General features: G+C 37.8%; 7 protein-coding genes across 12 annotated transcripts; 2 read left to right on the top strand and 5 right to left on the bottom strand.

Annotated features, from left to right (window-relative positions):
- The first annotated feature begins 3,779 nt into the window (after positions 1–3,779).
- Positions 3,780–8,287, top strand: vgf (VGF nerve growth factor inducible). Its single transcript, XM_081352442.1, has 2 exons — positions 3,780–3,995; positions 5,912–8,287. Exon 2 carries the CDS (start codon positions 5,933–5,935, stop codon positions 7,880–7,882), a length of 1,950 nt encoding a protein of 649 aa, XP_081208568.1. The 5' UTR covers positions 3,780–3,995; positions 5,912–5,932; the 3' UTR covers positions 7,883–8,287.
- A 6,949-nt stretch (positions 8,288–15,236) lies between these two features.
- ap1s1 (adaptor related protein complex 1 subunit sigma 1) lies at positions 15,237–26,703 on the bottom strand. 2 transcript variants are annotated; one of them, XM_081359578.1, is made up of 6 exons: positions 26,353–26,512; positions 25,432–25,456; positions 23,619–23,797; positions 17,826–17,934; positions 16,512–16,649; positions 15,237–16,326 (listed from the first exon to the last, which is right to left on the bottom strand). In XM_081359578.1, the coding sequence occupies exons 3-6, from the start codon at positions 23,795–23,797 to the stop codon at positions 16,279–16,281; spliced, it is 474 nt and encodes a 157-aa protein (XP_081215704.1). In that variant the 5' UTR covers positions 25,432–25,456; positions 26,353–26,512; the 3' UTR covers positions 15,237–16,278. The 2 variants fall into 2 exon arrangements, with proteins under 2 accessions (XP_081215704.1, XP_081215703.1); XM_081359577.1 differs by lacking the exon at positions 25,432–25,456 and having other exon boundaries at positions 26,353–26,703.
- Positions 26,704–27,402: 699 nt separating this feature from the next.
- serpine1 (serpin peptidase inhibitor, clade E (nexin, plasminogen activator inhibitor type 1), member 1) lies at positions 27,403–46,405 on the bottom strand. 5 transcript variants are annotated; one of them, XM_081350205.1, is made up of 11 exons: positions 46,249–46,331; positions 46,000–46,107; positions 39,158–39,218; positions 29,670–29,911; positions 29,257–29,481; positions 28,901–29,095; positions 28,609–28,807; positions 28,399–28,499; positions 28,208–28,294; positions 28,039–28,122; positions 27,403–27,908 (listed from the first exon to the last, which is right to left on the bottom strand). In XM_081350205.1, the coding sequence occupies exons 4-11, from the start codon at positions 29,908–29,910 to the stop codon at positions 27,862–27,864; spliced, it is 1,179 nt and encodes a 392-aa protein (XP_081206331.1). In that variant the 5' UTR covers position 29,911; positions 39,158–39,218; positions 46,000–46,107; positions 46,249–46,331; the 3' UTR covers positions 27,403–27,861. The 5 variants fall into 5 exon arrangements, with proteins under 5 accessions (XP_081206331.1, XP_081206332.1, XP_081206329.1 ...); XM_081350206.1 differs by having other exon boundaries at positions 46,000–46,057; positions 46,249–46,320; XM_081350203.1 differs by having other exon boundaries at positions 46,000–46,405.
- Positions 46,406–47,090: 685 nt separating this feature from the next.
- Positions 47,091–54,817, bottom strand: LOC308681430 (uncharacterized protein). Its single transcript, XM_081350301.1, has 8 exons — positions 54,677–54,817; positions 53,508–53,761; positions 53,036–53,174; positions 52,553–52,695; positions 52,263–52,315; positions 51,390–51,514; positions 50,635–50,949; positions 47,091–48,313 (listed from the first exon to the last, which is right to left on the bottom strand). The coding sequence occupies exons 2-8, from the start codon at positions 53,720–53,722 to the stop codon at positions 47,954–47,956; spliced, it is 1,350 nt and encodes a 449-aa protein (XP_081206427.1). The 5' UTR covers positions 53,723–53,761; positions 54,677–54,817; the 3' UTR covers positions 47,091–47,953.
- A 10,004-nt stretch (positions 54,818–64,821) lies between these two features.
- zanl (zonadhesin, like) lies at positions 64,822–111,049 on the top strand (the record flags this gene model as incomplete). The annotated part of the gene is made up of 85 exons (XM_081389883.1): positions 64,822–64,895; positions 65,548–65,573; positions 66,012–66,155; positions 66,427–66,689; positions 67,073–67,157; positions 67,251–67,400; positions 67,510–67,674; positions 67,891–67,991; positions 68,108–68,186; positions 68,269–68,871; positions 80,992–81,185; positions 81,277–81,421; positions 81,516–81,760; positions 81,870–82,018; positions 82,108–82,236; positions 82,344–82,482; positions 82,576–82,717; positions 82,854–83,050; positions 83,157–83,295; positions 83,806–83,922; positions 84,142–84,266; positions 84,624–84,769; positions 84,986–85,129; positions 85,625–85,732; positions 85,842–86,011; positions 86,208–86,410; positions 86,552–86,693; positions 86,993–87,186; positions 87,278–87,422; positions 87,517–87,761; positions 87,871–88,019; positions 88,109–88,237; positions 88,345–88,483; positions 88,577–88,718; positions 88,855–89,051; positions 89,158–89,296; positions 89,836–89,952; positions 90,172–90,296; positions 90,646–90,791; positions 91,008–91,151; positions 92,554–92,661; positions 92,771–92,940; positions 93,325–93,527; positions 93,669–93,810; positions 94,130–94,323; positions 94,415–94,559; positions 94,654–94,898; positions 95,010–95,158; positions 95,248–95,376; positions 95,484–95,622; positions 95,716–95,857; positions 95,994–96,190; positions 96,297–96,435; positions 96,971–97,087; positions 97,278–97,402; positions 97,672–97,817; positions 98,679–98,822; positions 98,927–99,034; positions 99,144–99,313; positions 99,703–99,905; positions 100,927–101,068; positions 101,194–101,441; positions 101,542–101,719; positions 101,850–101,958; positions 102,094–102,188; positions 103,017–103,193; positions 103,487–103,689; positions 103,906–104,050; positions 104,155–104,396; positions 104,586–104,750; positions 104,918–105,045; positions 105,239–105,510; positions 105,676–105,884; positions 106,940–107,084; positions 107,302–107,549; positions 107,691–107,820; positions 107,971–108,172; positions 108,325–108,486; positions 108,708–108,838; positions 109,791–109,993; positions 110,112–110,247; positions 110,410–110,559; positions 110,661–110,751; positions 110,838–110,887; positions 110,976–111,049. The coding sequence occupies 85 exons, from the start codon at positions 64,822–64,824 to the stop codon at positions 111,047–111,049; spliced, it is 13,485 nt and encodes a 4,494-aa protein (XP_081246009.1).
- Positions 111,050–111,351: 302 nt separating this feature from the next.
- On the bottom strand, positions 111,352–131,164 carry trappc14 (trafficking protein particle complex subunit 14). Its single transcript, XM_081359598.1, has 11 exons — positions 131,053–131,164; positions 130,468–130,950; positions 127,400–127,495; positions 127,005–127,134; positions 126,621–126,707; positions 119,971–120,091; positions 118,634–118,781; positions 118,245–118,479; positions 115,753–115,889; positions 115,420–115,619; positions 111,352–114,079 (listed from the first exon to the last, which is right to left on the bottom strand). Exons 2-11 carry the CDS (start codon positions 130,939–130,941, stop codon positions 113,926–113,928), a joined length of 1,782 nt encoding a protein of 593 aa, XP_081215724.1. The 5' UTR covers positions 130,942–130,950; positions 131,053–131,164; the 3' UTR covers positions 111,352–113,925.
- An 802-nt stretch (positions 131,165–131,966) lies between these two features.
- gal3st4 (galactose-3-O-sulfotransferase 4) lies at positions 131,967–139,571 on the bottom strand. Its single transcript, XM_081352536.1, has 4 exons — positions 139,462–139,571; positions 138,736–138,846; positions 137,634–137,943; positions 131,967–137,192 (listed from the first exon to the last, which is right to left on the bottom strand). The coding sequence occupies exons 1-4, from the start codon at positions 139,482–139,484 to the stop codon at positions 136,203–136,205; spliced, it is 1,434 nt and encodes a 477-aa protein (XP_081208662.1). The 5' UTR covers positions 139,485–139,571; the 3' UTR covers positions 131,967–136,202.
- Between the last annotated feature and the right edge of the window lie 4,608 nt (positions 139,572–144,179).

Genomic DNA, 144,179 nt, shown 5'->3' with positions numbered 1-144,179 from the left:
TCTGAAGCAGTTACATAAGCACTGCCAAACACTGAATATTTCATATATATGAGCACTGATTGAAGCTTGAAAAAAAAGGGTTCTTTGGCATAACCGAAGTCTTTGACTTTTATAAAAACATACAAAAACCTTATAATTTGCAGTCATAAAAAAGGTTTACTATAACATTTGAACAGCTTTGCACATATAATGAATAAATGTATCTTTAAAATGTTCCAAGTGTTAGACTGTATATAATATATCATATATAATATTATTATATCCAGATTGCAAACTATTTTGGCAGTGTTAGTCTGAATCACATCCATGTATGACTGTATCACATTGCAGTTTTAGAGGAAAGTTATTATGGCATTGTAAAGATCATTTAGTGTGGACACTTACAGCTGTTGGCTCACTCTAACAATCTAAAAAGATAATGCACTTCTGCATATATGCAAATGTCACCACTGATGTGGACTGTAAATGGATCTGCATGTGTCACTTCACTGGCAATTTTTTCCAAAATTGGTACAATATTATTGATTCCCTTAGCCAAGCACAAATGTGCAACCATCCACAAAGCACACTAAAACCATGACATTAGCTTCATTGACAACAAACGCAGCAATTGACTTTAGATTTTTATGAGTAGAATATTATCATCATGATCATATAAGACTATGATAACATGAAATGAAATATCATGACTAACTAACAGGTGTTTTCAAATGATTTTTGAAGCTTGCCCCAATTTACTTTTTTTTTTATATGCAATTTTAATGTTTTATTGCAACAATGCAATGCACTTAAATTTGAACAATAGAAATGTGCTTTTTACCATGGGTATAGGTGGTTTCCAGCTCTCAGGTCTGCATGAGGAACAGCACACTTCTTAAAACTGGAACAACACAACTGATGTAACCTAGGCTATCCCAGGCTAATGGTTAGCTTATTGTATTAATTAGCCTAATGAGACTGGATTTTGATTCCGCTTTTCACTTAATTAGAACAGCCCTAAATGTCATGCTAGAACGTTTACGCAAATAAGGTTAAAAAAAGTTGTAGGAATGTTTAAATTGGAAGTTGGTGCTGGCATTTTGTCTGACAGGGGAATTCTGTTTGGATAGTTCTTGTGTCAGCAGGACTCGCTTCGCTTTGTTTGTACGTAAGCGTGGGCAGGAAGCCTCTGTCACATATCCAATCTAAGGGCAACCCTCCCACGGTTAGTTGTCTGAATCGATTATAAATGGATTTATTTTTTAAAAGCGCCTATGGAAGGCTTCGAGTGTTGAAATTATGCTTGCTGTAGAGAGAGATTCATCTGGGGGAAGACCAAGATACGGTGGATGCCGCCTCATTAACTCCCAGTCAGAGCCGGGAGAACAAACGATCAGTTTGTAAAGAACGCCAACGCGGCGTTTCCCTCTCTGCGACGCACGCAGTGCAGGGCGGAAATGATGGAGGTGGAAGAATTTCTCTTTCGGCGTCAAGAGATTTTCGTGGGATAGGTCATTTGTCAACAGTATGCTGTTAATTCTCCAAGGCAGAACGTACCTCTTCTGTCGCCCTCTCATGTGAGACAGTCGACGTCCTCTGGGTGAAGTTAACGTAAACAGACAGTTGGTTGCAGAAACACTATCCTCTCTGACAGCCATGTAAATCATCTGTCAACTCATTCTCCCCATGAACTAATCCAATTCGTTCATGTTTAACACTGTATATATATATATTTTTTTTTTATAGAATTCACATGGCTGGATTATGTTAACTTTCCTAATGGAAAACATCCATTAGGCTATCGTCTCGTCACCTACAGTGCCAGGTATACGAGCACGTAACCAAAACATGCACTTGCAAACGACTTTCGAGACTGCTATTCCGCATTAGTCTACTGTAGCCTGTTAATGAGCAAAACTGTAGAGGTAGAAATGGCATTGAGATTTAGATCGAGATGAACGGTTCTTTAATTACACAAGTAAGGAAGGAGGTTTAAGTACGTTTAAAATAATTTAACTAATGGCCCTTAGCAATAGCACTATTACAGTGAGCCAAAAGAACCTGACGCAATGAAGAAAAATGAAGGCAATGGTAACTAAAGCCAGTGCCAGGATCATCAGTGTTTTGTGAATGAGCTTGCCCTTGGTCTGAAGATGGGAACGCTTGAGAACGCTTAGAGATTGCATGAAAAGAGAATTTTTTAGGCATGTGGATAAGTGCACTACCTGTGCAACTCGTCCTGCTTGATCCCTGCTGTTGACACGCGGTATACATTCCCAGAGAGTTGGTTGGGATCACTAGCCCTGTAAGTCAGTTTCACTGGTGTTATAGGCCCTACCACAACATGACACTTAATAAACCATTTAAATTTTAAAAGAAATATATTTAGTCTAACAGGAAACAAGCAGCTTAAAAAATGACAAATTAATAATTATTGCACCACCTTGTTCTTACACAATGTCCAAATTTGTTTAAAATATTCAACAATTGCTTCATCATTTGCACCCTCGTGCCAAACATGACTTTTTTTTATTCCAAAAGGAGATGTTGGGGATGTGAGGGACTGACAGCTTCAGTCACCATAACTTTATTTGTACGGGAAAAATCTGAGGGTGTCAGCCCCTAACATCTCCATGACAATTATCTTATTTGGGTGTATTTTCCTTTAAAAATTTAAGTTGCCAGTTCGTTCAAATAGATAAGAAATAGCCTACAATGTGGACGAAAGATGATGGGTCAATGAAAACTAATGCTGACAAAAGCGATTGATTTCAAAATTCACTAGTTTACAGAATACGGAGTAGCCTATCAATCTCTCTAACACACTACAAGGTTTCAAGCAAACCATGACTACGAGCATTCCTGTACAAATGATACATTGAACTAAATCTTTTTTTTTTTTATTCAAAGGCTATAATTAAGATCACTCTGACATTTACTGAAGAAATCCTAAAATATGGAACGACATAACTTTAAATTAGATGTGGCATATAACGTAATTGTCCTCTGCAGGTTACTCATGCAAGATGAAATTGTGTTTAGGCCTATTCGATAGAATATTTTAAGATAAAATAGCCTACATAACCTGTCGTCTCACTGTAATTTGCATGTTGGATGCATTACGTTTTTATTTTTAGATGGCCCACAATGGATACCAACATAATAGGCTACATGCCAGCAACATTGCACTGTAAATGTTTATTGTCCATTTTGTCTAGTAGAGAAGGGGAAAAAAAAAACGGTTGCAAAAGCTTTTAATGGTAATAATGATGCATTTCAAACACTCATCAAAACATCCTGTAACATAATGTCACGACATGGATACGGAAGAGGCGCATTACTCGTTAATGTAAAAAATACAGATCATGCAAAACATGTAGCCTATAATACGCATTCATTTTGCAAGCACTGACGATTCAAGCGCCAGCTGTTTCCTTTGTGAATTTTATGGTGTAATTGCATTTATGCGTTTTGTTAATGAGGCAATGTAGGCTACATCGTGATGAGGATTGTTGGTTCCTTTGTGTTGCGCTGTCAGTTTGCAGCTGCATCTTGGAAGGGACCGGTCTCGCGCTCCCCGTGTTGTCTAGCCCTCTCTATTCGGCGGAAAAAAAGTACTATTTCATTCATCCCGTTTCCTTCCATTCATCTGGGCACTGCAGCGTAGCGAAGACTCGGGGTTCGATCAGCACCAAAATTCTTATCAATGGAGAGAGTCAGTGACGTCAATGAGCTAGAGTGACGTGCAGTCACGTGGGCGCAGTGGGGCCGAAATAAAAACACGGAGAGCTGACCGTGGTACTGAAAATATCCCCATAGCGCCGTGCAAGAATAGCCAACCATACGGCTTACACAAACGATATTTCTGTACAAACAAAACAGCAAGAATCAAACAAAGCATGTATTGTTGAAGTGGATTCGTATACGTAAATCGCGAGACTAACTTAACTTAAATACAAAGTTTGAAGAGGACACAATAAGTGCGTCGGACTGCGCTGCCCCTGACAGGATTCCCGGTAAGTCCCGGCTTTCTTTTTATAGTAACAGGGAACAGTAATGCAGAAGGCGTGGGAAAAGAAGTATATAATAATGTAGACAGAAGACGCATGAATTAAAAACGCAAACTGAGGCATCAAGATTTTGCTTTATTAGTTTACATGTAAAAAAAAAAAATATATATATATATATATAGGCTACATTTGGTGGTATAAAATAACAAAGAAATGTTAGGCATGTGTAATAAAAATGTATTCTAAAATAGGCTATATCCATTTTAAGTCTTTATATAAAAAGGGGACTTGATGAAAAAAAATGCAGCAATATAGAATGTAAAAGTAGGCTATAACAATTATTTGTGAAGGAAGGCATGAAACTTATTAAAAAACACTTTGGTGATACTGAATTTTGCATTGATGACTTTTATAATTAATGATGAAGGTAACGGTTATGATCAATGGCACAGCTCTCATAATAATTATTACCACGCCCTTGCTCATGCTTTCATCATATTTCTCATCACCATAGCATTAGATGCCCAAAATAACCAGCCTACGTCGAGTCCAATCACAAAAGCGCACGAGAGACACTGACATAAAAACAATGTTTTGCTTTTGCATGCTTTGACGTTTGCCTTCTGGGGTCCAATTTGACGTATTTTACATACATATAAGTAGCCTAGCTCATATGGAGCAGAGAAATTTTGACATACAATTCAACAGCAGAACATTCATTATCTGTTTTCATGTCTTTCAAATGTTGTTGATTGGGTTAAATTTGCGATAGAAGACGTTTAAATCTCAAATCTAATAGTCTCAAAGCAGAAGATTATAGGCCTACTTGGCGTCTACAAGGCGTCTTAGAGCTGGATTACTTGCGTTCTTTGTTGATGAGACCTTCCCAGATGTCTCGGTCATTTAAGGCAGTGGACGAGGGTGTTACTGTTAGAGCTGTTGTTATATCGTGGAGACTCGATTCTTATAAGACCAAAAAGTTGATCTTTTCAAATTTGAGAGGAGCAACAGACTGTTGTTTTTTTAATAAAAATAAGAAAATTGTGCATGCCACGCAGATATCAAACTTTATAAGAGTAGGCTAAACCCATACATCGGTTGGCACAAATCCAAATTTCATGGAGTGTTTTTTCCATATGAATGAGAAATACTCGTATTTGTTTTTTTTTTTTTTTGGAGCTCTAACTTGCTTTGCATGGTCATACTGAGATTTTCAGATCATCCTTGTATTGCTTGCTCATTAACCTCCCACGCATCGGAAGGGCTCCCTGCTAAGGCGCTTTTCCTCCTATACATTATTAGCACCGCGCCGCGTGTGCGAGCAATCACATGTACAAAGCGCTTCAGAGTCCTCACGAACCGCACCAGCTCAAGCCGCAGAGCCAATTACAACGCCTTTGCAAAATCAGCTAAGCAGCAGGCAATAACACATCAATTAAAGCTTAACAAAATATCCTCCCTCCTATGATTAAACCATGTTTGTGCAAAATATAAATATGCTTTGTTAGATATCTTCAGAATAGAAAAATCCATTTGACAAGGAAAAATAAAGTATTCAGCCTACTAAAGTCTATATTGTCATTAGTTCTTCCATTACAGGAATGAACAATTCAACTCAGGTATCAATTACAAGTCATTCATACAATTTTGTTTTATGTAATATACAGTGAGTGATGCATTCAGGCAGTCTGCAAAGTGAATGTGTCCACCATCTTACCTGAGAAAAATCTTCATTCTGAGTGATGCACATGACTGTTTTTACTCAAGCTCATTTATTCAAGAATTTTTATGACAGAGGTATATCAAAAACATGATATAACTATAAAGCATAGACAACAGTTGTTTTTGGTCACCTTGAGATCAAGGGCTTTTTTGTAACAGATTTGATCTTTGACCACTTATGCACTTTTTCTGTATTTCAGGTTCAACACGTACGTGCGGTCATGAGCTGGTGCCAACAAACTTTAAATGTTCCCGTAATTTTCCTGTTCGTGTTATTTAGTCTCACAGTCAAGCCTGCAACCTTCAGTCCAGTGACAGCAGCCAGCAACACAGTAAGTGAAAACTATGCAGCACCCTCCTCTGCTCAGCAACAGAGTCAATATACTCAACCATCAGAGGAAAAGGGCTCGCTACATGATGAAAACGAGGAGGATGAGCTTTTCAAAGACGTGGATCCTAGAACCCTAGCAGCGGTCCTTCTCGGGGCCCTTAACCAACCTCAGAAGGAAAAGATGAGTGAACGAGAAGAGGGGGGAATGGAAGTGGAAAAGCAGAAGGATCTTCAGGGTGCAGACAGAGACAGAGATAGTCACAAAGAGCTGGAGCTGGTCATGGCAGCTGCTGCAGCGCAAGGAAAAGATGAGAAAGAAAGAGAGGAGGAAGAAGAGATAAAAAGGGTTAAGGAAGAGGAACGGCTAACGGAGAAAGTGACAAGCCACACCACTAGTCAGACGGTACCATTAAAAGAGCAGGTGGCTCCACAGGAGGGGGCCACAAAAGAGGAGGTGATCAAGGAGGAGGAGAGGCAGGAGCCAGAGAGAGGAGAACTGGGGGAGGAGGAAGAGCAGCTGAGTCCAGAGGAAGTGAAGAATCTGGAGACTGTGTTAGAGGAACTGCAGAGCTACAGCACAGCCACTAAGAGAGAGCGTGACACGTCCACAGGCCAGAGGGGAAGCCGTGGGGAGTATTTTGATTACCTGGACCGTAATGGCCTCATGAACAACGAGATCAAGTCTAAAGCTAAAGGCAATGACCTGGCCCTGTCCAAGAAGAAGCTCAAGTGGCAAATCGAACAAGAGAAGAACAAAATTCAGCCTTCACAAAGAGGAGGCAACTTCATGGATGACTTTACCAATAACCTTGCTGACCCAGAAGAAGAAGATGAGGAAGATCAGGAGGACGAAGAACAGCTGAGCCCTGAAGAAGAGGAAACTCGGGCCAAAGCAGAGCAAGAGGAGGTACGCAGACAGGCAGCAGAAGCACAAAGAGCCAAGGCGGAGGAGGAAAAGCTTGCAGACATTGCATCTGACATGCTCCTGAAATACATCGTGAAACAGGACAAGAAAAAGTACCAAGACAACAATGGTGCAGAAGATAAGCGCTCTGATGAGGAGGACACTAGTGATGATGATGATGACATTGACCCACAGACCATTGATAAGCTGATTGAGATCTCAAGCAAGCTGCATCTTCCTGCTGATGATGTGGTGGACATTATTAACGATGTGGAGAAAAAAAAGAAAAAAGATGCTCCTGAAAATCTCCCATGGCAACGTCCTCTCGTGCCGCCTCCAGCCCCTGTTGCACCTTCTACTCTGTTACGTAAACCTCCTCCCTCAAAGCCTCCTCAACCGAACACGAACCCATTAAAAGCCTGGTTCAAAGACAGGGCCTCGGTCAAGCCCAACAAGCAAGACATTTGGACGAGGCAGCAGTGGCCCTTTCGTACCTACCCTTCCTACAAGTTCTATCAAAAACCCTACAGAGGGTATTACCCCATCTACATCCCGCCTCAAAAACCAAAATCCCGCTACTATTCCAAGCCCTCTTTCTCCCTCAATGATGTCCTGGGAAACTCACTGGACTATGACTTTGATTACTCCCCCAGACGGAAGTCGCGTCCCTGGGCGCAGTCTCGCCAAAGAGCCCAACCAGCCTTCCAGCGGAACCTCTACTTCCCTCACCCTCGGACTTTCAAAGCCGTACCCATGCCTAAACCCCGGTCACCTCCACGCCGTTGGCCGTCCTTTTATTACCCAGCCCGAGCTCCTGTAGTCACCAGGGAAGATGATTACTACAGTCCGCTGAGGCAGCCGCCACAGGACAGCGAAGAGGAGCTGCAGAACTTCATCGAGAGGGTCTTCATGAAAAATCCCCGGATGTTTCAGTGAACAGACTGGGGGGGAAAAGAGAGCGATGAGGCGGCGGAGGGGAAAAAGAAAGTGAAAGGGAACAACTTAAAGACTGTTCTTTCCCAACTATCATGTTCTGGTTCCTTTTACTGAAATCAATTTCTTCACACTCACTTATTTGTTTCAGATACAAAGTTTACCCCCAAGAAAGAACACAAATAGGATCTTCATGTCCATCTAACCTGTCCATTCAAGGAGCAGATACCAGATAGCATAAATCACCATGTTTTCATCCATTTCAGATAGAATCTTGAAAGGCTTGCCATTATTATGGAAGCAACTCCATTATCCAAGTCTTATTTACATATCTTTTCTTATTTTGTTTTGTATATTTTGGACATTTCAAGTCCCAGTGGTCAATATCATTGATCCTAGAGGGATGGCAAAAAAAAAAAAAAAGATTCTAATTGAGCCTTTAAAGAACACAGTTTAATTCAGATAAATGATAAACAATCACAGTGCCATAATGGTGGAAATATACATTTTGTTAATTCAATACACCAAATGTATTAAGTCTTACTTGTACCTCAAAGTATTCTGCTTAAGCATTTACCATTTGTGCGTTCCCTTGTGAAGCAGAGGACACACTCAAAGTCTTGTACATAGAATTAGTTTCTTATCGCTGTCTGCATTTTGAATTTTTTCCTTCAATGTGTTTATACCATTGTTTTTTTACGTAAAAAAAGATAGAAAGTTGGTGCAAAAGACGTTCATACATTCCAACGATTTCTAAGAAACAAATGTATTATTTCATAGAAGCTGTTTTGAATACAACTTTTAATTGCCTTAAGACACTCTCTTCCCCTTTTTCAGATGAACAGCATTTTTGGTCACAGACTGGCTGAAAGGTTTGTTCTCAAGCTCATAAACTTTATTCAGTGGAGCTGAATAGCAGTGATCAGCCTTTTGACTTTGTGTTTTACAATACTGCAAAAACAATTTGTTTTACAAAAACGAATATATATATATATATTTTGCCTCTAGGCCAGTTACATCTTACCCAAATCAATCACTGGGCCAATGAGAACTCAATCCAAATAGCATAGACAATCTATTCATTTAAATGAATCTAGATCTTTTTAATGTTAATTAAGTGAAAATTTAAATAAAAATCAGTAAACCATATTTTCCTAAAAAGAAGTCTGTAGGAAAGATTAATCTGGCTGAAATTGTCCCAAATGAGATGAATAAAATGTACCAAACTGGTGCCTGTCAATCTAAAACAAATAATAATAATAATAATATTCAAACGTAAGGGGGAGGCATACACCGTTTTAATTTTCTTTAAATGGTTTGAAAGACTGACAGATGGAAGCTTGGGGAAAATGGATGAGGATAGCTGAACCAGTGGAGGAGTAAAATTTCTGCACGTTACTGTAAACTTGCATCTAAAATGTGTTGCTTTTTTAAAGACATTAAGAGCATTGAAAAAAGTACAAAAAAAAGACGAATGACTAGTGTATCCAAGTAAAAATGCCACTGAGTCTTGTGAGGAAAAATGTTTATGTCCTTTCTAGATGTATCTTGTACGTAACATAATAAACATGCGTTTGCTGGATGTAAATAACCGCATGTTGATGACTAGTTTTGCTACAGAGAGAGAAATAAATAAACTTGACTATTTTTTATTAAGATTGTTTTTTAATTCCTTCTTGTAAAGAACACAGTTTTGAGATTTGCACATTTCTCATTCATTTGTTTACACACTATTACCTCTTACAGCACGCTCAAATTTACCTTAGCATAAATTGCTACAATTAAAGTTGACTTACCTTTTCCCATCTTATAACAATAAGAAAAGCATTCACAAACATTACCAAAAGGAAGTTAAACATGAACATTCAGGATCTTAGTGTGAACGTCTTTCAAATATGATCTCTCTAATGAGCTCATTTGATCAGCAATTAGCCCAACAAACTGTGTGAGCCCCAGAGCCAATCAATGCCACATATCGTCTCCTTAATTGCATGCCAGGTCGAATTTTCTCTTAGCTTTCATATGCCGTATGAGCAAATATAGACACGTATGTGCATGCACACATTATTAAGAGACAAAAGGACATTAAAATAAGGCCAGAGGACAGATTTACTGTTCAAAAGAATTATGAAGGGAAAAGTGTATGCTATGTAACTAGAAAGCAAGCAGGGCAGGGGTCTTGACTAATGAGAGACTGAGCTTATTAGTAGTCCCACTATGACTGCTGCGTGCAATCAAAGACTTTCAGCAAGGAAGGTTGTTATAGGGAGAGATGCCCCGCATTCACACCACATGAGACATGTTTAGGAGTGAGGTTCGCTTTTTATTCATGTAAATACACTTAAAGGAATAGTTCACTTAAAAAATGAAAATTCTGTCATCATTTGCTCACCCTCCCTCAAGTTGTTTCAAACCTGTATGAATTTCTTTCTTCTGCTAAACACAAAAGAAGATATTTTGAAGAATGTCGGTAACCAAACAGCTGATGCACCCCATTGACTTGCATAGTATAGGAAAAGAAATACTATATGGAAGTCAAGGGGGTACATCAACTGTAAGATAGAAATTCATACAGGTTTGAAACAACTTGAGGGTGAGCAAATGATGACACAATTTAAATTTTTAAGTGATCTATTCCTTTAAAGTGATTGTTCAAAGAATAATCTGTCATCATTCACCCGCCCTCATGTTGTTCCAGGCCTGAATGGGCTACTTAGAAAATATAATTATAGATAATTAATGTGGTTCAGAAAACATCATATTTTGAGTTTCTGTTGATTAAACCAATCTCCTTTATTCTATTAACTCAAATTTTAATGAACTCAAAATTAAGGCAACCAGGTTACTTATTTAAGTTAAACCAACAATCATTTTTTTACAGTGTGGAGTGAAAGAATATGGTTACACTTTATTTTAAGGTGTCATTGTTACAGAGTAATTATATATTTAAGTACTAAGTAATATTAATCAACTACATGTACTTACTATAGGGATATGGTAGGATACATGTAACATATGTAACAAGGACACTGTAAAATAAAGTGTTACCAAGAATATAAATAATACATCTTGAAAGAATATAACTAAAAAGCCCATATATATGAACCCCAAACTAATTACTTTTGTACCTGCTCATGTTTGATTTGTTACCACACTGCAGAAAATTACTTGCACATAATAATAAGACCAATTTACCTGACAAGCAACACTGAATAGCTAGGCTAATAAATACAAATTTGCATTTTTAACTTAAAACAAGTGGGGAAAAAATCTGCAAGTACAGTATGTCAAATGCACTTACATATTCTCTGGCAATCAGTCATATCATATTGAGATATGGAGTGTCGCTATAGTAAATGTTTCTAGTTTCAAATATCTTTATATAATTTAACTTGTAAATTACACAAAAATATGGATTAAGTATATGATTTTTGTAGTGTATAGATGCTTTTTAATTCAAAATGACTGTGAAACAATCTCCACAGAACAAAATAAATTTCAGTGCTTTAAAACAAACAACAAAATGGCAGAGCAAAACTGTGACCTCAGTGTCAGCCTATAGCCTATATATATTGCTGGCTCCAACTTAACCGTATACTTAACAATTGGGCTACTACCACCCCTATTATATATATAATCATATTAATCATCCATCGTTTACTAGAGAGCCCTAAAAAAGACTATTTCAAGGGTACAATGACATCTGTCAAACATTGTTTGTGAACAAGGACCTTCATGTGCAAAGTGAAAAAGTTCTTAGTACATAATCACTTGACACCCAATGACAACAGTTTTCAATTCAGAATGTTATTAACAACAACTGAACGAGAACGGTCTGGAAACAAACAAGGAGTGACAGCTACAATTTCCCATGAATAAATCAATAATAAAAAAAAGAAAAACAGAAAATTAGGGAAACAGAATCAGACAGGGAGGGAAGACAAAGAAAATGACAGCCTAATGAAATGACTATAGTGAAATTGTAATCAACAACAGAATGGCTTGGAATAAAGAGACACCAAACAAGTGGCGAGAGGTAGTCAATAATAATGTTAATGAAGAAAGTGAGGAGGTGGCATAGAGAAAGAGAAATAGAGAGAATGGGCCGACGGAGAGGTTGATAAGGAGAGCGCAGCCCACGGAGGAGCAATGATTCATAAGTCACATGGTTGAGAGGTGAGTCATACTCGCTCTACTGCAGAACCCTCAGCCTCCAACACACACTGACAATCCTTTGTCATATTCACTTACTCAGGCACAGCAGCTGGGAAGAGTAATTGTCAAATTCAGTCTAACAGACTCTATAATACCACCCGATTCAATTAAATAAAAAGAGAAACATCTATGTGTGTTAAATCCAATTGTGCACGAACAGGCAATTTTGCACACTGACAAATGCCAGAAAGAAAGCATGTGAACTTATCAAAGCGAAAAGCAAATTCCTGCGTTACACCTGCACACCAGCACACAAGCAAAATGACAAACACAGTTTCTTTGCCCTGAAGGCTTGCCCAGAAAACAGGAGAATAAAACTGCACTTTGTTCGACATTCTCTATGACTCAAAACCCAACAGCCCCGATGCAGAAAAAAAAAAGATCAGCATAATGGGAAAACCCACGGAAAGCCCATATGTTCCGCCTCCACCAAAAGCAATCTCTGCCAAGTCCATCGTCGTGTTGGCCTGAAGCGGTCTTCACATTTCATTATGGAGGAGGGAAGCTCTAGGGTGGGTTTGCCTGTAAACGTTGTCCCAAGATTGGCTTTTCGAACACTTGAAAAAAAAAAAATGAAAAGAAGAAATGTCCTCACCTTACATCACTTAAAGGGAAGTCTGAATCATTACACAATTAACAGACTGCTCATAGATTCTATAGGGCACCGTCTCCCGAGAGGTCTCACGGGTTAACCAAATCCTCACAGATGTAGCCTTTATAAACATAAAGAGAGGGTGAGACTGACTCTTTATAGTAGATAAAGAGTTACTGTCTGTAAGGATAATGGGAAGGAAGTAACAACATGACATTAAAAATTAATCATGAGGTAGGAAGAGAGGCCAGGCAATTATGATGAGCGGAAAGAGGTGGAGGGGAAGGAGAGAGAGAGAGAGAGAGAGAGAGAGAGAGAGAGAGAGAGAGAGAGAGAGAGAGAGAGAGAGAGAGAGAGAGAGAGAGAGAGAGAGAGAGAGAGAGAGAGAGAGAGAGAGAGAGAGAGAGAGAGAGAGAGAGAGAGAGAGAGAGAGAGACTTGGCAGAAACTCAGTTTCCACTGGAGATGTGCTGGTGCCAGATCAATGGAAAAAGACTCATACAGGGGAGAAATGAGAGCAGTCATCCATCAAACCATCAGTGTGAGACCAGGATATTATACTTACTGTCATAAAATGTGCTCCACAGAAGCTAAACATTGTTTCAGCTAATCTCAAAGACATGTCTGATTAACTTTGCAATTATAATGACTTAATCATGAAATGACACTCAGTGGAATTGCATTTGCTGCAAAGGCCATTTTGAGAGTGAGGCTATTCGTTTTGTTGGCTGTGAGTTTTCAGAATTTCTATAATTCTGTGAATTTCAAAAAAGATTTCCAAAAGATTGCTGATTATTGTACCAAAACTGTCTGAAAGGGTACATATTAGTACAGAAAGGATATCAGTACCTATAAGTGGTACACTTTAGAGGCTGATAAGGTATAAAGGTGTACCTTTGAAGGACTAGCCAGGGTTCAATACAAATTAAGCTCAATCAATAGCACATGTGGCATAATGTGGACTTCTTTTAAAAAAATGGAAATTGAGGAGACAAGCGTGACTTGCTTCGGAACCAGAATATTACTTGGCATTGTTCACCCCAAAATGAAAGATTTGTCATCATTTACCCACTTAGGCATTTCAAACTTGTGACTTTCTTTCTTCTGTGGTACACAAAAGATGTTCTGAGAAATGTCTCAGCATTTTTGTTGTTGTCCTACAATGGAAGAAAATCATACAGGTTTGAAACAACATGAGGGTGAGTAAATGGTGAACTGTCCCTTTAAGAGCAACAAGCCGTTACACGGTATCCCTAGTAGGTAATTTATTTTCTTCAGATTTTTATACTAAAGAATATTACACACAATATAGTGCTTTAATATAACTATGCATTGAATATACATTGTTTTAGGCACACTTTTATCTATGTTTCTTTTGACAGGAAAAAGTGATTTACCTAAAATCAGACAATAATCCTTTAAGCTGCATATTTAAAGGAGAATAATATAGGCCTAAATACATTTTATGCAGAATTTCATTCACTACATAAGAAACACATTATTGGACTTGTAAACAAGCATTATAATCCTACATCCATTAAAAAAGGAAGACACATTGCATTTTCATGAAAAGCCAGAGGATACACAATTAGTCACTAAGTGCTGCAGAAATGCAATTGACAGGAGGGTGAAAAGCTGAAGGGCACATGACAAGGTCCCTAGAAACTGTCTGCTTTCCATCTCCACTGAGAGGAGATAAAGGAAGACACTGACCAACAGCTGAGTTTATATTTAGAAAAAAGAGGGAGGGCTGCAATCACGCTGCGGGTCAAATCGTTTGACACCTGCACACTGATGAAGGTGACAGACACAACAGGCATTCGTAAATCCTCAACAAAGGGAAGCAAACACAAACAGATATTAATAGGACATTTTGAGAATGAGGAATGAAGCTAACTTAATGTGGAAAAAAGCACAACTAATCTGTATTACCAATGCAAATTATTAGCTCACGAAACTGCAAACATGTTTTGTGTCTTTAATATCTGTGGTGTTGTGACTTCCATCGTTTTAATTATCACTGATTTCATTAACATATTTTTCCTCTAAAAGCCTGTCTGATGTCATTATATGGACATGTTGTGTCTTCGCCTGTAATCTCTTTTTCTACTTTTCCATCACTCCTTCATTGTCTGTTTCTTGCCACAATGGTGCTGCAGTCAGCTTCACTGCACCACTGTCACAAACGACCGACTGGTGACTCATCCACTTACATACTCAATCTCTCTCACTCTCTCTCTCTCATTTGCTCTCTTCAGCACTCTTTATCTTTGCTCCACACACACACAAATAATAATACATTCCTGACAAAGCATCCGTCTTTCTTGTTTGAGGATGCAAACATTATACCATCAGAGGTCACGCCATGACCGATGTAGAAATATCAAGCAAACACACATGAAAACATGTCTGCAAGTTTTCTCTATAAACTGTAACTGCAGCTGTCATTTGGCATGAGGTTACATTCATAAAAAAAAAGAAAAAAAGAAAAACAGGTTCATTATACTGAAATAGAATAGGGAAAAACATGAAAAAAGATGAGAAAGAAGTTTAGGCTAAAATTGTGTTTTATTATTTATAAAATTACATTCACACATAGTTCTGTTTTGGTTACCTGACTGACTTTACACAGGGAAAAAACATGCCCTCATGCTGAATTATTCAATTGTTAAAAAAAAAAAAGAAACCGTTCATCTTAAAATATTCCCTTATTTCACACCACGTTTAAAAAGCTATGTAAATACATCACACTTAATATCAAAGCCCTCTTCTGTTATCTGAAACAAGCTACAAATACTCCCTTACTTATTACAACTCCAACGCGATGCCTAAAGTCAGAAACACGTCTTTGGAAAGCAGGATGTAGACCAAGATAAACAGGAAAGAGCTTCAGCGCCATTTTGAGGTTGAGATTCACTGCCGTGTTCTCGACGTTAAGATACACATTCAGACATTTTACTACTGTGGCTCAAGGAACAGAACGAATAGACCACACAATATAGTCCATTCAGTATTGCAGCCATTTAAAAAGGTCCATTTAAAATTCCTCCCATTTAGTGAATATATCTTTAAAATCGATCCATTATAAAAAAAAAACCCATTAGAAGATTTCCTTATGGTCCATAGCACTTAATTTAAAGTGGTACAAGTACAAATATTTGCATCTCACATAAATAAACATGGCTGGATGGTCAATGTCATTTTTTCCTGAGCAGCTACAGTAGACATATAGTAATGGCATTGCATTGCATGACCTGTTTTTAAAATGGCAAGGCTCAAATCTTTTTTCAAAATATTCTTCTAAATGTTCTGATTGCTAAATTCAAATGTCTATCTGCAACACTCTTTCTCTAGTGTCGTTCAAGAAAGAGGAGTTCCCAGCTAGACAGCCATTTTAAAATTTAAAAGACAAAAATAGGTTGGAATCGAAATACAATCACATGCTGATCTCAGTAGTATCAAAATTAACCTCTTCTACCCTCTTTTATTCCCCTTTTCTCCTCCCTCCCCTTGGACCCACTTGCAAACTCCCCTTCACATGTCGCAGTTGTACCGAAATTTACCATCTGTCTTGACTGCATTGGACACTAGTACTAGGCCAGCCCCATCTCCTCTAGGACGCTCCTGGGTGACTCATCCTCCTGTCCGGAGAAAAGGGTTTCCATTGAGGCCATTACACAATGCACTGATTATTTAACTTGGCAGCTTACAATGTGCAATGCTCAGAGGAGTTGTGAGTATATAAACAACAGAATTCAAGTAACATTATTAGACTTTTCTATGCAAACAACATTCAAGAATACATAAATAACATGCATACACACACCTCTTGTAGAAGGTCGGCCTGTTCGATGGCCTTGAGCACGCTCTTCTTGGATGTGTCCTGAATTTCACCCCCCATTAGAAACTCGTCCAGGATAAAGTAAGCTTTTTCAAAGTTAAAAATGATGTCAAGCTCACAAACCTGCATTGTGTACAACACACACACACACAAAACAGTGGAGACATGAGAAACTATCTTGTTTATGTGCACAAGAATCTTATAATATTCCAGTTATGAATGTGTCACATAAATGTGTTAACCTAATTGAAATAGTCCAAATCAGGCAAAATTCCAGTTTCTAGAAATACTGCATTTAAATATGCCTGTATTATATCATCTGTATTCTGTGTCGTGTAAATGCCATATTAGAAATATCTATTGTGATAGAATATTAATTTATACACAAAAATTAAAAAGCATGTTTTTGCTTTTGAAAGAAGTCTCTTTTGCTGCTTTTACTTGATCAAAAATACAGTAAAAACAGTAATATTGTGAAATATTATTTAAATTAAAAATAGCTGTATCATAAGAATATAAGAATAATATAAGAATATTCTGTATCATTCTATTTCAAAACTCATTTTAATATGCTGATTGGTGCTCAAGAAACATTTCTGGTTATTATCAATGTTGAAAACAGTGCTGCTTAAAATGTGCCCTTCTGACTAGAAGTATGAATTTCTTTCAGTATATAAAAAAATCTTACAGACCCCAAACTTTTTAACAGTAGTGTATATGAAAATAATTAAAAGTTGATTCAAATACATAACTTAGAATCACCACTCATAACTTTTTTGTAAATTTAAATAACTAGTTTAGATCTAAATTAGATTTTTTTTATCATTACAAATTAGTTGACAAACCTTACATCAATGCATTTTAATAAATGGCACGGACAACTGATCAAAATAATAACTGTAATGGGACAATTCTGTGAATGTTAAAATAGTCAGAGAAACATTGTGAATGCTACACACAAAAATGTAACACTGACGCATGCACAAGGGAATTAACCTTAATAAATGACAGGCAACAAAAAACGTCAGATAATCAAACCAGAAAAGCTATGAAACACAACAGCAAATAATATCAATACAGAGGGCGTCATGTGGCATGTACAGAGAAAAACAGACATGGTACAAATAGCGGAGGATAAAAAGCAGAGGAGTGGATGGACAAAAAAGCAAAAAGGATGAAAAGAGTACAGAGAATTTCACAGGTTTTGGGTTGCTGTAATGTGAGGTATGAAATAGCGAGAAAGGAGGAGAGAAATAGAGAGGCCAGATGAAAGAGGGGTGGTGGCGAGGAATGACTCACACTGCCAAAGTACTTATCCAGCAGCTCCACAAAGCGATGGATGACCTCCAGGGTAATCAGCTCATTGTCCTGCTCCTCCACCGCACAGCAGAAATATAGACTGGCATACCTACACACAACCCGATAAATGGGTTACAGATAGTATGTCCATCAAAATAAAGTGTATAGGCAGTCAATCATGTAAACTAACAAAAAAAAAGTAAGCATACAAACCAGGGTTATTATGGTTAACTAAAACTAAAACTGTTAAAAACATTTTTGTGAATTGAAATAAAACTGATATATATATAAAAATACGTCTCTAAGTTTTGACCCCTTTTAAGAAGGTGATTTTGATTCTCTGATGGCGCTCATTAGGTTGTGGTTAACATTGTAAATCTTGCCATTCATTTGTCTCTTTTATTCTGTATGCTTTGCTTCATTTAGCTGTATGCACCTGTGGTTTCATTTATTAAACCCTTTATATCCACGCTTGATTGTCTCTGTGTTTGCGGCTCACAAATCGAAGTCACTTAAACTTTTGATCTTGCTACATTCTTTTGTACTGTTAGTACTATTGTAAGAAAGATGTTCTTCTTGGTCAGGAGAATATTCTTAAGAGACCGCAGGGAGACCTTAACGCTTCTCTCTGTTGACAGGCAACTGGCGAGTAACAGTTTCAACACAGATTTTTACTCGCATTTGGTGCTTTGAACCCTGCTAACATGCTAAGGGTGTCCTGAAGATGGCACCGCAAGCTCGTGCAGCACTGTCAGAAGCAATCCGTGCATGAAATAAATGTATTCGAAAACATAACATTTTACAATTTATTTAGTAATTGTTTAAGGTCTTTTTGCAATTTCAATCATCATACACCTTTCGCTTTCATAAAGGAGGGGTTTAGAGAGACTGATGCTGAGTCCCAATTCGCCTACTTATACTACGACCTAAAAGTATGTACTTTTTTTGTGATGAAAAAGTACATACTTTTGAGTGTGTAGCAAAAAAGTATGCACGTTCTGGGACATACTTCGATGACGTCATGCAACGTGAACTTGAACGTGGTTGCCTAGTTACGCACACCGCGACTGTTAACAAAACATTTAACATTTCATTCATTCTTATATATGCAATATAATTTTATTTACTATTCCCATCTTTTTTTCCACAATACATTTACAATGTGTTTACCAAATTGAGGAGTGAAGCAGGGCGTCGTCGTAGATCAACCAAACGCAGGTCGTTTGTGAGGCGGCTGGTTCTGACGTTCATGTGCAAATGTGTGTAACGAAAGCTAGCGCTACTTATTTTCTGAGTTAAAAAATTTTAAGTTTATAGTATAACTATTGTTTAACGTATTTTATACTTAATCTTATACTTATGTATAATACTTAAAAATACCCCGATGAAAATGAACCATGCTTTTACTATAGTAAAAGTGTAGTAACCATGTTTCTTTGGTTGGACTGATAAAGTTAACATATGTACAGCTATTACTACAAATAAGTCAGACAGAAACATCAAAAGAAATACATAAAAAAAGACACTTGCATGACACTGTACTAGAGCCTTTTTATTTATTGTTTTGTAGCCTGCAATGAGGCGCTCGGTATCTTCATCGGACCCTACAAGATAAACACGGTACTTTTTTGGCACAACATAAACCCATTAATATTACGAGACAATAAAATATAACTTTAATTAGGGTTAAACATTTGAATTCTTACACTTAAAAACTGAGGGCGCATCTCCGTTGCTGCATCCGACTGCCAGGTTTACATCACCATCATCACCGCAAAGCTCCTCCCTCCCGCACGCAATGGGTTGTGGGCAATATTAGCCGTTAGAGTGTGCATTGATCTGCACTTCGAATTCTAACCGGAAATAGTAGACCATCCGGGTATCTTTGGAATACTCATTTCAACATGCTACGATTTGGGACGTACTAATTCTAGTTTCGCATACTATTTAGGACGGATAGTATGCGAATTGGGACTCAGCATCTTCAAATGGGCCGTGTTCAGACCAAGCATGCCGCACAAGCCCTGAAAAGTGAAGCCAAAGCGTCTCGATCGCCCCCAGGTGACTGGTCCTAGTATAGGCCATAAACCCTGCCTCCCCATGTTATTTAACGCGACGTGAGACCAACTAAACAATTAAATTACACTTCAAATATCTTTTTTCCAAAGATGGTTTCTGTCATTTGCTGTTTTTATCACACTGATGTAAGTTCAAGTGTTTGTTTTTAAAATAAGTTTGTTTTTAGTTAGTTACTTGATGCTATGAAACGGTGGTGCGTGCGACGTCATCTCTGAGCGAATTAGTCGCTGAAGCACCAACAGACTTTTTTTCAGAATCTTCGGAGGACTGAGGAGATTGGAGCTTTAAATTTAATATCTAAATTTCTATAAATAGTTAACAGAGGAAGAGAGCAGACAGAGGCCACTTAAAAACAGCTTGCGATTGATTCTGTGAGAGTGAGGGCGGGGCCTTGATTTCGCGGCTTTTCTTCCTGCTCCTACTTCCTGCTTCCTGTGAAGGCCTCCCTCCCCTCCCTTTACCTCTCTACAGATAAAGCGTTGTTGGGATAATTCCAGTTCATGTGGCTACGCGGAAGCGATACAAATTCTGTATAATACATTTTAAGGCCAGACAAGTAGTTTTGTTGAGGGTTGGTTTGTAGGGAAGGACTACACGCCTGCGCGCACATGGCTACTGCGCAGACCCAGGTCTCGAGATGGCTACTGCGCAGACCCAGGTCTCGAGATGGCTACTGCGCAGACCCAGGTCTCGAGATGGCTACTGCGCAGACCCAGGTCTCGAGATGGCTACTGCGCAGACTCAGGTCCCGAGATGGCTACTGCGCAGACTCAGGTCCCGAGATGGCTACTGCGCAGACTCAGGTCCCGAGATGGCTACTGCGCAGACTCAGGTCCCGAGATGGCTACTGCGCAGACTCAGGTCCCGAGATGGCTACTGCGCAGACTCAGGTCTCGAGATGGCTACTGCGCAGACCCAGGTCCCGAGATGGCTACTGCGCAGACCCAGGTCCCGAGATGGCTACTGCGCAGACCCAGGTCTCGAGATGGCTACTGCGCAGACCCAGGTCTCGAGATGGCTACTGCGCAGACCCAGGTCCCGAGATGGCTACTGCGCAGACCCAGGTCCCGAGATGGCTACTGCGCAGACCCAGGTCTCGAGATGGCTACTGCGCAGACCCAGGTCTCGAGATGGCTACTGCGCAGACCCAGGTCCCGAGATGGCTACTGCGCAGACCCAGGTCCCGAGATGGCTACTGCGCAGACCCAGGTCCCGAGATGGCTACTGCGCAGACCCAGGTCCCGAGATGGCTACTGCGCAGACCCAGGTCTCGAGATGGCTACTGCGCAGACCCAGGTCTCGAGATGGCTACTGCGCAGACCCAGGTCTCGAGATGGCTACTGCGCAGACCCAGGTCCCGAGATGGCTACTGCGCAGACCCAGGTCCCGAGATGGCTACTGCGCAGACCCAGGTCCCGAGATGGCTACTGCGCAGACCCAGGTCCCGAGATGGCTACTGCGCAGACCCAGGTCCCGAGATGGCTACTGCGCAGACCCAGGTCCCGAGATGGCTACTGCGCAGACCCAGGTCCCGAGATGGCTACTGCGCAGACCCAGGTCCCGAGATGGCTACTGCGCAGACCCAGGTCCCGAGATGGCTACTGCGCAGACCCAGGTCCCGAGATGGCTACTGCGCAGACCCAGGTCCCGAGATGGCTACTGCGCAGACCCAGGTCTCGAGATGGCTACTGCGCAGACTCAGGTCTCGAGATGGCTACTGCGCAGACTCAGGTCTCGAGATCGCTACTGCGCAGACCCAGGTCTCGAGATCGCTACTGCGCAGACCCAGGTCTCGAGATCGCTACTGCGCAGACTCAGGTCTCGAGATCGCTACTGCGCAGACTCAGGTCTCGAGATCGCTACTGCGCAGACTCAGGTCCCGAGATGGCTACTGCGCAGACCCAGGTCCCGAGATGGCTACTGCGCAGACTCAGGTCTCGAGATGGCTACTGCGCAGACTCAGGTCTCGAGATGGCTACTGCGCAGACTCAGGTCTCGAGATCGCTACTGCGCAGACCCAGGTCTCGAGATGGCTACTGCGCAGACCCAGGTCCCGAGATGGCTACTGCGCAGACCCAGGTCTCGAGATCGCTACTGCGCAGACTCAGGTCTCGAGATCGCTACTGCGCAGACTCAGGTCTCGAGATCGCTACTGCGCAGACTCAGGTCTCGAGATCGCTACTGCGCAGACTCAGGTCTCGAGATCGCTACTGCGCAGACTCAGGTCTCGAGATCGCTACTGCGCAGACTCAGGTCTCGAGATCGCTACTGCGCAGACTCAGGTCTCGAGATCGCTACTGCGCAGACTCAGGTCTCGAGATCGCTACTGCGCAGACTCAGGTCTCGAGATCGCTACTGCACAGACTCAGGTCTTGAGATATGTCAGCGCCATATCGGGACACTGGCGGCTTCACTTCTCACCAATGATAGAGAGCGAAGGGGTGTCGTCCATCTTTTTTTACAGTCTATGGTTCAGACTGATTGGCCCTGTTTATACCTGGTATTAAGTGGACAACGCTAAATACAGGTGTAAACGGGGTCTAAAACGTTTTGAGCTTGTCCACTTTCGACCACTTCCAGAAGTAGTCAAAAACGCATTTGATCAGATTGCTTTTGTAGTGTAGACGCTTATGTGGTCGAACAGCCGCAAAAAGACCACCTACTCTCCACCAACTGACCTAATACATAAATATTATGGGAAGTGCGCTAGCCAGAAGGTGATTTAAACTTTATCGGAAAACATACCAAACATAATGTTCTCTCACCATTCCTGATTTCTAACACACATTTACAGCATTCAGCGTCATCTTGTGGCGCTGCTCTTTGTGTGTTTTTCCGTCGTCTCTGGTCGTGTTCATATTTAAATTGTGCGAGCTTATTTTCTCCATTAGATCAAAAGATCTGAAAAAGCCCATAGATTTACCCGCCCATAGACCCTCCCCTCAAAGAAATCAGGTGGTTAAAAATGGACAAAAGAGACGGATTAAAACACCAGGTGTAAACAGGAATGTGTCTCTCTCGTCTACTTCTGATCCGATCGACCAATAAGCATCTTAATACCAGGTGTAAACTGGGCCTTTGAGAAATAAGGTGGTGTGCAATGTATATTATGTGAAAATCAAAGTGTTTTTTGACCTTGGATGCATGTAAAGAATTGAAGGAGACAAAATTAGGAACCTTTAAAATAGCATAATAGGGGCACTTTAATCAAACCTCAATGACATTAAGTAGCTGGCAAATCAAGAACATAATATATATAATGATATTTAAGATAATTATGTTATCATCAGATGCAGTGCTGAAGTGAAAAACAAAAACAAGCATCATACACAACAGAACAAGGCTGCTTTACTTTTAGTGCCCCCTTGTGGCAAAAAAAACAATGACCCCCTCACTACACTTCACTGTGCGTAGGTAACTAGATATGAAATGTATTTTGATGTTTCAAACAATTCCACTCCTCAATACTGACGCATTAAATGAGTCAATGTTTATGTTCACAATAATTTGAAGTATGCTTCACTAGTTATATTGGGGGGAAAAAAGAGAACAAGAGGAAAAAGGTATATAGTTTGTGTACCAGTACTACATTTTTTAACTGTAGCTTTTATTTCAGACAACCTTTTGTGTGCATGTAAAAAACAAAGAAAAGTCACACGTGTAAACCGTCATTTCTGTCTCACAAAGTCATCAAATGCATGTGTGGTTTTCTACCTCTTGTAGACTATCTTAAGATCTCTCCATTCCAGGAAGCTGCACATTTTGGGTTTTCTGGCCAGCACCACCTGCATGAGCTCTCTGACCATCTTTTTTTTGTCACGCTCAGCCGTAGCCGTGTACCATTTCTGGAGTCGTAGCTTCCCCTGCCGGCTGAACAGAAGCATAAAGCGCATCTACAGAACAATAGAGAGAGAGAGAAAGACAGGAGAGGATCGCATAAAGAAAAATAGTTAGTTAGACACTAGTCAATATGGCAGATAATGTTACAAATAAATAAATATGTGGGGAAAAAATAGGAGCAGTGTTATTATAGTATTATTTATGTGCTATTATAGTATTTATTAAAATGTATTTTTTATTTTAATTTTTTAGCAATTTTGTCATGTGCTTTTGACATTTTTATTCACTTGTACTGCCTATTTGGCTTACTAATTTGATCATTTTAGCACGTACACTTACGTACACTATAAATATTTTCTGGTTTAAGTTTTTCTATCTAATATTTATATTTTAATTTTATTTCAAATTCATTTTAATCAAGTTTTAGTTTTCAATAACACTGAACTGGATAATACAGAGAAAAAAACGAATTATGATCAAAAACTAGATGTAAGTAGATGGCATGCTGCAGTGTTACTTATTAGTGTTACAGTATAACATATTTATTTTACATGCAGTTTTTAAGACTTTATTTTCAGTTAGAGACTACATGGAATATTTGCAGTTTTGAGTATTCAATTGTAATCTAAGGACTGATGAAAAGGCCAAAAGTGACTAAAACTGGTTAAAGATATTTTAAAAAGTGTGACCTAAAGTATACACTACTTTACTCGTTCAAAAAAATTACAACCTAAAATTCAACCTGATGTTGAAAAAAATTATTTGTCAACTACCCACATACGAATGATGATTCAATAGAACCAGCATCTGACTTATCAGAAAGGATGAAGGCGTAATGGAAAATATGTGTAAAAATTGATGAGTAGAATTTTTTTTTTTCCTAAAAGACCTTCAGCGTCATCCATCACTACAAAATTAGAAAGCAAGCTGGCCTATACATTTCAGATGTGTTAAATATTTAAAAGGTGAGCTGAAGAGCACTGCATCTGCTCCCAACAGACATGTCCCACATATCCAACACGGTGCATTCATTCAGCTCAATACACTCCAAAGGCTATCTATAAGCATCACATTTTCTGATCACAGAACTGCTATATGACACACTATGATTAAAAACCACAAGATTGTCACACAGAACACTACTCTTAGCACACATTAGTTTAATTGTGGAGAATTTCTTTCCGGCTTGCTAAATCGAGGACTTATACTTTGTGCCAGAATTTGTCAGCCTACATCGGCCCTTGAAATAGTCTAAAAATGGTGCACTGCACTTGGCAGCGAAAGGCTCTGATGTACAACAGCCGCTTGAATTCCAAAAAAAGAAAGACATAAAAAAAGATGGGAGAGATGTGGGAAATTTTTTTTTTTTTTTATTGAGGCCAAAGACGAGAATAGTAACCTCCTAAGGGAAGGAGACTATATTCTTCAATGCTATAAAAATGTGTCCATACTTAGCAGCCAAATCAAGTGAAAATGTTGCCTCCACATATATAGTTTGTTAAAACCATGCATTGTTTTTACTTGATCAATGCCATGTCTTATAATACTTGTTAGTAGTTTTAACACACAGATGTTGGGACATTAAACTCACACATTCATGAAAATCTAATGTTAATAAAGAACACTGAAATCTACAGAACAGACAATCAGATCACTGTCTACTGCTAAACTAAACATCTTTACTTACAGCGATGAATGTTTCTGCTGTTTTTCTTGCAACACAGAAAGAGGGGAAAACAAAAGGTCTTATATAGAGAAAAATCTCTCTTTAGTTTTGTAACATATGTTTACAGATGTAAGCATAAGCAAGTTCAGGTCAGCCAGTTTATTGAATATGACAAACAGGGAAGTGTTGGACAGTTTGAACAGAGTAAAGACATCACATTATGCTTCCCTCTATTATTAGCATTAAGCCAAGTGCTTTCTTCGGTTTGTAAACACTGTTTTATGATGTGTTGGATATTATCTCTCAGAGCAGCACTTCCTTTCATGCTAAACTGATTAAACAAAGGAAATAAGTTACGAAATACTTTTGAGAGAACATACTGTTATGATGCTACAACCCGCAATGAAATGTACTGTGGCTTTAAAGTCATTCTGACTCACAGATCATGTAAATCTCACATTAAGAATACACTGTCACAACTGGACAACCGTTTCCGGGTCGAATCAAAAGAGTCAAAAGACAACTTAAAAAAAAATTGATTTTAGAAAATGATTTCATTTGAACCCTCAGGTTCAGTCAACGATAACGTTACCTCAGGTAACGTTAACGTTATTCAGGAAACACTCCGGTTGAGCACCAAGCAGTGAAAATCATTTCGCTGATGAATTAATACTATCAACTTAACACATTAGATCTAACGTTAGCTGTCAAACTGACCGGGTAGAGAACAAAAGCTTTTTAATCTATGACATCTAGAGAATTTCACGATTTAATTGAGAGATGTAGACCGCACAAAGCGTCCAAACTGAACAGACCACCTAGGGCCCGACAGGTGAGATGTTAATCTTTAAACAGGTTTTGAGGTGCCCAGGTAACTTAGCTTTAGCTAGCTAGCTCTGCCTGAAAAGTGTAGATTAATGCCGCTATAACAGTATAACTTACCATTCTGACGGCTTAATGAGAGCAGTCAGGTAATTTCAGTGAACAGCAACCCACTTTTTGGTGAAGACCGCAAGATAATATCAATACATGTCTAATTGACAGCTCGTAGTTTCAGAGCCCCATAAAAGCAGCCTGGAGTAGCGCTGTCTGATTTGTGACCGAATTGTTTTTCGAGTCGAGTCGTTTCAATGCATCGTTTGAACCGATTCGTTCACGAATTGGACTGATGAATAACTGTAAACAGCCGTATTAATGAAACTTAACGTAATAAGCAGAAATACATGTCGACAGCATTTTAGAGTATGTAATATGCCAGGCCGAGATGTCAGGGATCACGATTAATCATGACGTAAATGAACTGTTGAATTGATTCATTTAAAAGAACCGATCCGCTGAATTGAGCCGGACTTCCTGTCACTAGAGATGAGTCAGGTATAGCGTCATCACCACCAGCGCGCGTGCGCCCTGCGCATTCCAATCTCCACAGTCCGTTTGCTGCCTTCACAAAAAATTAATTCCTGCGTTAAAAATATTTAATAGAAAATTCCAAACGTTTTATGTGTTTATGTTTAAAAAAGTAATAAAGTGCTTTTTTTGTCTATTTGTGAAAATTAACAGCGTTGCCTCAGGGAAAGATGATCAGATGTTGTTGCCATGACAAAACAGAGGGCTGATTCAGGTTACCATGGTAACGAAGATACCGGTCAAAGAACTTTAATCTGTTCATTATACAGTGTAGCCCAATATTCCTTCTGCGCAATCATCGCAATACAATTTGTACTGCAAGTCAATAACACAAGCTAATCATACATTTATCTGAAAGTTTATTATTTCAATAGCCTTCCTACGCATTTAATTTGCCAGGCTGTTGTTGAAAATAAGACCTTGTTCTTAAGTGACTTGTCTGGTTAAATAAAGGTAAAAAAATAAATAAAACTAAATAAATTTTGGCCTGAAAAGTGCTGGAATATATTAGACTTAATATTTTGTTGTCAAACTTTGAACACAAGGTGTCGCCAGCTCCCCAGTAATTTAATACAGAAAGCCAAGTGTTTTATGGTTGCTTTTATTAAAAAAGGAAATCATTTTAATAAACAGTCTTCAAGAAAATATAACCTTCGACAATAAATTAATATAAATACTGTAAAATACAACTTTAAAAAAAATATATAAGCACATTAAACATCAGATGAAACAAGCTTAGAAATTAATTCAGTCTTCAAATTGTTAGTGCATGTAGAACTTCTGTCTGCTGATGCTTTCAATTCATGTTCTTTAAAAGTCCTTGATGTTTCAGACATATAGCAGGGAAAACATACTGAATAACCTTGTTTATACATTTCTTATTAAAGTTTGGCACTCCAGGCAATGCTCAAATGGCAGATATAGAAGGTTTTGCAGCGCCCCCCCTCCCATTTTAAAACAGATCTCTCGTCTTCAGTAGTATGTTGTGTGCAGACTTTTTGGCAGTTTCTTTGGTCCTTCTGCTTGTACGGTTACTTCAGTCTGTTAGTATTCTTGAGGCTGGTTAACTTGACCGCTGAACAACAGCGCACCTGTGAAATTAAGCAGGGGAGATTAATATTGAGGGAGCGAACAAACAAACAAAAGTCCTAATTACATTGGCATTTAATTCGATTAAAAAGCCATCAAAATGTTATGTAATGAGGTGAAAGCACAACTGACCAGTGGGTTTGTGTTGAATGAAGAAGTAGAAGGGTCTATCCAGTGTGATCTCCTCTATAGCCATGCGAGAGTAGATGACAGCAGCTGTGGAACCACAGAATAATGTAAAAGTTGCATTTTGGTATCACTGTAATGATTGGTAATGCTATTTGTAATTCAGTGTCTGTACCTGTAGCAGATGAGCCTTTGGTTCCTTCTTCGTTCACCTCAAGTTTTACTCTCTGAAGGACCTTGGATATACATAAAGGTTCCTCAGCTAAGTGGACGGAACAGAGAGAGATCAAAAAGAGAATCCATTAACATTTATTCCTCTACAAAACAGCTAAAAAAAAATAAAATCTGATCATTTCCAATACTCACTGGTAATGCGAGAGAAATCAGCTTTAGCCTGGCTGAAAATGTCTCCGAGACCCATCTTGCTCAGTGTAGACTTTAGATCAATTTCTGCATCCATAGAGAACCTGAAAATGTCATCATTATATTATATACATTAGGCCTCCTGTTTTAAAAGTTTATCAATAAAAAAAAAAACTCAAGAAATTTCACAAGAGATGGATCAGTCTCAGTTACCTTGGAATAGCTAGTTGTTTGTTAATCTTTCTCATCTCTTTTCTCCATTGGCGAATCCTGCTGCTGCTTAGCTCTTTGTTCAAGGCCATCAGAGGCACATCCCTTTCAAATGGTGTCACCAGAAGCATACTTATAGACTCCCCCTCATAAGGCACCTCGATGACATCATAGTCCACACCGTCCTCAGTCACAAACTCACCTGGATGGAGAACAAGACTATTGTAAATAACCTTAGCATTTCTCCCTGCCATGAATCCATCTGAGGTCCTTTAAACAAATCCTTGACACTCACCACAGTTGAATTTTTGAGTCGTTGTCATCATAGGAACAGATACAGCACTGCCGTTGACTCTGTAGAAGAGCTGTTCCCTAGTTAGTTTAGGGTCAAAGGGCGTCTTCCAGATCCCATGGAAGTGGAGGGCATTTAACAGGACTAAACGTGTCAGTTCACTCAGCACCCCAGATGGGAGGAAGTCAGAAATCATTCCTAAGAAATTACAATAGTCAAGTTGGGTGTCTTGGTGTATGATGAGTGAGCGTACATATACTCTTAATAACTTAGCAGATGTTTTTAATCCAAAGTGATCTACAAATGAGGATTATCCCTGGCAATTTATTCAAAATAGCGTTATAGCGTTAATTACTTACCACCAGTGTGGTCAGATGTCCAGGAGTTGATCACCTGCCTGGCCATCTCTGGCTGGGTGAAGTCTATCTGTTGTGGGACGCTCTGGAAGGCTTTGGTCAGGCTGCGTCTAAAGACCTTTTCCAAAATGATCTTCCTGTCGACCATGACACCACTGGCCACTTCCACTCCATCTTCACTGGCCAAATCTCTCTGAAGAAGCCTCTGTAGCTTTGGCATTCCTCGTGCTACCAAAGAGAAAGTGAACTTAGGGATGCAAGATATTGTGTTTTAAATATCAGAATAGGAGATATAAATGATACATGGCCACCTGCTCTATACAAAGATTATATATTTTGAATTACGTTTCCTTGAAGCTGTTCCAGAACATACTTTCAGCTCATCTGAATTACATCTACTGCTCTTATTTATTTACCTTGCAGTGAGTAGCCCATCTTGGAGGTGAGCACTTCAAGTGTGCTGCCATAGGCTCCTAGCTGAGCCATGCCCAGTACTGAGGAGATGCCATAGGGAGAGAGAGCCAGATTTCTGTCCGGAACAGACTCGACAGCTTTGGAGAACACCTGCAGTCCAAAATCCGTCTGTTTCTCTTGGATAAGGTTGCACAAGCTTGACCCGCAAAGGGTAAAGATCAGCAGCATACTCAGGCTCTGCATTCTGAATAAGTGAGAAACAGGAGAGAATGATATCAGCTGTGTTAATTCAAAATTGTTAAGATTTTATGAAAGAGTTTTATGATGAAGTATGTTTCTGTTCACAATATGGGTGTGTAGTAGGCAAAACCATGGAGACAAACAAATGTTTCAACCTCGTCCAAAAAAAGCTGCTTATTTACTTTCCCTTGTGAAAATTCTCCCCCATGTGCAAGACTCAACACCCACTGTTCAAATGCAATACCATGCATGCTATTTCTGTTTGTCTATCTTGACTCACTCTCTTTTAGGTATTTACCTACAGATCAATACATAAGAACCTTTGTCTACAACACTTACCCAATTCAAATTCTCATAACGATAATGTGTAGCCTAAACTGTTGTTCAGGTCAACAACTGATAATAACACAACTAATGATTAAATAAAGTTTCGAATTTCACAATCCAACTCTGTTTTCCAATGCTGTTCAGAGTTAAGACCAAAACATGTGGGTATAATCTATTGTTACTAACAACGAAACAAAAAATTATCATTGCTCATCGATTATATAGCCAGAGCTTTTAGTCCAATTGCGGTATTAAGCAGAACAAGAACATACAATTACCTGAAAGACGCTTTAATTTCGTAGAGTTTCTTTGTAGATTTCGCTTGTTATTGTGATCCTCCAATGCAGTGCAAGCCCAGAGTTGTACTAAGTGTCTGTGAGAAGCGCTGGCGCTATTTAAAGGACTTGAGACCTCCCCTTCGGTCGCAAACACACACACTCTAGCGGAAGTTATGAAGTCATCTTTGTCTGCCTTTTTAGTCACCCTCTCCCCTTTTTTTCACACAGACATTAGACAAACATAAACAATTTTCCCACCCAGTCTCTTTCCCTGTCTGCCTCTTTTCATTTTACGGGACCGTTAAATGCAAAGTCATACGTTTAGTCTAAGGCAGACGTAACAGCTCCTTAATCAGTCATTTAAGCTTTGAATAGTGTGTTTCGTTGTTTAATAAAACTCACTGTAAAAAAAAAATTGCTGCCTTAAATTTTTAAGTACATCGAGTTGGATGTTTATGTCATTTCAACTTAAATTACATAAAACTGACTTAAAAATGAACTAAAACTTATAAAAAAAGTTTTGAAAAAATTGCTTAACTTATTTTGAGGAGTTATAGCAATGTAAAAACATATGTTGTCATAACTTATTAATCATTACATTTTTTTCTCACACTAAAAATAGAACAGAGTAAATAAATGAAATTAAAAACAAGAAATTACTAAGCCTATAGATAGAAATGACTATACTATGGATGGATGGATGGATGGATGGATAATTTCACATGTAGTACAATGTAACTGGTTTTGTTTGTGAAAAATGTGACATGTGAATGTGAAATGTGACAACATGCCCCACAGGTGACAGCTTAAAATATTATCTGATCTAATCAAAATCATTTATTTATTTAAAATGTATTTAAAAATAGCCTACAATTATTAACTTTTTCATATAAAATAATGGCATTGTTTAATAATTAAAAATAAAGTATTTTTTGAGTTTGACAACAAACCACACTGCAAAACACAGCTATACAGCTAAGTTCAAAACATAACAATAAAAAATTTCTGAACATAGACTCTCAGCCTTTATTCACCTTTTCTCGTGGTTTTTCAATAGAATTCATAAAAGTATATAATAGAATAACATATTTCTTATAGGGGCACCTTGTAACGCAGTGTTACAACATGTCCCACCTGCATAATTTAAACCTGACTAGTGTCTTCTGCTGGTTAGATCATCATTAAAGAACTATCTCAACTGTTAAATAACAGATATAAGATTAAAATAATATCAGATTTGTCTTATTTTAAATAAAAAATAAAAAACAGAGATGAAAAATTAACTAAAGTCAGAAATTTACTTTTGCTATATGGTTAAATAAATGTTCAGTGATATCTTCAAAATATGTTTTAATTTTAGCACATTTTTTTCTCAATAGTGTTGATGGCAACTAAATACACCAATTTTCCTCATGCTGACATGTGTGGAATGTTTTAAAACATGTGTGTTACAACTAGCCCCGCATTAGGTTGTGCCCCGCTCATCCCTGTGCCAAAAATCTAATATGACCGATTCATCCATTTAACATTCAGCAACCAGAACGTGCATAAAATAGGTTCTTCATCTTGAGCTATTAAGAACATGAAGCTGAACCACTGACTCACCTTTGGGAAAGACACATCACATGACCATATTTGGTTCTACTAAAAGCACATTCCTTCACACATGCTCATAAAGAAAGCTACATTCTCTGAGTATAAGGAATAGTTTTGTGTCTAGGGACAGAAGGACAAGAGGCATGGAAAAACTACTGATGAAATAACTTGGAGCTATGTTTCATGTCACGTTTAATTTTCTCTGGTTTGAGCTTTATCATCAAGGCCAAACATGGAATATGGCACAGACTGAATGTGAAAAGAATGCCTGCAGAGAAGCATGTCTATAAAACCGGAAAAACACACAATCAGGTACTCCTTGTGAGAAATGTTAAAGTACTTACCAACTGGAATTTTTTACTGGAATACAACATCTGTCTCCTTAGCAACTAACTGTAAAGGGAGCGAGAGCTTGAAAGGACCAGACAATGAAGTGTCAAAATAAAAATTCATAGGCCATAAAGACTGAAAACATTATGTCATGCTTTAGCTCACAGATGTTTTAACATGTCCTTGTTTTCATGACTTGTATGCAAACACTAAACAGTAAAATACATTGTCAAATGTAATATCTCCTCTTTTACTCAGTCATTTATACACTTACACGTAGGTGTCTTATGAATTTACACTTCATTACCACAAACATAATGGCCTATATAAAAATTCTGCTAAGTAGTATATCGTGGAATAGCCTATTTTATTAGTACAGAATATTGATGACTTACAGTAACATTTTACTTTTAAACTCCCTCCTAATAATGATGTCATGTGTCATGTTGTCATGTCAACTAACCCTCTCCTCTAGTAAATTTGAGAATGGAAAATTTAACTCGCAGCGCTCAAAAGGAACGCCAACTCCATTTCCCAATGGAATGAGTTTGCTAAGTTTCATTATAACCACAGGCATCCATTCCAAGGAACGTTTGGGAAAGGAACAAACCAAAACCACAATTTTGGAAGATTAAGTGCTTTTATGCAATATTCAAAAACTCTATCTTCCAACCCTGAGAAAACAAAACTAAGAGTATAAATGATGTTGTTAATTAAACACAGAAACAATATTCACTCACATAGTAATACCTTATTTTAATAAGCAGAACAATATTAATTTTATGTTGTTGTTTTTGGTTACTTTATTAGCATACAAGTTTGTGTGAAAAGCAAAGGTGGGCTTCATATTGATGAATCATATTCATATAGGCTAATACACACACACACACACACACACACATATATATATATACACATACATACATATATTTACACATTTATACATACATATATACACACATATACACATACATACATAAACATATATATACAAAAATATATATACATATATACACAATATACCTATATATATCTATATATATACACATATACATATACATATATACCTATATATATATATACCTATATATATATACCTATATATATATATATATATATATATATATATATATATATATATATATATATATATATATATATATACACACACATATACACACATACATATATACACAATATACCTATATATATATATATATATGTATATATATATATATGGGTATATTGTGTACATATATATATATATATATATATATATATATATATATATATATATATATATATATATATATATAGGTATATATGTATATGTATATAGATATATATATATATATATATAGGTATATTGTGTATATATGTATATATATATATATATATATGGCCGCATGGTCATTGAACCAGGTTTTGGTTCTTTTGGCAGTGTGGGCAGGTGCAAATCCTGCTGGAAAATGAAGGAAGCATGAAGTGCTCTGAAAATGTCCTGGTAGACGGCTGCGTTGACTCTGGATTTAATAAAGCACAGTGGACCAAAGTCCTCTTTTCTGATGAGAGCAAATTTTGCATCTCATTTGGAAACCAAGGTCCCAGAGTCTGGAGGAAGAATGGAGAGGCACACAATCCAAGATGCTTGAAGTCCAGTGTGAAGTTTCCACAGTCTGTGTTGGTTTGGGGAGCCATGTCATCGGCTGGTGTTGGTCCACTGTGCTGTCCACTCAACGCAGCCGTCTACCAGGACATTTCCAGAGCACTTCATGCTTCCTTCAGCAGACAAGCTTTATGGAGATGCTGACTTCATTCTCCAGCAGGATTTGCACCTGCCCACACTGCCAAAAGAACCAAAACCTGGTTCAATGTCCATGGTATCACTGTGTAATTACTGTGTGATTTCATGTAATATTCAAATTTTTTGAAATCCTGTTTTCATGGGTTTTATGACCTGGAAGCCCAAATTATGTACAAATAAACAACTAAATACTTGAAATCGTTTAAGTTGTGGGCCCTGAATCTATAATCTATGGAAGTTTAACGTTTTGAATGGAATTATGTAAATAAATAACCTTTTCCATGATATTCAAATTTTTTGGAAAGGGTCTGTATATAAAGATTTCAGATGCAAAAGCCTCTAAGTGCCATCTGAAATTTTCTTCTAGAATGATCATTTTTATGAAGCTTGTAAGTTCAGCAATTTCACTTAAATGGCAATGAAAATAACCTATTAATTGTCATTTAAGTGAAATTACTGAACCTAAATATACGAGCTTGATAAAAAGAAGAAAATTTCTAGAAGAAAATTTCAGATGGCACTTAGAGGCTTTTGCATCTGAACTCTTCATATATACATATATACATGCACATACATACATGCACATACATACATACACACACACACACACATACATATATATATACACACACACTCACAGTATATTCCTTCAACATCCAATATTCATTCAACATATATAGACACACACACACACATATATACATATATGTGCGCACACACATGCGCACATATATGCACATAATATATACATGTATATATATTATAGGGGAGAGCGGGGCACAAAGTAACGCTTTTTGTAACGCTTTTCAGTTTGTGTAAATCTACTTATGTTTCAGAGCATTTATTTTTTCCCACATTAATTTCACACATGTCTAGTACAATTATGTGTTTTTGTTTTATTAATACAGTATTTACTTTTTTCTTGATATACCCCGAAAGAATGGAAGTGAAATGTGACAACATGCCCCATAGGTAGGGTCCATTGTAACATGTGTGGGGCACATTGTAACATAACATATGACAGCTTAAAATGTTATCTGATCTAATGAAAAAAATATACAAAACAAAATAAAATATTTTCTAAATAAAATACAATTAAAAACGTTTTCATATAAAAGAATGGCAATTTTTAATAATTAAATATAAACTCATTTTTGAGTTTTGACTATGAACACAGAAAAACACAGCTATACAACATAGTTCAAAACAAATAAATAATTAGTAATTTCTGAACATTGACTCTCAGTCTTTATTCACCTTTTTCTCACATTTTCTCAATAAAATTAATAAAAGTATAGAATATAATAGCATATTTCTAATAGGGGCACATTGTAACGCAGTGTTACAACATGCCCCCGCCTGCACAACTGGGATTTAAACCCTGCTAGTGTCTTCTGCTAGTTAGCGAAGCATTAAAGAACTATCTCAACTGTGAAATAACATCTTAGAGATTAAAATAATATCAGATTTGTCTTATTTTAAATAAACACAAAAAATAGAGATGAAAAATTAACTTAAGTAAGAAATGTACTTTTGCTATGGTTTAATAAATGTCTATGAATATCTTCCAAAAAAATAAAAAAAATTGGCGGAATTTATTTTTCTATATAGTGTTGATATGGCAACAAATAAGTACACAAAGTTTCGTCATCCAAGCATGTGCGGAAGTATTTAAAACAAGCGTGTTACAACTAACCCTGCGTTAGGTTGTGCCCCGCGCTCCCCTACACTCACAGTATACTCCAACATCCAAGAATAGGAGCAATAGTCTTAATGTGACATTAAAAATTTACAATAAATATAAATATAATATTCAAACCCACATTAATCAACTATAATCCAGCAGTATACAGTAATTTGTTGTGTGGGCTGTTCTCACTTGACCTTCTCATTTGACCCTACTGTTAAATTGTAGCATTGTTTTATTGTTTTATTCTGTTGTCAGAGAGTTCAAACAAACAGTCTGAAAATATTGAAATATTTTGTTTGTGGTCATTATGACTAATAACTGATAAACAATAGATGAAGAGTGGGTGAAAGACACCAGATGTGGTTGAGGAGAACCAAGTGGAAACTTTAAACATGTGGGAGCATCTTGCTGTGAAGAGAGGAGGATATAAGAGATCTTGAAAGTAAAACTGATGCCATCTGTCCACATGTAATCATGAAAATCACTATATCATGAAAGAAATATGAAATCACTCAGAGCTGTTGAGTATCCTTCATCAGAAACAAGCCAAAATATGAACTTCATGAATAAATTGAAAATTCAATACAAATAATAAACTTGAGTCTACTCTAACCCATATAAGAAAGATTCAGATGGTGTATTTATATCTGTATTGCACGACTGAAAAATCATATAAATATTGATACAGTGTCAATGGAAAATAACAGCCATGCTGATTAAGTATCATGATTTATGTTGATTTAAAGAAACTTTTCCAGACTAAAAAGTGCTGATGTGATAAACAGGAAATTACAAAAGGGAAATGTTGTTTCCAGATGTTCATATCATCATGACCTATTATTCTGGACATTACCTTGTGCATCTTTACTTGCAGATATCTTGTATCTCTATTTTCAAATTGCACAAATAGGCATCTGGCAGGTCATCCAGTAGCCAAGAAGCTTATCTTTTATTTTTTCTATAGATATTATATAATATTATCCTAACCGTAGCCAGATGGGTTTAAACATGGAGAAGGATATGTGATTCTTTGGAGTTCTCCATTTTGATCATAAAGAGATGAGTCAGTGCATGGAAAAGGCTGAGCGGATGACACAGAATGCTGTGTAAGTGGGACATGGGGTATTCCCTGACCCCTGAGCACTTGCGTGCATGGTTCATCAAACTAGAGAAAGTGATGATTTGCAACCTCAACTGATGATGAGTTTACATATTCTGCAAAGAAAATAAAAGTTAATTCAGCAAGAAAGCGTTCAGGTGAAGAATGTTTCATTTTCAACGCAAGTAAAGGTCACTGTATACGCTTAAGTGTGAAGTTTACATAAACAGTAATAGTTAATTGTGCTTCATTAACATTAACTATATAGTTCATATACTGAATTCATGTTTCTCAATCAAATCTTAAAGATTAATTTTTGTTATACTGCATGTGTAATTATACCGATACACAAATATTGATGTTGTATAGTAATATGGAGCAAAAGTATTGCAAGTATTGCATTAATTGTATTAAAGATTCTTTAATTTTTTAATGAAGAGCAATGCACTGCTGTTACAAACAAGACTCCTGCTTATTTACTCTGCCATCACTGAACTAATTAAAACAAGTTGTTTTAACTGTTTAATTTGATATATATGATTCACAGCAAGATTTATTTCTGAACAATGACTGTATTTGAACCACAAAGCTCTGGCTAAATAGATAAGGCACAGGATATGACCAATGAGGAGAGAGCGTTGCATTAGACAAAAACATGTCCTGTGTTCCAGCCTTGAGCTCCAAGAGTCACAACAAATTTATACATCCAGGTCTACCAATACAGCTTAATTTTAGAGAGTGAGGAAAGAGCTTCAGAGGCAAACAGGAAAGATGAACCATCACATAGGACATGCCTGGAACACTTTTAACATTTACATGAAATTGCGTGTTTCTCAGGAAGGGTGGAATTTTTTGAAGACCAGACAATGACATTGAGTATTTTGCAATAGATATGCTTGATGTTTTACTCAATGCCCCAAAGATGTTTAAAAAGGATGAGGAAGAAATCTTAACTTAGATCTTAATCTGAATTTAGACTGTGTTTAGTTTTGAAAGAGACGATTCTATTTAATTTGACATTTCACTACTGTAAAACTCGGTTGCTAACAAGAGGCATTTTGTTCAAGGTTACATAACTGAAGGCACAACATGGCAAAACAATTACATCTGGCAAACTCAAAGACATCAAAAGATAAACATCTGACTCCCACTGCCAAGAGGGTGTACACAAAAGAAAATAATTAGTCTACAGATTTGTGAAATGATTCAGAGGCTGAGAGGCTTGAAAGTCTTGAGGGCCACAGCTTGTGTTAACGTGTTTTGTGGCTGTGGTGCCAAGGAGTAGAAGCTTTGGTTGCAGTCAGAGTACAAACTGTGGTTAGAATCTTCTCCTCATCTGCACGCACATCCACAGCCACATTAAATGGTACTTTAAAAAAATGGAAACTTTCCATTCTGGATTTTTGACTTCAAATCTTTACATTTTGAAAAGTATTTCCCATATCTGTGACTCTAAAACAAACAATTCCAGAAAATAATGTATCAGGTTTCAACACTGATAAAAGTCAGAAATGTTACTTGAGCACCAAATCAGCCTATTAGAATCATGTGATCATGTGACACTGAAGAATGGGGTACTGATGCTGAAAATTCATCTTTACCATGGTAATAAATTACATTTCTAAGTATATTACAATAGAAGGAAAGGCTATTTTATATTGTAATATTTCACAATAGTACTGTTTTTACTGTGTTTTTGATCAAATAAATGCAGCCTTGTTGAGCATAAGACTTCTTTCAAAAACATTTTAAAATCCTACCGACCCCAAACTTTTGAATGGTAGTGAAATCTCATTTCACACACACAATGATCTAAACAAACAAAAATGTGCACAGATCCAGACACTTACATAACCTAAACCTGTCTTTACCTGAAAAACAACCTTGCAGAGACACATATCTACAACACACCTCCCTGGTGTCAAAGCAAATATAGCCTATAAGACAGACATTGTGCCCTAGACATTTCATGAACATAGATATCTATGGCATTAACAAAACAGACAGCATGCAGCATGTGTGTGCATGTGTATGAGCATCTATGACTAAGTGAGTACAGGAGCTGCTGAATCACACGTGTATGCAGTATATGTGCTGCTGTTTGTATTGCTCTTATCTCTTCTTACCTTAATACAGTGTGTTTCCCCTCAGTCACTGTCTGAGATGGTTCAGGACGTGTTCATCAGTCTGGAGAAGAAAATAACATTAAGGAGTAAAAATATCCCTCCGTACACTCATGCTGAATTTTGACATGCTATTTAACTTGGAGTGTGGCTCAAATTTAATCATCGGTATAAGGATTTATGGGTACAAGAATGTGAGTTTAACACTAAACTTTTTCCTGTGGTAAAGCATTACTCACTTTTCTTTTAAAATGAATATTTGCTTTTATATGGAGTCTTTTTCTCACAGAAAACTGTGAAAGAGGACAATGAAAGTTTACATTATTAAGCTATATATTTCAAAAGTTTGGTGTTTATTTATTTATTAATACACTGTAAAAAAAATATATGATCAATAAGTTATGACAACACATGCTTTTACATTGTTTTTACTCATCCAAATAAGTTAAGCAATTTTCAACTTGTTTATACAAAATCAGTTTAATGTAATTTTGATTGCGAAAAAAAAAGTGTCTGCCTTAAATTTTTAAGTACAGTATACTTTTATGAAGCTGGGATGCAATTAAATTGATTTAAATTGATGATGAAGACTAACATTGTTACAAAAAAAAGTCTAATGCAGTGGTTCTCAATTCCAGTCCTCGGGACCCGTTGCTCTGCACATTTTGTATGTCTCTCTTATCTGACACACTCAGTTCAGTTCATGGAGTCTCTCCTAATGAGCTGATGATCTGGTTCAGGTGTGTTAAATAAGGGAGACATACAAAATGTGCAGAGCAGCGGGTCCCGAGGACTGGAATTGAGAACCACTGGTCTAATGTTCTTTCTGTTCATCAAAAAATCCTGTAAAAAAAAAAGTATCAGAATATCCAGAAAAATACTCCACAGCATAACTGTTTTCAACATTGATAACAATAAGAAATATTTTTTCAAATGTTGCACCAAATCATCATATTAGAATGACTTCTGAAGGATCATGTGACACTGAAGACTCGAGTAATTATGCTGAAAATTGACCTTTGCCATCACAGTGTGTATGTGAAGTTTTAGCTCAAAATACCACACAGATATTTTTATCTCCCTATTAATGCATGTTAAAATTGTCACTTTTTGAGGGTGAGCAAAAACGCACCGTTTTTGTGTCTGTCCCTTTAAAAGCAAATGAGCTGCTGCTCCTGTCACAGGGGGCGGAGCTTCAAGAGCTCATGTGTGTTAGCAGCTCCGATTACTCACACAGACACACACTGAAAATTTCAAAAACTTTTAGCCTTTTATGTTCAAACCGGAGTCAGACAATGATGGAGAGACTCAAGAAGAAGTGACAACATGTAGAATGCAACAGGACATTTCTGAATGGTTAGTTGATGAATTTATATTGCTGATGTGGAGTTAACTCTAGTCATTGATTAGCGTGTTCTGTCATGATAATCTATAAATCGCGTTCCCGGGGGCGGGATTTATGTAAATTCTAGGGTTGGTGATGTCACTAACCCGGAAGGAATGAAGTGTAGTCCCTACCAGCCATCTGTTGTAGTCCTTAAAAAACTATTTCTTTAAAAGCAAATAGCTCCCTTTGCTTTGACCTCTGAGCATTGTAACTTTGCAGATGTTGTTTATGCTCAAACAGCAACATTACACACTAACTAAAGTTAGAAAAGTGAAATCATAATCAACCACCCCTTTAAATATGATGGTGATGAACTGAGTGATGAGCAGCTGTGATGTTGATTAGTGTCCATAGAAACAAATGAGTGGGTGGAAACGAAGACAAAGAACACTTGTGACTGATGAATACAAACTAAAAGTCCATGAATGTGAAACTAATAACAAACGGGTCCAGATATCCCTGACAATATTAAAATAGAACACATTTATGCGTTATTGACGCTTTTGTCTAAAGGGACTTATATTATATACAGTCCCCTCCAAAAGTATTGGAACAGTGAGGCCAATTCCTTTATTTTTTCTGTAGACTGAAAATATTTGGGTTTGACATCAAAAGATGAATATGAGACAAGAGATCAACATTTCAGCTTTTATTTCCAGGTATTTACATGTGGATCTGATACTCAACTTAGAAGATATAACTTTTTGTTTGAACCCACCCATTTCTCATGTGACCAAAAGTATTGGAACAGATAAACTTAAAATAGATTAAAGTGAATAAGACTTAATATTTAGTTGCAAATCCTTTGCTTGCAATAACTGCATCAAGCCTGTGACCCATTGACATCACCAAACTTTTGCATTCTTCTTTTGTAATGCTTTTCCAGGCTTTCACCGCAGCCTCTTTCAGTTGTTGTTTGTTTTGGGGAGTTACTCCCTTCAGTCTCTTTTTAAGCAGGTAAAATGCATGCTCTAGGGTTTAAAGGTGCATTGCGCAAGTCTCTGAGTTTTTGCAGAACTATGCCCCCTCTGGCAAGAAGCGAAACTGCAATATAGGCAATTTAATAGGCCCAGTCTCAAATTCCGACCCGAATCCCTCTTATTTATTTTACTGTACATGATTATAGAGGCAATCGCAGTGATCAGAGTAGGGCTCATTCAGCCCATCAGGCAATTGTTCAAGCATGTATGGGTTAGAAAAACGGGTATTTTTAACATGAAATGTTGCGCAATGCACCTTTAAGTCTGGAGATTGACTTGGCCAGTCTAAAACCTTCCACTTCTTGCCCCTGATGAACTCCTTTGTTGCTTTGGCACTGTGTTTTGGGTCATTGTCTTGCTGCATGATGAAGGATCTCCCAATCAGTTTGGTTGCATCTTTCTGTAAATTGGCAGACAAAATGTTTCTGTACACTTCTGAGTTCATTTTGCTGCTGCCATCATGTGTTACATCATCAATGAAGATTAATGAGCCCGTCTCAGAAGAAGCCATGCAAGCTCAAGCCATGACATTTCCTCCTCCGTGTTTCACAGATGAGCTTGTGTGTTTAGGATCATGAGCAGATCCTTTTTTTCTCCAAACTTTAGCCTTTCCATCACTTTGGTAAAGGTCAATCTTTGTCTCATCAGTCCATAAAACTTTGCCCCAGAATGTTTGAGGCTTGTCTCTGTACTTTTTGCCAAATTCCAGCCTGGCCTTCTTATTCTTCTCGCTAATGAGAGGTTTGCATCTTCTGGTGTAGCCTCTGTACTTTTGTTCATGAAGTCTTCTGCGAACAGTAGATTGTGATACCTTCACTCCTGCCCTCTGGAGGTTGTGGCTGATGTCACTAACAGTTGTTTTAGGGTCTTTCTTTACAGCTCTCTCAAGGTTTCTGTCGTCAACTGCTGATGCTTTCCTTGGTCTACCCATTCGAGGTCTGTTACTTAGTACACCAGTGGTTTCTTTCTTCCTAAGGACATTCCAAATGGTTGTACTGGCTATGGCCAATGTTTGTGCGATGGCTCTGATTGTTTTTCCATCTTCTCTCAGCTTCACAATTGCTTGTTTTTCACCCATAGACAGCTCTCTGGTTGGTTACACATCTAATTATAAATGCAGTCTGCACAGGCAAAACCAAAATCTGAAACTGAGCGCAGACGTTCAGTGCTATTTATTGTTTGAATAATCAATGTAATAGGACACACCAGGGCAACAAAACAGACCTGCCAGTAACCTGTTCCAATACTTTTGGTCACATGAGAAATGGGTGGGTTCAAACAAAAGGTTATATCTTCTAAGTTGTGTATCAGATCCAGATGTAAATACCTGGAAATAAAAGCTGAAATGTTGATCTCTTGTCTCATATTCATATTTTGATGTCAAACCCAAATATTTTCAATCAACAAAAAAAAATAAAGGAATTGGCCTCACTGTTCCAATACTTTTGGAGGGGACTGTACTTACATGGAATTCCCTGAAAATCTAACCCACGACCTTGACATTGCACTCTACTGTTTAGGCTACAGGAACATTTAGCCATAACACACTAACATTCAGCAAAGCACATATTTGTACTTCTATGCTGAGAGTACAAGACCCTATTCAATCAGTTGAAATGCTAACTCATATTTTCCCAGTGCTCAAGGTGGTGAGTCTGTAAAACCACAATGATTCACATGGTCTTGATGTGTTTTCAAGACAGAGTGGAAAAAGAGGGGTCCTAGAAACACCTAGAAGACATGCTGTTCTACAAAAGCCAAACTGAGAGAAGTAAAACATTGAGTTGCTTTGCCAACACCCACACAAGCAAACACTGACACAAGGTCATTACTAAGTACACAGAACATCACAATCAACTATTTTTGCTCTATTAATCAGAAGCATGTGAAAGCATTTGTCCAAAAACAAATCTAAACTTAGTCAATCTAAGCAAGCTCTGTTTTGGGAATCCTAAACTTGCTGTGGAGTAAGGTCTATCCTCACAGTCACCCCGCTCTCTCATTTCTATAGTATAAACAAGGAATGACTTCACCACTGTTCATTCCTTAATCAAAATCAGTTCATCTACTTTGTGATGGCCTTGAATTACATAATAATAGTACTATACAACAGATTGAACAAAAGCATGATACTTTTAATGCCATTAAATTTGCAACTGTAATGATTTAGAAACCTGAGATTATTAATTTTTCATCTCCCTCTGTCTAAATACCCTGCTGCATCAGGTGTGTTTGTCTCTTTCTCTATTTTCATACGCAAATTGTAATGACATCTGAGTCTGATTTCAAAAGTCCAGTTTATATTTGACTCATTATGAAAACTTAGCCCCTTTCCTTTATTCTGTTTTTCTTACTGACATTTGTATTGCATCATACTGATAAAATTACTGCCTATGCATTCTAGATGAAATTGATAGGAAATTGCAGTGCCTATAATATTAATCTCCAAAATTGTGAAACTGAATTCTGCGTTAGATAGCAGGCTCCACCAAGTCAGTTGGAAAAACCCACACACATTTGTTCTTCTGTATTTGAATCACTGTTCTTAATCTGTCCAAGATCATTTGGCTCTGGTCACCTTCCACTGTCTCCACATTCCAGCTCACAGAAAGAAAAAAAACAAAAAAAAACAGCCGGCAGTATGTCTATTCAGCTTTCAATCATTACCGCCCACGTTTTGGTGAAACTAAATAAATTGTCCATAATACAGTCACTTTTTATCTGTATTGTAATGTGAAATATCTGCTTCTTGGACAGCAAAGTACTAGTCACATCCTATTATACGGTGTGTGTGTGTGTGTGTGTGTGTGTGTGTGTGTGTGTGTGTGTGTGTGTGTGTGTGTGTGTGTGTGTGTGTATGTGTATGTGTATGTGTGTGTGTGTGTGTGTGTGTGTGTGTGTGTAGGCCTATATAAATTGAAGATTTTCGCATTAAAACACTGTAAAGCTGTTTTTTTTTATCTTATTTACTACTAATTTTATCATGCATTACAAATAAAGTGATTTTTGTGCATAAAAAATAAATAATTGAATAAAATATATTATAGCTAAAAATAGTCAAGTGGGAATGTAAAGTATATCCCAGAATGAGGCATAGATATTTAAGTCATGACTCTACACTGCACCTCTGGGAAATTGTGGTACATAGGATATTACATCACTTGGACGCGGACGCAGAATAGTACCGAACAGAAGAGCAAAAACATCTGGAAGCAATCTACACATATGAGGATTAAGCCTAAAGGAATTATCTTTCAAAAAGAGATATTAAATCTGAGAGTTGTTTTAAAATTACCATTTTAAAATGACAGTATGTGAACAATTTTTAAAAAGCATTGACTAAACTGTTTTTAAAGAATTAATAAGAAAACCTATGAGTTACCCTAAACCCTAGTCCCTATAGTCCCCCTAGACATTTGGGAGGATCATTAATTATTGGGCATGTGAATCTTACAGGGGCTTTTGTCATTATTAAACCCCTGCTGAAAAAAAACCCAGCTAAAAAAAAAAGCTGGCTAGTATTTACATTTAATCATTTAGCAGACACTTTTATCCAAAGCGAATTACTAATGAGGAGGGCAAAAGAAGCAATCAAACCAACAATAGGGCAACAATAAGTGCTGTGACTAATCCCAGATAGTAGGCCTACTAGTCTAGCAAAGTACACGTAGCAAGTTTTTTTTTTTTTTTTTTTAAATAACTAAAAAATAAAGACACAGAATAGTAAGTGTAAGTATTATTGGGTCAAGTGTTGACGAAAAATATGTGATTGTGAATACATGTAGGGTGTATATACAAATGCGTATATAAGTTAGGCTAATCGTGTTTCTGTATGCTATGCAAGTGCATAAGCTAACTAATACAGACATTAATGGTCAATATAACGTAGTTCAAACAGCATTTATCATAACATCATTTTGTAGGAATTGTAATCAGGTGCTAAAGAGAGTAGCCTACCTATTAAAAGTAATTTGGGTTGCTCGGGGTCCTATACTTCTGGGGGCCCTAAATCACCAATAATTCTCTAAATGTACTAACTTTAGAGTAATGGGCATTGTTTTTAAAGTACTTGACAGGACAGCTTGCATGACGGAAATGACGGAACTAAATTGGATCTGGAAAGCAGAATGTCCTCATTCAACTACAAATTCACACACTAAGATGGCCAAACCTCTTCTCAACCACAATGCCGCATCGTCTGACTCCGCGTTACAAACAGCCTTCATATTTTAAATACATAATGGAAAGATAATGTTCAATGAATAGGAAAGCCTATTTTCAGACGTGCTTCTGTAATCTAACGTTACCTCATCAGAAAAAAAAGGGTCTAGCGAGTTGCGACGCACCTGGTTTAAGTCGCTTTATTTATTTATTATTATTTTTTGTCTGCAGGTAACGTTAGGAGTAGGACTATGTATGTTGTGGGATTGACACGTTTGGGGAGCTGTAGTCTAGTGCTTTAAACAGTGTAACCTTACCTTTTAGTTTTGGGCCACGTTACATTGTCAGATCTGTTTGGGCGAATCCTGACACTTTCTTTTGTGATGAATCAAGATTCCGAAAACAAACGCCAGTGAATAAACAAGCTGTCAGAATGAGACCACGACTTTTTTAAATTCCCAAGTGGTTGATAACGTTAAAGCGACTGAATGAATAATTCGCGGTCGGTCTTTATCTCCAATGTAGATCCTATTGTTGAGATGGCGACATCAGTGAAAGTTACTTACATGGAAAGAACCACAGTGACTCAGATTTTTGCTTGGATTGTGTGTCTGCATTGTTCCAGATATGATGTGTATACGCGCGCTGTTGGTTAATCGTGATTTCAACAGCTGTTTAAAATTTCCAGTGCGTCAGATCTATTGATATATGTTCACAAACCTCAATGGTCATGTAGGTTGTACTGCCATCGCGTGGCTGGAGCATTATTTATTATTATTGCACTAGCATTAGCATCGCGAGTAAACAACCGGAGTAATGCAGTTGTCTTTCACTAAAGTTGTTCCATGATCGAACGTCTGGATAATGTATTGCTTTAGAATTGCCATAATTATTTAGCTAAACATATGTAAAGCTCGTAAATCACTTAAAATGTCTATGCTGTTAGCTTTATCTGTCAGCGTCTATCAAAATCACGGAAATACTCGGACAGTTCTGCATTATTTGCGGGATTCCAAAATCCAAATGTTTTGAGTATAGAAATGAGTAGCGCTGTTATTTATTAATGACTGACTGCGGCATTCTTGAAATGAAAATTTCAACGCGTCGGCACAGGGCGCCGTGGCTTAGTTGGTTAAAGCGCCTGTCTAGTAAACAGGAGATCCTGGGTTCGAATCCCAGCGGTGCCTTTTCGTGTCTTTGTGTGATCATTTTATAGAATAGAATTAGGCATCCATTGGTTACAGTGCTTGTGGTTATGCTTTTGGAACAAATACTGTCTATCTGACATTATGAAAATATGTTATTCTGAAAATACAGTTGAATGGGTTGTGCTATTACTCTTCAATTCATGACTAATGAAAACCATTTTTTCTAATAAGACGAGATAATTACAACAAAAGTCTTGATCAGTGTTTCCCTACCTTTTATGCCTTAGAACATCATTAAGCCCCGTAAACAACGTCAAATCTGAAATGTTTACTTTTTAACTAAATATCCTTACAGGGCTGTACGTTAACGTCTTTTGCACATACTTTTGTAGCACAGGTCACACAATTGTAGCAAAAGTATAAAACGTCTGTTACATCTCTAAAAAATAACCACAAGTAGTGCAGTTTATCACTTAACCATGCATGTGACTGACAAAGGACATTAATGTTCCATAAAGGGCACACACAATACAAACCTTATCAAGAAATGTTTTCAGACACAAAATGACTGCAGGAACATAACACCTCTTGCTTAGCATTAACTCAATTTTGTTTATATAGCCCAGTTTCACTAATCACAATCCAAACAACATGCATCAAATCTTTCCAAGTATCCCCTTTACATCCTTAGTCTGCATTTCTCTGTACATTTAATGAAGAAAATACCCATTACATAAAATATTTCTATCACAAAAGTCATACGATACATGTTTGGAATGATTTTATTTTATTCTTTATTTTTCGGGTGCATCTATAAGCATTCCTTGGGGTTGGGGATCTCTGGTCTTGATTACATGCTTTATGATGACACAGATTATTTTAACATGCATATTGTTTAAGTTCACTTATGGTTTATTATTTTAAAAGCAGCTTATTACAAACAACAAGATTAGAAACTGAAGATATTTTGGCTCATAAAAATAAAAGTATGGTTAGATATTTTATTAAATAATTGATAAACATAAGTCAAAATATTGAATAATTTGTTAATATCCTAATTTTACTTGCTACAGTGGCATATGCCTATTAGCACCTGAATGATGGTATATTTTTCGATCACAGCTTACATTTGTTTTTTAACAGCCAGAGGCTTCTGCAGCTGCTGGCCATGCAAGTCGTGCACCTTCCAGTCCATGTTTTCGAGGACAGTGTAGTTGTAGGTCTTGTAATTGAGCATGTCTCGGGCACGGAACACCTTGTTGGATTCGTACAGGTTGCTCCAATAGCTTGGGAGGGGTTGGAATCCCCCCAGGCGGGCGAGCTCGTCATTATAGGCCCACTGCTCAGAATCCAGTTTAAGGATATGGCGGGTGGCAATCCCACGGGCACGACGGGCGGCAATGTCCAACTCAATATCTTTCTCCATATCCTCACGTGAAGGCAGGGGGAAAGAACCATCCAACACTGACAGGACAAACTGAGACTGAGGGAAAAAGTGAGGAAACAAGAAAGAGGATGTATTTTGTAATTTTATAATAACTTGGTAACACTTTGCAATAAGGTCTCATTAGTTACCAATAGTTATTGCTTTAACTACAATTAACTAAAAAAGAGCAATGCATTTGTTACTGTATTTATTAATCTTTGGTAATGTAGTTAATAAAAATACAACTGTTCATTGATAGTTCACATTAGCTCAGGTCCATTAAAAAGATACAACTTTTTATTTTAATAATGTATTAGTAAATGTTGAAATGAACATTACATGAGACTAATAAATGTTTTTGAAGTATTTTTCATTGTTAGTTCATCTTAAGTAATGTAGATAACCCTTGGGGTCAAGCAAAACTTCACTTACTGATATAGATATTCTACCGCAAAATGATGATGTCACTGATCACTTTCTTATAAGGTGCGTACTGCATACTGCTGGCATTTGCCATACGGTTATTTGCCATTCGGCTTTTAAACCAGGTAGAACTATTACCCTAACCACAACTAGATCCAAATGAATTGGCAAATTACAGACCAATTTCAAATCTTCCATTTATGTCTAAAATACTAGAAAAGTTGTGTCTGCTCGATTGTACTCTTTATTGCAAAAAAAAATAAAAAAATAAAAAATAAAAAATTCAGTCAGCATTCAGGCCCCATCACAGCACAGAAACTGCGCTCGTTAAAATTACAAATGACTTCCTTCTAGCTTCTGACCAAGGCTGCATCTCAATACTACTGTTTTACTTAGTGCTTCATTCGACACTGTAGATCACAACCTACTCTTAGATAGATTACAAAATTACACTGGTATTCAGGGGCAGGCATTAAGGTGGTTTATAGTACCTGTTAATAGTATCTGATGGTTACCATTTTGTTTATTTAAACAGGAAATTATCCAAGTTAATTTCAGTAAATGTATTATGGAGTGCCACAAGGATCTGTTTTAGGCCCTCTGCTATTTTCAGTATACATGCTGTCCCTTGGTATTAGTATCTACTGTTATGCTGATGATGCTCAAGTTATATTTCATCACGACCGATGAAATCTCTAAACTAAGTTGACAGAGTGTGTAAAAGATAAAATATTGAATGACCAGTAATTTTATTCTATTAAATTCAGATAAGACTGAAGTATTACTTGTTACTGTGCATAGAATCTCTTAAAATACAATTTGCATCTGGAAGGCTGTACTGTTACTTCATCCCTTTATACTGAGTCTACATCCTCTACATTGCTTTGCTTCAGATGGCCTTTATTAATCCCCTGGAGCCGTATTGATTTCTTTTATGATGGATGAAAGTGCTTTTTTGGGCTTCAAACTAAAATTTTAACATTCACTGCCATTATAAAGCTTGGAAGAGCCAGGATATTTTTTTAATATAACTCCGATTGTGGTTGGCTGAAAGAAGAAAGTCATATAGAATGGCTTGAGGGTGAGTAAATTATGGGATAATTTTCATTTTTGGGTAAACTAACCCTTTAAAGCTACACTGTGTAGGATTTTCTCCCATCTAGCGGTGAAATTGTTTATGACTACCAACTGAATATTACTTTCTACCCCTTCCCATTCCGAGGGCGTTTTAACTCCTACGGTGGCCGTATTATTTCAAATCTGCCGGCAGTCGCGAGTAATCTCCCCCTCGCATTCGTCACGGTGCCACTGAGTGTAAAACGCGAAAGGCGAAGCTTGAATTTCCAGGTATGTCCCTCTTTGGCTAATGTATTTTCAAGATGGAGGCGCAACATGGCTGCCGCCATTCGAACGACTCACTCGTATGCATACGCTTACGAGAATACTTGATTAGTTGGTAGAAGTAATTACACATTAATGAGCACATATCATTTTGAAAGAACAAAGTGTTTTTTGCTAAGAATCAACTTAAAAAATTACACAGTGTCGCTTTAAGGTCAAAAAACGCATTTGGCTCCTAAACTCTGGAATAGCCTTCCTGATAATGTTCGGGACTCAGACTCACCCTCCCAGTTCAAAATCTAGATTAAAGACACATCTCTTTAGCCAAAAATTCTCATTATGCATCTCATAACCGTGTACTCCAGTTATATCAGATCAAAAGCATATGACTATGTCTTGATTGAAATGTTGTGAACAGCATTTACAAAGATTTTCGATGACCCAACACCTGTGGAGATGACGCCAACTCTTAATCAACATGCATCACTGCCAAAATTTCTATATTTTTAATCATTACAATCATAAGTGCTTTAATGAGCTCATTGTTTCAAGCTAAACAGAAATACCTCAGTCACACATATTCCCTCAAACAAAAAGTATCCTTCGCAACTAACCTGAATATGGAAATGTGGGAAGGGGCATATAGCTCTGCAGATGCCCACTATAAAGAGTGATGGGTAGGCCGGAGGTATTAGGAACTTATAGAGAGGCCAGACGAGGTGCTCCTGCACTTTTACACCCACTTTCTCGTCCAGGAATGGGAAGGTGAAGTTGTAGCCTGTACAAAACAGGAACACCTCTGGCTTGGCCCTCTCCCCGTCCTTGAACTCTAGAGACCCATCATCTAGTACAGAGGTTACTGGAGGAGCCTGCTGGACACCTGGAGGAAGGGGGCAGGTCAAAGGCCGCTGTCCATGACTCAGGATCACCTGGAGGTAAATAATGCGTAAATAAAGGTAAATATGCTAAGAATTTACAGATAAAAATCTTTGGATGTATGCATTAAACACACAATCATCTATAAAAACACAAAAACAAGTTGTGTTCCGAACACAACAAACTAGTTTTAGGAGGCACATGACAAATGAAATGTGTTCTAAAACCAGATCAAAATATCAGACATGTTTGATATCCTCCAACTGGATGGAATCAAAATCTGTGCCCATCATACACTACACTTTTCAATGAAATCTTTAAATTCCGACTGCTCAAAAAATGTGCTGACTGGCTCTGATTTTCAGCAAATAATGTTGACTTGTCGAGACTGCAAGTCAGGGCAAAATCTGTGCAAAATTCATGTAGTATTTTCCAGACTTAAGTCAAATATGCATCATTACAAATATCTAAACAATTTAACACTGTGAAGGACCTTAGCATTAACACTGGAGAGCTCCATGGCAATATCAAGTCCAGAGAGACCCGCTCCGAGCAGCACCACTGACTTTCCCGCCAAAGGTTCGGCACTACGGTAATCATGACTGTGCATCAGCGTCCCTAAAAAAGAAACATATGGAAAAATAAAAAATGTTTTTGGAAAAGTTGTATTAACTAAACTAAATAGTTAATTCCCGCGCCCAACTTGCACACGTTGCTAATTAAAAACTATTTGAGTTATTATGCAATTTTGAGTAGTGGGTTTATACATTTTCTAGTTTATATTGTACTTTCATCCTACACATCTACGAATGATTTGGGTGTGCAAGGCACAGTACTTTTATTGTGCAGTTTTTAAGCAATTACAGCAATTACTAAAACTGCAGCCCTAAAGCAAGCATGCATTATGTGTAGGCTAAAAAAAAAAAAAAAAAAAAAAAAAACATTAATAAATTGACATACATAGCATTTCTATTATTTAATATGGTACAATACATCCTTGACTGCTCATTGCACATTTGGATAACAAATACTACATTTTTAACATCATTAGAAACATAATGGTTTAACTTCCCATTTCTAATGCAATTAATGCACAGATAAATGTTAAGTAATATAATGATTAACCAAAACTGGGTCTAGTCTCTAACCAAAGCCACGGTTATATCTAAAGCATTTCTCAGTAGAGTTTATCCCCTATGTTGATAAACTGATAACATGTTGCAACAGCTAAGGGCGCTTTAGGCATTTGCAAGTCCAAGCACATTTTCAAAGGTGTTTTGTTGCTAGGCACACATTTGGTTTGAAAGAGCATTGAGTTCACTTCGCAAAAGTAAAAACGTATTATGTAGTGTAAGGAATGGAAAACCTTTGAATTTTTCCAGTCCAGGTATTGCAGGAATGTAGGAGTCATAGAAATGTCTGAAATAGACACACATAATTTAATTTGTAAGACTCAATTTGTAATCATTTTCTCATCTGATTACATAACCACATCTCACATCTACTCAGTAAAAGTGCAATACGGTTTCATTGCATCATTAGTTACTGTTTAATCCACTGTACCCAATGGCCTTATTGATCTAGGCATACAATTGAAGTATGTTGCACATAGGAAGGTTTTGCAGCCATGGATCACTCATTTGGCTGTGCACTTACCCATTACACACCATAACAGCATCAAATCGCTCTGTAGTGGATTTGCTGTGGTCTAGGCCATCATTGGAGGTGACATTCCAAGCCAACCCATTCCACCCACCCTTCACATCTACTGGGGTCACTGAGGCCACTGAGGTGCCAAACTTGTTGGAAGAGAGGAATACAACAGTCAGTACTTTTTTTTTTTTAGATCAAGACTGATGGTTATCAAGCAAATGAATGAATCACCAACATTCAGTCCTTTGTAAAGGGGGCTGTTAAATCTCTAGTAGTTTTCCACAATTCTATAGACTGATCATAAATGTACAGTAAAGATAAGGTATGTGGTTTCTGACAGGATTGACTGGTCATAAACTAATTAATGATTATCTGCCAAACTATGCAAGGAGCAAGAATTGACCTGACATGTTGAACATGAACAAAGAGGTGTGCATATTTGAAAATGTAAGAAATGGACTAAATGTATTATTTCACATAATGTACCTTTATGTGGTCCCACAGGCGAAAATGATCACAGTACTGCTCAAGGTACTTCCGTACCTCTGTGTGATGAACAAAAGAGGGGAGATGCTTTGCGAAAGGAAAGTCAGGGAACGACATCACCTCTTTGGGAATATTGGTTCTATCATGTGAGAATAATACATGGCAACACATTATAAAACTACAATACAGCTTTATACACTTAAAATATATCACAGGCTAGTGATCCTTCAAGAAGAGCTTAAAAGGAAAGACATAAATCACAGAATAAAATGAAATAAAAATGGTGGATTTACATCACATTTCAATAATAAAAAAACAATCATTATCATGACATAGTAAGATTGCTTACAATACTGATTGACTGATTTGAATTTACTATGGGTCTTCAAACCATACACTGCAATGTGATAAATATATTTTAATCAGTTACAAAGCACTATAAAAGAATAACCACTGGCACTGATGAATTCACCTGAGGTCCCTGTACATGCTGCTGTGAATCGGTAAGCCATTGTCGTAACACCCCACTCTTTCCTCATAGACCCACGTTCCTCCAATGTTCTTGGTGATCTCGTATACCACAGGCGGCGCGAAAGTGTCCGGGCGTGAGAGGAGATGTCGGGCCGCGCAGAGTCCCGCACCACCGGCCCCGATAACAGCGACGCGCAGCTTCCCAAAGCCGGCCATCGTTATGCAAAATGCCGGTATGAACTATGAAGTTGACACCTGACAAAATAGACGCAGATGCCTCAGTGAAACCAGTCTAGATGGAAAACCTGTCCAGTCCAGTTCACAATGATTTAGATGATCTGTTTACTTGGGGTCGGTCAGTCTGTCAAAGCGAATGTGAAATGCTCGTCTAATTATATCGAAGACGTGTTGGAATCTGTCCAGCTACCCCGTCAATCAAATTAACCCTTCGTGATGTCACATTTTCATTACAAATTGACTTAAAACTTTAAAAACTTAGATATTAATTAAAGATATCTGTATGTGTGTCTGTATTTTAAATGTATCTACGTCATAGTTTTAATTTAAATTTATGATGTTCAAAAGTTTAAATATTAAATGCAGTGTGCTTGATAAGTTTGTAACTTGCCCCGCCTGCAATAGTTATTTTCAGTTTTCCACCAGTCCACACATTTACATTGATATAGTTACTATCATGTGTCGTTTCTTGTTGGATTCAGCGTTTTCTTTTTAAAATACATACTTCACACACTTTTCTGACATGTGACTGCAATTTTCACTTCCTCAAAAATATAAATTTTCCGCTGCGAGCAGGGTTCGAACCTGCGCGGGGAGACCCCATTGGATTTCAAGTCCAACGCCTTAACCACTCGGCCATCGCAGCGCCGGAACTTAACTCCATAACTTCCTCCTTTGTTGTTGAAAACTAACCCTATTTTTATATTGTAACTACCTAAAGAAATGAATTAAAATTACTTTATTAAAATTGCAAAGGCCCCGCGCAAAGTAAAACGTAACATAACCTAGCTTAAACTAGCCTTTACTAACCAAATTGCAAGCCGATGTTAATGTCTTTTTTTTTTTTTTTTTTTTGATTAACTATTTTCACATCGTTCATAAAAAAATAATCGTTTGTATTTGGAGTTAATTAATTTACGCAATAAATCGTACCGTGAATAGATCCCTAGGGCCAGGGGACAAACGCGGCTTCATCGGACCTCCAGCAAACACTTACAGGCTATTGAGGGCTGGCCTACTTTCCCGTTTTATCAAACAGACATCACATGATAGTTTTGGTTGCCAGATGCCCTCCCCCATTACTTTTTTGGGTGCAATTTATCAATCAATAAGCATGATTGTTTTAATACAACAACTACTCATTGTAATAAACAACTGTCTGATTTAATTAAACAGTTTCTATAAACGATTAAAATTTCTCAGACAGGGACGTCTAAAAATTACGAGCGCACGTCATGGAAACTTGGTGAGTCCAGGGCTTCACTGACCCGAAAGAGATCTGTCTTACTGACTGATGAGGTCGAAACTTAGGAGACTTTTGGCTTTTATCCACCTTTTTACTGCGTCGACTAGTAAAACCCACTTAGCATCTTAATTTCTTCTTGAGAAGAGTGGATTTACCCTTATTAGGCTATCCTATTTAATTTAATTAAGCTGTAATGTGTCTTTTATGACCATGCAACTTTAAAACAGACAGTTGTCTTGCAGCTTTTACAAAATGACAGAAATTGTGCAGGAACGTGTTGAGATTTGAATGTACACATTTATTATAGCTTTTAGTCGGTAACACTTTACAATATGGACCCATTAGTTAATGCGTGAAATAATATTAGGCTATTTAAGAACGAGTTACAATACATTGTTACAGTTTTTGTGAAATAAAAGTTGATTGCGGAAAGTGTTTTTGCTTTTGCAAGAAGTAAAGGCTGCTATATAATTATTGCAAGTAGATAGCCTATAGGTTTTTTTCTCTCTGGGTTTTCTACACAGAATTAGTAGCCTACTGCAGTGTGGAACATTAAAAAGTTACATGCATGGATGTTTCAGCCAACGTCCAGTAGGTGGAGGTATTCCACAGAATAATGTCATAATCCACACATAAGAAATTAAGTTACATTTGAGGCTACTTCCAGTTTACTATAATCAATTTACTCTGTATGGAATCTTCTGAAGCTAAGTGGGGTTGAGCCTGGTCAGTACCTGGATGGGAGACCTCCTGGGAAAAACCAGATTGCTGCTGGTAGAGGTGTTAGTGAGGCCAGCAGAGGGGGCTCACCCTGTGGTCTGTGTGGGTCCTAACACCCCAGTGTAGTGACGGGGGCACTATACTGTCAAAGAGCACCGTCCTTCGGATGAGACGTAAAACCGAGGTCCTTACTCTTTGTGGTCATTAAAAATCCCATGGCACTTCTCGTCAGTGTTGCCAAATGTACGATAAACATATGAGATTTTTTGTCATTTTCATGTCGTTTCAAAAAGTTGTTTGACAATAAATAGCTGTATTCTGTACAGGTTTGACTCGTGTACGATAATTTTCTTCCAAATACGATAATTTTGAGCTTCTGGTACGATACTTGGACATTTCCAATCTGGCAACACTGCTTCTCGTAGAGAATAGGGGTGTAACCCCGGTGTCCTGGCCACATTCCACCCATTGGCCCTTAACAATCATGGCCTCCTAATAATACCCTTCCATTGAATTGGCTTTATCACTCTCTCTCCTCTCTCCACCTATAGCTGGTGTGTGGTGAGCGCACGTTGTACTGTGGCTGCAATCGCATCATCCAAGTGGATGCTACTGGTGGTGGATGAGGAGAGACCCCCTGATTTGATTGTAAAGCGCTTTGGGTGTACAGTAGTACATAAGCGCTATATAAATGCCTCATTCTATTCTATTCTATTCTTTGAACTGATGACCTTGAATCAACACCTAAAACGTCAGAACGATATTAATAACATTTCTGTTCCTTTCCATGATGGTAAGTGTTTCCATATGAAAGAAACAATCTCATGCTTTTTACATAAGATAACTTATAAATGCTTGCTGTAAAGATTTTCTCAGAAAGATAACACATATCAGTGCCCGTAATGTTGGGGAACAGAGAAAAGCCATAGCAATTACACACCAAGACTCATTCTCTATACATTTTATCAATCAAGAAAAAAACTGATGATACAGCACCGATACAGCATAAGAGTGCGTCAGAATTTGACCAGGATGAGCCAATAATAACCAATATGCCACATAAGATCCATGACTTAAGCGTTCAAGATAGTCAAAAGGCTAAACCGCACCCAGTATCATACAATGTGGCTTAGCCAAGCGGACCTCTTTGTACAAAGATCAATGCACTCTTCCCACATTTCACAAGTACATTGTTTAGTTGTGTTGCTGGCAACCACGTATGTCATAACCACACGTAATGCCAATATAACATTTACAACCTTTTACACATGGCAACCCATAGAATCTAAAAAATCTGTTTTTAAGACACAGGATGACAGCCATCAACAAACCATCAATTTCCATAACACTCATTCAAATGTATGAAAACCAGCATCAGCAGTATTTTAAAACAGCAATTCAACACGGACAGAAAAGCTCATCAAAGACTGTTCTTCCTCAGAGAAAATTGAAAATTGAGAAAATTTGAAGTCAGTCAGCACCACTTAGTTTTTCACAGAAAAAAATCACAGAGATCTCCCAGTAGTCTTGTGGAATCTGTGCATCCACACACCATCACATGGGATGAAATGATTACTAGGATCAACCAAAACATCCAGATTAAAGGACAGCTTCTTTCCTACATCTGTCGAGTTTTTTGTCACCGCGCTGTATAATCTACGTTTACATAACACACTGTCAAATAAAAAACATCAATTTATCATTCTTTACCTCCCATGACCTCCTCAAATATACTATATCACATTTTGTATACGGTTTTATACACTGTAAAAAGTGAACAGTTGGATCAACTTAAAAAAATGACATCAATTGGTAAAACGTGATAATTTAAGTTGAGAAAACCTAAATTCTTTAGGTGTTACCAATTGAAGTAATTTTTTAAAGTTGATCCAACCGTTCACTTTTTACAGTGTATACTGTACTGTTTATGGTTTATTACTGTGCCTTGTTCAGTAATATATTGTATAGTCTTTACACAAGATACAGGTATGCCATGTATAGCAATAAATTCTATTCTAATCTATTCTGTTCTGTTCTTTTCTATTCGTTTTTCCCCCTGTGTAATTCAGTATGAAAAAGCAATTCAATCATATTTTAATGTTTTTTTTAAGCATATTGTCAGGTTGAAATATCTTCATTGTTATTCTTGAATACAAACACATTCTATATTCTTCATTTCTAGTTTCAGATAAAATTAGCACACAATCCTGTCATTATTTTTTCAAAGGAAAGCCAAAATGAAACCAAAACTAGGTTTCAAACATGGGATCAAATTAAGTACATCTTCACTGCCAGGTGATGTGCATATTGGTCTACAGTATTAAGAAAGTAATAAAGTGCTATATAAATACAGAATTTTATGCAGATATGCTGACCTAAAGTATTCAGGTGTGTCTTAACAATATATGCTGCAAACGTAACGGCTGATAAATCTGGGATTATAAGGCTGTTCAACTATTGCAAAATCCATCATTCCACAGTGATACTGAATAAATAGAAAAAGATTAACATTTGATGCAGTTGCCATTAATGCAGTTGACATGGTGTGACAGGATAGCTGTACAATAAATGAACAAAAGCAATGCTGTAAAGATGAGTTTGCCAGAATGATTTGAGAAAAGATCATTTAGAAATCTTTGTATCTAAACATTATGGTATTTACCATCTAAAATTTATAACATCTATGTCTATATTAGAGAAAACATTTTTTTATGGAAGGAGGCTAAAGACTAAGCCGTTACACAACTTTTCCAATTATTTAATTCCTACTACTTTATATATATATATATGTGTATATTTATGTATATATTTTTATACTTTTATATTAATATATATTATGTATATATATTATTTATGTATATATATGTATATATATATATATATATACATATATGCATATATGCATATATATATATTAATTATGTTTATATTTATGTATATATATGTATATATATATATATATATGCATATATGCATATATATATATAATATATATATATAAATATGCATATATGTATATATGTATATGTATATATACAGTATATATATATATATATGAAGAGTTCAGATGCAAAAGCCTCTAAGTGCCATCTGAAATTTTCTCCTAGAATGATAATTTTTATCAAGCTTGTATATTTAAATTCAATAATTTCACTTAAATGGCAATGCAAATTACCTATTAATTGTCATTTAAGTGAAATTACTGAACATAAATATACAAGCTTTATAAAAATTATCATTCTAGAAAAAAATTTCAGATGGCATTTAGAGGCTTTTGCATCTGAACTCTTCATATATATATATATATATATATATATATATATATATATATATATATACTGTATATATATATACATATTGATTAGTTCCTGATTGTTCCCAGGTGTGTCTTGTTTGCCAATCTCCCCTTGAGTGTATTTGTTGGATGTATGTGTGGTGATGCTCATTTGGTTTTCTGTTCCCTGATTCTCTGGCCACCGTGATCTTATGTAATTTTATTATTAAACTATAAAATTGCACTTGGATCCAGCTCTTCTTTTGTTTGAGTTCACCCAGCATTACTGTATAGTAGTGGCCAAAAGTGATGTCCAGAAGGGATATTTATTTTTAATGACCCTACGAGTTTTATTAAACCATTAAATTAAGAGGAAAATATCTTATATATTTTTAAATATGAGGGAAGGACAAAACACTAAACTTGGTTAAGCTATTAATCTGACAAAATGTTTTGACACCAAAAAAAGGTGAAAAAAATTACAGGTTTTATTTTATTATGCAAAAAAAAAAAATGCATAGAAAAGCAAAAAGCTCACAACACAAAATATATGTTGACTACAACATAATCAGTTATTAATATTTCATTGGTTTTCTCATTTTTGCATGTGTTAATGTATTTGTACATGACAGCCTGGACAGAAATTATGTCCACACAAAAATCAAAAAATCGCACATGAGTAACAAAGTAAAATTCTCTATGTGGGAGGTTAAGCATTGCACAGCATGTCATCTATGACATTATACACATACATTTTTCAAATACCAAGAAAGAACAGAGACGTAATTGTGCATGAAGACAGATAAAAGTAAATGATGAATAAGAGGGATCTGTAGGTTTTGTGTAGGGCTATATATGACATAATGATTGAGTGTGAAGGTGACAGTTAAATCGTGCTGATCAATATAGCAACAGTGAGGTTTTGGTACAGTCATGACTCAGAGGACTATAATCTACCATAACCATAGATATGGAACAAAGGTTTAAACTTACTTATCGCTGTAGTGTCCTGGGAACAAGCCACTTATTAATGTTTTAGGCAATAAAAATAAAAAGCTCTCTCTACAGTGTCAGGGTGGGTTGTTGCAGTGAAGTGCACGACGACATGAGTATAACAAAAAACATCTTTATAGACCAAACAGAAGATAACAGGAGGAACAATAAGAACCACGTAGCTACAGTATAACACTGACGATACCGGACCATGAACTGAACAAAACAGAGTATATACAGATGCAAACAAGGGAGCTAAATGATACACAAGTGTAATTAATCAGAAACCAAAGAAACCGACAAGGAATTAAATCAAAGGAAACAGGGAAACCAAACTAAAACACAAATGAAACTAAACATAACCATGGCATACAGTACATTCAATAAGTACATAATTCATCATAAGGGTGCATTCAAACTGCAAACGATCTACAGTAACATTTTACAAGGTTATACATTGATAGATAAAAAACAATACTTTTCCAAGCATTTATTATATTGATCAATGTTCATGTCTACATACACTACTGTTCAAAAGTTTAAGGTCGGCAAGATTTTTTAATGTTTTTGAAAGAAGTTTCTAATGCTCACAAAGGCTGCATTTATTTGATCAAAAATACAGTAAAACAGCAATATTGTGAACTATTATTACAATTGCACATAACCGTTTTCTATTTCAATATATTTTAAAATGTAACTTTTGATGACATGGATTTTCAGCATCATTACTCCAGACTTGTCACATGATCCTTCAGAAATCATTCTAATATGAGGATGTGATGGTCAAGAAACATTTCTTATTATTTTCAATGATGAAAACAATTTAAAAACTGCTTAAATTTTGGTGGAAACTGGTATACAAGATCTAAAGAGATTTTAAAGAGTTCAAAAGAACAGCATTCATTTAAATTCTAATCTTTTGTAACATTATAAATGTCTTTACGGTCACTTTAATCAATTTAATGCATCCTCTCTGAATAAGTACATTTCTTTAAAAAAAGTGTTCTGACTCCAAACTTTGAAAAGTGTATTCAATAAAATTTCTAACATTTCAATTGGTACAATGAACACTAGTTCATGTATTATGAAAAATCATGAATTAGCAATAAAAAAACAGTATATTCTATATAAATTAATAACATAGATTTATAAATGCTGTAAAAAAATTGTTTTTGTTTTTTTACACCTAATCCATTTACAAATGTTAACAAAGTTAAATAAGTGTTACACAATCTACATTTGAATCAAATCACGCCCACTGTGTACAGGCATGAATACAAGTATATACATTTGTTAAATCTTTTCCCACACCTTTGTGACTTCCTTGTATGACTGTGAGACTGTAAGACCATTAAGTTCCAAGGCCTTTGCAATCAAAATGATGCATCAGCCTTTTGCAAACAGACACAAAAGTTTCAGTTGCAGAATAACACTTCACATTTTGACATTTGGGAAGAACAAACAAACCACCAAACTAAATCCCTTTATTAATTCATGTGTCTTTAAGCACACAGATTTACACAAAGAAAAAGAAAAAAATATATTTTCAGGTTTTGTTCATAAATTAAACAAAACTACTACTTTTCATGTAGTGATTCAGTAACGCTTAATAAAGTCAATAAAGAATTCATTACCTAACATGATATAGCACTTTAGAGATCAGTATGTACATTCAGATCTGTTAAACATTATATAACATAATGGTGTTTTTTATAGGATAACTAATCAAAGTACAGCAATTCTTGTGTGTCTGATATCTGAACGATCCATTACAATATGGATTACAATAATGAAGTGTGTGAAGAAAAAAGTTGATCTTTTTTTAATTGTAAGTTTAGCCTGGACAAAATACTTTAACTTAATTTAAGAGAGCGTTGACCTTGAATCATCAAGCTTTAGTGGCTCACATTGATGGGCTGAACCTGATTCGAAACATCATTTTCAGGGCGCCTCTTTTTACAGGCATCATAAAAGTACAGTACATGCCTTATCAGAGAACAGGGTGGATTCTTAGTAACTAGTGATTCCCATCAGTTCTTGTCACATGTAGGAAAGAATTAATTTAGCATCAGAAGTAATACTTGTGAGCACTGATTCATTTTCCTCAATAAGAGTCATTATCTCAGTGGTTTTGTTAGTTACTAACTTGCTTCAACTGGAAGACTGAAAATAATATTCAGTTATTACTTCAGTCATTTACAAGTCATAAAGGAAAACTAAACTTGTTTATGTGTTTATTTTATATTATGTTTTGCAAGATTTAACAACAATGGCCACATGAGGTTTCTGTTTTACCTGTGTTAGTGTTTACACGACAACGATGTATGCTATACTAAAAACGGAAAAGTTTTTCCTTTGCGTTTTTCACATAGCCTACAGACGACAATGTTGTCAAAACAATCCCTGTTCACGCGATCCGCGAAAATGACTAAGGCTGTTGGCTATAAAGTCCAATGAAGAAACTGAGATGCAAATGCTTGATCAAAGTGCAGCATATTTATTAAAGTAGGCTATAAAACTCAGATAATACAATACGAGCAGTAATTTAATTATTTTTTTCTGTAATTAGTTACTTCTGATGGCTACTGTATAGACAATTTTATATAAAACAATAGTGGATTAAACATAAAAATGTAACATCTAATGTTAAAATGTATGTTTTTAATGTAACCTTCCAAATTCAAGAATAATTTATGCATTTTTATATTATTTATTTGAAAGGATTAAAAGAGCAGTTTCATGTCTATCTTTGTATTGTTCAACTGGTCGAAGATGATATGGGATTTATAAAGTAATTAGGTAATGCAATAGTTTTTAGAGAGAGTAATAAATATAGCCTACAGTAATCCAATTACACTGTTGAAGATGTAATTAGTTAGTAACTATTGTTTAATTTCTTTTTTTAGAGTAACTTAACCCAACACTGAATATGAGCAAATTTAACAAAACAGCATCACAATACCAGACAGGGAACAGAACAAACTGAGCGACTTGAATACACAGGATAATGAACTAAACACGTGTGAGTAGGCTACTATGTTATTATTTTAGTGTAAACCCCAAAAAGTCAAATTTGTGAAAACGGTGACGTCATGAGCATGCGTCTTAGTTCCCGTCTCCTTTGTCCCTGTTCATTTGTTGTCATGGGCTTTGTCCGAAATCGCACCCTATACCCTTACAATATAATTGAGAGGACAGCTATTCGTAGTGGTGTCCAAAACCATAGTGGACGTTATCAAGTGCACTCATTCAATCCCATTATGCACAGCAATTACGGGTGTAAATCCGGTGTACGCTTAATGGCTAGAGAATACCCATAATGCACTGAAGGGTCGTGCCGAATGAATTCCCGTGTCTCACAAGAAGATGCCGCCTAAGGCTGAATAATCCATTCATCCATTTTCCAAATCGCTGTTCCAGTCAGTGCGGCTACATTCAGCGTAATATCATACAGGTATACATTTTAATTGATTAAGAAATAGTTTAATTAAGGTATAAGTTATAAATTAAATTTCCATGACAGAGTTCAGGATCTCTTCATAAAGTGGAGCTGCCAGTTTGCTAAGTTTCAAATGATTATTATTAAACAAACAGCAAGCACAAACTATGCAAAGCGGCAACCCTTCCAGCACACTCAGTTTCCTAATTCGTTCACTTGTTTTCATTCACTCCTTTAGCTGGACTTTATTAATGGACTAATGTAGGGAATAGTGAATGAGGGTATAAGTGGTGATTTGAAACACAACAATGGTTTCTAGGTATGTTCCCATTTGTTTCCATTGTTACTATTTTGTTCATTTATTAATCCCACCTGTTCCTTGTTTTCTCCCTTCACTGAGTCTATTATTTAGCCTTCATTTTTTGTTGTTTCTTTGTCCATTCTCATCAACGTTAAGTTGGTTGTGTTACTCCTGCATGTTTGTTATTATGTTTGTGTTAAATAATGTGACTGTTGCGATTAGATCCAGCCTCACAACTCTCATAGCTACAACCGACCGTGACAATAATTAAGTTTTCTACACATACATGCTAATTCTATAAAAATACAATTTATAATTTTTTTAAACATATATTTACAATATCTTGGATTTGGAACATCCAAATGTTTAATTCATATATCAGAGCTTAATGATGTCAGTAATGAACTCCTGCACTCTCTGAAGAAAATGTTATGTATTGTAGAACCTTAAAGGGTTCTGTCAGGCACTTCATGTATAGAACCTTTTAGGTTTATTCCATCAATTTATGAATTTGGTTTTAATTCAAATATTTAATTCATTTTGAATAAAGTTTTTATGAATTAAACAGCTTGTTTAAAATTTGAAATAACCCCTTAATCATGAAAGCATTATGCAGTAATTTAAGACATTTCTCCTTATATATCCTTTTTGGCATAAAGCATTCTTTAAAATTGAGTCAAGAACCCTTGAGTTCTATACAACCCCCATTGAACCTAAGAGTGTGGTGCTATTCAGAGTCAGACAAGTCAAAAAAACATCGTAAAAAAAATGGTAAACCACATGGGGGATTCCTGCTCTGACAGTTCAATTCAAAGGTCTATGTACTGTATGAGCTGAAATTCACTGCATCTTCTGATAAACGCTTCCACCCATAAGACGTAAGAAAACAGGGGGAACACACCCTGGTCCTATCACAAACAGTTACTGATTCACTAAACTGGTTTTGCAATGAGCTATGTAAAATAATATTCATGAAAGTGATAAAAACTGAAACACACCTTCTCATGCCCTGCCCCACCGACCCTACATCAACTGACCATTTATAAACTCACAGATCCTTCTCGCCTCTGTCTTTGTGAACCTAACACCATCCATTAATCCAGACATGGGACATCTGGAGTTAATACTAGTAGTAATATGGATAACAGGTTGCTTTACCATAGACAACAACGAGAATAGGTGAGATTCTCATAATTATTCTGTAATTTGGTATAATGTTTCAGCAGTAATGTGAATTTAAACTTAATTTTGGTTTTAAGTATAGAGTCAGTAAAAGATGATTATTGTATGTACTGGCGGAAATAGTATATACATACAAATGCACATTATATATATTAATGTCTATACAATGAACATGATTTATCCAATACTTGTTAATCATTTGCAGTATGCATTTAAATAGAGCAACACGTTTCTAACAATTAAATTAGGAAAACAGGCAAAGACCCCCAAAATTGTACCGGGAAATACTTGATAACATATCAGAGTTTTGCTATTTCTTAATTTTTTGCACAACATTAATGCATTGCCAAGGCATTTATTGTCACTTTCTTACAGTCTTCGTTTAAATTTAATTAAGCATTTACCATCTCATTTAAAAAGCAACTTTGATTTTACACATTAATCATAATGATGGGAACAGATGATAAATGTTAAGGTGATGACTACTGTTATGTAACTGAATTACACTACTTTTCTGCCTGTGTATAAGACATTCTTAAATGATTATCCAGTTAATCTAATATTTAACATGAATATTAAAATATAGCCAGCTCTTTTGTCTTTTTCTGGTATTAGTTAACTCAGACTCAATTATTTCATGTTTTTATAGATATGACGTGACAGAGAGAGATGCTGGTAAGTAAATCATCATATATAATGTTTAAAAGGACAATGATTAACCAGAGAATTAGCACTATAGAAAAATTTCCCGATTTTCCTGACTGTCTGTCACATAAAAAACAAAAACGCACAAAAATGTTCACACTTGCAATCAAGCAAGGACACATTACAAAATGACTTGAGAACTGGTTGTAAACGGGTGGAGTACGGAAGGCCTCCATAAAGCATATCTAAGGTCCATGTCCATTACCAACACATTATGAACATAAATAACATTTATGGCATTGTACAACTGGAAAACAATACAAAAAAGATTAGCATGACTCATTCCTCATTTTAGGACTGTATATGACTTAACACCATATCCTTAAATAATTTTAAATTAACTAGAATTCCACGTGAAGTAAATTTTCTACCACTGAAAACTGAAATGTTTTTCTATCTTTTAAGTAGTGTTGGCCTCCTGTGACTTCAACAAAAATGAAGAACCTTTCTGCAACTTCCAACAAGACACCACAGATAACGGTGATTGGACACGCCATACTGGACCCACCCCGACTCCAGGAACAGGACCTGATGGAGACTATCCGGATGGCTGTGAGTATGAGTGCCAAACCAACAAACAATAATCCAATGATCAGTCACTAAAGATGCACATTCATTGCTGAATGTTTTTCAGCAGCACTTTTTGAAAAATACTAAAATTACAGCAACCACATATGTTTGCAAAATAACAGTGCACTAATTATGTTACACTAATTGAATATGTTTTGTCAGGTAACCTACTAACCTATGAAATGGTAAAGCACTTTTTTGTTACTGTTCCTTGCTCTCATTCATTGTTAAATTGATTCCTTTTCCCCCATAGCTGGCTATTACATATATCATGAGGCTGACAACAGCGTAAATGGACAGAAAGTACGCCTCCTCAGCCCAGTTATTAGTAATGGACCTGCTGAGATCTGTGTACAGTTCTACTACTACATGTATGGCAGTGATGGCAGTAACACTCTGACTGTGCTGGCCAAACGTTCTGGCTCTGAGGAACAACTGTGGCAAAAAACTGGGATTCAGAGCCCGTCATGGCTTGGAGCTTCTGTCACAGTTCCCATACCAACCGGGCAGACTCAGGTACGTGGGTCTGCTTAAAAACAGCAAAAGATTGCCATTAGTGCTAATTCAAGTGTTCATGTAAGGCTCTAGAATTATTCAAAGGCTCTAACATGCATTTTTAAATGAAATACACATGGGTGCCATCCTGATATACCTGACCAAACTGCCAAAAGGATTGTGACCTTTGTAGAAGATTTTAGCTGTTAAATTTCAGTGTGGTCACTGTGCTTGTGGCTACAAGGCTTATGCATTACAGATTGTCTAATCTATATGGTCTTTATCTTCATCATCAGTTATAAAAATAAGTTAGACACTGCTGAAACTTTTACTGACAGAATGACTCCAACAGCATGACAGAAAATTGCCTTTCAGCCTGCTTTACTGTAATTGTTCTCTTCTAGATTGTTTTTCAAGCAATGCGTGGGCCCTCTTCATCATGTGACACTGCCCTGGATAACATTGTCATCAACGAGGGAGCATGTGCTGGTACTTTATTCTAGCCTTATTGCAGGTTACAAAGATACACATTTCATATCACTATAATAATAATACTAAAACAAATTAATTTGTTTTATGCAGGCTGTATAGCTGGGTGTGATTTTGATGATCAAGATTATTGTGGCTGGATAAATGAGGTATCAAATGACGAAATCTATGGTTGGGAGCATTGGACTGGACCGACAGATACACCGGGCACTGGTCCTGATGATGATTTCTCCAAACCAGGACGTGAGTCCAACATTCCACCCTGTGACTTTGTTCAAGACAACAATGATTTTAAGGACTTCCCTATTTCCCAAAATTCCCTATTTTCTCAAACTGTTTCTTTCCAATGCAGTGGGGTCATACTTGTTATTGGACTCCAGCTCTAGCATTGAATCAGAATCCGCTCAGCTCTGGAGTCCCTCTACCTCAGCCTCTGGTTGCCTGCAGCTGGACTTTCATTACTACATGTATGGCAGTGCTGCCAACATGGAACTTAATGTCCATGCAGTCACCACTGGTAAGAGTCATTCTATAGAGTGAAGATTAAGAGTTTATTTAAACATCTTTAAGTTCAAAGGACAATTATATTACAATATCATGAGGATCATATGCACATATTAAAGCAATTAATCAACTTTTAAAAACTGAATGATCAATGGTTTCTAAAAATTTGACAATACAGATTAATTACTGAGATTTTAGCTCAGATTTATTTATTCTTATATTGTTTTAGGTGGGGCACTTGGAGCCCCTATTTTCAGCCTCACAGGGAATCAAGGTCAAAACTGGAAGCCTGCAAGTGTTCGCTACATTGGCACAGCTGGTACAGTGCAGGTCAGTTTTATTCTCTCAGTTAGGAATTTGTGACAGAGCTTCTTTATATTTTTTTAAATAACATATTTTGGAAAAATAGCATGTGTTTACATTGTAATTCATTTTTTTTATTTCAGTTTGTAATTGTTGGTGTTTATGGTGAAACAGACAAGACAGATATTGCTATTGATAGTGTCTGCATTACCAGTTGTACAGGTAGGTGGCAGACTGTTTAATTAATGTCATTTTAAGGCTTTATGTAGCGATTGTCAAAAAATGTTTTCTTGCTTGATTTTAGCAACTCCAACAACACCTAAGCCATCCCCACCACAACCCACTACACCTAAACCAACAACACCAGGTCCATCAACTCCTAAACCATCTACACCCCAACACACTACACCTAAACCAATAACACCAGGTCCATCAACTCCTAAACCATCTACACCCCAACACACTACACCTAAACCAATAACACCAGGTCCATCAACTCCTAAACCATCTACACCCCAACACACTACACCTAAGCCAACAACACCAGGTCCATCAACTCCTAAACCATCTACACCCCAACACACTACACCTAAGCCAACAACACCAGGTCCATCAACTCCTAAACCATCTACACCCCAACACACTACACCTAAGCCAACAACACCAGGTCCATCAACTCCTAAACCATCTACACCCCAGCACACTACACCTAAACCAACAACACCAGGTCCATCAACTCCTAAACCATCTACACCCCAACCCACTACACCTAAACCAACAACACCAGGTCCATCAACTCCTAAACCATCTACACCCCAACCCACTACACCTAAACCAACACCACCGGGTCCATCAACTCCTAAACCAACTACACCTGAGCCAACTACTCCAAAACCAACACCACCAGGTAAGTTAAACTTGTTCTATTTCCCTTATAAATGTCTATCAAGAAATTACAATATTTGTATAGCTAAACAACTCTTTGTGTGTTCCAACAGTGAACTGCCCTCCAGACTCTGAATACATTGATTGCGGCCCAGCCTGTATTCCTACCTGTGCAGAACCCTCCACCAACTGCTCTGGTTCTTGCATCAGCGGCTGCTTCTGTAAACCAGGATTTGTTTTCCGTGGCCGGCGCTGTGTTCCTATTGAGCAGTGTGGGTGCCTGGATGAAGAAAACAATTACTTTGAGGTACAAGAGTTGTCGTTGATGTGAGACTGCATTTTAATCCATTTCTGGGACCTAAACATTTGCTCTAAACTTGTTCTGTATTTACACTCAGCCTGGTGAGATCATTTTTGGAAATGGCTGTTCCAAGTTGTGTCGCTGTGCTGGCAACTACACTTTCGACTGTGTGGACAACAGCTGTGACCCTGTGACAGAAGAATGTCGGGAGGTTGGTGGAGTGCATGGCTGCTACCTTAAAGGTAATGTACAAAAAACCAACAACAATATTCCCTTGAACTATTTTTTAGAATTTTTGAATTTATATCTTTGACATCAAGATATTTTCACTCACAGGAACTTCCACCTGTATTGCTTCTGGTGACCCCCATTACACCACCTTTGATAAGCAGCATTACGACTTCATGGGAAATTGTTCTTACCTGATGTCTGAACCTTGTAACAGCACAGATGTGCCTTACTTTGCTGTATACACAGACAATGAGAATCGTTACAACAATCTTTATATCAGCTATGTAAAAGCAGTTCATGTCCATGCGCTGGGAGTGATAGTGTCCATTCTGAAAGGAGGAACTGTGCAGGTCAGAGAAAAGAACATTAATTTCAATATTACTGCTAATGTACATATACTGTAGACATCTTATTTAGAGGCACATTCAAATGGACAGTTATGTTTTTCTGACTTTTCTCAGGTCAATGGTACCAACGTGAACATTCCTCTGAGTCCTGTCAGTGGTGTTGACATTTTTATGTCTGGCAAGCACTACACAGTGGTCTTGAACTTTGGAGTAACTGTACGTTACGATGGAAACCACTTTATGGACATTAAAGTTATCAAGGAGTGAGTATGGTTCTTATAAAAGTTTTTTTAATAACTATTACAACTTGATCCACTTTTAAATGTTTCTACATGCTTGTGATCATTTTACAGCTATGAGGACAAACTTTGTGGACTGTGTGGGGACTACAACGGAGACCCTAAGGATGACTTCCAGACCCCGACTGGTGAACTGGTCCAAAACCCCAGTGACTTTGGCCACAGCTGGAACACAGACCCTGAGTAAGTTAATATGCAATGCACATACTGTTAGTTCTAAAAGACTCATCTACAGTATGTTATCTATCAATTCATATCATAGATGACTTAACTTTGATTCTGCCTTTCAGGTGTAACAAGCCAGAGGTCGACCAAACCCCAGGATGCACAGATGCTGAGCAGGAGTTGTATGAAGGGCCGGCTTACTGTGGTCTCATATTAGACACCAATGGCCCATTTGCTGCTTGCCATCCAAAAGTCAACCCAAATGTGAGTGAAGTCAAGTCAGATTATTTGAAATGCTTTAGTGTATAATTTTAACCATATAGAAGATACTTACAGATCTTAACCCTGTGTTTATAGGGTTTCTTCCAAGACTGTTTGTTTGATGTGTGTGAGCTGGATGGAGCGCATTCTGCATTGTGTGAAGCAATAGAGTCGTACGTCAACGAATGTCAGGACCGTGGCGTCACAATTGGACCCTGGAGAAACAGCACCTTCTGTCGTATGTCTGAAAAATACATATTCCTCAACCACAAACTCAAACAAAAACTGCTGACATCAGTGGCTTGTACTATTTCTCATATTGTCAGATAGAGTGAAGTTTACGACTAGTACTAAAACACATTCTTCCTCTCCAGCTCTGAAATGCCCACCCAACAGTCATTTTGAGTCATGCGCCCCAATTTGCCAACCTTCCTGTAACCCAATTCCACCAAATCAGTGCACTGGGCCTTGTTCTGAAGGATGTGTTTGTGACCCTGGATACATCCTCAGTGCTGGCCAGTGCGTGAAAGAAGACACATGTGGCTGCAGGCATAATGGACAGTATTATCAGGTAAAGAAACTGTATGTGGAATCATTTAGGACAGTGATTTGGTTTGTTATAGTCAATCAAGTAGTATTTTTCATCAAACTAACATATTTCTTCTCTGCATGGATTTAGCCAGGTGAAGAGTTCTACACCAAGGACTGTGAGCTACTGTGTAAGTGTAACCCCCCGTTCGTTTCCTGTAGCGCTGCTGACTGTCCACCAATGGAACAGTGTGGAGTACAGGATGGAGTAATTGGGTGTTACCCAGAAGGTGAGTACTTTGGTTAAGTCCGTAAATGTGTTTCCATCCACATCCATCAGACTAAAGCAATAATATGTCTTTTTAACATGTGAACAATTTACTCTGAAATAATTTTTTGCATCATTTTGTAATCAAATCATACATGTGATTGTATCTTAACTTTGTCTAGCCTGTACGTGTTAATCAGACTACAACTGGTCTCAGTGCTGTGTGCATGCTTTGAAAGATGTGACATGGAATGTGTATTTAATTCTTCAAATACTCGATTACGTATTGTGTCATGCATACTTGGACAAAGAGCGGGAAAATGTGGCTTGACTATGCATGTTGACTGTACATGTAAATGTACGTTATGTAATATACTGTGGTCAGGTCATAGCACCACATACTTTATTTTTCTTTTTTTATTATTATTATTATTATTCCTCTTCAATATTACATTATTATACAATATACTAAACAAACTACATATTCTTTAGCCCTTAACAAATGGTTGATTCATTTATAAAAAACTTAATTTCTTTTCACAATCCCCCAGGATCTCAAGACTGTATTATCTCTGGTGACCCTCATTATTACACCTTTGATGGCAAATACTACAGCTTCATGGGCACTTGCACCTACACTCTGGCCCGCACCTGTAAAAACAACACTGGTAAGCAATGGCCAAGACAGGGTGCAAAGATCCAAAACATACAATGAGTTTACAGTGCTTTGGTTATCAGTAGTCTTTATGGAGTAGCACAAAAATCCTATTTTGATTCAATATGCATGAAATATTCCTGAAACAAAGTTCAAAAGCTTTAATAGTTTAAACTTTAAAGTATAATCAACTTTTAAAACAACTTTACTTTCCTCTCTCCTGGGTCTGCAGGCCCCTGGTTCTCCATAGAGGGTAAGAATGAAGAGAGAGGAATTTCTGGTGTTTCTTACCTGAGGAAACTGTACGTGACTGTTGATGGTGTCACTGTGACAATGATGAAAAACAGGAGAACTCTGGTCAGTATCCACAGCAGGAGCCATCATTAAACCACCACTGAAGTCATTCTGTAATCTTGAGATCAACAATTGAGATTTTAAGTCAACAGTTAAAATATATTTTAGTTTTTCTGAAATTTTCATTTCTGAGATTAAGTAAATGGACTATGGACATAATAGTTTTCATCTTAAATATTTTCTTTCAGTTGTTCCTAATCTGTTCATAATCACAATATCTCTGTCTATTTTTCATTTCCTCAAGAATAATATTTCCTTTACAACAAAAGAAAAAAAAAACTCTCAGTTCTTCTAGTCAAAGATAACATTAGTCTTCAATCCATCTCTATTGTTTATCTCTTTTTCACACATCCAGGTAAATGGACTCAGAGTGTCCCTCCCCCACTCGCCATCTCCGCTCATTTCTCTGTCTCTTGCTGGCCAATATGTAATCCTCACAACTTCGTTCGGCCTGGAGGTGAAGTGGGACGGCAACCATTACGCCAAGATCTCTGTTCCCAGGTACTAAAACTCTGAAACAGCCTCATTGAAATATATACACAGTACATAACTCTGACCTGAAGAATTTGTCAGGAAACACTAAGATCCACCATGATTGTTAAGGGTTATAGGATTTGAGTAAATCCTGCAAAAAACAAAACAAAAAGTGTCTTTAGGGAAACGAACATCTTTACATTAATCTCTCTCTCTTTTTTCCTCTCTCTCATATTTTATCAGTTCCTACTATGACCAGATGTGTGGCCTGTGTGGAGACTACGATGGAAACCCTAATAATGACTTCACTAAGCCAGATGGCTCCCAATCTGACAGCTCACATCAGTTTGGCGACAGCTGGCAAACTGATGAGGACGAGGATGCAACGTCAGTACCTCTTTCTTTTCTGCATTTTATCAACTGCACATGCAGGTGCAATGGACTTAGGCCAGTAAGACTGTGCATGTAAACCTCACTCCCCTAGCTTCAAGAGGCATGTTAGCGACTGACGTTAGAGGCTGCTGCCGTTAGGGTCCTTGTTAGCGCGCCCGCCTCCCACACCGGTTCGAATCCCCCTCGGAGCGGGTCGAGTAGGACCGGTTACATTTGGTGCAGTTGAAACGGATAAGAGTGAGGTTTAGGGGGGCGAGTGTAACGCATGTAGGCCAGTAAGAGCTGTGTGTGTAAACCTCACTCCACTATCATCAGTCACTAGTGCCAGAGTCTGCGTTCTTAAGTGTCCTTGTTAGCACACCTGCCTCTCACACCAGAGTCCCCGGTTCAAATCCCGCTCGAAGCGGGTTGAATAGGACTGGTCACACAGGCAGCACAATGTTTTGAGGATCAGGTCGATTTCATATGTTCGATGATGTTGTGTTTTCAGATGCAAGCCTGACCCTGGACCTCAACCACCCTGTGATCCTGTGCTGGAGGGTGAGGTGTCAAACCCAGAGAACTGTGGGAGAATAACTGACACAAATGGACCTTTTAGGTTAGGACTTATCAAACCATGAAATTTCCAAATACTGCTAATAAACAAAGTTAAAATAATTTTTAGTGCTTAACAAATGTACACTTTCTCTTACATTTGCTCCTCACAGAGACTGTATAAATGTGGTGGACCCATTGCCGTTCTTCCAGAGCTGTGTGTTTGATATGTGCCGTTATCAAGGGCTGCAGCAGGCCCTTTGTGACCAGCTTCAAGCTTACACTGATGCTTGCCTGAGTGCAGGTGCACCTGTCCATCAGTGGAGGGAGCCAGGCTTCTGCCGTGAGTCACACTCTCTTATAGGATGCATCATATTGCAGTGTATAACGTTTTAAACATATACTAAAGAAGTACAATTTGGCTCATCACTGAGGGAAGAGGACATGAGACTGGGAAACTACATACTCCACATTGCATCCTCACTTCAGCCTTAATTTCACAGTCATTTACTGATGCTTTACCCCTTTTTTCTACAGCTCTGGTATGTCCTCCAAACAGCCATTACTCCATATGTGTGAGCTCCTGTCCGGAGACATGTCTGGGTATCAATGGACCACCAGGCTGCAGTGAGAAGTGTGTAGAGGGCTGTGAGTGCGACCCTGGCTTCATCCTCAGTGACAACAAATGTGTTCCTGTTAAAGACTGTGGCTGTGTGGACCCCTCAGGCTCCTACCACCCAGTGAGTTTAAAACCAGGGCCGACCCGTGGGCTTCTGGGGACATGGACAAGATTATGAAAATAAGACCCAAAACTTTGATTTCAACATTCATGAAACCACTGCAAAAATGACAGACATTCCTCTCAATGTGGCCATGTTTAGGTGAATGAGAGCTGGTCTCTGGAGGGCTGTAAGCAGAAGTGTACATGTGAGGGTGGAGGAACTATTCAGTGTTACGACACCAGCTGTCTTCCTAATGAGAGTTGCCAACTTGAAGATGGAGACTATGTCTGCAAACCAAGTGGTAACAATTATATTACTCATTTATACATAATAATGTTTTGAGCACATGTACGGGTACATTTATTTACACATATTAACACATCGTGAATATACATACATGCAGTTATACACAAACCAATTGAAACTCCTGACAGATCTGGAACTTATATTTCTCTTTAGATATAAGAATTTGTTTTGTCTCTATTGACCCTCATTGCCTCCTCTGATAATAAAGTAGATCACTTCATGAGTACCTGCTCCTACTCTATCAAAAAATGACAAGATTTGTATAGCTAAACAACTCTTCGTGTGTTCCAACAGTGAACTGCCCTCCAGACTCTGAATACATTGATTGCGGCCCAGCCTGTATTCCTACCTGTGCAGAACCCTCCACCAACTGCTCTGGTTCTTGCATCAGCGGCTGCTTCTGTAAACCAGGATTTGTTTTCCGTGGCCGGCGCTGTGTTCCTATTGAGCAGTGTGGGTGCCTGGATGAAGAAAACAATTACTTTGAGGTACAAGAGTTGTCGTTGATGTGAGGCTGCATTTTTATCCATTTCTGGGACCTAAGCCTTTGCTCTAAACTTGTTCTGTATTTACACTCAGCCTGGTGAGATCATTTTTGGAAATGGCTGTTCCAAGTTGTGTCGCTGTGCTGGCAACTACACTTTCGACTGTGTGGACAACAGCTGTGACCCTGTGACCGAAGAATGTCGGGAGGTTGGTGGAGTGCATGGCTGCTACCTTAAAGGTAATGTACAAAACAACAACAATATTCCCTTGAACTATTTTAATTTTAATTTTTTTAATTATATCTTTGACATCAACATATTTTTCACTCACAGGAACTTCCACCTGTATTGCTTCTGGTGACCCCCATTACACCACCTTTGATAAGCAGCACTACGACTTCATGGGAAACTGTTCTTACCTGATGTCTGAACCTTGTAACAGCACAGATGTGCCTTACTTTGCTGTATACACAGACAATGAGAATCGTTACAACAATCTTTATATCAGCTATGTAAAAGCAGTTCATGTCCATGCACTGGGAGTGATAGTGTCCATTCTGAAAGGAGGAACTGTGCAGGTCAGAGAAAAGAACATTCATTTCAATATTACTGCTAATGTACATATACTGTAGACATCTTATTTAAAGGCACATTCAAATGGACAGTTATGTTTTCTGACTTTTCTCAGGTCAATGGTACCAACGTGAACATTCCTCTGAGTCCTGTCAGTGGTGTTGACATTTTTATGTCTGGCAAGCATTACACAGTGGTCTTGAACTTTGGAGTAACTGTACGTTACGATGGAAACCACTATATGGACATTAAAGTTATCAAGGAGTGAGTATGGTTCTTATAAAAGTTTTTTAATAACTATTACAACTTGATCCACTTTTAAATGTTTCTACATGCTTGTGATCATTTTACAGCTATGAGGACAAACTTTGTGGACTGTGTGGGGACTACAACGGAGACCCTAAGGATGACTTCCAGACCCCGACTGGTGAACTGGTCCAAAACCCCAGTGACTTTGGCCACAGCTGGAACACAGACCCTGAGTAAGTTAATATGCAATGCACATACTGTTAGTTCTAAAAGACTCATCTACAGTATGTTATCTATCAATTCATATCATAGATGACTTAACTTTGATTCTGCCTTTCAGGTGTAACAAGCCAGAGGTCGACCCAACCCCAGGATGCACAGATGCTGAGCAGGAGTTGTATGAAGGGCCGGCTTACTGTGGTCTCATATTGGACACCAATGGCCCATTTGCTGCTTGCCATCCAAAAGTCAACCCAAATGTGAGTGAAGTCAAGTCAGATTATTTGAAATGCTTTAGTGTATAATTTTAACCATATAGAAGATACTTACAGATCTTAACCCTGTGTTTATAGGGTTTCTTCCAAGACTGTTTGTTTGATGTGTGTGAGCTGGATGGAGCGCATTCTGCATTGTGTGAAGCAATAGAGTCGTACGTCAACGAATGTCAGGACCGTGGCGTCACAATTGGACCCTGGAGAAACAGCACCTTCTGTCGTATGTCTGAAAAATACATATTCCTCAACCACAAACTCAAACAAAAACTGCTGACATCAATGGCTTGTACTATTTCTCATACTGTCAGATAGAGTGAAGTTTATGACTAATACTAAAGCACATTCTTCCTCTCCAGCTCTGAAATGCCCACCCAACAGTCATTTTGAGTCATGTGCCCCAATTTGCCAACCTTCCTGTAACCCAATTCCACCAAATCAGTGCACTGGGCCTTGTTCTGAAGGATGTGTTTGTGACCCTGGATACATCCTCAGTGCTGGCCAGTGCGTGAAAGAAGACACATGTGGCTGCAGGCATAATGGAAATTATTATCAGGTGAGGAAACTGTATGTGGAATCATTTAGGACAGTGATGGTTTGTTATAGGCAATCAAGTAGTATTTTTCATCAAACTAACATATTTCTTCTCTGCATGGATTTAGCCAGGTGAAGAGTTCTACACCAAGGACTGTGAGCTACTGTGTAAGTGTAACCCCCCGTTCGTTTCCTGTAGCGCTGCTGACTGTCCACCAATGGAACAGTGTGGAGTACAGGATGGAGTAATTGGGTGTTACCCAGAAGGTGAGTACTTTGGTTAACTCCGTAAATGTGTTTCCATTCACATTAAAATAGGATTTCAGTCAGACTAAAGCAATAATATGTCTTTTTAACATGTGGACAATTTAGCAATTTAGTCATCAAATCATACATGTGATTGTATCTTAACTTTGTCTAGTCTGTACATGTTAATCAGACTACAACTGGTCTCAGTGCTGTGTGCATGCTTTGAAAGATGTGACATGGAATGTGTATTTAATTCTTCAAATACTCGATTACGTATTGTGTCATGCATACTTGGACAAAGAGCGGGAAAATGTGGCTTGACTATGCATGTTGACTGTACATGTAAATGTACGTTATGTAATATACTGTGGTCAGGTCATAGCACCACATACTTTATTTATTTTTTTATTATTATTATTATTCCTCTTCAATATTACATTATTATACAATATACTAAACAAACTACATATTCTTTAGCCCTTAACAAATGGTTGATTCATTTATAAAAAACTTAATTTCTTTTCACAATCCCCCAGGATCTCAAGACTGTATTATCTCTGGTGACCCTCATTATAACACCTTTGATGGCAAATACTACAGCTTCATGGGCACTTGCACCTACACTCTGGCCCGCACCTGTAAAAACAACACTGGTAAGCAATGGCCAAGACAGGGTGCAAAGATCCAAAACATACAATGAGTTTACAGTGCTTTGGTTATCAGTAGTCTTTATGGAGTAGCACAAAAATCCTATTTCGATTCAATGTGCATGAAATATTCCTGAAACAAAGTTCAAAAGCTTTAATAGTTTAAACTTTAAAGTATAATCAACTTTTAAAACAACTTTACTTTCCTCTCTCCTGGGTCTGCAGGCCCCTGGTTCTCCATAGAGGGTAAGAATGAAGAGAGAGGAATTTCTGGTGTTTCTTACCTGAGGAAACTGTACGTGACTGTTGATGGTGTCACTGTGACAATGATGAAAAACAGGAGAACTCTGGTCAGTATCCACAGCAGGAGCCATCATTAAACCACCACTGAAGTCATTCTGTAATCTTGAGATCAACAATTGAGATTTTAAGTCAACAGCTAAACTATTTTTGAGTTTTTCTAAAATGTTAATTTCTGAGATTAAGTAAATGGACTATGGACATAATAGTTTTCATCTTAAATATTTTCTTTCAGTTGTTCCTAATCTGTTCCTAATCACAATATCTCTGTCCATTTTTCATTTCCTCAAGAATAATATTTCCTTTACAACAAAAGAAAAAAATCTCACCGTTCTTCTAGTCAAAGATAACATTAGTCTTCAATCCATCTCTATTGTTTACTGTCTATCTCTTTTTCACACATCCAGGTAAATGGACTCAGAGTGTCCCTCCCCCACTCGCCATCTCCGCTCATTTCTCTGTCTCTTGCTGGCCAATATGTAATCCTCACAACTTCGTTCGGCCTGGAGGTGAAGTGGGACGGCAACCATTACGCCAAGATCTCTGTTCCCAGGTACTAAAACTCTGAAACAGCCTCATTGAAATATATACACAGTACATAACTCTGACCTGAAGAATTTGTCAGGAAACACTAAGATCCACCATGATTGTTAAGGGTTATAGGATTTGAGTAAATCCTGCAAAAAACAAAACAAAAAGTGTCTTTAGGGAAACGAACATCTTTACATTAATCTCTCTCTCTTTTTTCCTCTCTCTCATATTTTATCAGTTCCTACTATGACCAGATGTGTGGCCTGTGTGGAGACTACGATGGAAACCCTAATAATGACTTCACTAAGCCAGATGGCTCCCAATCTGACAGCTCACATCAGTTTGGCGACAGCTGGCAAACTGATGAGGACGAGGATACAACGTCAGTACCTCTTTCTTTTCTGCATTTTATCAACTGCACATGCAGGTGCAATGGACTTAGGCCAGTAAGACTGTGCATGTAAACCTCACTCCCCTAGCTTCAAGAGGCATGTTAGCGACTGACGTTAGAGGCTGCTGCCGTTAGGGTCCTTGTTAGCGAGCCCGCCTCCCACACCGGTTCGAATCCCCTCGGAGCGGATCGAGTAGGACAGGTTACATTTGGTGCAGTTGAAACGGATAAGAGTGAGGTTTAGGGGGGCGAGTGTAACGCATGTAGGCCAGTAAGAGCTGTGTGTGTAAACCTCACTCCACTATCATCAGTCACTAGTGCCAGAGTCTGCGATCTTAAGTGTCCTTGTTAGCACGCCTGCCTCTCACACCAGAGTCCCCGGTTCAAATCCCGCTCGAAGCGGGTTAAATAGGACCGGTCACACAGGCAGCACAATGTTTTGAGGATCAGGTCAATTTCATATGTTCGATGATGTTGTGTTTTCAGATGCAAGCCTGACCCTGGACCTCAACCACCCTGTGATCCTGTGCTGGAGGGTGAGGTGTCAAACCCAGAGAACTGTGGGAGAATAACTGACACAAATGGACCTTTTAGGTTAGGACTTACCAAACCATGAAATTTCCAAATACTGCTAATAAACAAAGTTAAAATAATTTTTAGTGCTTAACAAATGTACACTTTCTCTTACATTTGCTCCTCACAGAGACTGTATAAATGTGGTGGACCCATTGCCGTTCTTCCAGAGCTGTGTGTTTGATATGTGCCGTTATCAAGGGCTGCAGCAGGCCCTTTGTGACCAGCTTCAAGCTTACACTGATGCTTGCCTGAGTGCAGGTGCACCTGTCCATCAGTGGAGGGAGCCAGGCTTCTGCCGTGAGTCACACTCTCTTATAGGATGTATCATATCGCACAGTGTATAACGTTTTAAACATATACTAAAGAAGTACAATTTGGCTCATCACTGAGGGAAGAGGACATGAGACTGGGAAACTATATACTCCACATTGCATCCTCACTTCAGCCTTAATTTCACAGTCATTTACTGATGCTTTACCCCTTTTTTCTACAGCTCTGGTATGTCCTCCAAACAGCCATTACTCCATATGTGTAAGCTCCTGTCCGGAGACATGTCTGGGTATCAATGGACCACCAGGCTGCAGTGAGAAGTGTGTAGAGGGCTGTGAGTGTGACCCTGGCTTCATCCTCAGTGACAACAAATGTGTTCCTGTTAAAGACTGTGGCTGTGTGGACCCCTCAGGCTCCTACCACCCAGTGAGTTTAAAACCAGGGCCGACCCGTGGGCTTCTGGGGACATGGACAAGATTATGAAAATAAGACCCAAAACTTTAATTTCAACATTCATGAAACCACTGCAAAAATGACAGACATTCCTCTCAATGTGGCCATGTTTAGGTGAATGAGAGCTGGTCTCTGGAGGGCTGTAAGCAGAAGTGTACATGTGAGGGTGGAGGAACTATTCAGTGTTACGACACCAGCTGTCTTCCTAATGAGAGTTGCCAACTTGAAGATGGAGACTATGTCTGCAAACCAAGTGGTAACAATTATATTACTCATTTATACATAATAATGTTTTGAGCACATGTACGGGTACATTTATTTACACATATTAACACATCGTGAATATACATACATGCAGTTATACACAAAAAAAATTGAAACTCCTGACAGATCTGGAACTTATATTCTCTTTAGATATAAGAATTTGTTTTGTCTCTATTGACCCTCATTGCCTCCTCTGATAATAAAGTAGATCACTTCATGAGTACCTGCTCCTACTCTATCAAAAAATGACAAGATTTGTATAGCTAAACAACTCTTCGTGTGTTCCAACAGTGAACTGCCCTCCAGACTCTGAATACATTGATTGCGGCCCAGCCTGTATTCCTACCTGTGCAGAACCCTCCACCAACTGCTCTGGTTCTTGCATCAGCGGCTGCTTCTGTAAACCAGGATTTGTTTTCCGTGGCCGGCGCTGTGTTCCTATTGAGCAGTGTGGGTGCCTGGATGAAGAAAACAATTACTTTGAGGTACAAGAGTTGTCGTTGATGTGAGGCTGCATTTTTATCCATTTCTTGCACCTAAGCCTTTGCTCTAAACTTGTTCTGTATTTACACTCAGCCTGGTGAGATCATTTTTGGAAATGGCTGTTCCAAGTTGTGTCGCTGTGCTGGCAACTACACTTTCGACTGTGTGGACAACAGCTGTGACCCTGTGACAGAAGAATGTCGGGAGGTTGGTGGAGTGAATGGCTGCTACCTTAAAGGTAATGTACAAAACAACAACAATATTCCCTTGAACTATTTTAATTTTAATTTTTTCAATTATATCTTTGACATCAACATATTTTTCACTCACAGGAACTTCCACCTGTATTGCTTCTGGTGATCCCCATTACACCACCTTTGATAAGCAGCGCTACGACTTCATGGGAAACTGTTCTTACCTGATGTCTGAACCTTGTAACAGCACAGATGTGCCTTACTTTGCTGTATACACAGACAATGAGAATCGTTACAACAATCTTTATATCAGCTATGTAAAAGCAGTTCATGTCCATGCGCTGGGAGTGATAGTGTCCATTCTGAAAGGAGGAACTGTGCAGGTCAGAGAAAAGAACATTCATTTCAATATTACTGCAATGTACATATACTGTAGACATCTTATTTAGAGGCACATTCAAATGGACAGTTATGTTTTCTGACTTTTCTCAGGTCAATGGTACCAACGTGAACATTCCTCTGAGTCCTGTCAGTGGTGTTGACATTTTTATGTCTGGCAAGCACTACACAGTGGTCTTGAACTTTGGAGTAACTGTACGTTACGATGGAAACCACTATATGGACATTAAAGTTATCAAGGAGTGAGTGTGGTTCTTATAAAAGTTTTTTAATAACTATTACAACTTGATCCACTTTTAAATGTTTCTACATGCTTGTGATCATTTTACAGCTATGAGGACAAACTTTGTGGACTATGTGGGGACTACAACGGAGACCCTAAGGATGACTTCCAGACCCCGACTGGTGAACTGGTCCAAAACCCCAGTGACTTTGGCCACAGCTGGAACACAGACCCTGAGTAAGTTAATATGCAATGCACATACTGTTAGTTCTAAAAGACTCATCTACAGTATGTTATCTATCAATTCATATCATAGATGACTTAACTTTGATTCTGCCTTTCAGGTGTAACAAGCCAGAGGTCGACCCAACCCCAGGATGCACAGATGCTGAGCAGGAGTTGTATGAAGGGCCGGCTTACTGTGGTCTCATATTGGACACCAATGGCCCATTTGCTGCTTGCCATCCAAAAGTCAACCCAAATGTGAGTGAAGTCAAGTCAGATTATTTGAAATGCTTTAGTGTGTAATTTTAACCATATAGAAGATACTTACAGATCTTAACCCTGTGTTTATAGGGTTTCTTCCAAGACTGTTTGTTTGATGTGTGTGAGCTGGATGGAGCGCATTCTGCATTGTGTGAAGCAATAGAGTCGTACGTCAACGAATGTCAGGACCGTGGCGTCACAATTGGACCCTGGAGAAACAGCACCTTCTGTCGTATGTCTGAAAAATACATATTCCTCAACCACAAACTCAAACAAAAACTGCTGACATCAATGGCTTGTACTATTTCTCATACTGTCAGATAGAGTGAAGTTTATGACTAATACTAAAGCACATTCTTCCTCTCCAGCTCTGAAATGCCCACCCAACAGTCATTTTGAGTCATGTGCCCCAATTTGCCAACCTTCCTGTAACCCAATTCCACCAAATCAGTGCACTGGGCCTTGTTCTGAAGGATGTGTTTGTGACCCTGGATACATCCTCAGTGCTGGCCAGTGCGTGAAAGAAGACACATGTGGCTGCAATCATAATGGAAATTATTATCAGGTGAGGAAACTGTATGTGGAATCATTTAGGACAGTGATGGTTTGTTATAGTCAATCAAGTAGTATTTTTCATCAAACTAACATATTTCTTCTCTGCATGGATTTAGCCAGGTGAAGAGTTCTACACCAAGGACTGTGAGCTACTGTGTAAGTGTAACCCCCCGTTCGTTTCCTGTAGCGCTGCTGACTGTCCACCAATGGAACAGTGTGGAGTACAGGATGGAGTAATTGGGTGTTACCCAGAAGGTGAGTACTTTGGTTAACTCCGTAAATGTGTTTCCATTCACATTAAAATAGGATTTCAGTCAGACTAAAGCAATAATATGTCTTTTTAACATGTGAACAATTTAGTCATCAAATCATACATGTGATTGTATCTTAACTTTGTCTAGTCTGTACATGTTAATCAGACTACAACTGGTCTCAGTGCTGTGTGCATGCTTTGAAAGATGTGACATGGAATGTGTATTTAATTCTTCAAATACTCGATTACGTATTGTGTCATGCATACTTGGACAAAGAGCGGGAAAATGTGGCTTGACTATGCATGTTGACTGTACATGTAAATGTACGTTATGTAATATACTGTGGTCAGGTCATAGCACCACATACTTTATTTATTTTTTATTATTATTATTATTCCTCTTCAATATTACATTATTATACAATATACTAAACAAACTACATATTCTTTAGCCCTTAACAAATGGTTGATTCATTTATAAAAAAACGTAATTTATTTTCACAATCCCCCAGGATCTCAAGACTGTATTATCTCTGGTGACCCTCATTATAACACCTTTGATGGCAAATACTACAGCTTCATGGGCACTTGCACCTACACTCTGGCCCGCACCTGTAAAAACAACACTGGTAAGCAATGGCCAAGACAGGGTGCAAAGATCCAAAACATACAATGAGTTTACAGTGCTTTGGTTATCAGTAGTCTTTATGGAGTAGCACAAAAATCCTATTTTGATTCAATATGCATGAAATATTCCTGAAACAAAGTTCAAAAGCTTTAATAGTTTAAACTTTAAAGTATAATCAACTTTTAAAACAACTTTACTTTCCTCTCTCCTGGGTCTGCAGGCCCCTGGTTCTCCATAGAGGGTAAGAATGAAGAGAGAGGAATTTCTGGTGTTTCTTACCTGAGGAAACTGTACGTGACTGTTGATGGTGTCACTGTGACAATGATGAAAAACAGGAGAACTCTGGTCAGTATCCACAGCAGGAGCCATCATTAAACCACCACTGAAGTCATTCTGTAATCTTGAGATCAACAATTGAGATTTTAAGTCAACAGCTAAACTATTTTTGAGTTTTTCTAAAATGTTAATTTCTGAGATTAAGTAAATGGACTATGGACATAATAGTTTTCATCTTAAATATTTTCTTTCAGTTGTTCCTAATCTGTTCCTAATCACAATATCTCTGTCCATTTTTCATTTCCTCAAGAATAATATTTCCTTTACAACAAAAGAAAAAAATCTCACCGTTCTTCTAGTCAAAGATAACATTAGTCTTCAATCCATCTCTATTGTTTACTGTCTATCTCTTTTTCACACATCCAGGTAAATGGACTCAGAGTGTCCCTCCCCCACTCGCCATCTCCGCTCATTTCTCTGTCTCTTGCTGGCCAATATGTAATCCTCACAACTTCGTTCGGCCTGGAGGTGAAGTGGGACGGCAACCATTACGCCAAGATCTCTGTTCCCAGGTACTAAAACTCTAAAACAGCCTCATTGAAATATATACACAGTACATAACTCTGACCTGAAGTATTTGTCAGGAAACACTAAGATCCACCATGATTGTTAAGGGTTATAGGATTTGAGTAAATCCTGCAAAAGAAAAAACAAAAAGTGTCTCTAGGGAAACGAATATCTTTACATTAATCTCTCTCTCTTTTTTCCTCTCTCTCATATTTTATCAGTTCCTACTATGACCAGATGTGTGGCCTGTGTGGGGACTACGATGGAAACCCTAATAATGACTTCACTAAGCCAGATGGCTCCCAATCTGACAGCTCACATCAGTTTGGCGACAGCTGGCAAACTGATGAGGACGAGGATGCAACGTCAGTACCTCTTTCTTTTCTGCATTTTATCAACTGCACATGCAGGTGCAATGGACTTAGGCCAGTAAGACTGTGCATGTAAACCTCACTCCCCTAGCTTCAAGAGGCATGTTAGCGACTGACGTTAGAGCCTGCTGCCGTTAGGGTCCTTGTTAGCGCGCCCGCCTCCCACACCGGTTCGAATACCCTCGGAGCGGATTGAGTAGGACAGGTTACATTTGGTGCAGTTGAAACGGATAAGAGTGAGGTTTAGGGGGGCGAGTGTAACGCATGTAGGCCAGTAAGAGCTGTGTGTGTAAACCTCACTCCACTATCATCAGTCACTAGTGCCAGAGTCTGCGATCTTAAGTGTCCTTGTTAGCACGCCCGCCTCTCACACCAGAGTCCCCGGTTCAAATCCCGCTCGAAGCGGGTTAAATAGGACTGGTCACACAGGCAGCACAATGTTTTGAGGATCAGGTCAATTTCATATGTTCGATGATGTTGTGTTTTCAGATGCAAGCCTGACCCTGGACCTCAACCACCCTGTGATCCTGTGCTGGAGGGTGAGGTGTCAAACCCAGAGAACTGTGGGAGAATAACTGACACAAATGGACCTTTTAGGTTAGGACTTACCAAACCATGAAATTTCCAAATACTGCTTATAAACAAAGTTAAAATAATTTTTAGTGCTTAACAAATGTACACTTTCTCTTACATTTGCTCCTCACAGAGACTGTATAAATGTGGTGGACCCATTGCCGTTCTTCCAGAGCTGTGTGTTTGATATGTGCCGTTATCAAGGGCTGCAGCAGGCCCTTTGTGACCAGCTTCAAGCTTACACTGATGCTTGCCTGAGTGCAGGTGCACCTGTCCATCAGTGGAGGGAGCCAGACTTCTGCCGTGAGTCACACTCTCTTATAGGATGTATCATATCGCACAGTGTATAACGTTTTAAACATATACTAAAGAAGTACAATTTGGCTCATCACTGAGGGAAGAGGACATGAGACTGGGAAACTATATACTCCACATTGCATCCTCACTTCAGCCTTAATTTCACAGTCATTTACTGATGCTTTACCCCTTTTTTCTACAGCTCTGGTATGTCCTCCAAACAGCCATTACTCCATATGTGTAAGCTCCTGTCCGGAGACATGTCTGGGTATCAATGGACCACCAGGCTGCAGTGAGAAGTGTGTAGAGGGCTGTGAGTGCGACCCTGGCTTCATCCTCAGTGACAACAAATGTGTTCCTGTTAAAGACTGTGGCTGTGTGGACCCCTCAGGCTCCTACCACCCAGTGAGTTTAAAACCAGGGCCGACCCGTGGGCTTCTGGGGACATGGACAAGATTATGAAAATAAGACCCAAAACTTTAATTTCAACATTCATGAAACCACTGCAAAAATGACAGACATTCCTCTCAATGTGGCCATGTTTAGGTGAATGAGAGCTGGTCTCTGGAGGGCTGTAAGCAGAAGTGTACATGTGAGGGTGGAGGAACTATTCAGTGTTACGACACCAGCTGTCTTCCTAATGAGAGTTGCCAACTTGAAGATGGAGACTATGTCTGCAAACCAAGTGGTAACAATTATATTACTCATTTATACATAATAATGTTTTGAGCACATGTACGGGTACATTTATTTACACATATTAACACATCGTGAATATACATACATGCAGTTATACACAAACCAATTGAAACTCCTGACAGATCTGGAACTTATATTTCTCTTTAGATATAAGAATTTGTTTTGTCTCTATTGACCCTCATTGCCTCCTCTGATAATAAAGTAGATCACTTCATGAGTACCTGCTCCTACTCTATCAAAAAATGACAAGATTTGTATAGCTAAACAACTCTTCGTGTGTTCCAACAGTGAACTGCCCTCCAGACTCTGAATACATTGATTGCGGCCCAGCCTGTATTCCTACCTGTGCAGAACCCTCCACCAACTGCTCTGGTTCTTGCATCAGCGGCTGCTTCTGTAAACCAGGATTTGTTTTCCGTGGCCGGCGCTGTGTTCCTATTGAGCAGTGTGGGTGCCTGGATGAAGAAAACAATTACTTTGAGGTACAAGAGTTGTCGTTGATGTGAGGCTGCATTTTTATCCATTTCTGGGACCTAAGCCTTTGCTCTAAACTTGTTCTGTATTTACACTCAGCCTGGTGAGATCATTTTTGGAAATGGCTGTTCCAAGTTGTGTCGCTGTGCTGGCAACTACACTTTCGACTGTGTGGACAACAGCTGTGACCCTGTGACCGAAGAATGTCGGGAGGTTGGTGGAGTGCATGGCTGCTACCTTAAAGGTAATGTACAAAACAACAACAATATTCCCTTGAACTATTTTAATTTAAATTTTTTAAATTATATCTTTGACATCAACATATTTTTCACTCACAGGAACTTCCACCTGTATTGCTTCTGGTGACCCCCATTACACCACCTTTGATAAGCAGCGCTACGACTTCATGGGAAACTGTTCTTACCTGATGTCTGAACCTTGTAACAGCACAGATGTGCCTTACTTTGCTGTATACACAGACAATGAGAATCGTTACAACAATCTTTATATCAGCTATGTAAAAGCAGTTCATGTCCATGCGCTGGGAGTGATAGTGTCCATTCTGAAAGGAGGAACTGTGCAGGTCAGAGAAAAGAACATTCATTTCAATATTACTGCAATGTACATATACTGTAGACATCTTATTTAGAGGCACATTCAAATGGACAGTTATGTTTTCTGACTTTTCTCAGGTCAATGGTACCAACGTGAACATTCCTCTGAGTCCTGTCAGTGGTGTTGACATTTTTATGTCTGGCAAGCACTACACAGTGGTCTTGAACTTTGGAGTAACTGTACGTTACGATGGAAACCACTATATGGACATTAAAGTTATCAAGGAGTGAGTATGGTTCTTATAAAAGTTTTTTAATAACTATTACAACTTGATCCACTTTTAAATGTTTCTACATGCTTGTGATCATTTTACAGCTATGAGGACAAACTTTGTGGACTGTGTGGGGACTACAACGGAGACCCTAAGGATGACTTCCAGACCCCGACTGGTGAACTGGTCCAAAACCCCAGTGACTTTGGCCACAGCTGGAACACAGACCCTGAGTAAGTTAATATGCAATGCACATACTGTTAGTTCTAAAAGACTCATCTACAGTATGTTATCTATCAATTCATATCATAGATGACTTAACTTTGATTCTGCCTTTCAGGTGTAACAAGCCAGAGGTCGACCCAACCCCAGGATGCACAGATGCTGAGCAGGAGTTGTATGAAGGGCCGGCTTACTGTGGTCTCATATTGGACACCAATGGCCCATTTGCTGCTTGCCATCCAAAAGTCAACCCAAATGTGAGTGAAGTCAAGTCAGATTATTTGAAATGCTTTAGTGTGTAATTTTAACCATATAGAAGATACTTACAGATCTTAACCCTGTGTTTATAGGGTTTCTTCCAAGACTGTTTGTTTGATGTGTGTGAGCTGGATGGAGCGCATTCTGCATTGTGTGAAGCAATAGAGTCGTACGTCAACGAATGTCAGGACCGTGGCGTCACAATTGGACCCTGGAGAAACAGCACCTTCTGTCGTATGTCTGAAAAATACATATTCCTCAACCACAAACTCAAACAAAAACTGCTGACATCAATGGCTTGTACTATTTCTCATACTGTCAGATAGAGTGAAGTTTATGACTAATACTAAAGCACATTCTTCCTCTCCAGCTCTGAAATGCCCACCCAACAGTCATTTTGAGTCATGTGCCCCAATTTGCCAACCTTCCTGTAACCCAATTCCACCAAATCAGTGCACTGGGCCTTGTTCTGAAGGATGTGTTTGTGACCCTGGATACATCCTCAGTGCTGGCCAGTGCGTGAAAGAAGACACATGTGGCTGCAATCATAATGGAAATTATTATCAGGTGAGGAAACTGTATGTGGAATCATTTAGGACAGTGATGGTTTGTTATAGTCAATCAAGTAGTATTTTTCATCAAACTAACATATTTCTTCTCTGCATGGATTTAGCCAGGTGAAGAGTTCTACACCAAGGACTGTGAGCTACTGTGTAAGTGTAACCCCCCATTCGTTTCCTGTAGCGCTGCTGACTGTCCACCAATGGAACAGTGTGGAGTACAGGATGGAGTAATTGGGTGTTACCCAGAAGGTGAGTACTTTGGTTAACTCCGTAAATGTGTTTCCATTCACATTAAAATAGGATTTCAGTCAGACTAAAGCAATAATATGTCTTTTTAACATGTGAACAATTTAGTCTGAAATAATTTTTTGCATAATTTTGTAATCAAATCATACATGTGATTGTATCTTAACTTTGTCTAGCCTGTACATGTTAATCAGACTACAACTGGTCTCAGTGCTGTGTGCATGCTTTGAAAGATGTGACATGGAATGTGTATTTAATTCTTCAAATACTCGATTACGTATTGTGTCATGCATACTTGGACAAAGAGCGGGAAAATGTGGCTTGACTATGCATGTTGACTGTACATGTAAATGTACGTTATGTAATATACTGTGGTCAGGTCATAGCACCACATACTTTATTTTTCTTTTTTTATTATTATTATTATTCCTCTTCAATATTACATTATTATACAATATACTAAACAAACTACATATTCTTTAGCCCTTAACAAATGGTTGATTCATTTATAAAAAACTTAATTTCTTTTCACAATCCCCCAGGATCTCAAGACTGTATTATCTCTGGTGACCCTCATTATAACACCTTTGATGGCAAATACTACAGCTTCATGGGCACTTGCACCTACACTCTGGCCCGCACCTGTAAAAACAACACTGGTAAGCAATGGCCAAGACAGGGTGCAAAGATCCAAAACATACAATGAGTTTACAGTGCTTTGGTTATCAGTAGTCTTTATGGAGTAGCACAAAAATCCTATTTCGATTCAATATGCATGAAATATTCCTGAAACAAAGTTCAAAAGCTTTAATAGTTTAAACTTTAAAGTATAATCAACTTTTAAAACAACTTTACTTTCCTCTCTCCTGGGTCTGCAGGTCCCTGGTTCTCCATAGAGGGTAAGAATGAAGAGAGAGGAATTTCTGGTGTTTCTTACCTGAGGAAACTGTACGTGACTGTTGATGGTGTCACTGTGACAATGATGAAAAACAGGAGAACTCTGGTCAGTATCCACAGCAGGAGCCATCATTAAACCACCACTGAAGTCATTCTGTAATCTTGAGATCAACAATTGAGATTTTAAGTCAACAGCTAAACTATATTTTAGTTTTTCTAAAATGTTCATTTCTGAGATTAAGTAAATGGACTATGGACATAATAGTTTTCATCTTAAATATTTTCTTTCAGTTGTTCCTAATCTGTTCCTAATCCAATATCTCTGTCCATTTTTCATTTCCTCAAGAATAATATTTCCTTTACAACAAAAGAAAAAAATCTCACCGTTCTTCTAGTCAAAGATAACATTAGTCTTCAATCCATCTCTATTGTTTATCTCTTTTTCACACATCCAGGTAAATGGACTCAGAGTGTCCCTCCCCCACTCGCCATCTCCGCTCATTTCTCTGTCTCTTGCTGGCCAATATGTAATCCTCACAACTTCGTTCGGCCTGGAGGTGAAGTGGGACGGCAACCATTACGCCAAGATCTCTGTTCCCAGGTACTAAAACTCTGAAACAGCCTCATTGAAATATATACACAGTACATAACTCTGACCTGAAGAATTTGTCAGGAAACACCAAGATCCACCATGATTGTTAAGGGTTATAGGATTTGAGTAAATCCTGCAAAAGAAAAAACAAAAAGTGTCTCTAGGGAAACGAATATCTTTACATTAATCTCTCTCTCTTTTTTCCTCTCTCTCATATTTTATCAGTTCCTACTATGACCAGATGTGTGGCCTGTGTGGGGACTACGATGGAAACCCTAATAATGACTTCACTAAGCCAGATGGCTCCCAATCTGACAGCTCACATCAGTTTGGCGACAGCTGGCAAACTGATGAGGACGAGGATGCAACGTCAGTACCTCTTTCTTTTCTGCATTTTATCAACTGCACATGCAGGTGCAATGGACTTAGGCCAGTAAGACTGTGCATGTAAACCTCACTCCCCTAGCCTCAAGAGGCATGTTAGCGACTGACGTTAGAGCCTGCTGCCGTTAGCGCCCTTGTTAGGGCGCCCGCCTCCCACATTTGGTTACATTTGGTGCAGTTGAAACGGATAAGAGTGAGGTTTAGGGGGGCGAGTGTAACGCATGTAAACCAGTAAGAGCTGTGTGTGTAAACCTCACTCCACTATCATCAGTCACTAGTGCCAGAGTCTGCGATCTTAAGTGTCCTTGTTAGTAGCCTTTTTCCACCTTAGAAACATTGCTAAGCTACGTAATATGCTATCTGTTTCTGATGCAGAAAAGTTAGTTCATGCGTTCATGACCTCGAGACTAGATTACTGTAATGCTTTATTAGCTGGTTGTCCTGCATCCTCAATAAACAAGCTACAGTTAGTCCAAAATGCCGCCGCTAGAGTTCTTACTAGATCAAGAAAATTTGACCATATAACACCAATTTTATCATCACTACATTGGTTACGTATAAAGTTCCGTATTAATTACAAGGTATTGCTACTGACTTATAAAGCCCTAAACGGCTTAGCTCCAGTTTATTTAACAGATCTTCTATCGCCCTATAATCCATCGCGCTCTTTAAGATCACTAAATTCTATGCTTTTGGTCATACCTAGGATATCCAGATCAACCAAAGGAGGGAGATCATTTTCACATTTAGCTCCAAAACTCTGGAATAGCCTTCCTGATACTGTTCGTTGCTCAGACTCGCTCTCCCAGTTTAAAACTAGATTAAAGACGCATCTCTTCAGCCAGGCATTTATATAATATTTTTAATCTTACAGTTAAATCCGGTCTCTAGTTCATAAACGCCAGAGGAGAACTGGCCCCCGACTGAGCCTGGGTTCTCCCAAGGTTTTTTTTTCTCCATTAGGTCACCTGATGGAGTTTTTCGGTTCCTTGCCACTGTTGCCTTTGGCTTGCTCAGTTGGGGATACTTAATTTAATTAATCAATCAACAATACTATTGATCAGCATTACCAAACGTGGACGTTTTACACTAGAAACAAACACTGATGTACTATTTTATTTAATACTGTGAAGCTGCTTTGATACAATCTGTATTGTGAAAAGCTCTATATAAATAAAGTTGACTTGACACAATCTGTATTGTGAAAAGCGCTATATAAATAAGGTTGACTTGACTTGACTTGACCTTGTTAGCACGCCTGCCTCTCACACCAGAGTCCCCGGTTCAAATCCCGCTCGAAGCGGGTTGAATAGGACTGGTCACACAGGCAACACAATGTTTTGAGGATCAGGTCGATTTCATATGTTCGATGATGTTGTGTTTTCAGATGCAAGCCTGACCCTGGACCTCAACCACCCTGTGATCCTGTGCTGGAGGGTGAGGTGTCAAACCCAGAGAACTGTGGGAGAATAACTGACACAAATGGACCTTTTAGGTTAGGACTTACCAAACCATGAAATTTCAAAATACTGCTAATAAACAAAGTTAAAATAATTTTTAGTGCTTAACAAATGTACACTTTCTCTTACATTTGCTCCTCACAGAGACTGTATAAATGTGGTGGACCCATTGCCGTTCTTCCAGAGCTGTGTGTTTGATATGTGCCGTTATCAAGGGCTGCAGCAGGCCCTTTGTGACCAGCTTCAAGCTTACACTGATGCTTGCCTGAGTGCAGGTGCACCTGTCCATCAGTGGAGGGAGCCAGGCTTCTGCCGTGAGTCACACTCTCTTATAGGATGTATCATATCGCACAGTGTATAACGTTTTAAACATATACTAAAGAAGTACAATTTGGCAACTTACATCCATGCAAGAATAACATTTCACATTCCCAGTGACAAACCTGCTTTAAGCTTTCTCTAATGCACAATATTAATTATTGAAATGGAGTTCAGGAGGTTGGGAAAAGACAGCTAGAGTCGATTACTAATGCTAGCTTTAGTCTTTTTGCTTTTATTATTTATTTGACTTCTATAACAGGAATCCCGTCACTGAGCGAAGAGGACATGAGACTGGGAAACTATATACTCCACATTGCATCCTCACTTCAGCCTTAATTTCATAGTCATTTACTGATGCTTTACCCCTTTTTCTACAGCCCTGGTATGTCCTCCAAACAGCCATTACTCCATATGTGTGAGCTCCTGTCCGGAGACATGTCTGGGTATCAATGGACCACCAGGCTGCAGTGAGAAGTGTGTAGAGGGCTGTGAGTGCGACCCTGGCTTCATCCTCAGTGACAACAAATGTGTTCCTGTTAAAGACTGTGGCTGTGTGGACCCCTCAGGCTCCTACCACCCAGTGAGTTTAAAACCAGGGCCGACCCGTGGGCTTCTGGGGACATGGACGAGATTATGAAAATAAGACCCAAAACTTTGATTTCAACATTCATGAAACCACTGCAAAAATGACAGACATTCCTCTCAATGTGGCCATGTTTAGGTGAATGAGAGCTGGTCTCTGGAGGGCTGTAAGCAGAAGTGTACATGTGAGGGTGGAGGAACTATTCAGTGTTACGACACCAGCTGTCTTCCTAATGAGAGTTGCCAACTTAAAGATGGAGACTATGTCTGCAAACCAAGTGGTAACAATTATAGTACTGGTTTATACATAATAATGTTTTGAGCACATGTACGGGTACATTTATTTACACATATTAACACATCATGAATATACATACATGCAGTTATACACAAACCAATTGAACCTCCTGACAGATCTGGAACTTATATTTTTAACTTCATTTTTATCTTTCTCTTTAGATATAAGAATTTGTTTTGTCTCTATTGACCCTCATTGCCTCCTCTGATAATAAAGTAGATCACTTCATGAGTACCTGCTCCTACTCTATCAAAAAATTACAAGATTTGTATAGCTAAACAACTCTTTGTGTGTTCCAACAGTGAACTGCCCTCCAGACTCTGAATACATTGATTGCGGCCCAGCCTGTATTCCTACCTGTGCAGAACCCTCCACCAACTGCTCTGGTTCTTGCATCAGCGGCTGCTTCTGTAAACCAGGATTTGTTTTCCGTGGCCGGCGCTGTGTTCCTATTGAGCAGTGTGGGTGCCTGGATGAAGAAAACAATTACTTTGAGGTACAAGAGTTGTCGTTGATGTGAGGCTGCATTTTTATCCATTTCTGGGACCTAAGCCTTTGCTCTAAACTTGTTCTGTATTTACACTCAGCCTGGTGAGATCATTTTTGGAAATGGCTGTTCCAAGTTGTGTCGCTGTGCTGGCAACTACACTTTCGACTGTGTGGACAACAGCTGTGACCCTGTGACAGAAGAATGTCGGGAGGTTGGTGGAGTGCATGGCTGCTACCTTAAAGGTAATGTACAAAACAACAACAATATTCCCTTGAACTATTTTAATTTTAATTTTTTTAATTATATCTTTGACATCAACATATTTTTCACTCACAGGAACTTCCACCTGTATTGCTTCTGGTGACCCCCATTACACCACCTTTGATAAGCAGCGCTACGACTTCATGGGAAACTGTTCTTACCTGATGTCTGAACCTTGTAACAGCACAGATGTGCCTTACTTTGCTGTATACACAGACAATGAGAATCGTTACAACAATCTTTATATCAGCTATGTAAAAGCAGTTCATGTCCATGCACTGGGAGTGATAGTGTCCATTCTGAAAGGAGGAACTGTGCAGGTCAGAGAAAAAGAACATTCATTTCAATATTACTGCTAATGTACATATACTGTAGACATCTTATTTAGAGGCACATTCAAATGGACAGTTATGTTTTCTGACTTTTCTCAGGTCAATGGTACCAACGTGAACATTCCTCTGAGTCCTGTCAGTGGTGTTGACATTTTTATGTCTGGCAAGCACTACACAGTGGTCTTGAACTTTGGAGTAACTGTACGTTACGATGGAAACCACTTTATGGACATTAAAGTTATCAAGGAGTGAGTATGGTTCTTATAAAAGTTTTTTAATAACTATTATAACTTGATCAACTTTTAAATGTTTCTACATGCTTGTGATCATTTTACAGCTATGAGGACAAACTTTGTGGACTGTGTGGGGACTACAACGGAGACCCTAAGGATGACTTCCAGACCCCGACTGGTGAACTGGTCCAAAACCCCAGTGACTTTGGCCACAGCTGGAACACAGACCCTGAGTAAGTTAATATGCAATGCACATACTGTTAGTTCTAAAAGACTCATCTACAGTATGTTATCTATCAATTCATATCATAGATGACTTAACTTTGATTCTGCCTTTCAGGTGTAACAAGCCAGAGGTCGACCCAACCCCAGGATGCACAGATGCTGAGCAGGAGTTGTATGAAGGGCCGGCTTACTGTGGTCTCATATTGGACACCAATGGCCCATTTGCTGCTTGCCATCCAAAAGTCAACCCAAATGTGAGTGAAGTCAAGTCAGATTATTTGAAATGCTTTAGTGTATAATTTTAACCATATAAAAGATACTTACAGATCTTAACCCTGTGTTTATAGGGTTTCTTCCAAGACTGTTTGTTTGATGTGTGTGAGCTGGATGGAGCGCATTCTGCATTGTGTGAAGCAATAGAGTCGTACGTCAACGAATGTCAGGACCGTGGCGTCACAATTGGACCCTGGAGAAACAGCACCTTCTGTCGTATGTCTGAAAAATACATATTCCTCAACCACAAACTCGAACAAAAACTACTGACATCAGTGGCTTGTACTATTTCTCATACTGTCAGATAGAGTGAAGTTTATGACTAATACTAAAGCACATTCTTCCTCTCCAGCTCTGAAATGCCCACTCAACAGTCATTTTGAGTCATGTGCCCCAATTTGCCAACCTTCCTGTAACCCAATTCCACCAAGTCAGTGCACTGGGCCTTGTTCTGAAGGATGTGTTTGTGACCCTGGATACATCCTCAGTGCTGGCCAGTGCGTGAAAGAAGACACATGTGGCTGCAATCATAATGGAAATTATTATCAGGTGAGGAAACTGTATGTGGAATCATTTAGGACAGTGATGGTTTGTTATAGTCAATCAAGTAGTATTTTTCATCAAACTAACATATTTCTTCTCTGCATGGATTTAGCCAGGTGAAGAGTTCTACACCAAGGACTGTGAGCTACTGTGTAAGTGTAACCCCCCGTTCGTTTCCTGTAGCGCTGCTGACTGTCCACCAATGGAACAGTGTGGAGTACAGGATGGAGTAATTGGGTGTTACCCAGAAGGTGAGTCCCATAGTTAGGTAAACTCAGTAAGTGCATTTCCATTCACTTTTCATCCATCCATCAAATTTCAGTCATGCTAAAGCAATAATTGTCTTTTTTTATGTCTGCTTAAAGTCATACTAGTCCAGTTTTGCAATGTTGAGCTAACAAATTTTGATACTAGCTTGGCTTTGTCCAGCATGTCCAGCATTATATGCATTAATAAGACAACAACTGGTCTTGGCTTGCATTAACTCTGGAAGACAGATGCTGTTTGTAATTTATCCTTCTTAATATTTGATTACACATTGTATCATGTATATTTGGCTAGAGAAATGGGGACTCTAGCTTGACTATGCGTGTGAACTTACTTTATATAATAGCATACCATGGTAGTAGGATGTTGTATTACCTGCAAACAGATTATAACATCACAAACTTTTCATTACATACGAAAAGTATATCCGACAATATACTATTGCACTTTACACAAACTTTAGCACTTAAAAGATGGTTGATGTATTTAAAAATACTTAATCTTTTCACAATCCCCCAGGATCTCAAGACTGTATTATCTCTGGTGACCCTCATTATAACACCTTTGATGGCAAATACTACAGCTTCATGGGCACTTGCACCTACACTCTGGCCCGCACCTGTAAAAACAACACTGGTAAGCAATGGCCAAAACCCATGTTAAAACCATCCACAATCAGCAGTGACATTAGAATGCTTTTGTCCAAAAAATCCTGCCATTCTTAATATTGATTCAATGTACATTAAATGTTCCCAAAATTAACTTAAAAATTAAGTTTAAATAAGAATTTAAAATAACTTTACTTTCCTCTCTCCTGGGTCTGCAGGCCCCTGGTTCTCCATAGAGGGTAAGAATGAAGAGAGAGGAATTTCTGGTGTTTCTTACCTGAGGAAACTGTACGTGACTGTTGATGGTGTCACTGTGACAATGATGAAAAACAGGAGAACTCTGGTCAGTATCCACAGCAGGAGCCATCATTAAACCACCACTGAAGTCATTCTGTAATCTTGAGATGAAGAATTGAGACAGCTAAAATATGTTTTAGTCTCTCTTAGATTATGGCATTAAGTAAATAAAGACAATAGTTTTGAGACACTCCTCATATCCAAAATATTTTCTTTCATTTGTTCCTAATCTGTTCATAATCACATTTCTTCTAGTCAAAGATAACATTAGTCTTCAATCCATCTCTATTGTTTATCTCTTTTTCACACATCCAGGTAAATGGACTCAGAGTGTCCCTCCCCCACTCGCCATCTCCGCTCATTTCTCTGTCTCTTGCTGGCCAATATGTAATCCTCACAACTTCGTTCGGCCTGGAGGTGAAGTGGGACGGCAACCATTACGCCAAGATCTCTGTTCCCAGGTACTAAAACTCTGAAACAGCCTCATTGAAATATATTCACAGTACATAACTCTGACCTGAAGTATTTGTCAGGAAACACTAAGATCCACCATGATTCTTGAAGGATTATTTAACCCCAAAATTAAAATTCATTCATTTCTCACCCTCATGTCGTTCCAAACCCGTAACACTTTTGTTCATCTTCAGAACACAAATAAAGATCTTTTTAATGAAATCTGAGAGTATTCTGTCCCTCTATTGACAGCCTACACAATTACCACCTACAAGTCCCAGAAAGGTAGTAACTGTGACTCCAGTGGATTAACCTGGTTATGAAGTGACGTGAGTGCTTTCTTTGCACCAAAAAACATAATTTACCACTCTACTCATAAATATGAATGTCTAACGCACGTTCATGTAACAACGTCCGCTCTCGTGTCAACACGCATGCGTCATGGTGCTCTCGTGAACACGGGCTGGAGATTCATATTTTGTAAATAAAATGGTAAATTGTAGTTTTTTGCTCAAACAAAGCACTCATAAATTTGAGGCTAAACCTCTGGAGTCACATGGATTACTCTAATGATGTCTTTACTATCTTTCTGGGGGTTTAAAGTTGCGTAGACTGTCAATGGAGGGACAGAAAGCTCTCAGATTTCATTAAAAGATCTTCATTTGAGTTTCGAAAATGAACGAAAGTCTTACGAGTTAGGAACGACATGAGGGTGAGACATTAATGACAGATTTTCATTTTTGGGTGAACTAACCCTTTAAGGGTTATAGGATTCTTCCCACAAAAGAAAAAAAAATCAAAAACCATCTCTGGGGAAATGAACATCTTAAAATTAATCCCTCTCGCTTTGTTCTTCTCTTACTCATCAGTTCCTACTATGACCAGATGTGTGGCCTGTGTGGGGACTACGATGGAAACCCTAATAATGACTTCACTAAGCCAGATGGCTCCCAATCTGACAGCTCACATCAGTTTGGCGACAGCTGGCAAACTGATGAGGACGAGGATGCAACGTCAGTACCTCTTTCTTTTCTGCATTTTAACCACTGCACATGCAGCACAGTGTTTTGAGGATTAGGTTGACTTAATTTGTTCAATGATGATGTTGTGTTTTCAGATGCAAGCCTGACCCTGGACCTCAACCACCCTGTGATCCTGTGCTGGAGGGTGAGGTGTCAAACCCAGAGAACTGTGGGAGAATAACTGACACAAATGGACCTTTTAGGTTAGGACTTACCAAACCATGAAATTTCCAAATACTGCTAATAAACAAAGTTAAAATAATTTTTAGTGCTTAACAAATGTACACTTTCTCTTACATTTGCTCCTCACAGAGACTGTATAAATGTGGTGGACCCATTGCCGTTCTTCCAGAGCTGTGTGTTTGATATGTGCCGTTATCAAGGGCTGCAGCAGGCCCTTTGTGACCAGCTTCAAGCTTACACTGATGCTTGCCTGAGTGCAGGTGCACCTGTCCATCAGTGGAGGGAGCCAGGCTTCTGTCGTGAGTCATACTCACATGTCTCATATTGCATTAAGTGTTGAATTTTCAGCAAAATTTGCCAACTTGCATCCGTGCAAGAATAACATTTCATATTCCCAGTGAAGTCAGCTTTCAGCTCTCTCTAATGGACAAAATAAATTATTGAAGTAAATGCAGTTCAGGAGGTTGAAATAGGGCAGCTAGAGTTGAACACTTACGTTAACTTTAGCCTGATTGTTTTTATTATTTATGAAGCTTTTATGCCTTTAAAGGCCAGAGTGGTAGATACAGGAATGCTGTCACATGGGGAGGAGGACATGGGACTGGGAAACTACATACTCCACATTGCATCTGCACTTTAACCTTATTTTCACTATCAGTTAATGATGTTTTACCCCTTTTTTCTACAGCCCTGGTATGTCCTCCAAACAGCCATTACTCCATATGTGTAAGCTCCTGTCCGGAGACATGTCTGGGTATCAATGGACCACCAGGCTGCAGTGAGAAGTGTGTAGAGGGCTGTGAGTGCGACCCTGGCTTCATCCTCAGTGACAACAAATGTGTTCCTGTTAAAGACTGTGGCTGTGTGGACCCCTCAGGCTCCTACCACCCAGTGAGTTTAAAACCAGGGCCGACCCGTGGGCTTCTGGGGACATGGACGAGATTATGAAAATAATATAAAAAAAATTTATCAAAACATCCACAAAACCATTGCAACCATGACAAGTTATTTTAAAAGTCTAAAAATGTCCCATGTTCTCGAATCATCCATTATGTTATTGATCTATTTCTCTGTCAATGAGGTCTTATAGAATAGTTCCCAGCCATGCACCGCGACGTGAATCAATTATGCAAATCAATACTTTAATGGAGATTGTTTTACTGTTTTCTGTTTTATTTATGCTGTTGTTGTTGTGTTTGTCACTTTCAGATAGTTTATTGGAATTAACTAGAAAAAAATTATAAAATTAAAAATAGATAGTTATTAGAATTAGGATTAAAATGGATGGTTATATCAGACAAATTATAATAAAGGATAACCAAATATTTGGTCGACTGGATGTTTTAACAAATCCAAATAATTAAAGTAAAGTAAATTAAAGTAAATAATTCAACAACTGAACACAAGCCTCTGCTGTGCAAGACACGTTTTAATCCGATGAGCGTATCACATGCCGCAAAGTCATTAGGTGCTTCATTCGAATTGTAGTGGTACCCTGAAGACCGGTTGTTGTATCAAATTTGATTCAAAAGGATATGGAGCCGTCTGCTCTCTAATCGCTCTTGCGGTACTTTGATGTCATACACCGATCGGTCTGTGCAGCGCCTCTTCAAGTCGAACACACCTATTGCCTGATAGGGCAATTTGCCTAAGTTGCCTAAGCTTTCAGACGCAGCCAGTAAGACGCTTTCGCTACCTACTGGCGTAACACAGTCACTGAACAAATCATTTGGCTAATTTAACCTTTTTGGTGAACTGATCAAATGAATCGAGTCACTGGGATAAATCATAGTCTATAGGATTGCTTAAAACATAGTGAAGATTTATTTTATTAATATAAGGCATTCAGATTAAAAAAAAAAAAAAAAGGGGTTAATGTTTAACACATTCCTCTCAATGTGGCCATGTTTAGGTGAATGAGAGTTGGTATCTGGAGGGCTGTACGCAGAAGTGTACATGTGAGGGTGGAGGAACTATTCAGTGTTACAACACCAGCTGTCTTCCTACTGAGAGTTGCCAACTTCAAGATGGAGACTATGTCTGCAAACCACTTGGTAACAAATATATACTGGTTTACACTTAATACAGGTTTTAGCATGTGCACTGGTATATTTGTTTACAAACCTGTTGAGACATGGAACTAAATTTTTTTTGATCTCCCCATTTTTATCTCTTTTAGGTACAGGCATTTGCTCTGTTTCTGGTGACCCTCATTATAACTCATTTGATGATAAAGTACATCACTTCATGGGTGCCTGCTCCTACACTCTCACTAAGCCCTGTAATGAGACCTCCGGCTTGCCATACTTTTCTGTGGAGACACAGAACGAGCACAGAGACAATAATAAGAAAGTGTCTTATGTAAGATCTGTTATCATCAATGTCCATGACACAAAGGTCATTTTGGGCAAGGGTCGCAAAGTTCAGGTAAGGGACATTTCTGAGACTTGTGAGAGCTAAATAACAGATTAGAGAAGATCAGAACTGTGGTGCATTCGTAAGCTTACCTTATTCCTACATCCTGCAGGTGAATGGAGTTCAGGTCACTGTGCCTGTCACACTTCCAAACGGTATCAAGATCTTCCTAAGTGGCAAATTTGTGGTGCTTGAGACAGAGTTTGGATTGCGTGTCCGTTTTGATGGAAATCATCATGCAGATGTCACCCTGCCTTCCTCCTACAGCGGACTGTTATGTGGACTTTGTGGTAAAGACTGCAAATTCAATTATCCCACTTTACTGATGATTATAATGAAGATTCAAGAGCTCAAGAGTTGCTACTAATCAAATATTAATAGTCTTATATGATTCATTTAAATAATGATAATATATTACAGGAAACTATAATGATAATCCTGATGATGACAACATCAAGCCAGATGGAAAGCCAACAGACAGCACCAATGAGCTTGGAGAGAGCTGGCAGGTGCCCGACGACAGACCCGAGTAAGTTAAAAGCATATTTGACTGTGCACTGCACCAGTAATAGTAAGGTTTTGTTCTTTTTTTTTTTTTTTTTTATAAATATGCTCTTTTTATCATTGAAGCTTTAATCATTCATGCCTTTCGTATCTCGCATAGTTGTACTCATGACGGAGGAGACATTGAATGTGATGACAAGATCCAGAGTGAAGCTACGAAACCTACTAGCTGTGGCATGATCACCGATCCAAATGGTGGGACACACATACACTCAAACATACATTTTAAAACACTTTGATGATGAGGTCCCTGATCAAATTCATAAAACATTTAAAAAATTCTGTTCTATCTGTTCTATTTTTCATAGGTGTTTTATTTAATTTGGTTTCTTATTCATTATGTGCTTTTTTTTGTTTTTTAAATTGTTTGTTTGTTATTGGATTGGATTGTTTGTTATAATTAGAAATTGTGGCTTATGCCAGAGTTATTATAGTTATCTGAAATAAAAAATACAAAATTATAGCTTTTATATATTTAAAATTAAATATATATTAATTTTTGTTTGTTTGTTATAATTAGAAATTGTGGCTTATGCCAGAGTTATTATAGTTATCTGAAATAAAAAATAAAAAATTATAGCTTTTAAAAAAAAAAACGTTAACTGAAATGAATAAAAAATAAAAAATAAACATTAACTTATTTATTTCAGCTGATTGCCAAGGCAACATTTCTAATCTTCATTTAGTTTAACTTCAAGTACTAAAATAACTAAATCTAAAACTGAAAAAAAAAATATATAGACATTTTTTTTTTAAAACATACAACAAAATGACTAAAACTTTAGCCAAAATTAAAATTATATACAAATAAAAAAGTATAATAATATCTGAATGATACTAAAACGAATAACCCTGCCAATGACCTGAATGTCAAGACTAAAGTGTGCAAGAGTCCTCATTTCTCTATTTATGCTTCTATTCCAGCACATCTGTTAATTTCATTGATTTTCTCAGTTTTATAGGGCCGTTCTTCTGACACCTGTTTTGTGCACCATTAAAGCCTATTCATCATTATTTTCCCAGGAATCTTCAAGCCATGTCATGCAGTGGTGCCGCCCGAGCCTTACTTTGAGAACTGTGTGTTTGATCAGTGTGGCACCGGTGGCGCCGCAGTGGCACTGTGCCAAGCTATTCAAAGCTATGCTGACCTGTGCGCTCAAGCTGGGGTGCCAATTAACTGGAGAAATAACACCTTCTGCCGTAAGTGTTTGAGCCCTACAGGCATTCTGTAAAGCGCCCTTTAAAACCTGCTATTAACTGTATCCTTTTTAAGACTTTGTAGTGTGCACCCTTCAATTAGAGAGCCTTCAATAGGTGCTGTTTCTCTCTTTTGTTGTGAAAGTGGCTGAGTTAAAATGGTTGTACTTTTTTTTTTGTCTCTCCTTCTCCGGCCATTGTCTCCAGTTTCTCGTCTTCCCACTATTTTCATTCCTTTGTTCTCATTGTTCTCACCTGTTTATTGAACACCACTCCTTTATTTCCATTTCTTGCAGCTATTAAATGTCAGGTTGGTAGTCACTATGAGCCTTGTGGTTCAGCGTGTCCAGCCAGTTGTCAGGACCCTGGATCTGAAGGCACTTGTACTGAGCCTTGTGTTGAGGGATGTGTGTGTGACCCTGGATTTGTCCTCAGTGGAGACCAGTGTGTGCCCTTCAAGGAGTGTGGTTGCACTGACAAAGACAACAACTACAGGCCTGTGAGTGGTTCTTTAGAAGATTAAATGAAACTTTTACTTCTGTTTTCACGTTTTAAACAATTTCATCACAAAAAAAGATTAAATAATTAATAAATAATAAATAATAAAAAGATTATATTAAATAATATAACTGAATAATAGTTTAATTCAGTTAATTTTTGTTTCTAGTTTCCTTTGTGCAATCAAATGATTAATTCATTTCAATTTGTTTTTCAGGTTGGAGACAGCTGGTTCACAAAAGATGACTGCACAGAGCGCTGTGTTTGTTCACCTTTCAATAACGTGACATGCGAGGCATGGCAGTGCGGTCCCGCTCAGGAATGTAAAGTTAATGAGGGTCAGCTGGGCTGTGTGAATACAGGTACATACTCTACCAAAAACAAATGTTCATCCATCATCCATCTATCCATCCATACATACATCTCTCTATCTGTCAGACAGACTACTAACTGGCCTTCTTTGCAGGAGTGGGCATTTGCCACATTGCTGGTGATCCTCACTACTACACATTTGACGGGATCATGCACACCTTCATGGGTACCTGCACTTACACGCTGGTGGCAATATGCAACATCTCTATGGTGACACCCTTCACCATTGTGGCCAAGAACGAAGAACGCGGCCAGCCAGAAGCTTCGTATGTTCGCTCCGTGACCGTCTACCTGCCCACTGCCAACATCACCATCAGCAAGAACGGAAGAGTACTGGTGAGAGTCCGAGAAGGAAAGAGGAAGAGATGGAGTAGTGGTTTTAACTATGTTGCATTTGCATGTCTTCTGATTAGACAGTGAAATATTGCATAATGTAATAGATACGATTCTAAACCATATGTATTCAGTGATCTTATTGTGCTAAATCTCTGGCCTGTACTCACATTTGTTTCCTCCTCCGACTAGCTGAATGAACGCAGGATAAAGACCCCGTACGACATCACTGCAGCCAAGGCACGGGTGTTTAGCAGTGGAGTAAACACCATACTAGACACTGACTTTGGCCTGATTGTGAAGTTTGATGGAGTGCACCATATTGAGATCACAGTGCCTGGAGACTATTTCAACAAGGTATGAAACTAGAACATCACTCTACTTTGTTTTTGTACTAAATATATTCTTTTGATACTGATATTTGATTAATAAACCAGACGGTTCCCTTTTTGTCAGAATATCTGAACTGCATTAAAGATTTTCCACAAGAAGCAAAACACACTTTTTCAACATTTCTATTATAGGTGTGTGGAATGTGCGGTAACTACAACGGCGATTCATCTGACGATAACTTGATGCCTGATGGCAAACCAGCCGAAAATGCCATTGAACTTGGTAACAGCTGGAAAGCAGAGGGAGACAGTGATCCTGGGTGAGTGTTAGATTATTTGGTGCCTCTAAGCACCTCTCCATAATTCAGAAATAAACAAACCTAGATAGATAGCAGCATTACAAATGCACTTATGATGCATATGAATCTGAGGCATCACGGTGAAAAATTAATAGAGTTCCACTTTTTTCATTCTTCTGTTGTATTTATCCGTTCCTTGTTCCTCCATCCGCAGCTGCAAACCCGATCCAAGACCTGAAGACAAACCCAACTGTGACGAGAATGAGGAAGAAATCTTCCAGTCACAATGCGCAGCTTCGATCCTGTCTGATCTCTTCAAGCCCTGTCACTCTCTCATTCCTCCAGAAGCCTTTCTGGGGAACTGTGTCTATGACATGTGCGAATATGATGGCATGCAGTTGACTCTGTGCGATAACATTGAGGCTTACGCCCAGGCCTGTTATAGCGCTGGAATCAAGATCAGCTGGAGGAACAGCACATTCTGCCGTAAGTGAAAGACAAAGAGGGAAGAAAAGGCGAAAAGATGTGCTGAGAATGTTATGCTGAGCTGGGTGACAGCTGGGAGAAATGGTCTCTAAATATGTCAGAGAATCATTGTAATTTAAGTTCAATGCATCATACCTCTTTCCTTTTGTGTGTTTTTATTTCCAGCTCTCCCATGTCCACCAAACAGTCACTATTCTGAATGCACAGCACCATGTCCTCCTACTTGTGCCGACCTCTTCCCCATATTCTGCCCATTACCACCCAATAGCTGTGTTGAAGGCTGCCAGTGCAATGCAGGCTTCGTGTTAAGTGATGGCAAGTGTGTTCCCCTCTCAAGCTGTGGATGTGTTGACAGCAGTGGAGAGTATCATGAGGTGAGTAAACTTTGGGGCAAAAAAAAACAAAAAAAACATCAGCTTTCCTTAAAGGGATAGTTCACCCAAAAATGAACATTGTGTCATCATTTACTCACCCTCATTCCAAACCTGTATGGATTTCTTTCTTCTGTTGAACACAAAAGAAGATATTTCAAAGAATGTTGGTAACCAGACAGTTGACGGCAGCCATTGACTTCCATTGTATTTTTTTTTCCTACTATGGAAGTCAATGGCTACCGTCTACTCTTTGATTATCAAACTAACATTCTTTAAAATATTCTAGTTTGTGTTCAACAGAAGAAAGAAACTTATATAGGTTTGGAATAGGGTAAGTGATGACAAAATTGTCATTTTTGGGTGATCTGTCGCTTTAATACTAGAATGCTATGATGGTTGACTGAAATATTGAGATACTACACTATTGTTCAAAAGTTGTTGGTCTGAATTTTTATTCATTTTTTTAAAGAAAATGTATACTTTTATTCAGCAATTGCACATTAATTTGATCAGAAAATGTTACAAATTATTCTGAACTTTCCATTCTTCAAAAAATCCTGAAGACAATTATCTTAATTATTTCCACAAAAATAAGCAGCTCAAATGATTTCAACATAGATAATAAAAATAAATGTTTCCTAATTTCTGAAGGATCATGTGACTATGAAGAATGGAGTAATGGCTGCTGAAAATTCAGCTTTGCATCACATGAATAAATTACACTTACGTTATTTTTTATTTATTTATTTATTGTTCAAATAAATACAGCTTTTCTTAGAGACTTTTTCTAACATTAAAAATCTTACCGACCCCAAACCTTTGAATGGTAGTGTATATATATTGAAGACATCTATTCTTCAAATCTATCCTTTTCTATTCTATTCTTCAAAACTCTTCTATTCTTCATCTCACGATTGATATCATTTTCTTTGTAAATGTATAGTGTGCAAAGACATATAATGTGCTTAAAGAATATATTAGAAAAAGGTGCTGTAAAGATGGCTGTGCTTTTATTTTATATGTCACATAGTAGTAATGCCTGGTATACATTTCAGGTGGGAGATTCGTGGATAACTGACCACTGCGAACAGAGGTGCAGCTGCAGCCTTGGAGGACTGCTGTCCTGCTCATCCTTTGAATGCAATGAGAACTCAATCTGTGATCTTGACAGCAATGGAGACCGTTACTGCAAACCTGAGAGTGAGTTTTGCAATGCGAAACACTAAGAATGAGGGAAAAATGTCCAAAAATTGCTTAATTCAGACCATCTGAGCTGAATTCTGAATTCAAAACTTACATTGAAGTTAGATTTGGGCCTGGTAGGCATCTAAAGAAATGCATATCTAAGCAGTTTCCAGGTTAGTCTTAATGTCCACCTCAGGGATGAACTAACTCAAACTTCTTTTACTTTTCGCAGAATTCGATGACTGCAATATTGCTGGGGACCCTCACTATCGAACCTTTGACAATTACAATCACCACTACCAGGGAGCGTATACGTATGTATTAACCAAAGGAAACGATCTGCCAAGCTCCCTCACCCCTTTCACTGTCCGCGGCAAAAACCAAAGGCAGGGAGGAATCAGTCGGGTGTCCCTTCTGCACGAGGTCTATGTGGACGTGTACGGCATTAGTGTTCGCATGCAACAGAAGAAGAAAGTGCTGGTGAGAGAATCATGGGATATGTAGTCAGTCCTAATAGCTGGATCTAACAGACTTTCAAACCACTGCTACTTCATACGTGGATTACACTATATAGTAAAATGCCACATCATAGAAGTCTTCTGCATTGTTTTCCTCCACCAGGTCAATGGCGAGAAAGTTGGTCTACCGTACAGTCCTGTACAGGGAGTTAACATTAAAACCAAGTCTCGCTTTGTTATGCTCACAACTGACTTTGGCCTTTCTGTGCGCTTTGATGGCAGTTCCCAAGGAGGTACAAGACCAAATCTCAAACTTAAAACGAATATTAGAAAAGGATTTTTTGTAATGCCTAGCTTGCTTATTTTTTGAAGTATATAATCACAAACACTCTCTCTCTTTCTCTTTCTCTTTCTCTTTCTCTTTCTCTTCCTCTCCCCTAAAGTGGTGAGTCTTCCTAGTGTATACAGATCTCGTGTGCTCGGTCTGTGTGGTAATTATGATGGACGCACCACTAACGAGTACACAAAACCAGACGGCACAGTTACGCGCAACCTCAATGAGTTTGGAGACAGCTGGAGAGTCACTGACAAAGATGGGGCTAGTCTTCGGATCACACCCCTACCGAAGATGGTGCACCTGCACAAGTACGGGAGAATCAGTTTACTTGTTATGCTGTGCATTATAAATCAGCTGGGATGAAAATTCTCACAGAGTTCACCCTAGCCATATAAAATAACCTGAAATGAATCATCTGAATTTATCCTTCTCCTAAAAATCCTGTCTTCTTTACGATTAGGCGTGAAGTGGAGGAAGATCTAGATTCAGGGTTTGAGACGGCGGGCTGCACAGAGGATCAGCTGGCTGGGCTGAGCGGGAATAAACAGTGTGGGGCTCTCAGTGACCCTGATGGTCCTTTCGCTGCCTGTAATGCTGTGGTCGAACCAAAAGTGTTCCAGGAGTGAGTAATGTGTGCATTTCTTTGTGTGTGAGGGTGTGTACGCTCTAGGGACAGCAAGTACTGTGTGAGTTAGAGAATAACATAATGTGTAGTGGGTGTGTATTGCAATAACTCTAAATGAGAGCATGTGTTATGTGCATTGTGTTTGACTGATATAAACTCTTGATTTATGGGTGTTGGTACGGATTCATTTCATGACCGTGTGTGTGTGTGCATTGCAGAGATTGTGTGTTTGACCTGTGTGCTGAGCCGGGCAGTGAAGTACTGCGCTGTGAAAGTTATGCTGTCTACGCTCGGGCTTGCCAAGATCAGGGTGTCCAAATAAAGCCATGGAGACAGGAGCTGAAGTGTGGTATGACAAAAAAATTAATTAATGCAGACTTTATCCAGCCTGTAGCACACACCAAAGTTTAGGATCAGTAAGATTTTTTTCCCACAAAAATATTAATATTGATAATAACAAATGAGTAATGCACTATTAGCATTCTAGTAACTACCATTAACTAACAAGAAACTCTGATTAACAAATTAGTTAGTAATAGCGTTCAGTCGAATGTGGTAGTTCACTATTAATCATTAACTACTATTTTTCATACCTCACTGAAGACTACTAAGAACTACTATATTCAGGTTGATAATTAATATTAATAATGCATAATGTATGATATAAGGTAATGGTAACTACATCTTTCTAAAGGAACTAAAAATAATTTGGATCAGTATTCTAAAGTGAAGATCATGGAAGTAATGACTAAAGTATTACCAAATCCATCGGAAGGAATTACTATTCAAAATCTTACAAATATCTCAAAAGCTTACAATGACTTCAGTCAATATTAGGTAGTTACTTGTAATGCAAGGTAATACTTGTTTTTCACTTTAGAATACTGATCCAAATAATAAGTTGTTCCTTTAGAAGGATGTAGTAACACTTGATTCATTACTAGTGGGTTACCGTTACCTTTTATTTTATATTATGCATTAATCATGTTAATTATAAACCTGTATATAGTAGTTCTCTGGGAAGTATGAAAAAAATTAGTTACTGATTAGCTAGTGAACTACCACATTCAACTGAGCGCTATTACTTAGTTTCTTGTTAGTTAATAGTAGTTACTAGAATGTTAATAGTGCATTACTCATTTGTTCCTGTGTAGTTATTCATTAATGAAGGAACAGTATTCTAAAGTGTTACCAAGTACTTCTTTCAAAAACATTGAAAACTCTTACTGACCCTAAACATTTGGTAGTGTATGTCTTTCGCATATAATTTCCTGATTGTGTGTGTCTGTGATCACATTCAGATCTGCAATGTGGGGCCAACAGCACCTACTCGTTCTGTATGACTCCATGCCCGGCGTCCTGCGCAGACCTTGCGGCTCCTTCCGAGTGCGAGCAAACAGAATGTGTGGAGGGATGTCAGTGCGCCTCTGGCTTTGTCCTGAGCGACCAAGACTGTGTGCCTTACAGCCAGTGTGGATGCACTTACCTAGATCGCTACTATGTGGTGAGGCTTTTGATGCATGTAATATACTACAGGTTAACGGTTATGATGTAACATGAATTGTACCGAAAAATGAAACAAGACATTGCACTTGCTGATCATGCTTCTCTGAACCCCACAGCTCAAGGAGACGTTTGTGACAGACGATTGTTCACAGAGTTGTGAGTGCACTACAACTGGTGCTGTGTGTCAAGCAAAGAGCTGTGGAGACAACGAGATCTGCACCGTATACGAGACCAAACGCGAATGTTATAAAAGTGAGCATTTGATTGAGATTACTTTACTCTTAAAGCTTGAGACCTTTCTTAGTCTACAAATAATATCGGATAGGATATTATGTGGATTCATTATCATATTACAGATGCTTCAGAAGAGTAGTGCACTGATTTTTAACTTCTTTTGCTCTCTGTCTCTCTCAGCGAGTCCATGTTTGAGCTCACCCTGTCAGAACGATGGTACCTGTGTGGTAAAAACAGATGGTTCTGGGTACACCTGCACTTGCTCTGAAGGTTTTGAGGGCACAAACTGTGAGCTCTTTAAAGTCCCCTCTGTGGATGAGGAAGGCCTGGGTAAGTGAACGTGAACATGCTGTATTCTTTAATGCTTAAAAATGAAACCATATATGCCAGTGATGTGTAATCAGAGTTTTTACCCGCTTGCTGTTTTATAGATAAAACATCTATCATCTTGATTGGAGTCCTCGTGCCGCTTGGCGTCATCCTCATAGTCACTGCAATTGTGTGCATTTACAAGAAGTGCTGGTAAAGCCCATTTAAAGAAAAAACTCTTATCAAAAACATAAAAACATTTATTAAATGTATGATTTTTCTTATCTCTTTTTACACAGCCGCAAGAAAATGATTTACGAGTCAAGTAAAATTGAACTGAGCAAAACAGGTACGTGATAACTGATTGTCTTTCTAAAACACCATAAAAACTATGAGAAGTATGATATGAGCTGTAATATGAGTGTTTTTGTTCACAGCGCATCCCTATGAAAATCTGGATGATAGTAAGCAGGGAGCAGACAACAGCGAGCTGAAGGCAACAACATTCTGAACTGTTTTTTGACATTGATTTGCTGATATGTGCATTTCTTTTAAATATTTATTCACTTTAAATGTCTTTGTGGAATATGTGAAATAACTGGCAAAACCTCTGTTAATAGTTTTTCAACTTTTCAGTAAGTTATTTGTAAACTTTATTGTAATTTTTGGTGTGAGGTATGAGGTGTGATATGATTGGGGAAACAAGTGCAATTTTCAAATGTCTGTGAACATCTGATATTAAATAAATTATATTTTCTGTCCTTTTATGGCATTTTTTTTATTATTATTTTGAATAAGTTAACAAGACGATTTATGCCCTGACTGCTTTTATTCAACTTGTTCAAGTGCAACAATCCCAATATCCAACAACACACATTTCCAACAACTCTGAACACTTTTGTTAACACTTTAAACAGCATTGTAATTAAAGCTGTATAAAAACAAAAATGCGCAAAGCAGCAGTTCATAGAGCAGAAAGTAAAAATTGTCTTTGTAGGCTAGTTATCTATATGATTGAGTGTGCCACAAGGGACGTCCTCCAGAAGAGCTTGGCAGGTCTTTGCAATTCAAAAAATGCAAATAGTCCAAACGCACAATACAAGCGCAATACTCAACATATATTGCCTCAACAGCTCTGATACCTTTTGCACAACTTCTAACCTCAGGATATTTATACAGACGGAGTAAATCCGGTGGTTACAGTTGGCATTTCTCATCCCTGCCACGTCAATTAATAATTGTTCCGTGTAAAAAAAAAAAAGTTTTTGAACTCAAAGCATATGGTCCCTAGTTTGAACATTCCTTCTTTCCCCCCCAATAAAATAAGTTACAAAAATGTAAATAAAGTGCTTAAAAAAAATAAGATCGTCTACATCTTTGTTGAAAATTAAATGTGATGACTTGATGCCCTGGATAGTAGTATACCAAACGTTTTCTGAACATTTCCTTCTGCAATAAACGGTCTAATTGTGCCAAGTGACCTTTCTTCACAAGTTTTCACTATAAAATAATAAATACATAGTCCAAAAAAAAAAAAAAACTGGCCAAGATGCAAATTACAAGTGAAATGGAATGAGAATTTGAAAATAAAATAAAAACATCACAGTGGTTATATTAAAACATTTTATCCACACCCACAATACGGTTTTGGATCAGTGTGTTACATTTCTGCAGAATGAGAAGTCTGTCGAAAAAATTAAACATTCAAGGTCCTATATTCAGAGACGATATAAAACCATGTGCAATATTCCACAACAAAAGAAAAGCTTTTTCAGTCCTAAGGATGATTCAGTAGTCCTCACATGTAAACATTGATGCAAAGAAATCAATCATAACCCCATTAAATGGCTCGATGGGGTGACACTTTACGCCAGTTGATAATTGATTATCACTACAGCCAATGGGGTTGTAGATATGAAGCTCTCTGTGAAAGTCAAATGTTCAGCTTAAATGCATAGAAATCAATACAACTGTATGGCCAGAATCTGCCCTGACACTAACCGGGAATTTGTTCCTGGAGAGGGATAAGATTATGGAGCAAAAAATTAGACCACATATTTGAGAGCACACACTGCAGTAGGAATGTGACAGAATGTTTCTAAATCAATAATAGGAGGAGCAGAAATAAAATGGCTCCAGCCAATAACACAAGCTCCACCTTCAAGAACCAGAAGTGACTTGATTTACCAGCTCTCAGGCAATGAAAGGTTGTGTGTGATTACATGGGAAACCTTTATAAGTTGAACACAGCTTGATGAACTGGAGTGTTAACATTACAACAGTGAAATAATTTGATGAAAACATCAAATAAATATGAATTTAACAACACGTGCGTATGACTATTGACTGAGTAAGGAGTTACACTGCACGGTACAATAAAGGCCAGACCAAAAAAAAAAAAAACATTTCAGTGTACAGGACCAAAAATTTAAGAATTGCCCACAGGCACAAAGTTGCAAACCATCTTTCAAGTAATTAAGAAAAACAATAAAAGCACTTTTACAAAGTGAAATGCAAATGACAAAGAGGAATTAAACATGGGCAGGGAAATGCTGGCAGTGTTGACAAATGAAATGTAAAGACATAAAAAAAAAAAAAAAAAAAAAAAACATCCAAACCTAAGTAGCAAACAGAGAAGGGGGTGACATGTTACATGCTTCTACAATAGGATTGTAAAATTGACTTCATATTGTCTGCACTGGTTTTTGAGGACAGTTCGATAGAATGGAGTTAGAGAGCAAAATGGGTTTCATGGAATGTTAGACTCTAATTGGTAGCTAAAAACGTTACCAAAATAGCCAAATTATTTAACTATTAAACCAACATCCTTTGAGAAATTTCAGTTTCTTCAGAAATCTGACATTTCTGAGCACGCAGATTCCATGTTGATCTGTGCATGACTACCCAGACAGCAACATAGTGTCGGCCCAAGATCCGGCCAACATCTGGTACATGTGGATTCCGTCCGTACCAGATGTGGGCCGGATCTGGGCCGGCACTATGTTGCTGTCTGGGTAACCATAACCATCCATTCTTCCCTTAAACAGTCATAAATACACTCTTTTTTACTTTCAGAACTTCTTGACTCCAGTGAAACGTCCTATGGATAAACAATAAAAACCCTGTGTGTTTATGCTTTCTTTTCATTCCTTCAGTCAAAATTGTCAGTAGCTGCACATAAACTGCATCGAAATTACTTAAAATAATCACACTGTACAGCATGTAAACAATAAATGCTGGTAAAAAGAACAAAATAAATACCTATAGAATAGAAACTGAAAGACAATGGACATTAAACCATTTTTCCAATTACACTACTTCATGACACAATATTCTTTTCCAAAGTTCGAGAATATCCGTAACTCCTCTCCTTGGGTGCGTGTGCATTTAGGTGTGTGAATCCAGAACCAGCACCTTACACTCACGCTTGGCTATTTTGTCAAGTGACAAAATGTTCCTGTCTGGAGGGAGGTAAAGCGGCCGGCCAACAGGAGAGCCCACGGGAGGGGTGATGGCCCTGCGCTCCATAACACTACCTGTCCTGTAAGACACAAACAAACATGAACATTGATCAGTGCTGCAGAAATGAGACAATCATGATTAGACAAAGAAGAGCGAAGAGAGGGTTGTAAGAGGATGTACCAGTTTGCTATTATGCTATATGAGAGTTCCTTAATATGTAGAAAATTCTGAATCAGTCAACTAAGATGCTCCATTTCAGTCAGGATGCTGCCGTAGAACAGTAAAATTTGTTTATAGAGTGTAAAAAAAAAATATATATATATGTATATAAAACTGTTTAAAAGTTTGGGTTCATTAAGATTTTCACCAAGGCTGCATTTATTTGCTCAAATACAGCAAAACAATAATATTATGAAATATTATTACAGTTTCAAATAACTATTTCCTATTTTAATATGTTTAAAAATTATATTTATTCCTGTGATGGCATGCATTTTCAGCATCATTACTCCAGTCCTCAGTCACATGATTCTTCAAAAATCATTCTAATATGCTAATTTGGTGCTCAAGAAACATTTCTTATTATTATCAATGTTGAAAACAGTTTTCAAACAGTTTTTTTGAAAATTATATTTTTGTGAATCTGTCATATATATTTTTTATGAATAGAATAAAAAAATACTATTTAAAAGTATACATTTCTCTAAAAAAAACTTTTTAAGTTATGTTGTTATGTTCTCATTTAAATGGTTGTGTATATTGTTATTGTACCAAACTAAATATTAAAATATTATCTGAAATGTATTTCCGAATGCATTTCAGTTCATCTTTGTCCTTCCACTATGTGAGTAAAATCAAATATAAAATAAACATTTAAAATGAATTATTTCTTACTGTTAAAAAGACTGTCAACAGACAAAAACATATTTTTATACATACAGAATAGAATAAAATAGAAAAACAAAGAATGAGAGTTTAGTAAATTATAATATGAAATGAATATTCCCACTTAAAGTGTACTTGTGTATAGTGTGTGTGTGTGTGTGTGTGTGTGTGTGTGTGTGTGTGTGTGTGTGTGTGTGTGTGTGTGTGTGTGTGTGTGTGTGTGTGTGTGTGTGTGTGTGTGTGTGTGTGTGAGAGAGAGAGAGAGAGAGAGAGAGAGAGAGAGAGAGAGAGAGAGAGAGAGAGAGAGAGAGAGAGAGAGAGAGAGAGAGAGAGAGAGAGAGAGAGAGAGAGAGAGAGAGAGAGAGAGAGAGAGAGAGAGAGAGAGAGAGAGAGAGAGAGAGAGAGAGAGAGAGAGAGAGAGAGAGAGAGAGAGAGAGAGAGAGAGAGAGAGAGAGAGAGAGAGAGACTAAAAGACTGAACCATAAAGCATGTAAAATATGTGAAGATCATCTGTGTGAATGTGTTTGTGCATACCTTGTGAGGTGAAACTTGGATGGTTGCTGGTGAGAAAAGGACTGTGAGCGGCCCAGACTGAGACTGGCCTGATGTCGGTCCAGAATGTCTCTGACCGCTGGACTCGACGGACTGTTCTTGCGGGACAAAGGACGGGCGTCAGGGGGAGGGTTGGACACGGATGCTGTGAACTGTAGCTTCAGTTTCATGTGCTGACTCAACTAAAGACAGAGGAGATAGAATAGCGGATACTGAGGTGTTTACATCCAGTAATTCAGCTCGTTGGTTTTGTTGAAAGAAGTGAAACAGAACAATGAATTGCTCACATGCAACACAGACTTAATGACTCTTTACCTCAAAAAGGCCTGATCGGAGTATCTGGAAAGCCACGCTGACAGAGAGGGTACTGCCTTTTCGACAGTAACCCAGGTTACTGAGAGGAGAATGACACACCACTGCATTCACTGCAGGATCCTCTTTCTGTCCACGACCTGAGAAGACAAAAGGAGGATCAAAACCCAAAAGGACATGCAATAAAAAGCAATGTAAAAACAACAACATTTCAGCCATAATCGAGAAGTTAGCCATAATCGAGAAGTTAGCACACGCGCATCAGGCACATGGAGCTATGCAATGCTGTCAGATTGGATTCTATTGTTTGTACGTCTTTGATGTATTAACTGATATTAGCTCGTCTGGCATTACAAATACTCACATAATCACAGTTGGAGACTCAAACTCTGCTATCTACATCTACAAGAAAGAACCACACACCCTTTATGAGCTAATGACATTCAGAAATGTTCACCTTTGTTTGTACGTCTTTGATGTATTAACTGATATTAGCTCATCTGGCATTACAAATACTCACATAATCACAGTTGGAGACTCAAACTCTGCTATCTACATCTACAAGAAAGAACCACACACCCTTTATGAGCTAATGACATTCAGAAATGTTCACCTTTGCACTCTACTTTGCCTTTATCAGGCCTATAACGGATAGTGTTGCAAAACTTTTTTTTCTCAACTTCACAAACAACACTTCTTGATCTATTGGCAATCTCTAATTTCTTAAAGCCCTCTCACCTTCATTGCTATATTCAGGTGCAGTGTTGCCAGTTTGGGGGGGTTTCCGAATTTGAATTAAAAACATTTTTTGTGAATTGAAATAAATCTGAAATAAAATATAAATATGGGGGGAGGGATTTTAATATTAGAAATATTGCCTTGGCAACTAAGTGAAATAAGAGAAGTTAAAGTACTAAAATTAAAAGTGAAATAAATATAAATTAAAGCCAATTCTAAATGTTTAAAAAAAACTAATAAAAATGACAAAACCTCATAACAAAACTAACAAAACTTAAAACAAATACTGAAAATATCATATTAAAAGCTAATTCAAAATATTTACAAATACAATAATAGCGTTTAAATAATGCCAAAAAAAACTGCTTCAAACATACAATACATATATTTACCATACATTACATAAAAGCAGGCAACTGTGTGTACGTCATACAACAATCTGACACTAACCCTGACCACTCTGTTCTGAAACTTAAGACATTTCTTTTGACTATTTTACCAGTCCTTTACCAGATTATTATAGTTTTGCATTTTTAAATTAGTTTTTATTTTAATATCATTTTAAAATTTCCTATAAATTTCAGTTTAGTTTTAGTTAGTTTCATTAATGGTTTTGCTAGTTTTAGTTTAGTTTTTATTTTGAGAACACATTTCTATTTAGTTTTTATATATTTAGTTTCAGTTTTAGTTTTAGTAATTATAGTTTGCAGAGTTAACAGAACACTTCCAGTTAAAGACATTTAATTTCAGCAAAGTTTAATGTTTGCAGTTTACAGTAAACTCTTGTGCAAACCTCTTAATAATAGAAAAATCAATAATTGTTTGAGATTGAACAAAGAACCAAACAAATGCAACTTAAAACTAAAAATTATTCATTTATACTCATTCATATTAAAAATGAAATTTTGTTAAACATAAAAATATGCGTATGATTATTATGATTATTCTTTTATGGTTATTTCTATGATTAATCCTTTCAAACATTATTCATGTATTGATCCATTTATGCTTTTTGTCTATTGCATATTTTAATATCATATACTCATAGTTATACTCATATTCATGTGTTCTATTCAGACCAGACATTTAGTTTACTTTTATTACTTTATTAGTTTACTATTGTGGACTAGACATGCTAGGCTATTAGTTTTTTGTGTTTTCTGCTCAGTGTGGTATCCTGTCTAATATGTGTGGTGTTTTGTTTCACATGAGATGATTTCCTACAGCTGTATTTGCATAAGCCTGAGGTCTAGGCATGATGGAAATACATATTTGGCCTTTTCTGCTTCTTAGGGCTGGTTCACACGGAAAGCGGTTTTGCTTTAAAAAAACGGGAAAAAGACACGGGCAGTGGAATGGGAAAAATGCACAAGGTCTCGAGGCACGTCTCTTAAAAGTTGAACATATTTTAACTTGAGTGCAGCATTTTTAGAACGTCGTATCATGCAAGAGACGCCGCAAAAGACGCAAGACTCGAGCACAAAGGTCAAACATTGAAAAATAAAGTAGCGCAGTGGAATGGAAAAACTTGATTGTCCGGTACAGGATGAGAGCTTATATTAATTACAAAAAACGATTATTTATTTTTGCTAATTTTATTTTATTTCAGTCCGTTTTTCAGTAAATGTTGTTAGTTTAGTTTTAGTTTTTCATTTTTGTTGAATTTCTATTTTATTTCAGTTTACGAAAATGTTTTTTGACCAATAGTTTTAGTCTTAGTTTCAGTTTTCGTTTACAAAAATAAAAATGGTCCTCACCTTCAGGCGTCCAGACCAGTCGGACTGCCAGAAAGTCCTGCAAGTTGTTGAGGAGGGTATATCGCACTCGGAAATGCTCACGGGCCTTGACCGCACTGGGACAGCTGGCGGTCATAATGAAGCGCGGCCGGTCCAGTCTCACGCTGGGGAGACTATAGTGAGTGTAGATAAAGTTGGTGAAGGGCAGTTTAGAAGTAGACCACTGTAAGACTGCAACTAATGGCACCTCCAGTCCCTGCAGCAAACCGAAACATGACATTTTATTAAAAAAATCTAAGTATTAAATGATCAGAAAGAAGATACACAAAAAACAGGCTGTGAGATAAATTTTAGCCTGTACCAAACAAAATTTTACCACATAATGTACTACATAATGACTGATGGCCTACCTCAGTTGAATCATCTTGTGGCTGGTTATTGAGCTGCAGCTGGAAGAGAAAGTTCTGCTCCTCTAGAGCGCTGAGCATGCTGGGAAGGTGGCTAGACTCGCTGTCCATTCTATAAAATGATGCCATGGCAACTTCTCCTGACTGATGACTGAAGAAGGTAAACATAATATCAAACACCTTTCAAACATCCAAGAAATGATATGCCATGGCAACTTCTCCTGACTTATGACTGAAGAAGATAAACATAATATCAAAAACCTTTCAAACATCCAAAAAATGATAGGCCATGGCAACTTCCCTTGACTTATGACTGAAGAAGATGAACGTAATATCAAAAACCTTTCAAACATCCAAAAATGCCATGGCAACTTCTCCTGACTTATGACTGAAGATAAACATAATATCAAAAACCTTTCAAACATCCAAAGAATTATATGCCATGGCAACTTCTCCTGACTGATGACTAAAGAAGATAAACAAAATATCAAAAACCTTTAAAACATCCAAAAATGATATTTCTTGAACGTACAGAGAGACTGTGATTTATTATAAAAAAATGGTACAAAAATCCAAATGCATGACTTTATTTTCCCTGTAAGCCATCACAGTTATATGAAGATTTGAATTTCCTCAAAGAGGAAAAAGCAAAACGAGGTTAGTTTTAGGGCTTTGGTACTATATAAAAGAAATACCGGCAATAAATGGTTAAATACGTTCCAGGAAGTATGCGCCACATCTAAAAAAAAGCATGCAAATATGATGTTGACATCCTCATGACTGGTTACATTTTTAATTGTGAAACTTTTTAAACTTTTATCTTAAATTTCTTAATAAGTATGATAAGTCAATATGAAGAGTTCAGATGCAAAAGCGTCTAAGTGCCATCTGAAATTTTCTTACAATTTTTTTAATTTTATAAAGATTGTATATTTAAGTTCAGTAATTTCACTTAAATGACAATTAATAGGTAATTTGCATTGCCATTAAAGTGAAATTACTGAACTTAAATATACAAGCTTGATAAAAATGATCATTCTAGAAGAAAATTTCAGATGGCACTTAGCGGCTTTTGCATCTGAACTCTTCATATATAGTCCAACAGATCTTGTGTTATCTACAACACAATTTTTTAATGTTCTGTTAAGTGTTTCAAGTTGAATTAATAGCAGATAGTTTACTTTGAATAGTTTACTTAAGAACAAAACCCTAAACTTTATAAAAACAAGACTTTATAAGAAACCATAACCAGAATGTTTGAGGAAATGATCAATAGACTGATAACTGAACTTGAATCACACTCACGGGTGTGTGAGGTCACACATAATGTTTTCTCTTACCAAACATTGTCCACCAGCAGCACCGAGCCATCTGGCATCACTGGTAAGTATGAAGCATTGAAGTTGGGAAAAATCTTGACGTCACGCACACACACTTCCTCCTGAGAACTCCCGTTTAACACTGAAACAGTCAGATGTTCGTATATACATAAACAGGACGTCTATCACATTAAGAGACAGGAAGCCACAAAGGTCAAAAAGAAAGTGCATGCAAAAGAACCACAGAATGACAACTGCCTGTCTCACACACACAAACCATTTTAGCACAAAATTGTCTAATGATGAGCTTACACTATAGCAGTGATGACTAAATGTATGTAGTACATCAGCTGAATGAAACTGTCACTGTTTGAACATAGAAAGGACAGTCTAATAAAGTCATACAAATATAACATACAAACATATCCATGCATCCTCCCTTGAAGACTGTGTGAATAGATATGTGAATAATTCTACAATGAGATATATTCTATAATAAATCTATTTCTTCACTCCCTTACATTAGGGACTACTAAGGACCCATTACATCATACTCAGAAGACACACAGACACTCACGGTTCTGAAAAATTCATAAGAGGCCTTTCTTTTTTTAACCCTCATGTGGTGTTCATGTCATTTTTGACTGGAGAAGATTTTCTTTTTCCTGAAAATACTAGTTAATGTTATCGCATTGAACTGAAACTTAGTGACTTTGTTCAAAGAGACTATAACAACTTGTCCAAATTTGTATTTTATTTTTTTTTACTTTTTTTGTGTTGTTTTTTTCACCTTGTTACACCTATGGTGTTCGCGGTCAAAAATGACAGGCCTACACAAAATAGCTTATAAATCCCTCGTTATGCTATATTATCCCCAAAAATTGGATTCAATCTTTTTATCAACTTGTTTTCTTTCAATTAGGACTGGTTTTGTATTCAATTTTCAAACAGTTTAATTGTAGGAGTCATTTATGCGAGCTTATGCACCTCAGTTTTTGAGTGAAAAAAGCATTATTTGTTAATAATTTTGGCAATATTGAGAAAAATATGAAAATAAATTGCACTGTTGATCACACTAGTCTACTTTAATGTTTAACCAGGACATTTCTTTTGAAATGCTTTTATTTTGTACAAAATGACACAGAGTCACACTTGTGGTGTTCCCGGTCAAAAATGACGAGCCTACACAAAATAGCTTATAAATCACTTGTTATGCTATATTATCACCCAATATTGGATTCAATCTTTTTGTCAACTTGTTCTCTTTCAATTAGGACTGGTTTTATATTTCTATTTGCATCTGATTAATCGTAGGCCTCATTTATTTGAGAGTAGGCATCTAATTTTTTTAGTAAAAAAAACATTATTTTTGAATAATTTTGGAAATTTTAAATAAAATCTGAAGAAAATTGGCACTGTTGATCACACTAGTCTACTTTAATTTTTCACCAGGAATTTTGTTTTGAAAAACTTTTATTTTGTACAATATGGCACAGAGTTACACTTGTGGTGTTCCACTGGGCCATTGAGGGCCATTGTGGGCCATTGTTTCAATGGGCCATTGAAAGTGAATGGGAGAGACCAATGCATCCAGTGAATGGAACAACACAAAATATGTATCATTTTAAAGCTTAGAATCTCAGCTTTTTAATGCATCTAATCACTTTGATCAACTCCTAACGACTGCTGAGTTATCACTCTAAAACTGAGTGTACCCCCTGCAAGCGCCACCTAGCTGCGAAATAAATAATCATAATATTTTTCAAAACTATTACCTTGATCAACTTAAAATAGGTGTCATTTGAAAGCTTAGGAGTCTGAAATTTACAATGAATGTAGCCAATTTGATAAATTCCTAAGTAGTGCCGAGTTATTTGCTGATAACTAGAAGAAAAAAAATCACAATTTATAAACTACTTTTTTGTATTACATTCAGCAATATGTCAAATACATCATACAGCTCAGATAGTCCTGTGGCATATGTCATTTGAAAGGTCTCAATGAGTAGAATACAACAAGCATAATTGTTTCAGGCTTTTTAGTAAACTTGAGCTAGGTTTTTCTAAAAGAAGCCCTTCAAGAGACCCATGTGTAAACCATGTATGGATTCTGAATTTTAGACACATTTCCGCTCGTAACTTCATGAAACATGCTCCGATTGTGGAAAATGACACATCATTATTTACAGCAGATGCTTACAATTAAAATGAGTCCATACTCAACATAATCCATCACTCAGAATTAAAGATATTCCTCATGGAGTTCTAACACAAAAAAATACCACAGACTCACAGACTCACGTAGCCAATCAAGGTAGCTTAGACTTGGCCTTTTTACTCGTATCTTCATGAAACATACATTGATCATGAAAAGTGGCACATCGTTATTTACAGCAGGAGCTCACGATTAAAAAGAGCCCAAACTCAATATATTCCATCAATCAGATCTAAAGATATTCCTCATGGCGTTCTAACACAGAAAATACCACAGATGCATCTAGCCAAGTATATACTCATGAAGCACTCACGTTTGGTTTTCGCTCATAACTTCACGAAGCATGCACAGATTGTAGAAAACTGTACATCATTATTTTCAGCAGACTATCATGATTAAATACAGCCCAAACTCAGCATAATCCATCACTCAGATCTAAAGATATTTCTAATGGAGTTGTAACACACAAACCCCAACAGGCGCACACAGAGCCTTGAATATAGATGTAGCCTAGCACTTATGTCGCGTTTTAATTCATAACTCAATGAAGCATGCTTAAATTGTGGAAAATGGCACATCATTATTTACATGAGATTGTTAAGATTAAAAAGAGCCCAAACTCACCATAATCCATCACTCAGATCTAAAGATATTCCTCATGGACTTCTAACACATGTCTCTCCCATTCACTTTCAATGGCCAACTGAAACAATGGCCCTCAATGGCCCAGTGGAACACCACAAGAGTAACTCTGTGCCATTTTGTACAAAATAAAAGTTTTTCAAAACAAAATTCCTTGTGAAACATTAAAGTAGACTAGTGTGATCAACAGTGCCAATTTTCTTCAGATTTTATTTAATTTTTCCAAAATTATTCAAAAATGTTTTGTTTTTTACTCAAAAAATTAGATGCCTACTATCAAATAAATGAGGCCTATGAATAATCAGATGCAAATATAAATATAAAACCAGTCCTAATTGAAAGAGAACAAGTGGACAAAAAGATTGAATCCAAGATTGGGTGAAAATATGGTATAATGAGTGATTTATAAGCTATTTTTTATAGGCCGGTCATTTTTGACCGGGAACACCACAAGTGTGACTATGTGCCATATTTTTTACAAAACAAAAGTTTCAAAACAAAATTCCTGGTGAAATATTAGAGTAGACTAGTGTGATCAACAGTAGCCATTTTTTCCATATTTTTTTTTTTTCATATTTCCAAATTTACTCATAAATTATTTGTTTTTTACTCAAAAAATGAGATGCCTACTCTCAGATAAATGAGGCCCATGATTAATCAGATGCAAACAGAAATATAAAACCAGTCCTAATTGAAAGAGAACAAGTTGACAAAAAGATTGAATCCAAGATTGGGTGAAAATATGGTATAATGATAGCCTGGTTCTACCAGACTCTTGTACATTTCATTTGTACAGAGAGTCTGGAATCTCTCCATTGAGAAACGTTTACTTCCTTGTAGGCGGGTTCTCTGTTAAAGTTCAAAACTATTGGATCTGCCCAGAGTCACTCAGGATCTGCCATAGCCAATCGCTAACGTGTGGTCGTGACGTATGTCATGCGCCGAAACCGGCCGGAAACATTTACAAATTCAAAATGTATAAGGACAGTGATGTATTCAGTCAACTGTCAAAGCTGGGTCTAAACATTAACAATACGCCGCTGCGGTCGTTTCGGATCTGCCGCAAATGCTGTACAGTGATCACCAGGCTACTGCGCGATACGGAAACAACTTTTCTGCCTCCTTCACTTGGTCCTCCATTGGTGCAACAAGAGGGGAGACGACAACAACTATCGGCTTTGCATCCCTATCGTTCCCCTTAGCTAACTCATTCACCACTAGAACTGCCATGGCGGTCATTTTGACCGTTTTGAATTTTATATCTGCAATAACTTTGTTGAAAAAATAAATACAATCCTGCTGGTACCTGACTTTTCCTAAAAGTGTCTGTATTTTCATTTAAAATGTTTTTCATATAAATTACCTATGTAAATTACACATAAGGCAAAAAAACAAAACAAATGAACATATTTACCTATTTCGGCCATAAACGGTCATATTGACCGCACTGAATTTCGCGGTATTATTATACCAATATACGCAACAATAAAATGTGGTAAAAAATACACTAAACATATTCAACAACAAATCATTTAAATGTAATGATATTCAGAACAGAACAAGAATGAAAAAATAACTAAAGCCAAAATGAAATGCTTTATACGCGAAAGTGAAAGTAAGCGGCGTTGGGCTCACGTAACTCTCTAATTAGAATCAAAATGTTTCAACATTTGCGATGTATTTGGATGCTAAACTATTCTTTATCATATAGGCTTTGAACTTCACTCACGTTCCAATATCGACGGAAAAAATCATTCACACGCATAAAATGGTACGAATTGTAGCCTACTAGTACTGAGAAACAGAGCAGTGGAATTTTTATATGTTAGGTTGACTATTTTATTATTATATTTTATTATGGCTATAATGAACAGGCTGCAATGCTGGAATATGGTGTGTGTGTCGGCGGGCGCGGGCGCGATCGAACAGTGGAAACATGAAAACATCTCCGTCATTTTGTTCAGGGCATCTACGAATATTATTTATTTATAAATTATAATTAAACTTGTTTAAATGTACAGTTTGGTGTTGTTTTGTTTTTAAAAGACATCCTAATACAATAAATGCATTAATCTCTCAATTGGGGATTTATCATTAAAGATAGAGTTTTGAATAGCGATCAAAATGACCGCTTGTGGCAGTTCTAGTAGTTATGGAATTCTGGCACTTCTAGTGCTGAGTGAGCTGGAAAATCAAACTTTCCCGAACCCCGTGGGGAGGAGGGCCACAACATCATGGCCACCAACAAAACTTAGCAAACATTGTTCTTGCTCCGGCTTTAACTTCTGTATATTCGGCAGTTTTGCAACAACGGACCGAATAGCTTTTCTCACATCTTTCTCGGCTGCCATTACTCCAACTCAAACTGACGCACTACATCAACGTCATCGTTCTCAGCCACTCCCTCTGTTCGCTGATTGGTCCTCCAAAAAAATTGGTTTCTGGAAACCTAAGAATATACAGCAGTCCCAGACGTAGTACTGAAGGAAAATGAAATTGAGCGGAAGTACGTAGGAGGGCGGAGCCAGGCTAGTATAATGAGTGATTTATAAGCTATTTTTTATAGGCCGGTCACCGGGAACACCACAAGTGTGACTATGTGCCATATTTTTTACAAAACAAAAGTTTCAAAACAAAATTCCTGGTGAAACATTAGAGTAGACTAGTGTGATCAACAATACCAATTTTCTTCAGATTTTATTTAATATTTCCAAAATTATTCAAAAAGTAAAAAAAAAATACTCAAAAAATGAAATGCCTACTCTCAAATAAATGAGGCCTATGATTATTCAGATGCAAATCAAAATATAAAACCAGTCCTAATTGAAAGAGAACATTTTGACAAAAAGATTGAATCCAAGATTGGGTGAAAATATGGTATAATGAGTGATTTATAAGCTTTTTTTTATGGGCCTGTCATTTTTGACCGGGAACACCACAGGTGTTATAGGGTTTTGAACACCACATGAGGGTTAAGAGAATCACAATTATATTAATAAAGCCTATATATATATATATATATATATATATATATATATATATATATATATATATATATATATATATATATATATATATGAAAACTTCAGATGCAAAAGCCTCTAAGTGCCATCTGAATTTTTTTTCTAAAATGAGCATTTTTATCAAGCTCGTATATTTAGGTTCAGTAATTTCACTTTAATGACAATTAATAGGTAATTTTCATTGCCAGTAAAGTGAAATAACTGAACATAAACATACAAGCTTGATCAAAATGATCATTCTAGAAGAAAATGTCAGATGGCATTTAGAGGCTTTTGCATCTGAAGTCTTCATATATATATATATATATATATATATATATATATATATATATACACATGCGCTCATCAAGGCTCTATTTATTTGATCACAAATACAGTAAAAACAGTAATATTGTGCAATATTATTACAATGTATAATATGTTTTCTACTTGTAAATGATTTTTCAGCATCATTACTCCAGTCATGTCACATGATCCTTCAGAGTTCATTCTAATATTCTGATTTGCTGTTTTATCAATGCTGCAAACAGTTGTGCTGCTTTATATTTTTGTTGAAACGGTGATACATTTTCCCCAGGAATCTTTTGATGAATAGAAAGTTCAAAAGAAAAGCATTGTTTTTTAAACAGAAAGCTTGTGTAACATTATAATGTCTTTAATGTCACTTTTGATCAACTTAATGCATCCTTGCTGAATAAAATTAAAAATCCAAAATCCAAACATTTTAATGGTAGTGTATATGTATCACTTGTGCTCATAAAATGTGAGAAAGAGAAATAGGGCTGACATTACCTTTGAGGACAGTTAAGTGTCTCCCTGAAACTGTCATTTGCTGACACTTCACTGCGGGAGGGGGCAGGACGTTAAGTGTGGTGCTGACTGTTAGCAAACAAGAGAAAATTATACCAATTTAAAAACACCATAAAAAAAATTCTAAACAGCATAGGTTTCTGAAAGGAAAAATGCCTTTTAAAATACATAAAACACAGCAGGAAAAACACAAATCTAAAAACATGACACCGACAAGCACAAAAAAAAACAATAGATAAAGAAACAGAGAGGAGAAATACTGAAATGAAAAAGAAAACTAGGTGATGAGTGAAAAAGGAAGATCCCAGAGTTCCTGAATCAATAATGACATCATGCAGTATTGTGCTGAAGGAAGCAAGAGCTCACCCTGCGCTTTGAAGGTGTTTAGGTCCTGGCGGAACGTTTGGCAGGGGCTCTTTTGTTGGAGGATGCTGAGATAGCCATGTTCTTGAATCTCAGCTTTCTCCTCTTCTTGCTTCCACACAGTCACAATTATCTTCATCGAGGTAACACACAAACATAGACACATAATCAGAAGTGTGATCAGCAACACGTGCAAGGTGATGTGGCACAGCGTGAGCACTGGTCAGATTTCATCATTTCTTGCACAAACATGTACAAGTCAGCAGCACAACCGTGTGCCAAAAATGCGTGTGATGATAGAAGTTCCTGTTCTATTTATACCACAATACTAAATGCAAAACACATAACCAAATGCATGAATGCCAGAGTAAACATAAAAACAAAGACAGTAGCCATACCTTCACTTTGAGAGTGTTGACAGGGAGCTTATCCAGGGATACAGTCAAAGGAAAGATGACCTCATCGCTTAAAACAACTGGCTCATCTACAGGAGACTGAGAAACAAAGTGAAACATGAGACATGGGATGAGTTAAAGCACCCCTCTAATGCCATTTTATAGATTCATAATTTTGTTTTAGAGGTCTCCTACAAAAGGTTTACATGCATCCAAGGTAAAAAATAAATAAAATTAAATAAAAAACATGTTAATATTCTCCTAAAATACATTCCTGGGCAAAGAAAAATGGGCCAAGCAAAAAATGCCAAAATATTTAGTGGTCTTTTAATGGTCTTAACAATTTTAATCACACATCACTGGTCAGGAAATTAGCAAGAATTGCACAAATAGTGAAGATAAAGTAAGTTAGCATGGAATAGCCTTCCCCAACTTGCAGACAGCTTTTTACAGGAAGAATAGTCAATGTTGTTTTAACCCATGTTAATGGCTTCAAAAAGTTGAAAAATGGCTCCCAGTTCAATTGAGTTTAATGTGAGACCAAATTTTCACTATATGGTTCAAATCTGGACTTTGACCAGGCCAAAACATGAGCCTGATGGACTCAAGCCACTTCTTGGTTGTCTTTTCAATTTGGGCAGGAGCATTGTCTTGTTGGGAAAAAAATAACACCTGATCATTCCTCTTTAGATAACAACTTTTCATTTGTGGGAAGCAAGCCATTCTGTAACATTCTCCTAGACTCCAAAGCATTAAATGACTTTTCAGAGAGAAGTAGCTCACCAAACCCAGCAGATACTAAGGCTCCCCACACAATGACACCTTTTCCTCCATGCTTCACTGTGATAGTGAATAGTGATGCATTTATTATTAGATTTCACACCATATTTTCGAAGGCACCACTCTGGAGCATCACCACGCAACTCGTGATTCATTATGATTCATCATTCCACCGCACACAACTTTCCATATTCTGGCAAAAACTTCATTCTGTCTTTGATGCTTTTCTAAGACAGCAATGGCTTTTTAAGTAGTGCATTTGCTTTAATGTTTGCTCATTTCCTGAACAATAATTTGTGGTTAAGACAATTAAATGCTTAGTGTTTATCCATTTTTGGACTTGGCCTCTTTTTTTTGCCCAGGAATGTTCATTGCAGCATAAAAAAAAAAAAAGGCCAAGCCCAAAAATGGTTAAACACTAAGCTTTTTACTCTACATGTAGAATATTTATGTGTTTTTATGCTTCAGGGATACTAACATTGGCCAGTTAGCCACACAACATTGGGTTAAAGCTTGAGCATCATCACTCTGTAATGTCTGACTTCTATGACTGGTACATATAAAATTATTTACACTATGGGGTGCGACTACCAAGAAAGCAGAGCAAATAGCACTAAGAACTAAGCCCTCATTTCAATAGTGGGCTGTACCTCCCTAACTTGCACAATCTGTTTGGAAAACTAGCCTAATCACCATGCTTTGCTTCTTATAAGAGTTTTCAATATGAAAAAAACACTTGCGTTGCATGCAACACATGCTTAACAGCCTATCACACTTTCATTAGTTGTGAAGAATTTGCCCTAAACTCAAATAACTGTCAGCAATCATGTTAAAGTAATGACTTGATTACAATGACCATATTTGATTCTCTAGACATCTTTTACAATCTGCAGATGTTATTTAACCTTTAAATAGCATCTGTATGCGAAATACAGAAATACTGATATTTGAGAGGGTGGGGGCTGGGAAAAGCTAATCAGTGAAGTTTGTTTAATGACTAATACTACTTATGTAAGAACTCCACACGGCTCTGGGGGGGTTAATAAAGGCCTTCTGAAGCAAAACGATGAGTTTGTGTAAGAAAAATATTCATATTTAAAACTTTATAAAGTAAAATAACTAGCTTCCGGCCAAACGAACATAAGGATTCGACTTAAGTGTAAAGCGCAACTTATGCGAGTAATGGGACATACTGCTGATATTTACTCTACGCCATGACGCACTACACTACTTCTGACGTCACAAGTTGCGCAAGTAGACTGCGTTTGGCTGGAAGCTAAAATTTTACTTTGTAATGTGTTAAATTTGAATATTTTTCTTACACAAACGTATTGCTTTGCTTCAGAAGGCCTTTATTAACCCCTCAGAGCAGTGTGGGGTTCTATTATAATGGATGGATGCACTTTTTTGAGCTACAATCTGATGGTTGCGATTCACTGCCATAATAAAGCTCGAAAGCGTCAGGGTGTTTATTATTAATATAACTACGATTGTATTCGTCTGAAAGAAGAAAGTCATGTACACCTAGGATGGCTTGAGGGTGAGTAAATCATGGGGAAATTTTAATTTTAAAGTGAACTACTCCTTTAATAATATTTATTATAAATGCAGTACATTTATTTTTCTGTAAAATCTTTCTTAGTTAAAGTTGGCATGAAACAGAAGTTGCAATAATAGTCTTTTCTTCCCTATTGTAACATATATCCGAGTGAAACAGCTTGTCGAACAAGAATACACAGGGCGGGACTTGATTATGTCAATCAGCAATTGATTGGATCGCTGTGGTTTGCTATTGGTGGATCTCATGTGAGTGACAGGTTATTCCACCCTCGCACCAGTAAACGCCTCATCAGAGAAGAGAAGAGAAGATTAGAGATGAGAATATTCTACAATAATCTATAATTAAAACCAAAAAATTATAATAGTTATTTTTTTTCATTTCATGGAGATTTTTTTAACAAAATTTGACTGAGTGTACCGGTAGGTGTTGAAGTCAAGACCGTTATAGAAATATACTGCATGGAATACATGGTAGCATTTGGGCCAGAGCACTAAAACAGGAAGTTATTTCCAGTAATATTAAGACTACCCTGGATGATAAATTAGGAATGTGTTCTGCATGCTTACCAGCAGCTAAGACAAACACATCTCTCAAACAGACCAGTAACAGGAAATATCACCACTTCCGTGATATTATAGATAAAGTAAAGTGTATTTGCATTCATAGCAGTGAACTTTACCTCTACAATGAACAGCTATAATCCAAAAGACTACATTGTTTGTTTATGCACCTGCACAGGAGCCTTGCGGAATTCCCTCACGCCGTTGCCGGGGTTGTTGTGAATGAGGAGCGGCTTGCATTCCCTGAAGCCCCGGTACCTCGGGCCCCCTCCACCTGCGCAGCCCACCTCCGCAGCATCATCATCGTCAGTATCCTCCACACACTCGTCCCCGCTGCTGTGGTAGTCGTGATACAGAGGCTGTGTCCGCTGTCGGTTGTCGCCCGGGCTAACGCTGGCCACGGCGCAGAGAGAGCCGGCCAGCTCCCTCCAAGAGCGGCTGCTGTGATGCTCCGAGCCGCTGCCATCAGCTGCCGCAGTGCTCGAGCGCAAAACCAGGAGAAAGCGCACAGTTTCCCCCAGATAAAGGTGACTGCGACGCGGAAGCGTCCGGTATTTGGCCGGGTCCGACAGGTCTGAGATGGGGACGGCCGGGAAATACATAAAGTATTCGCATTGCGATTCCATCATTAACACCATAACCATCACAGCGCACTGCAAGCAGACATACAGCGAAGGTATCCGTTTAGCCTGTGCAGTCTGCAAATAACACTCTCATTCAAATAAGAAACAATAAATTAAACAAACCCGCTTTACCTTTCAGCTCAGTTCATATTAGGGTTGCCCAGATTGAAGAAAAATTACATTCATCTTATTTTTCCACATTTCGCTTGTCTGCTAGTTGACGTACAATACATTCAAGTGCGCTATATGGCAGGCATGCGTATCGAGTTAAGATGGAGTAGAGCGCGATGATAAGGCGAGAATAGTCGCTTGTCGATGAAGGTAAATAAGGGTCCTAGCTATTTTGGAGAATTCTTCGAATATATTATATTCAGTTACTTTATTTGTACTTATATTCAATTGAAATGTATTATATTATTATTTCCAACAAAATAATATTTATTTATATTCAGCCATGAATGCGTGTGGGAAAAGTCCAGTGTTTTGAAGCTGCTGTCTGACTCTAATGTCTGAATTTAAATGTAACTGCAAACACGGCACTTGTTTGAGCTAATTAAGATAATAACATGGTAAATATGGTAAAGTTAAAATGTGTTCTCGTTGAGAAAATTTTCAACCTAAGAGTTGATTAAAAACCGCTCCTTATTGTCATGCAATGTAGCCCCTTTCTTCACCCCTCTTGCTACCTTTGGAAGTCAGTGAATGCTTCAATATTATTTTATTTTAGCATATTTCATTGAAGGCAACACAGATTAAATTGACCGATTTGAATGTTTGCATTGACCTCGAATCAATGCAAAACTGAATAAAGTTGCAAATGAGAGTATTACGTTCTTATTTACATGCTACAACATGAAAAAAACAAATGCAAACTTAAAGTTCCAGACTATTTTTCCATTGTTTAATCTAGTATATCAAATGTGTTATGACCTTATCTCATTCAGTACAAAGATCAATGATAAGAGCACCATTAGAAAACACATCTGAAACAAATTCATCACAAAAGTTATAAAAGTTTAAGCTGTTTTATTTTACTACATACAAGTAACCCAAATCAGGTTAATCACAAACAATATTTACAGAGGTTTCCCCATTTATTCAAGTAACGAAAAATAATAAATATGGTAAACAGGTTTGAAAAATCTCAAAGAGAAACCCAACCAGAAACATCACGTGAATCGCATTATGGCCTCAAAAGTGCAGAACAGACATTAATGAGTTTACTTTTCCTGCTCAAATGAAACTGAATGACACATACTGATTTATAGATTGTGTTGTAAGAGCAGTGTAGCATTTTTTCTCTCTTGGAAAGCACACTTTTTAATTAACTTTCTGCCCGTCTTTTTATTCCCTTATGAGATGATAGTTGATGTCAGTTGCATCAAATCTGCAAAGATGCAGAATGTGGGCAGTATTTGCCCCTGTGCACGCCTTCTGAATTAATTTTCTAGTCAATGAATGCAATGAAAACCTGTGTGCCAAATCAAGATTCCAAGCACAGAAACGTCAGTACCTCTTTGGTTTATCTTTAAATTGCAGTACCACAGATAATCTACCTAAAGAGTCATGAGGACACAGAACCTACTGATTTGTATGAGACGCAGGTATTACAGCACAATATTGCCAAGACTTATTACAGTCTCATTACAGAGTATTCATTAAAATGAGGTGAATGAATGTAAAAGTTATTATACATCTCAAGCTGAACAGGAAATCAATGCTTAAATTCAATTTAGGGTGAATTTCTTCCAAATGTTTTACAGCAGTAGCATTAATCTTTTCTTTTTAATGGCAGAAGCATTAAATTAGCCAACATCAAAGTTTCTAAAGAGAAAGGGGGATTATCAAAATGAATCATTATGTCTTGAACACTTTCAAATCAAGTCTTTTTTTGTAAAATATAATAAGTTTAATGCATCTTAATGCATCAATTATTTTTGAATTTAGCTCCATCAATAACTACTGCATGTGAGCTGCAAACACAGAAGCTACTCTGGCCGGAAAATTAAGCGATAAAAACAATTAATTAACTGGCAATAGTACAACTGAAACTAAAATGGAATGGGGTATTAAAATGGGGTATTCAAATATGCAGTTGTTTATGCCATGCATATAAATCCTAACTATACAATAAATGACACATGAATAGGCACATGACAGTGAGCATACCTAGTGTTTTCTTCATTTCAATAACGTCTGAATTAAAACAGAGGAAATAAATTAATTTGTATTGTAAGATATCGTCTTGCTCTGTGCATTGAAATTTGCATAAAGCTGGCTGTTCATACATGGGGCAATTTGCACAGTGCATTCCAGTCAAATTTCTACACTACGTTTTCTCAGCACTCACAATAAGAGAAAAAACATTTAAGTTTGAGAGTATAAATGCAGTAGATACACAGAGAAATTTATACAAAAGCATAATAAATACAGCAAGCTTTGATATTAAAGCACTGCTTCACAAAGGTACTAATAGTAAGGCAAAATAACCATTGAGTTTTGGAATTTCAGGAGGAGTATTTTCTGGTCATTAAAGTGTCTATGACAGGCCTCAGAAATTACAGCATTTATCATGCTAATAAAACATTCACCATCATTTTTTTTTTTTTTTTTTTACACAAAACCTCAAAATAAAACTGCAGAAAATATCAAACTCTAGCAAACATCAAGAGGTAAACAGACTGTTACAGGAAGTGCATTAGCCAATCAATGAGGTTGATAAATACAAATCTACAGCCCATTTTGCCCTATATGAATGGTCATAATTATTTCACAGTGTTAAAAACTGGAGATTTTGTTCTCCCAGACCCATGGGACTCATGATAGCTTATAATGTTTCACTGAAAATCGAACTATTGCAAGCCTGCTTTTGTGTCTTCTCTCAGTTCCCAGATTTTAAAACTGAATGTGAGGCATATAAAACAAAAGGTTGCAATGTATTCAATTAAAAACACTGCCGGGATTCCTGTTGAAAAATACCCATATAAATGGATATAAAATTAAATTCAAGCCACTCTAATGTGTGCCAGACAATGAAGGGACTGTGAATCCACTTTTGTGGAATTTCTTCATACAGCAAATGGATATCCATATTTTTTTGCATTTCCCAAATCGAATTGCTATTTCAATGGATGCAAAAGCCTACTTTTTTTGGTAGTGATACTAGATGTTCATTTTCAAAAGCTTGGGATGTTTTTTTTTGTTTGTTTTTTTGAAGAAGTCTCTTATGCTCACCATTTATTTAATCAAAAATACAGTAAAAACAGTAATATTGTAAAATATTCTTACAATTTTCTGTTTTCTATTTCAGCATCATTACTCCAGTCTTCAGTGATCATTCAGAAATCATTCTAATATGCTGATTTGGAGCTCAAGAAAGCTCCAATAAACAAGCTTATTATTATCAATGTTATATATTTTAACAAATATTTTTGTGGAAAACGAGATACATTTTCAGGATTCTTTGATGAATACAAAGTTCAAAAAGGAACAGCATTTACTTGAAATAGAAATCTTTTATAGCATTATAAATGGCTTTAAAGGGGTGGTATAATGCCCCTTTTCACAAGATGTAAAATAAGTCTCTGATGTCCCCCAGAGTGTTTATGTGAAGTTTTATCTCAAAATATTTTTTACAGCATGTTAAAATTGTCCCTTTTTGAAGGTGAGCAAAAACGTGTAGTTGTGTGTCCCTTTAAATGCAAATGAGCTGCTGCTCCCGGCACAGAGGGCGGAGCTTCAAGAGCTTGTGTGTGTTAGCAGCTCCGATTACCTCACGCAGACAAGCACTAAAATGTCAGAAACTTTTCTGCCTTTTATGTTTAAACTGGAGTCGGACAATGATGGAGATACTCAAGAAGAAGTGACATGATGTAGAATGCAACAGAACGTTTCTGAATGGTTAGTTGATGAATTTATGTTGCTGATGTGGAGTTAACTATCTTCAAGTCTTTGATTAGCATATTCTGTCATGATAATCTATAAAATCGCTTGTGGGGGAATTGTTGTAAGATGCCTACAGAGTGACATGCTATTGCATTTGTGTTACGTACTATATTGCATGTGAAAAGACCGATGCGATAGCTTGAGCCGACTCACAAATGTGCTGTACTACAACAACTCTTCTCAACATGGACTGCATGTTCTGGGGGTGGGGTTTATGTAAATTTTGGGTTAGTGATGTCACTAACCCCGGAGGAATCTCAGGAAGTCCCTACCAGCCTTTTGTTGTAGTCCGTAAAAAATGATTTCTTTAAAAGCAAATATCTTCCTTTGCTTTGACCTCTGAGCATTGAAACTTTGCAGATGTTGTTTATGCTCAAACAGCAACATTACACACTAACTAAAGTTAAAAAAGTGAAATCATAATCAACCACCCCTTTAATGTCACTTCTGATCAATTGAATGCATCCCAGTTGAATAAAGTATTAATTTCTTTTTTTTTTTTAAAAATCATACTAACCCAAACTTTTGAACGCTATGCACCAAAGATATTTCATCTGTTTAAAAGCCCGTTCACACCAAGGACGATAACTATAAAGATAACGATAAAGATATAATTCTAAAAATCGTTCTCCATATTAAAGAATAACAGAGTTCACACCACAGCTATAACGATAAAGATACGAGGAACGATATCGTTGGGATCACTTTCAGAACGATTTTTTTACCAGCTGTCGAACGATAAAACACTGACAGCCAATCAGAATCCATTCTAATTTAAAGGTCTCGCGCATTTAAAATGGATCTGGATCATCCGGGCGCGCGCGTGCTTAGAATAAAAAGACCGTTATCGGTCGTTGGTGTGGACGCATATATAGTTATCTTTATCGTTATCTTTATAGTTATCGTGCTTGGTGTGAACGGGCCTTAAGAGTGGGTTAAACAGTATGTTTGAAATACTGCAACCACTTACATGACATGTATACTGCTATGTTGCGTTTTTGTACCATTCCATGGCTCGGCATGGACAGGGAAGCAGCATTCTCACTTATTCTTAATATCAAACTCACCAACAGTGAGCTTATTCACTTAGCCACCATCTGGCATGTTTGTACCATTATATCACTCCAGCCACTGCAATGTACCTCTTCACTCCGACACTTACTGTTGTATAAAATAGAGTGTAGAAGGGTAAGATGAGGAGGAAGAGTCGATGAAAAAGTGGTGTGTTGTATGTCTTGGATATCCCTTTCTCCTCTAGTAGTGCAGCACAGAGGCCCGTGGAGCCAAAATGGGTCAGAACTACTGACCTTGAGGCAAAAAAAGGTGCAACTAGCTCACTATCTAAATCTTACTTTTGAATCAACCTGATGATCTAATGATTGATTCCGAAACAGAATGGTCCCATCCCAGTCCTTCTCCATAAACCTCTTTCCCCCATGGTCTTCAGTCCTGAGTTTTGAGGACTCCCTCCTTATTGGAAGCCCTCCAGCGACTGGGGGTTGCTGTGTTCGCGGGAATTGCCGAAGATCCAGCAAGTCTTTGTACTGAATTTCAGGCCTGATCATGCGTAGGCAAGCTTCCCACGTGGCGTTGTCCAGTCCCGACTGCAGCTCATAACCCAAGATCTTCACTAATCCACTCTGGAAAGGGCGGATGGTCTTGTCTCGGATACGACTGGCTTCTATGGGACGGCCGCCGTCGCGTAAGCAAATGCGAGTGAGAATCTCCCTTTTGGTCCTAAGCAAGGCCACCTCAGTCTCCATCCGACTACGCCCAAAGCGCTCTACTTCCTGCCAAAAAGTGAGATTGAAAGCTTGGTAAAGGTGCCAGTCCAGCGCATTCCACTCACGTAATTTTGATTTTTGCTTGTCTGTTAAAGCCAAAGGGGCTGGAGCTGCCTTGACCACCCATCCTGACCTTCCACTGGGCACTTGCTGCCTGGCGTTTAGGCTAAAAGAAACCACAGCATCTAGTGGCCAGCACAGAGCGTGGCGCAGCAGCACCATAGATTGGTCAAAATACTCTGAGAGAAGGATGAGCTTGAAGTTCCGACGCACTGCTGCCACACCGCGCTTGACTAGCGCTAGGCTGAAGTTAGAGGTATGATCCAGACCAAAGTCAAACCACATCAGGTTGCGGGCATAATGGTTGTTTCGGAGTCTGGGGTCGTAGTACTTATAGGGGTTGTCTGCAAAATCTCCCAGTCCTTTGGCACGCCTGAAGGCAGGGGCAACGTTTTTATAGTAGGCATAGGAGGATTCAGCTAGTGCCAAAGGTTCTCGAAGGATGGAGAAATAGAAGGTGTCAGCTGGCATGACCTTCTCAACCTGTAACAAAAGTGAAAAAGAGAATAACATTCCAAATAGGATTATTTTCAATCATGTAACTGAACTCAAATATAAATGGTTATAGAAGAGGATATTTCTACAGTTTTTCCTGATCAGAAAGTCCAGATTCTGGACTAGAAGAAAATAAACATGCTTTAAAAGTACAGTAGTTTGAATCTGCAATTAGCTAATTAATTAGTATCTAACATCTGCTAGCACCAATCAAAAGAATTTGAATGATTATGTGGTATTTATTATTGATGAAAACATAGTATCTATCAAAAGAAAGGTCTTTGATGCCAAAACAGTTTTAGGCCAGAAAAACAAGGAATCAAATTGGTTTCATTGCTTGGACGGCTAATTCATTTGATTAAATATGTATGAACAGAGTGTGATTGCAACAGATCTGTCCGAGAAAATGCCAGCTACCATGTGCTGTACCTCTGGTTTGTTGAAACGCATGTGATTTCCCATAATGTCAAATTCTGCCACGTGAGGGCCTCTGTATCCTTTCACCCTCTGGGCGATAAAGGGCAGCGGGTAGCCAAATTGGTACCCCACGGGCAGGGCAAATTTAAGGCCCCGCTCCTCTCCAAAGCGATAGAGCAAATTGAGAACGGTGCTGCTTGCTGTCTTGTGAGTCTTCAGGAACATGATGTGTATGTGGGGCTGACAAGACCCCAGAGAGTCCCCTTGGGAATTGTCAGAGGGAAAAGAGTAGAGGGAGTGAGGCCTCTCTGGCTGCATCCAGCTAATGGAAAGAAAGAACAAATCATGACATAAAAATTATAACAAGAACGAAAATGAATCTCCCGTTCTACTCAATATAGCCTACTAAGAAATACTAAGAAAATAAATCAAACAAGGCAGAAAGGCCTGTCAGGTTACAGATAATTACACAAGAGGGATAATTGAGATAAAGTGATTAAGAAAATAGAGAATAAACACTTCAAAGAGAACGGGTGAGAATAGATTAGCCACAAATAATGAATTGAGAGATGAGAATGTGGAATGCATAATCACTTATTTGTACCAAAAGGCACATTATATATTAGTAGAATAAATTACATAATAAGATACCATACAGAAGAATAATTACACTACTCTTGACTGGCTAAATAGCATTTGATGAAAAATAAAAAGTTTGTCATTGTTTACCCTCATGTAATTCGAACCTGTATGACTTTATAAAATGTCTTCTATGTCTTTTATGTTCAACAGAAGAAAAGAAGACATGCAGGTTAGAAACGACATGAGAATAAGCAACTGATGGCATTTTCTCTCTTTGGGGGGGGGGGGGGGGGGGTAAACAAGGAAATTAATTTCCTTCTCAGAAGAGCCTTTAGCAACATGTCACAGATGATTCTTTTATTCAGTTATTTTTCTACAGTAAATAATCCAGAAACATTTAAGCAACATTGTTTCTAAACACGAGTGTTAAATGACAATACTATGTATTTAAGCAAATCCTGTATATAGAGTACAGTAAACAAGAAGAAATATTTGAGAAGGAATGAAAATAGAAATGGGAACATTTTCTTACCTCTTGTTGAAGATGACTCCCAGAAGTTGCCCAGCAAAAGCGATGACAACAAATACCAGGAGTGCTTTCCATATGGGCCCCAGCCGATAACATCCCAGCCACCGCATTCTCCTGTGACCAAGAGGAGAACTGTTAGCCTCGACTGTGATATTGTGCAGCGCAGAAGGAGAGTGAAATGTTCAATAATAAAGTATCAAATGATAAAAAAGGAACAATAATAGGGAAGAACGTGACTATGCGAAGAATGGAATGAGTTAGAAAGGACAAGCCGTGATTTGTAACACAAAAGAGACATTATACCAGAGAAGTGAGGAGTCATTCAATATGACAGAAAAAAACGGAGACAAACAGGCAGGTGTATCTATTGTCAGGTCAAATCCACATATAGTTAACACATACAAAAAGCTTAAAGGCTGCTTTTTAAAACTCTTGTTGTCCATGCCTTATGTCGCTATCTGCATCCTAGACTCTCTCCCACTCAGGATTAGATCAAAGAGAACAGACTTTTGTCCAATGCTTCATTGCAAACTACATTATGTTTGCATGAAAACGGGTGTAGAGGGGATTAAAATACTGCTGGAGAGAATAGATGCGAAAATTGGCCTTTTTCCATACGCTTGCCTCGTCTTGTTTAAAAGGATGTTGCAGAATTCGTTTGGAAAAAGACAGACTGCCTCTGTCATAAATCACAGATTGCGCCTAACAGTCTAAGCCTGATGCACTTACCGAGCTGACCGTCTGAAAGCCATAACAAAACCCGGCCGGTATCACTATAGATCGGCGCTTGGCAATAGCCTCGGTGCATCTCGGCCGATGCCTTTCAAATCCGCCCAACGACGTCTGTGTAATGCAAGTGCCCCATCCGTGCGTATATGGTCCGACAACAGAGCGCCTGCACGATTGCCGTCAAGTGCGTTAAATTTCCCGTTTGCTTGACGTGCATGCATGCGTTTCGCTTTAGTTTCTCGACAGGTTAAGACAGAGAAAAGGGACTGCTTTGTGTTTTGGGAGAGTGGGCGGTGTTTAGGGACCGGTATGCTGCTATGCGAGTCGAGGTCTGACGTCAGACCTGCTCTTATTAGTCTTTGCTCACAAGCACAAATCCAGATTTGCTGGAACGATAAGCGCAGACATTATTGCAAGCGGAGCACATAAGTAAACGGCACAACCATCGTTGTAAAGATAGCCACGAATACGGTACTCTCCGATGTTTTATTACATTTTTAGAGCATTAGAGGCACACATGGAATATTTTTTTATTTTATTGCATAGGTATTAGATCAGCGATGGCCAACATAGGTCCTGGAGTGCCCCCTGTCCTGCAGAGTTTAGTTCCAACCCTGATAAAAAAAAAAAAAAACCTGTATAGCCTTAGTAACCGTAAAGACATTGATAAGCCTGTTCAGATGTGTTTGACTAGGTTTGGAGCAATCCAGGGCCGACATTGCCCATCCCTGTGTTAGATAGATAAACTATTATTTTGCATAAAATTAACTCTGCATGTAAAGTAGCTAATTTTAAACACATCAAGACCTGACCTTTTGCCAAGTCTAGACTTGTGAATAATGTACCTATGTGAAAAACATTATTTGAGCCGAGTAATATACTGAATTCGTAGTATTCATAAAACCGTAGGCGAAAAGTACCGAATCACCTAATTCTTCCATTGAGATTCAGAAGTGTGCATTCAATGGCACGTTACTATCATTATGCCACTGGAGTAGATTTGTGAATGCCGTAGTGCTTTTCAAACAGAAGGGTGGTTCCTATGAGGCTGTGTCCTTCCTAGTCCTGCGGAGGCTTGTAGGCTAGAGTCCTCCAGCATTGAATGCTAGAATGGGACGGTCTAGTAAGTGTGCATGTCTACATCCAGTGGCGTAGCGTCTGGGTATGCAGGGAATGCACATGCATATGTGCCTGGGCAGATTGAATTATATGCAGCATGATGTGGAACTCGGAATGCAATTTCAACCGATGGGGCCGTTTAAAATGATTTGCATATGGGCGCAGGGCTGACTGAATTATGAACGGTCATGACAAAATACTATTCAAATTATAATTAGAAAAATACTGCAGCACAGGTAATGACAACAATCTGTGGTCTCCAAGTGGTTTACATTACGCATGGTTTAACATTATGAGATTAATTTACAACAAAACAAAAGAAAACATAATACCTTTAACTACAAAATAATTTTTTGTCTTGCATTATGTAGTGAAATTGGACAAGCTCAATGCCGATTCATTCTTTGCTCTTTTTTTTTTTGTGAATTGGAATGTGTGCAAAGGATTGTGGGTGATTGGGGGACTCGAAGGATACTCTTGATGCATCCTTCAAAACACATGAAGGACATGAAACGAAGGCGGTCTTTAAAGGATCCTCTCAATTGAGACATTTGACGGAGTTTGATGACGTGGTGAATGTAGAATGGCCGAATTTTATTCATACACACATTTGTATTATATAGCAGTATAACAGTGGTTCCCATGTTTTAGGTGCATTTTTTTACCTTTATAAAGGCAAGGTTTTTCTAACCCGATTAAATGTAGGCTAATCATGTTTTGTCAAATTCTGAAAATGTCATTAATTTAATTATTAATATAGTAAATAAAGCAATGAATTAAACTAAATCAACAATTTCAATCAAATGAAATCAGTATCAACAAAAGTCATCTTTCCACTGGCACAAGCTGCATCTTGATGTATTTACACTGTTTAATGCTGCTCCGAGCATTTACATTGAATGCAATTACAATGGCATAAAAAATGTCACTCACTTAGTCTAAGTCTTAATGAGTGAGTCTTCGTCTTAAATTGATCTCTATGCACTCTCTGTGTTTATATTTGTTCTTCATGCTAGTAAGTGCTAAATCCCCACTTTTACAAAGGTACATGTCGAGAATGGCAGTAATGTAGCATGATTTGCTAATGCAGAATACTATGCACACAACCATATCTACATCATATGCACGCAGCTTGTGTGGATGCAGTCAGTTTTGACCAAAAAAGATGAGGTAGCCTAATTTATTGGATGTCACGTATTTTAAGTCCATTTTCCCGTTTTTACTCAGCATGTTGTTCGCGTTCCCCCTCTGTCACGTACCAGAGTTTGGGAACCACTGATATAAAACATAAAAACCACATTATATACAAAGAAATGAAACCAAACACCTTTTAATCACTGTTGACTTTGCTTACATGATTGAATATCATACATCTCGCAAGTTATTTTGGCAAAAACGACATGTAACCAAATTCAAGGTTATTGGCTAGAATTGGGTTACTCATGGATTAAGAACATTAATATCGCCAATGAATGAAAAGAGGAAAAATATGTAAAATCCAGGAAACCAGATGCAGGAAATCTAAACCAGACGTCTACCTTATTGAAATTCATACAGTGAAATGAGTCCTTGTTGAAAATTTCGTATGAACCATTTGCCTGTTGTTATAGGAAAAACTGTAAGTTTGCAGTTGATCATAAGAAAGAGAAAGAGTTTATGCAGATGAACTTATTCAAATCGGAATCGGACATCATGGATTGCAGTGTTGCACTGTGTTCAGTGTTGCCTAGAGTGAGGACAATGCAACAAAGAGATGCTGAATAGCAGTGGAGAAAACACTGGCATGTCCTCTAAAGATGTAATTAACTAACACCCGCTCACCGGATGAAATCTAATAAAACTGCAAAACTGCTTCAGGGATTCTCGGGATGACAAATAGCTCAAAATAGAACCAATTAACACTCACTCAATAATCCTGGAAGCATATCCAAGTAAGCAGCTCCAAAAGCTTCAAAACAAAACTGTTATTTTTGAGGCCCTGATCATAAGTGGTCAGTTGAGGCAGATGGCCATTTACAGTATGTCTCCTGTGACCGCTTGTGATCGGATTTTGTTGAGGGAAAAGATTCTGTTTTGTCACAGTAGGGCTGCACAATATTGAAGAAAAATGCGATATCTCATAAAAAAAAATTAATAATACCTAGAATATCAAAATCGACTGCTGGCGGTAGATCCTTCTCCTATTTAGCACCAAAATTTTGGAACAGTCTTCCTACCATTGTCCGGGAAGCAGACACACTCTGTCAGTTTAAAGCTAGATTAAAGACACATCTCTTTGACCTAGCATTCACATAATACATTATAGACTTCTATAATTCAATGTTAGGCTGCATAGATTAGATCAGCCGGAACCGGGAACACTTCCCATAAATCCTGATGTACTCATTAGCCTACATCATAAGAAGAATGGCATCTACACTAATTTTAGTGTCTTTGTTTATCCCAAGGTTTTCCCGCAGCCTGCTGGATCCAGGCCTTATCCAGATCTGACGAAGGACCTTCGCCTGGACCCGATGACAACGCAGTGCTGAAGTGCCAACTAGTCTCTCCCTATGGAGGATCCCTTTACCACTCCACAGATAAAGCGTTGTCGGGAAACTCAATTCACGTGCCTTCGCCCGAATTGATAAAATAAAATAAAATTCTGTATCAAAAATTATAAGGAAACGCCAGTACTTTGTTTAGGCTTGGTTTGTAGGGAATTCTAAACCTGCGCACATCTATTCAAACGCACATAACTATAGAACCAATTCTTAATGCGCATGTGAACGCCATCAGCGTTTCTCACAGGTTCGTCTATGTAGAGAGAATGGTGTCGTCTTAGTGGCCCCTAATTTAATAACAAATGATTGTTGCGACGGAAGCGAATCAATCAAAACTAACTTTAGCTGGAAAATAACTTTATTAAAGAACCGCTATAAAGCCAAAACAATCTCTGGTACCATAAATTATACGTTTATCTCTGTAAAGCTGCTTTGAAACAATCTACATTGTTAAAAGCGCTATATAAATGAAGATGACTTGACTTGACTAAATTATGCAATATTATCTTTAAAATGTATTTAAAATTATATGACCTACATACTTGTTTCACATTCTTTTTGTGACAAGAAAACATCCCTACAACTTCTGAAAGTGAACAGCAGTGTTTTACTGTAGCATAAGAAGTGTTGTTTTAACATCAGTGTAAACCACGGGGTTTAGGGTTTCAGGTAGGCCTACATTAGGTTTATTTAACAACAGAAACTGAATAATCAAATGTAAAAATAAAACACTGCTTAGTTTTCACTGTATGAATGAAATATATACTGATTCTTATTAAAGCTACAAAAGTTTTCTTTTGATTTAGATGTTCTCTTTTGTTCATGACCTGTGCATATCGCGATACCTGTGCATATGCATAACGCGATATATACATTTGCGATATTTCGATATATTGTGCAGCCCAATGTCACAGCATGCACATTACTTACAACATCAGTGCTTTTGTTTTTTACACATTATTTTATTGTATCCCCACAACGGTAAAGGTGAAATGCTCATTAGTCGAGCACCTGTATTACCTGATTCACAGCAGCTCTTTGCCTAAGGTAAATTTC

This window comes from Scardinius erythrophthalmus, assembly GCF_964197995.2.
Source record: "Scardinius erythrophthalmus genome assembly, chromosome: 2".
Taxonomy (NCBI): Eukaryota; Metazoa; Chordata; class Actinopteri; order Cypriniformes; family Leuciscidae; genus Scardinius; species Scardinius erythrophthalmus.
This window is presented reverse-complemented; position numbering and strand designations above follow the sequence as displayed.

Bases quoted from the DNA above. Each gene is read 5' to 3' on its own strand.
- vgf (XM_081352442.1), top strand. From the start codon at position 5,933: ATGAGCTGGTGCCAACAAACTTTAAATGTTCCCGTAATTTTCCTGTTC.
- trappc14 (XM_081359598.1), bottom strand. From the start codon at position 130,941: ATGGTTATGGTGTTAATGATGGAATCGCAATGCGAATACTTTATGTAT. The intron at 115,890-118,244 runs GTGAGGACCATT...TTGTCTTCTCAG, and splicing joins ACTGGTCTGGACGCCTGAAG to GTCGTGGACAGAAAGAGGAT. The intron at 114,080-115,419 runs GTATGCACAAAC...TGTGTCTTACAG, and splicing joins TCCAAGTTTCACCTCACAAG to GACAGGTAGTGTTATGGAGC.
- serpine1 (XM_081350203.1), bottom strand. From the start codon at position 29,910: ATGCAGAGCCTGAGTATGCTGCTGATCTTTACCCTTTGCGGGTCAAGC. The intron at 28,500-28,608 runs GTAACTGAGACT...TGACATTTTCAG, and splicing joins AAACAACTAGCTATTCCAAG to GTTCTCTATGGATGCAGAAA. The intron at 27,909-28,038 runs GTCAGTTGTGCT...TTAATTTCACAG, and splicing joins CATTCAACACAAACCCACTG to GTGCGCTGTTGTTCAGCGGT.
- LOC308681430 (XM_081350301.1), bottom strand. From the start codon at position 53,722: ATGGCCGGCTTTGGGAAGCTGCGCGTCGCTGTTATCGGGGCCGGTGGT. The intron at 50,950-51,389 runs GTCCTTCACAGT...ATTTACCTCCAG, and splicing joins TCTCCAGTGTTAATGCTAAG to GTGATCCTGAGTCATGGACA. The intron at 48,314-50,634 runs GTTAGTTGCGAA...TTTTTCCCTCAG, and splicing joins TCCCACATTTCCATATTCAG to TCTCAGTTTGTCCTGTCAGT.
- gal3st4 (XM_081352536.1), bottom strand. From the start codon at position 139,484: ATGGCTTTCAGACGGTCAGCTCG. The intron at 137,944-138,735 runs GTAAGAAAATGT...TCTTTCCATTAG, and splicing joins GGAGTCATCTTCAACAAGAG to CTGGATGCAGCCAGAGAGGC. The intron at 137,193-137,633 runs GTACAGCACATG...CTTTTGTTACAG, and splicing joins TGCGTTTCAACAAACCAGAG to GTTGAGAAGGTCATGCCAGC.
- ap1s1 (XM_081359577.1), bottom strand. The intron at 16,650-17,825 runs GTGAGTCATTCC...TACACAATGCAG, and splicing joins TGGATAAGTACTTTGGCAGT to GTTTGTGAGCTTGACATCAT. The intron at 16,327-16,511 runs GTGTGTGTATGC...TTCTCCGGACAG, and splicing joins AGGCCGACCTTCTACAAGAG to GAGGATGAGTCACCCAGGAG.